We start from the raw sequence: 144,179 nt of genomic DNA, 5'->3' as shown, positions 1-144,179 counted from the left end.
CACTATAGTCAGAACAGATAGCTCAGGAGTTTGGTGCCTTACCAGTAGGCCCTACTTTGGAATTTATGCTCTCCAATGTGACAGAATTGGACTCAGTTGTATTTCCCTACACATGTTCCTCTATTTGAACCTATAATTAGTACTAGAGTTGGTAGGTGTACGTCCAAGAGACTTAAATCTTTGGGCTATCCATGTGCCAGCTGGGGCCCTGAATCTCAATAGAGTTGCACCACCTGCTCTCTAGTTCATTGGTCTCACCCAGGACAACTAACAAGGAGGTGATGATGGACAACTACCATACCAAGGAATCAAGAGAGTCTACAATTGCAAACAAGAGAGTCCCATCCATCAGCCCTAATGGATCACAGCTTCCTCTCAATTAGGGGTAGAGTGGACATCACCATCCCAGAATCCTCAGGATTGGGGAACAAACTATGGACTAAAGTAGACTTACTGGTATTCTACTACAGACTTATGGTGATTCTAGCAATGGAAGAAATTATATGATTGATGTGGAGGCAGTGGCCACTGGAGGTTCTGAGGGCAGGGAGTAGGAAAAACAGGTGTAATACAGGGGTGTAGCAGTTTGATATGGTTATGAATTCCAAAAATAGATATTGGATTATGTTTATAATCTGGTCTGTACCTGGGCATGATTGAGTTATAATTAGGGCTTTGATTGGGCCACATCATTAGGGCGTTGAGTCCCATGAGTGCCATGCCCAGATAAAAGGCATGGCAAAGGACAGAGTTGAGGGTTCTTAATGTTGGAATTTTGATGTTGGAATTTGATGCTGAAGTCCTAAGCTGGAGCCCCAGGGAAAGAGACAGAGCCATTCACCTGATAGTCTAGAGCTGACCTTGTGGAGAAAACAGAAGCAGTGAACCCAGGAAGCCTGTATCCTCACAGACATTGGCAGCCATCTTGCTCCAACACATGAAAATAGACTTTGGTGAGGGAAGTAACTTATGCTTTATGGCCTGATATCTGTAAGTTCCTACCCCAAATGAATACCCTTTATAAAAACCAACCAATTCCTGGTATTTTGCATCAGGACTCCTTTGGCTGACTATTACAGGGAACATTTTCGGGACTTGGGAATTGTCCTGAATGACACTGCAGCGACAGATACAGGCCATTATATATTTGGCCATAACCTACAGAACTGGGCGGGAGAGAATGTAAACTACAATGTAACTTTAATCCATGCTTAGTGGCAATGCTCCAAAATGTGTTCATCAATTGCAATGAATGGATCACACTAATGAAGGATGTTGTTAATGTGGGAAAATGTGGGAGGTGTGGGGAGCAGGGCATAATGGCATCCCCTATATTTTTTATGTAATATTTATGTAACCTACATATCTTTAAAAAAAAAAATGGGCATAATATGGTGGCCTTTTCAGGACATTAGAATTGTCCTGAATGATGTTACAGTGAAGGATACAGGCCATTATATATCTTGTCATAACTTACAAAAAAGTGTGGGAGAGAGTTTAAACTGTAATGTAAACTATAACCCACACTTAGTGGCAATGCTTCAATATGTGTTCATTAATTGTAACAAATGTACCACACTAATGAAGGATGTTGTTAATGTGGGAAAGTGGGGGAGGGGGAGGGAGTGGGGCAATGAGAATCCCCTACATTTTTAATGTAACTTTTATGTAATCTAACTATCTTTAAAAAAATAAAGAAATAAAATAAATAAAACAATAAAAATTATTTTAAGACTGCAAAAAACAAAACAAAACAAAAACAACCAATGGGATCAAAGAAGAAATCACAAGAGAAATTAGGAAATATCTTAGACAAGTGAAAACAAAAACACAACATACCAAAAGTTAAGGGATGCAGAGAAAGTAGTGGTAAAAGGGACATTTATAGCTCTAAATGCCTATATTAAAAAAGAAGAAAGATCACAAATCAATAACCTACCTTTGCACCTAAAGAAACTAGAACAGTAAGAGCAAACTAAACCCAAATTTAGTAGAAGGAAGGAAATAGTAAAGGTTAGAGCAGAGATAAATGAACCTGAGTATAGAAAGACAATGGAAAGAATAAACAAAACCAAGGTTGGTTTTTTAAAAGATAAATAAAATCATCAAACCCTTAGCCAGACTGACAAAGGAAAAAAGAGAGGGGACAAAAATAACTAAAAACTAAATCAGGAATGAAGTGGGGACATTACTACCAACGTTACAAAATTTAAAGGGATTATAAGAAGGTGTAATGAACAACAATTTAGAAAACCTAGATGAAATGGACAAATTCTTAGAAACGACCTATAATAAGTAAAGAGATTGAATCAGTAATCAAAAATCTGCCAACAAAAAGCCCAGAACCAGATGGTTTCACTTCTGAATTTTATCAAACTTTTAAAGAAGATTGAACACTAATACTGTTGGACTCAGTTTGCCAGTACTTTTTTTTTTTTAAAGAAGACACTCATATTAATTATCTGATTTACATTTGACAAAGCAAAGGTAGGTATACAAAGAGCTGTTTGACAAAGTCCAGAGTCCCAGGTATCAAACGACATTGTTTCCCTGGCTTCCCCATGCAGAGGGCACTTATGCCCACTCCTCAAGGCTGTGCTCTGCAACACTGCCACAAAGCGTATATGGAATACAGGTCTGAGCACATCCAACATCAAAGAAGTGGACCAAAAACCAGTAAGACCCCTAGTTCCAGAGGTCAAAAGTCAATATTAATAACTTAATTACCTTTCATAATGAAGAAAAGTTTTACCCACAGTACTGTGGACTGCAGCAATAAACAGTGGGAAGAACATGAATACTTCCCTCAAAATGGAGCCATGACCATGACCAACATAAATTACAAGTGAGAGATTTTATATATCATTGTACCTGCACCTTCAACTTGCATAATTCTTAGGGTCATGCAAGTGAGGGACTGATGCTGTCTTTAAAATTTTTGTTTTATTTTTATGAATTTATGGATATATTTTGATTTTTAAAATATTGCATTAATATTATTTACCTTGATTACTGAATTTTGTTGGCACACCCATAAATTTTGTGCCTCAGGTACTTGCCTCACCCTAATCCGAGTCCTGTTACATGGTATGGGTTTATCACAGTTTTTCATTCACCTGACGAAGTTTATGAATTTTGGGTTGTTTCAAGGGTTTGGAAATTTTGAATAAAGCTGCTACAAACATTTGTGTAGAGATTTTTTGTGAAAGCCTACATTTTCATCTTACTTGGGTAAATATTAGTGAGTGGAACTGCAGGTGTTAAGTGTATATTTATAAGAAACTTCCAAAGCCTTTTCAAAGTGACTATAACATTTTGCATTTCCACCAACAATTAACATGAGTTCCAGTTGGGCCTCATTCTCAAGAGCACTTAGTATTTCCAGGTTGTCTTTTTAAAATTTGAGCCATTCCAATAGGTATGCAGTAATATCAATTGTGGTTTTAATTTGCACTTCTCTAATGATTACAGTCTATCTATATTGTGTTTCATAGCATATTGCAACTTAAAAAGAATATGGTACATGTACGTGTGTTGAGAAAAATGTCCAAGATATAGTAAATTTAGAAAGCAAGTTAAGAAGAGCATGTAATATAATTGTGTGAGTAAATAAATTTATGTATACATAATTGAAAGTTTTTGGAAGAACACATAAGAAATTTTATTAGTGGTTTCCTCTAGGAGACAAAGGAGAGACATTTACTTTTCACTTAATACCTTTTGTACAGTTTGAATTTTTTAATAAGCATATATTACTTTAAAGCAGGGGTTCTTAGCCTTTTTTGTTCCATAGATCCCTCTGACAGTCAGGTGAAAACCACGGAGCCCTTATTAACGACATACTATTATTTAATAAATATAGCATACCTGCACCAACACATCCCCACAAGAATAATGTGGGGTTTTTGTTTGTTTTTGCCCCCTTGAGATCACTACCTCATCTGTTTGCTCATTGTTTTATGCTCGTTGTCTGGGCTTTTTTCCCTTTAGAAGACACCAGGAATCAAACCTGGGACCTCCCATGTGGGAGGTAGGTGCTGAAATGCTTGAGCCACATCTGCTCCCTGCTTAATCATTTTTGCCCATGGTCTGCTTGTGTGTTTTTGCTCATTGTGTGACTGTTGATTTTGCTCGTTGTTTTTGCTTGTTATCTGCTCACTGTCTGCTCATTGTCGGTCTTCTTTGGGAGGCACCAAGAACCAAACCCAGGACCTTCCATGTAGGAGGGTATGTTTAGGCAGGTAATCAAATGATTTTTTAACTGTAGGAAAATGATAAAATTAGGTCATCCTGAAAATTTATAAGACCCTAGAATATCATCAAGGGATATTGTATCCAGTTGAGTTCTGGTTCCTTAAAATGAAACCTGCCAGGTACTGAATCTCTGACCAGATGAGACAACTGGCTTTTGCACCTAATTTTTTTAAAGGTCAGCACTTTAAAAGACTGATTTCAGGACAGTTACTCTGAAACTATACTCTGTCAAGTAGGGATAATAATAGTACTATCCTCATAATATTGCTGTGGAGATTAAATTAGTTAATATAGGCAAATTGTTTAGAATAATCTCTAAAAAGCATTCAGATTTCTGTAAGTACTAGTTATTGTCATGACTGTTGTCTGCTTATTAAATCATTATATTTCATTCAGTGAGAGCTCAACTGCACCCAGATAAACAGAACAGAACATAATCTTTAAAACAGAGTTTTCAAAAGCAGCCCATCTAAAATTCAAGTATTCTTTTTACAGTTAGGTAATTTTAGTATGGTATAACCAAAAGAATATATAATTCAAAACCAACAGGCCTCTGAGTCCCAGATCTTCCACTTGTCAGTTGTATGAGTTTGAGTAAATCACACGTTTTACATTAGATATATGAATGAAAAATAAACCTTCCATAGTGTTTAAGCCTGTTCTATTTTGGGGTCTGTTAAAGAGCCAATGTAGACATTCTCTTTGCTATGACTAGTAATTATTTAATCAACTAGATTAATATCATTTTCAATATATCCATTTAAAATCATTACAAAAATCCTCTAGGATTTTATAGACGGGGCCATGTTTTATTCACATATTTTTTTATAACCCTAGTATCTAACATAGAACGTGGTATTTGCCCAATAAATGCTTGATGAGTAATTTGAAGAAGCAACAACTGAGAAGACAAATTCATCAACTCCTTTTGCAGAACAGTACCTAAACACCTACATGTACCAGTTAGGAGTGCATTTAGCTACAATAAAACTTGATGAACAGTAGCTTATATAAATCGAGGTTTGTTGTCTCATATAATAAATCCAGAGGCATTTCTTTTCTGAGAAGCTTTCAATCTACCTGGGAAGACAAGAATTTAATACATTAAACAGAGAACAGTGCCAGCTAAAATCGAATCCTGTGCCGGCCTGTGTGGTTCAAGCCACAGAGGGTTAGAATGCAAAGAAGTGAACCACCACCCCTGGCTGCTGCTGGCCAGGATATTCTCACAGGTGAGTTTTGGGTTTTTCTAATACAATCTGTGTCCACTCTCTTCTTTTTCCCCACTTATTTCCAAGACCATGCTTATCCTAATTTAACAGGCAGAGAGAGTGGCATCTTCAACTTCTTTCTGGCACTAGCTCCCCTACAAAAATAGAAAACCACAAGTATGCACTCTTCCAGGCACAAAGATGTAACAAGCTTTCCTCCATTTTCATCCTTTATTCTTCTGGAGGCAAAACTTCTGAGGAGGGGAGCAGATGTAGCTCAGTGGTTGAGTGCCTGCTTTCCATGCACAAGGTCCTGGGTTCAATGCCTGGTGCTTCCTAAATTAAAAAAAAAAAAAAAAACTTCTGAGGCGAAAAATATCTCCTTAAAACAGAGGCTGGTCAAAGAATTTTGTCTAAGATAGAAGGTATAGAATCACTGTGCACCAGTGAATAGTTTTCACATAATCTGTTCCGGAGAGGTGTTCCTTCTTTTGCCCTGGGGTGGTTCCATGAGTGGCCTAAGGCAAACACAGGACAAGAAGGGATTAAGATGAACTACCTATTCAGTCTCAGCCAAGGCTACTACTCTTTGAGATCCTTGTTATGTAAAGTAGAACACGGAGAAAGACAGTGGATCAACTTAAGCGAGTCCAGGTTCTTCTCCGAGGCAAGAAATTGAAGTTCAAACTAACTGCTTTTCCCTGGCATGTGAGGATTGGAAGACCTGTCAGGGTGGACCATAAGAGATTTGAAATTAAATGAAGTTTGGGGTAGGGGAGATCTAACCTGGTAAACTGGGCTCAGGAGGAGGATTCCAGGGTCACTGAGGGAAGAGCTGCATTAAATGCACGTACTGCTGCTGCTGGAAGTGCCTCCTGCCAGCCACAGAATAGTACCTGTGGGCCAAGGAACAGGAGCTGAGCAAGAGGCTGTGGAAGGAGGGGAAGCCCCGAGGAGCACTTCTATCAGGGCCCAAAACTGAAGGGTGGGATTTTCTGCCTGCAACAAACTGAAGCCAGAGATGGAGATGGACCGGGAGGTACCATTTCAGAGCAGACCAGCATCATCTGTAGATTGGGGAGGATCTATTTTTCTGAAATATGTGTGTGGTGTTAGAGAGGGGGTAGGTAAAAATGAGAACAGCTGATATTATCAGCTGTGAAAGTTAGAGACTCTTTTTAGACTTCAGAAGCACCATGGTGTTTGAAGGGGTTTTTCTTTTTAACAACTTATAGAATGGGTAAACCTGAAAAGCGAACTATCAGACTTCTGGCTAATCTGGCAAGTGAGGTTCTTGAGCTGTTTTAAACTCAGTATGAGGCGGTGGACTTGGCCCAGTGGTTAGGGCGTCCGTCTACCACATGGAAGGTCCATGGTTCAAACCCCGGGCCTCCTTGCCCCGTGTGGAGCTGGCCCATGCACAGTGCTGATGCGTGCAAGGAGTGCCCTGCCACACAGGGGTGTCCCCCGTGTAGGGGAGCCCCACGCACAAGGAGTGCACCCCATAAGGAGAGCCGCCCAGCGCGAAAGAAGTGCAGCCTGCCCAGGAATGGCACTGAGAGCTGACACAACAAGGTGACGCAGCAAAAAGAAACACAGATTCCCGTGCTGCTGACAACAACAGAAGCGGGCAAAGAAGACGCAGCAAATAGACACAGAGAACAGACAACCAGGGTGGGGGTGGAAAGAGGAGAGAAATAAATAAATAAATAAAATAAAAATAAAAATAAAAAAATAATAAACTCAATATGAAAATCTAAAGAACATGACAAATTGTACTTAAATTCACAGAGCAGGTAAATCCTGTAACACACATAACATGACCTTTATCTGAAACAATATTTGAAGCAATATCAGTATTTTCTGGGGTCCACAAAAAACTCAAAACACCACTGGGTGTATCATCACGTCAGCTACCTGTGAGGCAGCTGGAGTGCAGTTCTGCTGGGGAACTCCGGGAGACAGTAAGAGCTCACTTCAAAGGTATCCAAACTCAGGGACAGGAGGCTCCGTATTTACCTACCGCTTTCTACTCACCATAGGTCCAGGGCTGCTCCTGGGGCACCTCTAGCCCTCCAGCCTGCCACACACACTGCTAAGCATGTTCCCAGGACCAGAGCAAAGCCTGTGGCAGAGAATCTCAGGTGTTCACAGTGATCAGGCCCGAGCATATAGAGGAGATACGTGATGGGCTACTGACCAAGCCAGCCACATAGGGTAACAAGGCTCACCGTTGAATAGTTTAGAAAGCACTTTCAGAAACATTACTGTACTTACCGTCACTAAAAGCCTGAAAGATAGGATTTTATTATCCCCATTGTATAAGTAACTGAGGATAGAAGACATTAAATGACTTGCCCAAAGTCACACAATTAATTGGCACAGCAAGAACGTGAACCCATATTTTCTTTTTCCCAAACACCATTGTTTCTTTCAACTAAAGCAAGCCATCTTATAAATCAAGCTTAAAAGGATAGAAAAGCATTTGCCAATGAGAACACACATGCCACCTCCAGGCCTCATGGTATGAGGGTGGTGAAAGAAACCACCTTTGAAGGCGGCTGAAGAAGAGTCGATGGGAGAGTTTTGCTTCCATTGTAACAGAATACATGACCATGGACTGTGAATTCCATAGGTAACTGTAGAAGAGTTTTAGAAGTTGGAAAGGGGTTGAAGAAGAGGACAAACCATAAACACACAGAACCTTATGGAATTCTTTGGTTTGCCTCCTCTCCTGCCACCCTCTTTCTCTCATTCCATCCAGCTATACTGCCTTCTCCGCTGCTCCTTGACCCTCTAGCTGCCCTCCTCGCATAGGATCTTTGCATTGTTTGTTCCCTCTGCCTAGAATACTCTTCCCTTTACCCTCACCTGGCTGGCTCCCTCATCTCTCTCAAGTCTTTGCTCAAACCCCTTTTCCAGGAGGTGTATCAACTTTGACAGCCACATTTAGACCATATCCTGATCAATCACCCACCCCGCACTCCTAATCCCTCCTCTATTCTTTTTTTCCATAGCACTCATCATCTTCTGACTCCTTATACAGTTACTTAATTAGTGTGTATTGTCTGTCTCCCCTTACTAGAATGTAAGCACCACAAAGGCAGGCATCTTTGTTTTTTTCACAGATACATCCCAAGCACCTAGAACAGTGCATGGTCAGTGAATACATCGTTGAATACAAATGAATGAGTAAGTCCACAGAGGAAAAATCAATATGCTATCCCATGCCTTCACCATAACCTAAAGTCCCAAGCTTCCGAGGAGAAAGAAGTGGCTTCATTTTCTCTATTTCTTGTATTATACTTCTCACGCACCCCTCACTCTTAGTCCCAGTTCTTTTCTTCTTTCTTTTCTTCTTCCAGTTAGTACCCAGAGCCTTCTGCATTGTGAAAGTGGGCATTTTCTTCTCAATTTACATTTAAATTTTAGTTCTTTTGTTTGCCCTGTGCAGACTTGTGACACAGATGGTAAATTTATATAGTAATTGGACTGTCTTCTTTTCTCTTTTTTTGATAGAGTAGATGCCTTGAATCATAATTTTTCCTTAGTTACATTTGCCAAATAAAAAGTAGGATCTGTTATAAGGTCAGAACACTGCCCTTACACTGTCAACACTATGTTTACTCTGATGTATTTATAGTGCCTAAAAACATTTGCCCCAGTTCCAACATTCAAGGTTAAGAGATAAGGATCGAACTTAGAGAAGAGGACAGAAACTAGCTCATCAGTCAGATGACTCAGAAAGGGCAGGCTACAGGCTAGAGAGTAACAGAATGTTACCTAAAATGAAATCACTAGTAAAAATACCAAAGTATGTAAATAATTCTAAACCTAAGCTGAAATTTATAAACGTTGCATTCAAAATTCTGATGCATACTGGTGAGTGCTGTGGTACTGAGCATAGGATTTAACTAATAAATACCTAGTTTCATTTCCTGAAACCTAAAATCAGAAACAATTAAATATGTGAAGAACATAGAAAATAGTACACAGGAGAGAAAAATCCTCAATAACACTTTCTTTCAGTCCTAGCTATAATAATCTGATAGAGACAGAACAAAGGCTGAGAGAAATCCACAAGACACCAACAAGTCATTGGAAGAATTATGTCAGCCGGTTAAAATATCAGTAGGTTGCACAGCTAACAGGGGAGGTCATTATGTTTTGTTCTTCAAATCAAATAAATACTAAGGATAGAACAGTTTAACATTAAATATTCAGTTCCCCAATCCATTCATCTATCCATCCATCCTAACATTTTGAGTGTTTACTAAAGGGTCAGGCAAATGAGCTTCAGGTCATCAAAAAAGAAAAAAGAGGGAAGCGGATGTAGCTCAAGTGATAGAGCTTCCGCCTACCATACGGGAGGACATGGGTTCGATCCCTGGGGCCTCCTGGTGAAAAAAGAAGAGGCGAAAGCCTGCCCACATGGCAAATCAGTGCCTACATGAGTGCCTGTGTGGTGGGCCAGTGCCTGCACAAGTGAGTCACGAAGCAAGGTGATGATGGATCAAAAGAGAGACAAGGGGAGAGGCAAGGTGAAGCTCAGCAGAAACCAAGAACTGAGGTGGCACAATTGACAGGAAACTCTCTCTACATCAGGTGTCTCCAGGATTGAATTCCGGTGAATCCTAGAGGAGAGAAAATGAGAAGAGAAGACAACACAGACAGCATAAAACAGCAGGGTAGGAGGAGGGTAAAGGGGAAAAATAAGTAAATAAATAAATCTTTAAAAAGAAAAAAGAAAAAAAGAAAGAAGCAGCTGCTGACACAAGGAGTTCCTTGTAAAGTGGGAAAAATTAATCAGGGAAAATTTCATTAAAATGCAGCCAGAAACCCTAAGTTAAACCATGGACTTTAGTTAATAGTACAATTATAAACATTTGTTATCAACACTTGTAACAAATGCTTGATACCAATGCACGATATTAGGGATGGAGTAGTAAATGGGAATCCCATATTTTATGCATGATTGTTCTGTAAACCCACAACTTCTCTAATAAGAAAAAAAATGCAATCAGAGCTAAGAATGACTGACCTGTTTGCAATGCCTGGGTCAAAGTAAATGAAAGAGTGAACACATCAATAAATATTTCTGTGGCCCTCTTGCTTAGTCACACCTATTGCCTTACAGATCCTTTATACTGATATATTTATTTTAAACAAATTACTTCTTTTTTGGGTGATTTATAAATGCACCATTGGCAAAGTAAGAAAGGCTATGTTTTCTTTCTTTATATTGTACGTGCTTCAATCTCCTCTATAGAAGCAATTAGGATCTTCAACTTGACTCTGAATTGCATCAACGCCGAACAAGTCAAGAAACTACTTTATGAATTAAATGTCAGTATTATAGGTGAGAAAACTTATGTTCAGACGCTTGCTCAAAGTCACCCACTGACAACACTGGCAAGAATATTATTTGAAAACCTTTCTGCCCCTTCGTCTAGAAAAATTGATGGGAATTTCTATAACACTGCATTACCCTGAGAATGCATGACTTAGTAAACCATGAAAAAAGAATCAGTCTGACCATACCTATAGGGTACATCATCAATAACAGTAAGAAACTTGTAGGCACATGGAGAAAGATCAAAGTGAAAAGCAAAGTACAGTGTTTGACAGAAAGTCTTAAAGATGCGAGAAAATCAGTAGAGCACATGTGAGCTGGTTACTTTACATTTAAAAACTGTACCAGGTGCATTTCTTCTATATCTCTTAAAGTGTAGTGGCATTTCACCTAAGACATCCTCCTTATTTGGAGTTAGACTATCTGGAAAGTCCTGGAAAATGGAAACTTGATTGTATCACTATATTTGAAATGAATCAATGCATAATCACACAGAGGATTTGCAATAAAATTTAAAACCGTATTTTTATGGACCCTATAGCCCTTGCTGCCCGACCTGGTCCTCCTCATTCCCACCTCGCTGACTGGTCTCCAACCCTGCTAATCTTCTTCCCATTTCTAGACTGGGTTTAGCCCTTCTTGCGATCTGACCAAATACTGTGCCTCCACCCCAAGATTTCTCAATCTTAGCACTATTGCTGTTTTGTGCCTTAAAATTCTTTGCTGTGGCGATTGTCTTGAGTATTGTGGGAAATTTAGCAGCATCTCTAATATCTGTCCACTAAGTGCTGATAACTCCTCCCTTCAGTTCTGACAAACAAAAATGTCTTCAGACATTGCCAAAAGTCCCCAGGTGGGGGAGAGAAAAATGCCCAATTTGAGCGCCATTGTTCTACCTGGTTCCAACTCAGCCTTCAGGTCTCAATTTAAATATCACCTCCTCTAAAAGGCCTTTCCTGTTCCCCTAGTCTAACATAAATGCCATGATTCTCTCCCAAATCACTCCAGTCCTTTACTTGACAGATACTCAAACAATATATAATTACATACTTGTTATCTTATTTACTTGTTTAATATCCATCTATCACATTCCACTGGAAGGCCAATGAGGGCTGGGACTGTGTATAATCATTTGCTGTCATACACTGGTACATAGAACCGTGTCTGACGTGAAAAAGATGCCCAGTTAAAATTTGCTAAATAAGTATTATACTAAAATTCCAGAGAATTGTGAGATTAGATTTTTAAAATCCAAAGTCCCTAGACAGACCCAATCTATGCAGGTCTAGATATTTATATTGTAGGAATGCATGAAGAGTAAATGTTTTTTGGTTATGGCATTTGTTAAATACCCCTTATGGTAGCAACATTGTATATAAAAATAAGCAGTTTTTATACTTTGAACTCAGAGAAACCTGCATTCAAAGTTCAGTTCTGCTTCTGCCACTTACCAGCCCAAGTTAATCTCTTGACTTTAGTGACTGGTAGTTGTCTGCTCTATAAAATAGGAATAACAATACCTGCTTCAACAGTATTGTGGTAGGAAAGGGATAATTTTTATAAAGTGTCTGTCACATACTGTGGCAGTATGAGATTACTTTATGAATCCCCAAAAGAGAAAGACTCTGTTTTTAAACTAATCTATTCATGTGGGTATGATACCCTTTGATTGCATTAAAGTCAGCTGAGAAGCCTCGATTAGATTACTTGATAAGATTGCTTGAGAGCTTTTGATTGGACAACATCAGTGAGGCAACCCAGGTTGAGTCTCCACTTTCTGCCTTGGTCTGATATAAAGAGACACAGGAAAAGGAAGCCACCCTATTTCATCCTGCCATGTGAGGGAGGTTTTACCCACAGCTGAGGGGCAAAGAGAGAAGCCCCGAGAGGCCTGGTAAAAGACAAGCTGTACACCGGGTTTGCCTACAGCTGCAGAAAGGCAGGAACCTGGGCTGAGATGGTGGCTGTCTTGCTTTGCCACGTGCCTGGACACAGGATCAACAGTAGCTGACTTTGGTGAGAAAGCACCTCTGATAGTGCCTTAATTTAGACATTTCATGGCCTCAGAACTGTAAGTTTTTACCCAAAATAAGTCCTCTTTATAAAAGCCAACCTATGTCTAGTACTTTGCATGGGCAGCCCTTTAACAAACTAAAACACATAGCAAGTACTCAATGAATGGCAAGTGTCATCCAATAATTTTCTTAATAATATTAGCAATAACTTCGTACTGTCAACCCAGGGCCTAACCAACCCCAGCTATAGCCAGTCATGCCTCTAATTGATAAGCTCAGTCCCAACAGCCAAGACTAAGTTAGGCTCTGCCAAGTGACCAGGGTCTCTAGTTAATCCTCCTGCCCTGGCCTGGTATATCACATGCCCTAGCTAAGTCTTAAGTCCAGCAAGTGGCCATCTATCTCTGACCCCCACCATCTTTGCTAAGTCTGTGTGGCTACACTTTTGCCCCAACTTTTTGGCTTGCATGCTAGTTCCTTTTCCAGGATAAACTTTCCCTCATACTTTCCCCTCACACTTGGCCGTTTATTTAGGGCCCCAAAACTCTCTTACTTATTTCTAGCCCCATTTATTGCCAAAAACCAGAGTCAATCCAACAACACAGACCAATCCAAACCACAGCAACAATTCTAACATCAACACTATGTAGAAATTCCCTTGGCTACTGCCAATTCAGTAATTAGACTAACTACTGGTCTAATTGAAGCCAGAGTTACCCTCTAGAGCAGGGGTTCTTAACCAGGAGTCCATGAGCTTGAATTGAAATTCAAAAAAATAAACATTATTCTTGTGGGGATATGTTGGTGTGGGTGTGATATACTTATTAATACACTGTATAGTTTGGACTTAGCAAGGTGTTCGAGGTTCTCACCTGACTGGCAAAGGGGCTGTGAAACAAAAAAAGGTTAAGAACCCCTGCTCTAGAAAGTGGGATATTAACTGTTGAAGGAAACTCCAAGCTGGGATACACTTGAGGAGAAGGAATCCAGATTATTTGGAAGGAGGAGGGGGGACAAGATAAATTGTTAAAAATTTCAAAACCACAGCCCCACCCATATTTGCCCTGCTTTCTCCCCTCCCCACCAGCTTCAAAGGTCTCAGGGGATCTGCTAGCCAGTAAATTACGATAATATCTATGGAAAATCTTCAGAACACATACCCATTGCCATGAAAAATATTTAAACATAGCCGTAACTATTCCTACATTTCTAAAAAATCCAGTTCAACCAAGATTGAGGTCAACCACCTCTGACTGTTAAAGTGCTTCTGGCACAGAGTTCAGCAAACTCTTCCTTGTACTTAATATCACTAGGTGAGACTGACATAAGCTAGTAAAAATTTAAACCCTTTTTCTGATTGAGCAATACATTATGCCAGTCAAAAGAACCTTTTGACACATTGAGCTTACGAGGCTAGAGAGCAAAGAAAAGGAACCATTGTCCTAGGCTTCTAGACTTAACCTGCCTTCTTCTGCACTACATACACTGGCAAACCCTTTCTCTATAGGGCCAGATAGTAGGTATTTTAGACTTTGCAGACCACATATGGTCTCTGAAACATTTTCTTTTTCCCCTCCCTGTCCTGCCACCCCCACCTTCTCTTTCTTATTATCCTGTTTTGTTTAAAACTTAAAGAACATGAAAACTGTTCGTAGCTCCTGGGTCATACAGAAATAGGCCATGTTGTGCCATAGACCATAGCTTGCTGAGCTCTGGCCCAAACCAACAACACACAAATATCTGAGAAATGGTCTTCACACTGACAACTTAAGCCAAAATCCACTTATTTTATTTGGAATATTGTGCTCATTGGCAAAATCTCAATTCTCCCTAGTCAAATTTCCTAGCACTTATGAAAACTAGTAAGTTATTGGTAATTCATTGAGCCTACACTTAAGATTTGTGCATTTTATTATATGAAGGTTATATTTCCATATAAACAAAGTTTTAAAATGTTATCAGTGTCTATTTATTCATCTCTGTATCTATCTTGTTTACCTTTTTATTTCCAAACATACTCCGCCTAGAGTAGCCACTCAATAATGTGTGTGATGCAGAGTTGCAACACCAACACTCTGGTTCATTGGATTTCCCCAGGTCAGCTAACAGGGAGGTGAGGATGGTCAACAACCACACCAGGGAACCAAGAGAGTCTACAACTGCAAACAGGAGAATCCCATCCATCAGCCATGTGGGATCTAAGCCTTCTCTTAATTTAAAGGTGGAGTGGATATCACCATCCCAGGGTCCACAAGATGGAGGAATAATATGTGGATTAGACTAGACTTACTGGTATTCTACTATAGAACTATTGTGACTCTAGCAATGGAAGAAACTGTATCACTGATGTGAAGACAGTGGCCACAAGAGTTGCTGAGGGCAGGGAGAGGAAAGAAGAGGTGTGATATGGGGACATTTTCAGGACTTGGAATTGTCCTGAATGATGTTACAGGGACAGATGCATAACCCACTGAATGGCCTGGGGAAATGTGTAATCTACAACATAAACTATAATCCATGCACTGTAGCAGTGCTCCAAAATGTATTCACCAAATGCAATGAATGTGCCACAATGATGAAAAGAGGTTGTTGATATGGGAGGGGGGAGGGGCAGTTGGGTATATGGGAACATCTTATATTTTTTAATATAACATTTTATGTAATCTATGTATCTTTAAAAAAAGACAATAAAATTATTTGCTATAAAAATTCTCTCTATGGAGAAAAGAGACAGGAAGATGGCTGGTGGTGGAAAGGAAAAGGGAGGAATAACAAATTGAGCACAATAAGCCAGGGCTATAAATTAATAACTGGCCAGCATTCTTGAAAAAATACCTGTTAAGCAGGAAAATGAGACACTCCTACACGCCTAGTTCCAGTGAACAATTAAAATTGTTCTGCAAAGGGAAGCAGATGTGGCTCAACTGATGGAGCGTCCACCTACCATATGGGAAGTCCAGGGTCTATATCCAGGGCCCCCTGACCCATGTAGTGAGCTGGCCCACGCGCAGTGCTGATGCACCCAAGGAGTGCTGAGCCACACAGGGGCACCCCCGTGAAGGGGAGCCCCATGCGCAAGGAGTGCACCCCTCAAGGAGAGCCGCCCCATGTGAAAAAAGCACAGCCTGCCCAGGAGTGGCACCACACACATGGAGAACTAATGCAGCAAGATGACACAAGAAAAAGAGACACAGATTCTCCAGTGCTGCTGACAAGAATACAAGCAGACACAGCAAATGGACACAGAGAGCACTGGGTGGGAGGTTGAAATAAATTTTAAAAATATATAAAAATAAATAAATCTTTAAAAATAAATAAACAAATAAAGCTTTAAAAAAAATTGTTCTGCAAAAATCATAGAATTGTTATCTGGTTACAAGGTTCTTGGAAATCATCTAGTGCAGCTCAATAAGGAATCCCCAAGAGGTGTATCAGGACTGAGACAACTTGCAAGGTGTGAGACCACCTAGTCTACAAAGCCAGAAAAGATTTCCAAAATTCAATTTGATACCATTTTAATATTCATAACAGCTCTATGAGGTTCCATAAAGCTTGATGTTTGTAAAAATTGTCTGTAAAAGACATTTATTTCCATACCTTAATAGTAAAGGAGAGAAGGGTAACAGGCATCACTGTATAGAGAAGTTTGCAGTAAGTGCTCACCTCACTCTGGAGATTACTGAGTTGGTGACAAAACTGCTATCAATCAAGTTTAATGTGTCCCATTAAGGTCACCCAAAAGAACACCATAAGCCTCCTGGCTGAAATTTCCAGTCATTATGAAATGTCAGGCAAGCTAAGGCAGTAACCCCCAAAATTGTGTGGCACAATGAAATCATTTCTTGCATTGTGGATAAGTACCTTTCAACTCCGAAAGTTTTAGAGTTGAACATAAAATAAAATAAGATAATCAAAACCACAATGTCACTATATTGGACTAAAGAATATGTACAAATTTAGTGATTTCTGCACTGAGAATGAGATTTATGAAAATCAAATCTCTCAGCATCAATCTAATAATTTAAATGTATAATTGAATAATTGATATATAATTGTTATTTTTGGTTGAAATGCTTTCAGTTTAGAGAATGGTACTGGAGCATTTAAAAGAATTTTAAGTTCACCACAATTAAAAGTTTAATGTATTTGGATTTATAAGAATTATTTAAGGACTTGGGAAGTTTTATTATTCAGACAATTTGTTAAAGCTAAAGTACTGAAATTTTTCAAGTATATAATGTTTTCAAATGTTTAACAAATTAGTAAGTGGAACCAAGTGTTAGGCAAAGATTCTTAAAAGTGATTGCAAAAGTTTGTTTAGCTTATAAATAAAAAAAGATTTGTAAGCCAAACTTTATCAGTTGTAACATAGGTACCATCAATAAATAAAAAGGTATTAAATGGGAAGGGTGAAGAGGGGGAGAATGTTGGGTATATGGGAGTCGCCTGTATTCTGAATGTGACTTTACTGTGACCTAAAACTTCTTTGAAAACAAAACGAAAATAAGTAAGACACTGGGGAATAAAAGGAAGAAAATATCACTCTACATGCAGTGCAACAGATAATACAGTGATGAAAGGCAAAATGTCAAAAAAAATTTTTTTAACATTTTTCATTATTTTTTAATATTCTGACCTTTTTAATGTTATTTTATTTCTAGTTTTTAAATTTTTTATGTATGTTATTTCTTATATTTAAATCTATTATTATTATTTCATTTTCCTATTAATTGTATTTGGCTATTTTATTGCCTTCATCTTGAAGAAGTTTTAGATCACAGAAGGGTTACAACTGAGGCAGGGAGGATCATTAATGTGGGGTGTTAGTGATGGGGGATACATGGGAGGAAGTTCACTTGGACATACATATAAGGTATATAAATGTCTTCAAATGTTTATGGGGCATGGTCACAGTAGGTGGAGACTCACACAATAACAGAGAATACTGAATTCCCATCCTGGGGAGCTCTGCCACATTCTCTAATGGAGCAGCAACAGTCCCCCAAGTGCAGGGGCAATGACTGGTGAAGGATGGTCCATTGATGGGCCCTTGATATGGACAACTATGCTTGTGAGCCTTTGCTCTTGAAATTGAAACTTAACCTAGTGTCGTGAGGTGCCTAAGAGTTGCCTCCTAAGAGCCTCCTTGTTGCTCAAATATGGCCTCTCTCTATGCCAAACTCAGCATATAAACAATTACCTTCCCCCCAGCAAAGGACATGACTCCAGGGCATGAGCCTCCCAGGCACTGAGGGATTACTACCTAGCACCAAGTAGCAATGCAATTGGAAAAAGACCTCAAATAAAAAGGGGAAAAGGTAAAGACAAATGAGTTTATATGACTAAGAGACTTCAAAGTGAGTCACGAGGGCATCCCAGAGGTAACATTTACGCACATCTCACCAGGATCTCATAGACTGCCAAAGTGGATACTACCCCAAATAGTAGGGCTACTGAGGGCTCTGGAAAAACCCAGGTCCTATGGTCAGGGCAGATAGCTCCGGAGTTTGGTACCTTGCCAATGGGCCCTTCTTTGGAGTTTGTGCTCCTGAGAGTGACAGAGTTGGACTCAGTTACGGCTTCCCTATACATGGTTCATCTGTCCCTTGTATTTAAACTTATATTTGGTGCTGGAGTCTGTAGGAGTATGTCCAAGAGACTTGAACTGTTGGGCTGTCTATTTGCCAGTTGGGCCCTGAGCCTCAGCAAAGTTGCAACACCTACTCACCAGTTCATTGGACTTACCCAGGACAACTAACAAGGAGATGAGGATTGACAACATCCATACCAATGAAATGAGAGAGCTTACAACCGCAACAAGAGAGTCCCATCTATCAGCTGTTTGGGATCAAAGCCCCCTCTCAATTTGAAGTGGAGTACATATCACCATCCCAGAATCCTCAGGATTAAGGAATGAACTATGGACTAGAGTGGACTTACTGGTATTCTACTATAAACTTATTGTGATTCTAGCAGTGGAAGAAATTACAACATTGATGTGGAGGCAGTGGCCACTGGAGGCTCTGGGGACAGGGAGAGGGAAAAACAGGTGTAATACGGGGGTTCTTTTAGGACTTAGGAATAGTCCTGAATGACACTGCAACAACAGATATAGGACATTTTACATCTTCCCATAACATGCAAAATTGTGTGAGAAAGAGTGTAAACTATAAAGTGAACTATGGTCCATGCTCAGCGGCAATGTCCCAGGATGTTTATCAATTGCAATGAATGTGCCATACTAATGAAGGATGTTGTTTAGGTGGGAATGTGGGAGGTATGGGGAGTGGGGCATAATGGAATCCCTATATTTTTGGGGTAACATTTATGTAATCTAAGTATCTTTTAAAAAATAAAAAATGTATATAATTTTAAAAAATAAGGAGGTGAGTAGATGTGGCTCAAGCAGTTAAGTGCCTGCCTACCACATGGGAGGTGCCAGCTGCTTCGTAAAGAAGACAAACAAACATTGAGCAAAAAAAAAGCCAAGCAGGGAAGCGGTTTGGCTCAACTAATAGAGCATCCGCCTACCACATGGAGGGTCCAGGGTTTAATCCCCAGGGCCTCCTGACCTGTGTGGTGAGCTGGCCCATGTGCAGTGCTACTGCACTCAAGGAATGCTGTGCCATGCAGGGGTGTCCCCTGCATAGGGGAGCCCCATGCGCAAGGACCATGCCCTGCAAGGAGAGCCGCCCTGATGAAAAAAGTGCAGCCCACCCAGGAGTGGTGCCACACACACACAGAGCTGATGCAGCAAGATGACACAACAAAAAAGTGACAGTTTCCTGGCCCTGCATGACAGGAATGCAAGCGGACACAGAAGAACACACAGCAAATGGACACAAAGAGCAGACAACTGTGGGGGGGGGGGGGAAGGGGAGAGAAATTAAAAAAAGAAAAACCCACAAGCACATTAATGAAATAGCATATAGCCAAAAAAAAGGGCTAAATATCTGTGGGATTAATTGTGGCATATAGATAGCATTTCAAACCAGTGGTTGAATAATGAATTAGTGAATAAAAAGTATTAGGTCAATTGGCTGTCATCTGAGAAAAAAATCCAGTAGGCTCAATGATGTAAACATTAAAAAAGAAAAAAAAAATCTAAATAAATGACAAGACATCCCATGTTCATGGATAGGGAAGACTTAATATCATTAACATATCAATACTATCCAAAGCTATATGCAGATTCAATACAACACCTATCAAAATCCCAGCAAAACTTTTTTGCAGAAAAGGAAAAGCCAATCCTTAAATTCATGTGGAATCACAAGGAGCCCCAAATAGACACATCAGTATTGCAAAAACAGAACAAAGTTGGAGGGTTCACACTTTCTGATTTCAAAAACTTACTACAAAGCCACAGTAATCAAAACACTGTGATACTGGTGTAAAGACAGACATATAGACAAATGAAATAGCATTGAGAATTGCATTATGACCAACTGATTTGCTGTGCCAAGTACATTAATTGGGGAAATTACAGTCACTTCAACCAATGGTTGAACAAATGGAACAAATGGAAAACTGGATAAGAATTGCAAAAGAATGAAATTGGATCCCTACTTCATACTATATTGAAAAATTAAGTGGCTCAAAGACCTAAACTTAAGGGTTAAAATCATAAAACTCCTAGAAGGAAATATGGTGGGGGTGGGGGAGAACTTCCATAACCTTGAATTTGGCAGTAATATCATAGAATGACACCAAAAACATGAACAAAGTAAAAAATAGATAAAATTAACTTTGTCAAAATTTGTGCATCAAAGGACATCAATAAAGTGTAAAAACAAACTACAGAATGGAAGAAATTTATTAAATCAAACAGCTGATAGGTTTTAATATCCAGGATATATAAAGAACTCCTGCAACTCAATAACAAATACAAACAGCCCAATTTAAAATGGGCAAAGGACTTGAGTAGGCATTTCTCTAAAGAAGATATACAAATGGCCAGTAAGCATAAGAAAAGATGCTCAACACTATTTGTTATCAAGGATATGCAAATCAAGACCAGAAGATAAGACTTCACACCCACTAGCATGGCTATTTAAAAAAAAAAAAAAAAAAACTGAAAGTAATAAGTGTTGACGAGGATGCAGAGAAACATGGACACTTATACATTATTGGTGGCCCTGTGGAATGGTGCAGTCACTGTGAAAATCAGTGTGGTGGTTCCTCAGAAAATTGAAAATAGAGTTGCCATATGACTCAACAATTCCATTTCTTGGTATAGACCCAAAGGAACTGAAAGTAGGGACTCAAGCAGATATTTGTACACCAGTGTTCATTGCAGCATTATTCACAATTGCCAAAGGTGGAAGCAACCCAAGTATCCATCAACACTATCAAGAGGGGTCTTTGAACCATTATTAGGGTTGGGTGGTACTTTAAATGGAATATAGGCAGGAAGGTCAGTTCACACAGACCAGGAGGTCAGAGTTGACATAAACTCTGAAACAGTGGGGACTTTGTAAACTCAGGCGTGCTGAGCTTATAATCCTCATGCCTAAATAAAAACCAAAAAATTAATTGAAATGTTCTATCTGGAATCAGCAGCTCAATCCAAAATATTCATTACCTGTTATCAAGAATCTAAAGATCTTTATAAATAATTTTTACGAAAAGTAATATTCATCCATCAACAATGGATATGGATAAAAAATATGTGGTTTATACACACAATAGAATATTATTCAGCCATCGAAATGAATGAAGTTCTGATGCAGGGTACAACAAGGATGAACCTTTACGTGATCACATTGAGTGAGTATTCATTTATATGATATTAAATGTGAAGTTTGAAAACAGACATAATTAATTTATTTAATGATTTCAATTTAATCTGTGCTTTACATTTAAATCCAGTTATAAGTGGGTTTTTTTTCTTTACCCCCTGAGATGGCTCCCTCAGAGCAACAAAAATGGTCCATTTGCTCATTGTTTTTGCTCATTGTCTGCTGATTTTTTTTTCTCATTGTCTGTTTGGTTTTTCTTTAGGAGACACTGGGAACAAACCTGGGATCTCCCATGTGGGAGGCGGTCACTCAACTGCTTGAGCCACAGTCACTCCCTATAAGTGTTTTTATTTCAATTTTACAGAGATGACATGGGAACCAAATAATGTCAAGTAGTTATGAAACATGGTATACTACCAGACACAATTTAAGGCAAAATGTGAAGCAGATGGAGTCAAAGTTGGCTTACTTATTTGCTTGCTCACTAACATCTTTTAAGGCTGTGTTTTTATCAGCTGAGTACCATAAAAGACTTTGTCCATTATCAGCTGCAAAGTTCTGGCCACAACTGTGAATTGCTGAGCTCTCTCTCTACTATCTGAGTCATTAAATCTATGGGATCTGAAGCCTTGGTGTCCTTTCTACAGCTCATCTTTTTGCATGCCATGACTAAGTGTGTGTGAGGTTTAAAACCTATTTTAGTTGTTGAACCTATGTGGAGAAAACACTGAAAATAAATTCCCTGTTGTTTGTTTTACCCTAAAACACTCTTTTTCCCTTTGCTTCCTGCCCTCCTGCCAACAGTTGCTCAGGAGTTGTGACAAGACTGTTTACTCACCAAATGTTGTATGAGTTGCCATAAATTATCCAAAGTGATACAGATAGTAATAATTGGGACCAGAACTAGAATTAAGGTTTAGCTGATTACATATAGGATACTTTTCTTGGCTACGGTTATTGATTAATGGGAAACTAATCATAATTCCAGTTTCCCAAGAGTTTTAAGTTTAAAAGATTATTTTTCTTTAAATTATTTTGTCTATATCTTAAAGTCTAATATGAAAAGAAAATTAACCAAGAAATTACATTCATAATCACAACTTTATAGATGCAGAAACTGAGAGGAAAACTAATATTTATTAAGCATCTACTATTTGACAGATCCTGTACATACTTTACTTCATTTAATTCTTACTACGCTGGAGGGTGTTAATTATTAAGCAGGAATTATTCTCTTCACTTTACAAAATGCACTGAGGCTGGGAGAGGTCAAGTAATTAAAGTACAGAGTAGGGTCTGGAGTTCTACCCACATTTCTGACTCAGAAGACCATGTTATTTGGAAAAATGCATGCTACTTTTGTGAGGTGATGTGCCCATTTTGACAGAGCTAATAATATCGGTAACATTTGGTATTGTCACATTCTCTTATCAGTCACTCAGCAAGATAGCATTTATCATTGTAATCCATAGTGGGGGTACCAAACTTAAACACAAATCTACCATTCTAAGTCTAAAGAGCTTTCCACTGCACCATTCAGAATATCAGACTGACAAGCAAAATTCTATAGTCAATCTCTTTTGCCACCACTTTACAATGGACTTGTAATACAAAGAATGTTTACAAGGCTATTAGGGTTGGGATCACTATGGCACAACCATTTCTTTAGACAGCTCATACTTAATTCTACTACTTAATAGAAGTTCAGTTGAGATATTATCCAAGGAGAAAGCAATACAAAACACTGAAAATTAGCAGAAAGTATTGCAAGTGAACTCTTCCTAACACCACTCAAAATGAAACTTAAAATCAGAATTATGAAAGTCCAATATTTAAGAAAGTATCATATTATTTAGAATATGCTTTCAGATTTGAAGAAATAGTGAGAGGAAATGAAATCTGTAGTTATAGAACCAATTAACAGCTCCAGGATCCAATAAATTGGGCAGAGAAGTGGGTCTAGAGGTAATATCAGAAATCTGCTCCTCTCTCTTTCAACTTGCTCAGTTACTTCACTCAGTTGATTCCATTCACTCATTGACCCATTCAAAATATGTATTAAATCCCTACCATGTGGTAGGTCCCCACAAAGACTTATGAAGAGACATGAAGTTTGAAATGCTCAGAAGCCCTTAGGATAGAGCATTGGTCAAGGCTGGATCTTTCAATCTCTTCCCCGTGAGTAAAGGGAAGGCTTAAACTTTAAGGAATTCCTTACCTTTTTTGTTCCATGGACCCCTTTGCCTGTCAGGTGAAAAACATGGACCCCTTACTAAGTCCACACCATACTGTGTATTATTTAATAAATATATCACACCCGTACCAACACGTTTCCACAAGAATAAAGTTTTTTTTAAAATTTCAATTCAAACTCAGGGGCCCATTGTTAAGACCCCTGGCTTAAAGGAAAGAGGCAAGGTCCACCTGGGAAATGGAAGTGTGTCACCCAGCAAAGAGTTGGCTGCTGTCAAACAAAGAGCCTGAAGGATAAGATGTTGACTGGTAACCAGAGAGAAATGAAATTTTCTTTAGTATAAGGTAGTGAGAGGTATTCTACATTATGATTCTCCTATAAAAGTTCCATAATCACAAAATAACATCAGTGACTTTGCCATGTATAGAAGTAACAGAATAATAATAGACCTAATTAAAATTGTCATTTTCCTCATTGTCCTTAATGCAGATTCTATAATATTTGCTTACTTTAAATCCAAACCCGAAAACACAATAATGCTTGTATCTCTTCCATATTTAAAAAAAAAAATCTATACGTCCTTTTTATTTCATTCAGTATTTTTCATATTTCCTTCACAACCAATCCCAAGAGGCACTGGATGACACTGCCTTCAAACCACAGCCTTTCAACTCAGATCTATAACCTCTGAGACTGTGCATACCTGCCAAGCTCATTCTCTGCCTTCCCCTCATCCTCTCTTTCTAGAGTGAAGTGAAGTGAAGACAGCAAAAGAGAAAGCAGCAGTGCCAGCCTTCAAAAGGATGAGGAGGAATAAACTAGAGAGGGCAATGAGCATATGATCTCTGGTAGATCCTGAATTAAGGCCTTCAGATAGCATGAAAAAGGGGAGAGAAGCCATCTAAAGAGCCATTGAGGGCCCCACTGCTGACCCCACTGCCTTCACCCCTCACAGAAGGTTTGCGTCCCAGATAAGTGAGACATTCAAGCAAGAGTGCTCACAGACCTTCAATGCAGAACTATCCATCCTCATAGAATCCAGTAAAAATTACCTGAGATTTCTGACATATGGACAGCAGTAGCTTGGAGTCTCCCTATTCATATTCATTTGATATACCTCTTCATTTTATCATTTTGATTGGAATTTGAGAAATGGAGCCAACAATGACATCTCCCTAGGAAGAACCACTAAGCTTCACAAAAGAGAAACTCACTGTCTCCAGGTCCATAATCTCCCATAATCTAGTATTTGCCATAACATTTATGTGACTTCTTTCTGGCCCTGAGCTTTTTCAAACTCCCTATCACATTTGACTGATCGTCTCTTCTTTATTTATTTATTTATTTATTTTGTGTTTATTGAGTGTCTGTTGCATGCCAGGTGCTGTTCTGGGGTGAATACAGATAAAAATATCCCTGCCCAATGAAGCTTACCTTCCTATGAAATCTTCTCATTGAATTCTTTGACATTTCAGTTCTCCCACTTCTTCTTCCAACCTTGCTAACAATCACTTTTCCTTTTTGAAAGTGGGCTAAATACTCAATTGTTTTATAATTCCAAAAACTATAATTTGTCCTAATCATTCTTTTTTTTTTTTTTCATTTTAATTCAGTTTAATTGTTGAAATACATACATATCATGGTACAGTCTTTTACAGGGCAGGGAGAAGGAGTTTATGAGATCAAAACAAAGAGAGATTGCAGCCCTCAAAAGCTGATTGATATCCCTGAGAGTCAAGTATATGTTGAAAAGCAGTGGAACATCAGCATTATCCCAGATTCTAAGCTTCCAGAAGAAGGGTTCTTTTTTTTTTTTTACCAAATTCTACTCAATTTATTCATTTTTTTAAAAGCTATCTTTTAAAAAATGTCCTAATCATTCTTTAATTACAATTTTTTATTATTAAAATATCTACTTCACAGATTTCATAAGTCAATTTAGCTCAACATTCCCCATAAAGCTCAGGAAAGCACTACGCCCATTCTTCCAAAAATTCTTTGCATTTTTTCTATGACACTTTACTATTGTTAAATTTCACACATTAAATCATTTGATCCCCACAAGGACCCTATGAGAAAAGTAAAAGAGACACGCTGATGCCCATTTTACAGGTAAGGAAATTGAGGCTCAGGCAAGCTTAGTAAATTGCCCAAAGTCACAAGGCTAGTAAGATGCAAAAGTCTTACTCTTGAGTTTTCTGACTTCTAGTCCTTTGCTCTTTCCACTATGCCACTGTACTTCCCACCTTTCTGTGTACTGAGTTTCTGCACCATGAGACGGAGTACTCCTGTTGCTAACAAAGAATATTAGCTGTGGCCTAAACACAACCCTCCATGCTACTCTAATTTCCCATGCATGCTGGCCAAATTATACCCAGCCCTTAATTATGAAATCAAAAAAGCTATGAATGTCTGAAAAAAAACCATGAAAGTGTTACCCATTCCTAGTTCAGGGATTAAAATGTTAAGGGTAAAACTCAAAGTATACAGAAAAGGCAATTTAGGGGGCCCAGGGCAGTATCTTATCCACTTCAGTTCTCTGCATCGAAAGCCACAGAATGAGTACCCTTGACTTTAAATGAATGATAGTTCATTTAAAGAAGACTTTGAATTTTCATTATATTACATACTAGATACATGAGTGTGACATAAAGTTCATCAATTTCATGGTAGAAAAATTTTAAGTGATGTGAGGTTGATCAGCAACATTTCCCCAATTCTGTGCCTAATTATATTGCCTTCCTATAAAAAGAGAATTATATTTTATTCTGGATGGGCTTCTTGTGATTGTGATGCTGGCTAATTAAGTTTTGGCTGAAATCATGGAAGGTAGTAACTCAAAGATGGTGGTCTTCACAGTGACGGCAAAAGTCCAAAGCACAACAATGAGCCTGGGTGGAAAAAGGAAGCCAGCTTGGATGGAGATATGACAGAAAAAAAATACCAGGGTGCTAATTGGTCATATTGTGGATGCAGATGTCCCCTAGGATGATGGCAGGGGACAGGGCTGACTGTTAGCCAGGTGCCCTAGACTTCATTGAATAAATGGAGAAACCAGATAGGTGGGCAACATTATTATAAAGGGAAAAGAGGTGGTATAGCCAGATAGGATCAACCTCAAAGGAGCAGGAGATTTACATTATGGTTGAAGGATAAAGGTTTGGAAGCTTCAATGAAATGGAACATGGACTACTAACTAGCTTCCAGAGCCCAAAATCTAGGAAATGTGGGACAATTAGCAGCTACCAGTTTAAAAAGCTGTAAGGGAGGCACTGTCTACAGGAACAAGCCAGGCTTCAGAAAGGGCAGAGAGATGAAGGGAGAAACTGGTAAAAATGTTGAAGATATAGATGAGATTGTTATCCACTTGGTGAAGAGCTCTAGTGGAAGCAATGGGAAGACGTGAGAGGGATGAGGGGGAGAGAAGGACAAAGTTAAAACATCCTAGTATCTTAATGTTGAAGGCTTGAGTGGAAGGTGGCACAGCAACTACATGAGTTCCTCTGGATAATAGATGGAGGATGAGCACATGGCAGTGGTTTTCTACTTTAACTGAAACGTAGAATCTCACGAAGAGCTTTTATGAAATACAAATGTCTAGACCTCATTTCCAACTAAATTAGAATCACTCGGAGTATATCTAAATAATGGTGTTCCTTGATAACTCTATTTTTTTTTTTTAAGATTCCTTGATGAAGCCAGGGTTGAGAACTACTGGTATATAGTAGTTTTTAAAGTTGATCACTGAACTAGCAGCATCACCAAGTCCTGGAAACTTCTTAGAAATGCAATGCAAATTCTCAGGCCTTATCCCAGACATACTGAACCAGAAATTCTTCAGGATGGGGTCCAACAATCTGTGTTTGTTTTTTTAAAGGAGACACCAGGGATTGAACCCTGGAACCTCATACATGGGAAACATGTGCTCAACCACTGAGCTATACCTGCTGCCCCAACAATCTGTGTTTTAACAAGCACTGTGGGTCATTCTAATACAAGCTAATGTTTGGGTTTTTTTTTTTCTTTTTTTAAATGTATTTTTTATTTTTTTAACAAAGATACTTAGATTATATAAATTTACATAAAAATATAGGGAATATGTCCTCCTCCCATATTTCCCCACACTAACAACATCCTCATTAGTGTGGTAAATTGTTACTATTTATAAATACATTTTGGAACAGTGTCACTAAGCACGGATTATAGATTACATTCTAGTTTATACTCCTACACATTTTTGTAGGTGATGGCAAGATACATAACAGTCCGTATTTGTCATTGCAATGTCATTCAAGACAATTCCCAAGTCCAGAAAATGCCCCCATATTACAACTCTGTGCAACTCTGTCACCCTGGGGAGCATAAATTTCAAAGAAGGGCCCAATGGCAGCACCAAACTTCTGAACTGTCTGTCCTTTCTATAGTATCTAGACGTCTCCAGAGCCCTCAGAAGCCCCACTATTTGAGGTAGTATTTACTTTGGCAGTTAATGAGCTCTGGCTGAGACATGCATAAGTGTAATCTCTAGAATGACCACCCAATTCATTTTGAGGTCTTTTTAGCCATACAAACTCATTTGTCTTTAACTTTTCCCCCTTTTGGTCATGATCTTTTTCCAGTTGCCTTGCTAGTTATTGCTTGGTAGTAATCCCCCAGTGCAGGAGGGCTCATCCCCAGGTCATATATATGTCTTTTATAGGGTTTTCCTACTTCTCTTATGTTTTCTAAGTTTACAAAAATAAAGTTAAGTTTTCCCCATTCATACAAGGCATTCACATGGTTTCTCTCAAGTGTGAGTTCGCTCATGTCATCTAAGGCCAGAACAATTGGTGAAGGCTTTCCCACAAAGATGGCACTGATATGGTTTCTCTCCAGTGTGAATTCTCCCATGTTGCCCAAGGTGAGAATGTCTAGTGAAGGTTTTCCCACAAAGATGGCACTGACATGGTTTCTCTCCAGTGTGAATTCTCTCATATCACCTAAAGGTAGAATAATGTGTGAAGTCTTTTCCACAAAGATGGCATTTGTAGGGTTTTCTGTCCATTGTGAATTCTCTCATGTTGCCTAAGGTTAGAATATTGAGTGAAGGCTTCCCCACAAAGATGGCATTCATAGGGTTTTTCTCCAGTGTGAGTCCTCTCATGTTGTTTAAGGCCAAAATAGCTTCTTCAGGCTTTCCCACATAGTTGACATTTATAGGATTTCTCTCCAATGTCAGTCTGACTATACTGTCAAAAGCCAGAAGTTTGAATAAATGCTTTATCACTTACTTGATATTTATACAATATACTTCTAGTGTGAACTTCCTACCATTGAATAAAAGTCCAGGCACTGTGAAAAGTCCAGGCACTGCGGGCTTTTCCAAATAGTTTGCTGACACACAGATTCATTCCCTTGTGCATTAACACATGTTGTGTTAACTATGGATCTGTGTGTTAATTCTTCTTACAAACCACTGCATTTAAAAGGATTCTCTGGAATATGAGATCTCAATGACCTGATAGAAGAGGCATCTTTTCTGCAGATCTTTTGTGTGTTTTTAATTTCATGTTTTTAAGGCCACTTTTTCTACCTGAATTCTGGCTTTGAAGAAATCCTATTTCTTCTCTACACAGTTCTACTCCTTGCTCCAATTGGGAAAGCACATCTGATTTGTGAACCTGAAACCCCACTAAAACCAGATGACTGATGATCTCTGCCATCACATCTCTGAACAGCTTCCTCTGGGATATGTCCAGGAGAGCACACTCTTCTTTTGGGAAGTCTATAGCTACATCTTTAAAGGCCACTGACTCCAGTGATGGCATTATCAACATCTCAGGTTACAAGTATCTTCCCTTGATTTCCATTACAAGGAGAAAAGCAGTATTCAAGCAAATGCAGACATCGCAGGGTTTGTCCCAGAGCCAAAAGCGCCTCCAGGGAGCAGGGTGGTCTCCTCTCCGCACCTGGAATCCTTGGTCCACAACAACCGTGGACCTGCACCCTTCTCCCGACCCCGCTCACCTGAACCACAAGCTAATTGAGAGCCACTGCTTTATGCAAAGGGGTGAGGGTAGGGCTTAGCTGCTGTACAGGACCAGTTACAGCTGTGTCTACAGATATCCTTCAGGATTCGCAGAATTTATGTTCCCCCCAGCATTTTATGAGAATTCTTACTGTAATTTTGAGCAATTTAATAGGCAAAAAAAGGTATTTTCTTGTTTATACTTCCTAAGACTGAACATTTTTCATATGTTTATAGTTCACATAAATTGTGCATGCTACAGTTCAAACTGATTTCCTGGATTTTAGTACAAAATAAAAATGAAGACCAGCCAGTTACTATCCTAGGGAGAAGAAAACATACCAAACAATTGCAAAGGGATAACAAGCGCCCATCCTGTCTTATGAAGAAGCACAAGATAAAGGTAGTGTATCAGCTACCAACATTTTACCCAATAACATGAACGCATAAAACGACATTTTTTCATGTCACTATTTGTATAAAAATAGAAAGGAAACCATGAGAGAGAGAGCGCGCGAAAGGAAGGGAGGAAGGGAGGGAAGGAGGGAGGGAGGGAGGAAAGGGGGAGGAGAGAAAGAGGAAGTAATGAAGGGAGGGAGGGAGGGAGAAAGGAAGGAAGGAAGGAAGGAGGGAGAGGGGAGGGAGGGAAGGAGAGAGAGAGGGAGGGAGGGAAGGAGTGAAGGAGGGAGGGAGGGAGGGAGGGAGGGAGGGAGGGAGGGAGGGAGGGAGGGAAGGAAGGAAGGAAGGAAGGGAGGGAGGGAGGGAGGGAGGGAGGGAGGGAGGGAAGGAAGGAAGGAAGGAAGGAAGGAAGGAAGGAAGGAATTGGGAAAAAGAAAGAAACTGAGAAAAAGGAAACTAAGAAGAGAAAATTCCTCAAACTAAACAAGTTTAAATTTGGGCAGTATATATAGTAAAACACATGCAGAAATGTGGTATACATTTCCTGAAAACATTAGCTGTTAAATGGTTAGGATTATGTTTCTTTATTTTTTAAAATAGAATTTGGCATATTCAGGGTGGTCCAGAGGTTTTAAATAATAACAATTTGCTCTCCAATCTGGCTTTATTTAACTTCCTTTTTTACTGTAACATCTTGAATTTCTCACCAGTGCTTAATGTGCATTTCCCTCAAAGGAAAAAAAAAGCTAAGAAAAAACATATTTAGGGGGAAAAAGGTAAAACAAAACAATAACTTCTTCAAGCTCAGGCCCTACTAAATAAAAAATCATTTATACGAAAAAAAATATCTTTTCATTTCAACATACAAACATTAATTCAGATCTTAGTTACTTCTTACCCACACTAGTAACTAGGTTTCCTTCTTTCTTTTATTACAACCTATCACAAGATTAATCAACCCTCAGGAAACTGCAGAAGAGAGAGGGATACATAAATCTGAGGATCTAACTTTAAAACTGTGAGAAACCCCTGGACAGCCTAAAGACCACCATAAACTTTGGGTGGCATGGTATGCAGAGGTGGGATTACAGATGAAGAGAGTGCTGTTAGGTCCTGCTTTGCCTTTTTCTCAGATTTCCTTTGAATCATTGCCTGTCCCATCACCTCTGAGTCTGAACACAGCAATAACAGCCCACATGGAAGTGTGAAGGTTGACCATATGTCCTGAGCATTCATTCTTCCAGCTCTCCTCTCCAAGCCTGCCAAAATGAGATGTAAATTGCATATGATAAGACTACCACCACCCAGGGCTGTGCTGCTCTCAAAGGTTTTAACAGAGAAACACTACCAGAGGAATGCCTAGTGGAGAGGCAACAGATAAGTGGTTGATTGCAACTCTGGTAGCTGGGACTTTTTGTCCTGGGGTTGATCTCCTAACCTCTTCATGAAGTCACAAGAGAGCCATAAAGATGGCCTGAGCCTTAGTATCTCCCTCGGGTACATTATAACTCCAGGGAAATATCAGCTGAAAGGCTAAAATACATGGACTGAGGTTAGAACCACTGTAAAAGAAAAGCACAGACTGAACAGCATATACCATATGAAGCAGAAATATAAGAACAAACAGATTAAGCATCTAAAATCAATGTAACCAATATTTAAAAGATATTAGTATAATCCATGCTATACAGCAGTGTACCAAAATGTATTCATCAAATGCAGTGAATGTGCCACAATGATGAAAGAAGTTGCTGATGTGGGAGGAGCGGGGGGCTGTGAGGAAGGGGGTATATGGGAACCTCTTCTATTTTTTGTGACATTTTGTGTGATCTGTGTATATTTTTTAAAAAGATAATAAGTAAAGTCTACTTCATCTTTAAAAAAAGATATTAGTAATATGAACCAGGTAAAAATTCATAAAGAGAGCCAAATGGAAATATTAGGTATAAAAAATATGATACTTGAAAGAAAGAATACTAGATGGGATAAAGAGCAAGCTGAATATACTCAAAGAATACATTGTAAAACTGAAAGATCAGACTGAGGATATCCCCCACAAGGCAGAAAAAAAAAAATGGATAGAGAGATAAATATATAAATAAAAAGCTGAGACATGGAGGATAAAGGTAGACATGCCAACATCCAGAAAATGAGTCCAACAGGAGAGAAAAATAAATGGAGTGAAAAATATTTAAGAACATAATGAAAATAAATAAGCTGATTAAAGAAAGATGAAATAATTCAAATGGAAAGGATTAATTGAGTTCCAAATAAGAGAGATTAAGAACCCAGCCACAGTATTGGGAAATTTAAGAACACCAAAGAGAAAGAGAAAATTCTAAAAACTTCCAGAGAAAAAGAGCATATTTCGCATAAAGGTACAAGATTCAGAATGGCATCAGATTCCTTAAAAGTAACTCTCAATCCAAAACCATAATAGAATACCAACACACACTGACTATAACAAGTGTTGACAAAGAGGGAGAGAAACTGAAACTCTCATACTTTGCTGGTTGGAAAGTTAAGTAGCACAACCATTTTGGAAAACAGTTTGGCAGTTTCTTAAAAAGGTAAACATACTTCTACTATAATGATCTTGCCATTCTACTCCGAAGTATTATTCAAGGAAAAAAGAAAGCGTATGTCCATACAAAGAGTTGTACATGAAGTTCATAGCAAATTTATTTGTAACAGCCAAAATTAGGACATAACTCAAATGTCCATTTTTTTTTTAAAGATCTATTTTTTTATCTATTTCTCTCCCCTCCCCTGTTGTCTGCTCTCTGTCCATTCGCTGTGTGTTCTTCTGTGTCTGCTTGTATTCTTGTCAGCAGCACCAAGAATCTGTGTCTCTTTTTGCTGCGTCATCTTGCTGCGTCAGCTCTCTGTGTGTGCGGCTCCACTCCTGGGCAGACTGCGATTTTTTCATGCAGGGTGGCTCTCCTTATGGGGCACACTCCTTGCGTGTGGGGCTCCCCTACGCAGGGGACACCCCTGTGTGGCATGGCACTCCTTGCACACATCAGCACTGCATGTGGGCCAGCTTACCACAAGGGTCAGGAGGCCCTGGGTTTAAATCCTGGACCCTCCATAAGGTAGATGGACACTCTATCAGTTGAGCCAATACCGCTTCCCAAACTCAAATGTCTGTTAACAGGTGAATGGATAAACAAATTGCAGTGTATTCATATAATGCAATGTTACTCAGCAATCAGAAGGGTTGAACTACTGATGGATGCAAAAACATGGATGAAACTCAAAATAATTCTGCTCAGTGAAAAAAGACAGACAAAAAAAAAGTACATATGGTTTGATTCCATTTACATAAAATTCTAGAAAATGCAATGACTCTGTTGTGTTAGAAAGCAAACCACTGGTTGCCTAGGCATGTGGGGGAAGGGAGTGATATGAGCGCAGTATTACAAAGGAGCACAAAGAAACTTTTGGCAGCAATAGGTATGTTCAGTATCGTGATAGTGATGATGGTTTTACAAGTGTATATACATGTTAAAATTTGACAAAATGCATGGTTTAAAAGAGAATCCTGCCATATAATTCAAATACTGGAGATAACATCAGCAGTAAGAGATGAGGACCCACTGGAATTAGCAAATATGCTGTATAACAACACCATTAAAATAATTTCCTGAAAAAAACTTGCCACAATGTACACTTTAAAAATGTTCAGTTTATTTTAATAGTCAATTGTATCTCAAAAAAGCTGTTAAAAATGAAAAAAGTTACCAAAAAATAAGACTTTTGTCTGAAAAAGCCATCACAAATACAGATACCGATTTTCTCTTTTAAAAAAAAATTAACAAGGAAAAGAGAAGAAAATTAAAATATATATTTAAGACAGTCTAGAACTAGAATTCTAGATAAAATCAAAACAATACTGGAGAGGAAAAGCCAAAGGACATGAGATAGTGTGTATCAATAAGGGTCCAATCAGGAGGCAGCAATACACAATTATTGCTAACAGAGAGAACTTAACATAATTAAGGAATTATTAGTGAGATTTTAAAGAACTAAAAATTCAAAAAAATAAATACTACCACCGTAGCAACCCTTCTTCTCCCCAGTAGTGGCAGTTTGATCCAGTGGCAACAGTTGATTTCAGTTGCGCTGTTTACAACATTCCCAGAGACAGCCTCAACATGCCCTTCAGAAAGTAATGCCATATCTCCTCAGAGGTCTGGACTCAGCTCTGCAAGTCCCTGCCTCCAAATTTATAACTTTTAATCATTTCAATCTTGTCTAAATTAGGCAAAAATATTGGAGGAAATGTGAACACCCCTTATTTAAGGAATAATGAGTGATTTTCATTAATTTTGTTTAAGTGCAACAGTTGTATTGAAGTTATATACCCAAAAAAGGGTCATTATCTTTTAAAGATACATACTGAATTATTTACAGGTAAAATAATATGATATCTATGATTTGCTTCAAAATAATAAGGGTTGTTAAGTCTGCTAAAGTGGGTGGGGTTATAGATACAAAAAAAACAATAGATAAGAATAGATAATTATTACAAGTGGATTATGCATACAAGAGCTCATTATAATATTCTCTAATTTTATTTAAAATTTCTCATTGGAAAAAGTTTTTTTTTAAAAAAGCATGCAAATATACTCAAAAGAATCGAAAGCAGGGACTCAAACAGACATTACACACTGATGTTCATAGCAGCATTATTCACAACTGCCAAAAGGAAGAAGCAAACCTAAGTGCCCGTTAGTACCGGATATGCATAAGCAAAATGTGGTATATATGTACAATAGAAGATTATTCAGGCATAAAAGGGAATAAAGTTCTGATGTATGCTACAACACATATTAACTTTGAAAACATAATGTTGAGTAAAATAAGCCAGACACAAAAGGACAAATACTGTATGATCTCACTTATATGAAATAAGTATAATAAATAAATTCATGAAGTCAGAAACCAGAATACAGGTCACCAGGGGCCAGGTGGGGGAGAGGAATAGGAATTAATGTCAAATTGGTATAGAGTTTCTGTTTCGGGTAATGAAAAGATTTTGTAAATGAATGTTTGGAAGAAGGTACACTTGTGTATATGTCATTAACACAATTAACTTTTTTATTCAAAAAGAAAAAAAAGGAAATTTTAGGTTGTGTATAAGTTACCACCCACAGCCAAACCCACAGAACTGTACAACACAATGTAAAAAGTACACTAAAGTCAATAGTATAATTATAATAATATTGTTTCATGACTTTTAGCAAAGGTACCAAACTAACGCAAAATGTTAATAGGGAAAACTGTATGTGTGAAAGGGGGATATATGGGATCTCTCTACTTTCTGCATGTTTCTGTAAAACTACAAATTAAATTAAATTACAAATTAAAAAACAAACAAACATGTACCTCCTAAAAGCCTCCTTGTTCTCATATGTGGCCTCTCTCTAAGGCAAACTCAGCATATAAACTCACTACCTTCCCCTTAGGGTGGGACATGACTCCCAGGGATAAGCCTCCCTGGCCCTGAGGGATTATTACCAAGCATCAACGTGATGCATTTGGAAAAAGATCTAGAACAAAAGGGGGAAATAGCAAAATCAAATTAGTTTTTACAGCCAAGAGATTTCAAAGTGAGTCAGGAGGTCATTCCAGAGGTTACACTTATGCATGTCTTAAGAGGCTCTCACTGATTGCCACAGTAAACAGTGCCTTAAGAAGGGGTACTACAGAGAGCTCTAGAGATAGTTAGACACTATAGGCAGGGCAGACAACCCCAGGGAATCAGGACCCTGTGAGTGGGTCTTGCCTTGGAATATATGATAACCTATCTCCCCGATGTATCAGAGTTAGACTCATTTACAATTTTCTCACACATGGTCCTTCTGCCCCTTTTATTTGAACCTATAATTAGCACTATATCCATTAAATATATGTCTCAGAGACTTACATCTTCTGGCTGTTCATATGTCAGTTGAGTCCTGAATCTCAGCAGAGTTGCAGCCAACACCTACTCTCTAGTTCATTGAACTTGCCCAGGATAACTAACAAAAGGAGGATGATGGACAACACACATCCCAGGAACATAGAATATCTACAACTGTAAGCAAGAGAGTTCTATCCATCTGCTCCTTGGGATCTAAGCCCCCTCTCAATCGGAAGCAGAGTGGTATCACCATCCCCAAATCCTCAAGATTGAGAAATGAACAAACATAAGGGGAGAATGCAATGATGGACTGAAGTAGACTTATTATTATTCTAGTAATGGAAGATCTTGAAACATCTCTATAAAGACAGTGGTGCCAGAGGTTCTGAGGGGAGGTAAAGGGAAGAATAGGTATGACATGGTACATTTTGCAAACACTGGAAATGTCCTACATGACATTGTAATGACAGATACAAGCCACTGCACATTTTGGCAAAACCTATAAAATTGTGCAAAGCAAAGTGTAAAGCATAATGTAAATTATAGTTAGTAGCAATGCTTCAATATGTGTTCATCAACTGTAACAAATGTACCACACTAATGAAAGATATTGTCAACGGCGGAAAGTGTGGGAGGGGGAGGGGATGGGTTATATGAGAATCCCCTTATTTTCAATGTAACATTTATATAATCTAAAGCTTCTTTGAAAATAAAGAAAAATAAAGAAAAAAAGAAAAAAGACACACACACAAAACAATGGTATTTATAATGTAACACATACAAAAACAAAGAAAAGTATAAATATTGAGGATATTTATTAGGATGGTTGCTACTGGTGGCAGTGGATGGAAATCAGAAGTGGAGATAAAAGGGAATAAAAATGAAAGAATGAATGAATGAAACAGAAGAACCTAGCACAGACCAATGGCCCAAATATGCTATGAACTAAGGAGTGCAACTGGCTTCACCTTCAGCATCTGAGAAGGAAAAAGTAAAACAAAGACTTGCATCTTTATTTATTTTTAAAGATTTATTTATTTATTTATTTCTCTCCCCTTCCCCCCTACCCCCCTATCCCCCACCCCGGTTGTTCTCTGTGTCTATTTTGCTGTGTCTTCTTTGTCCGCTGCAGTTGTTGTCAGCGGCTCGGGAATCTGTGTTTCTTTTTGTTGCGTCATCTTGTTGTGTCAGCTCTCCGTGTGGGCGGTGCCATTCTTAGGCAGGCTGCACTTTCTTTTGCACTGAGCGGCTCTCCTTACAGGGCGCACTCCTTGTGCATAGGGCTCCCCTACGCGGGGACATCCCTGCGTGGTAGGGCACTCCTTGTGTGTATCAGCACTGCGCATGCGCCAGCTCCACATGGGTCAAGGAGGCCTGGGGTTTGAACCGCGGACCTCCCATGTGGTAGACAGTCGCCCTAACCACTGTGCCAAGTCTGCTTCCCAGTCTTACATCTTTAGATTAAAGGTCTTCTATATATGGACTTGGCCTAATTTTTCAAGCTTATATATATTTTTATCATTCACTTTCTGTTTTGTTTCCTAGACTGCTCAAGCAAATACCATGGAATGGTCAGTTTAAACACCAGGAATGTATTTGCTTATCATTTTGGGCCTGGAAAATGTTCAAGTCAAGACATCATCAAGATGATGCTTTCTCCCAGAAGACTGTAGGATTCTGGGGCTGGGTGCCAGTGACCCTTTGTTCCTCTGTCATATGGCAAAGCATAGCAGCATCTCCTGGACTCTTCCTTCGTTTCCAAGTTCTGTTTCAGCTTCTCGCTTCCTATAGCTTTCTCTCTCTGTATCTAAATTTCATTCTCTTATAAAGGACTCCAGTAATAGAATTAAGACTCATCCTGATTGAGGTGGGACACACCTTAAGTGAAGTAGCCTCATCAAAAGGTCTTACTTACAATGTGTTTACACCCACAGGAATGGTTAAAGTTTAAGAACATGTTTTTCTGGGGTACATACAGCTTCAAAGAAAATCTTAAAATTCCATCAAAACGAAATATTCACTGTTAACTATGTACAGTCTATTCTTCTTTGATTCCATGTTATAGTTTCTGTGCTTCTGCTGCCCCATCTTTTTTACCCATCCTTCAAGGTCTAGTCAATATTTCACCTCCTAATGCCCTGCTCTTTTATGACTCAGTGGAGAGTTACCTATTTACAACAAACAAACAAACATAGCACTTTACCAGAATTTGCCTTAAGTATTTATCTTTTCTAATTCATACTTTAGTTTTTTTGCTTGTGTTTGTCTTCCATTCGAAAGAGCCAGTTCTTTGCAATGGAGCACAACAGGAAAATACCAGTTGTATTCATCTCTGTATCCTCATAATGTTTAGCAATGTGTCTCAAAGATTGCAAGAGTCTCCAAGTGATAAATTGGGGAAGGAAGGAATGAAGAAAGGGAAGTATGCAGGGAGGAAAGGATAGACTGGAATAAGCAAATCAGTTGGAGAATATATATATATATGAGATAAACTTTTCCATTTCAACCACTTCCAAGCATACCATTCTGTGGGATTAATCACACTCACAATGTGGTGGTACCCAGACCACCTTCCATTACTAAAACTTTCCCTACCACACTAATGAAAGAAGTTGTTGATGTGGGAGGAGCGGGGGGTGGGGGTGGGGAGTGGGATATGTGGGAACCTCATATTTTTTACTGTAACATTTTATGTGATTTATATATATATTTTAAAAAGATAATAAAAAGAATTAAAAAAAACAACTTTCCCATTTCCCCAAGAGAAATCGTACACCCATTGTGAATTACTCTCCATTCCCCCCTACTCCCCACCCCTATCAACTCTAATTTGTTTCTATGAGCTTGCAAATTCTCCAGTTCTTTCTTTGTAGTTAACATGGAGCTTAAATTTAACATTCTAAATCTGTAACAACTTGGTTTTCTTCCATACCAATTTAACTTCAGTAGTATACACAAACTATGTCCCTATATCCTCCCATCCCCCCTACCTTCATGTAGTCCTTGTCATGAATTATATGCTTATACATTTTGAGCCCCAAACCACTGACTTATCATCACTTTTTATGCATTTGCCCTTTAGATGCTATAGGAAGTAAAAAGTGGAGGTACAAATCAAAAATACAATAGTAATACTGGCATTTATATTTACCCATGTTATTACCCCTAGCAGAGAGATTTATTCTTCACGCAGCTTTGATCTGCTGTCCTTTTCTTTCACCCTGCAGATCTCTCTTTAGCATTTCTTGTAGGGTTAAGTCTAGTGGTAATGAATTCCCTCAGCTTTGTTTATCTGGGAATGTCTTAATCTCTCCCCATTTTTGAAAGACAGTTTTTCCAGATTTAGAATTCTTGGTTGGCCCATTTTTGCTTTCAGCACTTTAAATATGTCACTCCACAGCCTTCTGGCCTCCCTGGTTTCTGAAGAGAAATTGGCATTTAAAGTTACCGAGGCTCTGAAGTACATGACTTGCGGCTTCTTTCTTGGAGCTTTCCGAAGTCTCTATCTTAGGTATTCAGCAGTAAGATTTAACATGGTGTGGTGTGGGTTCTTTTAGGTTTATCCTGTTTGGAGTTAATTACAAATCTCTAAAGATTTGGAGTTAATCTTGGATGTCCATATTCATGGCTTTCTTTAAATTTGAGAAATTTTCAGTCATTATTACTTTGAATATTCTCTCTGCCCTCTTCTCTTTTTCTTTCCCTTCTGGAACTCCCATAATGTATATATTGGTATGCTTAATTGTGCCCTACAGGTTTCTCAGGCTCTGTTCACTCTTCTTCATTTTTTCTTCTGCACCTGACTGAGTTCAATTATCTTATCTTCAAGTTCACTAATTCTTCTGCCAGCTCCAAACTACTATTCAACTGCTCTAGGAAACTTTTCATTTCTATTATTATGGTTATTGGCTGTTTGATTCCTTTTCATAATTTCCAACCCTTTATTATCTTTGTGTTCATCTGTATTTTCCTGATTTCCTTTAGTTCTTTGTCCATTTTTCCTTTAGTTCTTTGAGCATATTTAGGGCCTTTTTTTTTTTTAAGTCCTTTTCTGGAAGGTCGCAGGTATGGACCTCCTCATTGACATTTTCTAATGCTTTATTCTTTTCCTCTGCATGGGTCATTATTTGCTGTTTCTTTGTATGTTTTGTAACCTTTAACTGATACCTGGACATTTTGATATTTTCATGTGTTATCACTGCTGGAATTTAGACTCTGAGGCACCTATTCTTTAAGCTGGTGTCTTAGTTTGCCACAGGGCTGCCAATGAAAAGTATCAGAAATGGGTTGGCTTTTATAATGGGAAACATACTAGGGGTAAAATCTTACAGAGGCCATGAATTGTTGAATCAAGGAAACATCAAAGATGCTTTGTCATCAAAACGAGCTACTGATGATCCTGGTGTCCTGTCACATGGAGAAGCAAGAACCTGCCTCATCTGTTAGGTCCCTATCTTACCCTCTCTGGGCTCACCATCTCCCAGAGTCCAGCTGTGAGCAATCCAGCATAGGGTTAGTCTCTTTCCAGGCCTCCTCTCTCATTCTCAGCTGCTCCACTCTCTTTCCAGTTTCAGCTGTGGGCTATCAGGTATACGGCTCGTTCCTTCAACCTTGAGCTGCTTCGTGGGCCCAGCCCCCTGAGGGCTTCTTTCTATGCCTCTGAACACTGCCAATTCCATACTCAGGGACCTCCCTCAGCCTCTGTCTCACATGGCAGGATCAAGATGGTGGCTTCCTTTCTTTGCATCTCTCTCTGTGTTTCTGTTTATATAAAGCTCCAGTAAGTGGACAGGGACACAACCTGAATCACACGTTACCAACATAATCCAATCATAAGGGTCCCACACCCACAGGAAAGGATTAGTTTAAAAATATAACCATTTTCTTTGGGGAGTTGTAAAATAATTTGAAACTCACAGTTGGTATCCAGCTATTGTTATAATACAGCTTTTCTTGATTTCCAGGAGCTAACAGGAAGGAAGGAAGGAAGGAAGGAAGGAAGGAAGGAAGGAAGGAAGGAAGGAAGGAAGGAAGGGAGGAAGGGAGGAAGGGAGGAAGGGAGGGAGGGAGGGAGCGAGGGAGGGAGCGAGGGGAGAGAGAAAGAACAGAGAGAGGCAGGAGGGAGAAAGGGAGGGAGGGAGGAAGGAAGAAAATGCCTTTCCCCGTTTTGTAGATTGATCTGTGCAAGTGCTTTCCTTCAGGGGTCCATACAATCAGTTTAAAGAAGAGCTCCAGGTTTAAGTATAGGGTCTTCCCTTATCCTTTCTGTGCATGTATCTTGTCTTTGGTATGTACATGTGACCCTAGGAATTTCCCCATTTATAGTTCCAAATATCCCCCCCTCTCTAGGAAAGTTTCTTCCTGTTCCTGGGCACTGCACTGTTTTTTAATGTCCTACAGCCAGGAATCCCTTGCCCCAGGCAGCACAACCTAACTGCTTTCCCACAGAGTTCTGTAGAAGGGATCCATGAGTTATTTCTAGAGGCAGAGAAAGACCTAGGACAGCAAGTCCCTCAGGCTACCACCACCAGACAGACTGGACCAGATATACATGCTTCCAGTACGTGCATGACGGTTACTCTGCTCCTTTCAGAACCAGGACCAGGGATCCACACTGGGAGGGTGGGCCAGCTGTGCCAAGCCAATGAAGGGTGGAGGAAGGACCAGACAAGTTGCCATGATATCGTACCACTTTTAAGTAGCCTTTTTCTTAAATTGGCATTCATCCTGTTACTGCAGTCTATTAACTGTTTCCTTGAGCTTTGAGAAAGATGTTTCTGCCAGGTCTTGCTGGCTGTTTAAAGCTGCTTTGAGGGGATGGAGCCCTAAACTATCTCAGTCTGCTATCTTGATCCGGTTGGGGGCTGAAGCTTCCTTTTTAAAAGCATAAGTAAATGTATCCAAGGGTATAAAAGAAACAAAAACAAGCTGAAAAATAAGTTCATGAGCCTTTGGTAGACCTTTCTGTCCACAGACTTTATTTTTAGACAACATTTAAATTAAGCAAACGCGTGATAAGTACAGCCTAACTTTCATCATTAAGAAGCTGGGAATACATTGAATTAGGGTTAAAGATTTAGGAGATAGGAAGATGAACTTCTTTTTTTATGGGCTCATATTATAGAATTGAGTGGTACGTGGTCAGGTACCCAGAGGAGACAATGGAACCAAGAGTGAGAGGAAAATACAAGTCCAACTTTTAAGACGTGGATAAAGTTCCAAGCCAGAAAAAAAAACAGAATGAAACCAGTGATAATAACTTGACCAGTCATTTGCCCTACAAGCGGCAAAAGGCAGACTGGCAGAAAGTTCTCTCCTCCTCTTGATTTTTGGCAGGAAAAGAGACTCCAAAATCTGTCCTAGGACTCCATTCTAGCAGGTAGTCCTTCTTTTGGCTCCTTAAGACATAGTGCCATATTGAGAACTTCATACCAACCTCTTCCTAAAATAAACATGTTCTAAATTTTAAAAGAGTAACAATGCCTTCCCCTGGCCTTCTCTCTAATTTGGAATATACATTTAAACAATAAAAAATCCAGTTCCTTTTATCATCTTAAGAACTATTTTCCATCCTCTTGATCTCTTTTCTGTGTTCTTCTACAGATTCTCCAAATTCGTCTTAAACTTAACATAATACTGAACAGAAGATTACTTTCTTTAAATGTATTCCTTGGGACACACCCTACAATCAGCTACTCTCCCATTCCATGTAGATAGCCGGGTGTGAGGATCTCCAGGGAGGGAAGCAATTGAAATGTTAAATTGTCTAAGAATGTTGAAAAGTACCAGACATCAGTTCAACTAGGGCAAGTTAGGGCCTAAGACTGGTGCCTTAGTGGAGTAAGGGAGCAGCATATATGCATTAATGATTTCTCCTTTATCGCCAGTTGTGGCAGCTCCTGAATTACAATTTTCCTGGCCTTACCCCTGCTGCAACTACAAAAATAACCGGAAAGAGATGTTTCAACCCATTGCACTTGGACAAGACAAGTGCTGCCCCACTCCTTACTTTACTTACCTCAATTGATAGGCTCAGCAAGAGGTAAAAACAGCCAGGGAGACAAAAGAAAACTCAGGGTCCTTTTGTGTGAGGTGGTGTACATGGCTTTGGAGACAGGTAGTCCTGGATTCAAAACTTCCGAGCCTGGTTTCCCTAGTTCTGTGGCCTTGGACAAGTCGATCAACCTCTCTGATCGTCTCCCTTGCATTCCCTCATTCAAAAATGGGGGTTAAGAGTTACAGCGGTTGCCATCGTTGATCGCCCTGCCTCAGCCGTCTTTTAACTGACTTGATGCCTTCGAGGGAGAAGGTAGGCAGTTGGAGTACTCGTTGAGACTAGAGTAGATTGCAACAGCCCCCGGTTCTGTGGAGACCTAGTATCTCTGCGGAAGGCTGGTGGGAAGGAGGGTAGAGTGGTCCAGGTGGGCGATAAGGCAACGAGGAGGCGGCAGACGCCTCCCTAAGAGACTTGGAGAGACTGCGGCTCAGAGCAGAGCTGCTCACAAACCTGACCAGCAAGAGCATTAAGATTGCGTTAGAAAGCCTCCTCGCCTTTCCACACAGAAGCCCAGGACTCCGGTAACAACCGGAAGAAGTGCGTTAGGGTTAAGTGGGGAGACCGCACCCTCCGCTCAGAAAACGCGAGTCTCACGTGAGGCTCCTTCCGGTCACAGAGTGCAGTGGGCGTGGCCAAGGGAACCTGCCCGCGGGTTCCTGGCCAGGCGCGGAGTCCAGGGAGCGGGTTACGTGGGTTAGGCCCCACGTGCCCGACTCCCCCAGATAGCTAGCGGAAGAACTGGAAAAGCGGAGGGTGGACAGCGGAGCTGAGGTTAAACCGACAGACCCTGGGGAGTAGAACCATGATAAACTGGATATTAAAATTTAATGGAATTTCAGGAATGGATATGGCAACCCACATGGGAGGTCCGAGTTGGATTCCGGTGCCTCTTAAAAACCAGCTCACAGGAGCTAATATAGCCCCGTGGTTGAGCACCGGCTTCGGTTCAATCCTCGCCCTGGTACTTAAAAAAAAAAAAGGTAATGGAATTTCATTTTATAACACAAGCGGGTGAAATCAGGATTTGCTGCTGACAACAATATGAAAATCATACCATATTTTGTTAATTCTAAGTTGCCACTGATTGTAAGCTGCACCATCAATTTAAGAGTATTTGGGGGGAGGATGTTTACTCGCAGCATTAATCATAAACAGTGATCATAAAACATCCTGAATTCATGTATCGTAAACTGTAAGTTAAAGTATCAGAACTGAGGAAATATGACATATCATTTAACATTCTGCCCCAGTCGTCAGCAAATTTAAAAATTCATAGTACTTTTATTGTTTTGATCATTATAAAGTGTCTTGCAAACTTTATGTTTACATATTGAAATATGCATATATATCTTTACATAAAATTTTTGTGAAAAGGTAAGGATGGAACAAAAAATTTTGGTCAATAGTCTTCTTGTTAAGATAACTCTTTTTTTTTTTTAAGATTTTTTTATTTATTTCTCTTCCCTTCCCCCTCATTCTAGTTGTCTATTCTCTGTGTCTATTTGCTGCATGTTCTTCTTTTTCTGCTTCTGTTGTTGTCAGCAGCATTGGAATCTCTCTTTCTTTTCGTTGCATCATTTTGTTGTGTCAGCTTTCCTTGTGTGTAGCGCCATTCCTGGGCAGGCTGAACTTTCTTTCATGCTGGGCAGCTCTTCTTACGGGACGCACTCCTTGCGCATGGGGCTCCTCTACGCGGGGACACCCCTGCGTGGCACGGCACTCCCTGCCCGCATCAGCACTGTGCATGGGCCAGCTCCACATGGGTCAAGGAGGCCCGGGGTTTGAACCGCGGACCTCCCATGTGGTAGATGGACGCCCTAACCACTGGGCCAAGTCTGCTTCTCAAGATAACTCTTTTTAATGTAAGTTATTTAAAGAGTGATTTTCAGTAGAAAATAAGCTGATAATTTATACTCAAAAAAGTAGGAATGAAAGTGTGTGTATGTGTGTATATTTATGTATGTATATATTTAGGAGGTACCTGTGATTGAACCCTGGACCTAATACATATGAAGCAGGTGCTCAACCACTGAGCTATACCCACTCCCCTTTATTTTTTAAAGGCAAAAACTTGTTAGGTATATCATTTCGTCACCACTAAAGGATGCCAAGATTTCATCAATAAAATTAGGTGAGCCCTAAACCAAATATATAAATATTTTATTAGACACAACACTATGTGGTTATATAAATAAACTTTAGGAATGAGTTGTGGTCTAAATACTGCAGGATAGGAAACGGACTTGGCCCAGTGGTTAGGGCATCCATCTACCATATGGGAGGTCCACGGTTCAAACCCCGGGCCTCCTTGACCCGTGTGGAGCTGGCCCATGCGCAGTGCTGATGCGCACAAGGAGTGCCGTGCCACGCAGGGGTGTCCCCCGCGTAGGGGAGGCCCACGTGCAAGGAGTGCACCCGTAAGGAGAGCGGCCCAGCGTGAAAGAAAGTGCAGCCTGCCCAGGAATGGCGCCGCCCACCCTTCCCATGCGGCTGACAACAGAAGCAGACAAAGAAACAAGACGCAGCAAATAGACACAGAGAACAGACAACTGGGGGAGGGGGGGAATTAAATAAATAAATAAATCTTAAAAAAAAAAAATACTGCAGGATATTACCATTAAAAACATACAAATACATTAAATGGTGTAAAGATAATTCCTACTATTGTATGTATAGAAATAGTTAAACCTTGATTAATTGGGGAATGTTAGGAAAAAAATGCCTTCACAAAAAAATATTTTTTCTGTAAACAGTAATTATAATGGCTTAGAGGAGGCAATAGAAAAATATTGAAATGTAGTTCCTTCCTTAAATTGCATAATTAAAGCAAGTGTAGAAATATTCACTTTCAGATATAATTTATTTTCTAAAACCCCAGGAGAAATTTGCATGTGTACTAAAAATAGTGCATTTCTTCTATTACCTCTAACTTCCATCAAAGGTTAATAGCTGTAGGGAAGTGGATGTAACTCAAGCAATTGGACTCCCATCTACCATATAGGAGGTCCAGGGTTTGATACTCAGTGTCTCCTGGTGAAAGCAAGCTGGTCCAGGTAAGCTGGCCTACGTGGAGTGGTGCCCTGCACATGAGTGCTGCCCCGTGCAGGAGTGCTGGCCCACACAGAGAGCTTATGATGCATCAGAAAGAGACACAGAGGAGAGACAATAAGAGACGCAGCAGATCAGGATGCTGAGGTGATGCAAGAGAATGATCACCTCTCTCCTACTCTGGAAGGTCCCAGGATCAGTTCCCAGAGCCACCTAATGAGAATACAAGCAGACACAGAAGAACACACACAGCGAATGGACACAAAAAGCAGACAACTGGGGGGGGAGAAATAAATAAAATAAATCTTTTTTAAAAAGGGGGTTAATAGCTGTATATTTTGAGAATCTTCAGTATACAAATATTTCAGTTCCAAACATAGTTTATAAACCTGTTTTTTTAAACATCAGTTTCTCAGGCCCTTTCTGAAACAACCCCTCCCCTTAATCTAAACTGTATCTGTCCCTTACTCTTTGTTATATCACTCTTTTATCATCCTCAAACATCATAATTTTAAATTGTGTGTTAATTCATATGGCTTTTTAACATAAGTCTCCTTCTACCCAACTATACTATGCTCTGTGAGAGGACTACCATGCCTATTGTTCAGTTTTGTCCTAGCAGGCACTTACTATTCATTAGCTCTATCCATATTTCACCAGTACCCTTACTTTGCTCCTTTTCCTAACTCTTTCCCTTCATTGAACTTTTCCCACTCCCCCCACTTCCCAGCTCCTCCATTAACCCCTGCCACATATTCACTGACTATCAGAACTAGGAGAATATCGATGAGAAGCAGAAGGCAAACCAACTATTTAGTCAAAGAGCTGCCCTCCAGGATGATGCCACCACAAGAGGTGAGGAAGAACACTGACACCACTGACACTCTCTGGAAATGCCACAGGAGACAGGGAAGGGTGTGGGAAAACAGGTGCTACTGGCCTCAAAGTCCCAGAGCCAAAAGCTGACTTCTCAGGAGATCCCTGGGCCCAGTACCATTGCCTTCTGTGGGAAAGAGGAGGCAGCAGGGTCTCCTGGAAGAGCTGGAAGAGGGAAAGCAAGGTGGTGAAGACCTGGGTTTACATTCTGCCATTTACTTGACACATGATATTTAAAAATACACTTAAGTGCTCAAATGATTGTTTTTTTCCAACACAAAATGGGGATATTGTTGCCTACCTCATCTGGTTTTTGTGAGAATTAATTGATAGCACAGTGCTAGACACACAAAAAGTGCCCAATTAATAGAACACAACCACCATGAATATTTGACCCAGGTCTGTAGGCATTAGAAAATGACCTTGAATTAGATGAATCAGCCTCCTTGATCTTTTCTTGTCTTGTAGAATAAAAACCATCTACCTAACTTCTTCCCAAACAATGAGATATCATATCTAAAATAGGCAAAGCTATAGTTTTTGTTATTTAACCATAGGCACTAATCAGAGATGCCTGCTCCTACTATGTCCTCACACAGTCAACTTGAGTATTGTTTTAGTTTGCTGAAGGCTGCCAATGCAAAAATGCCAGAAACAGATTGGCTTTTATAATGGGAATTTATTATGGTAAAATCTTATAGTTCCAAGGCTGTGAAAATGTCCAAATCAAGGTGTAAGAGATGCTGTCTCACCAAAGGTTGGCTGCTGGCAGATCCTGGATACATGGCAAGGTAAAATAGCAGCCAGACTCTGCCTTCTCCTCAAGACACACTTTATCCTTCAACTCAGCCATGGAAAAGCAGGCACATGGATCATTGCTCAGCTCATCTCCCCCCCGGCCACTTCTTTTCAGCTTCAGGGTGCTCCAGTGATTCCAGCCTCTGACCTCACTCTCAGCCTATCAGGATTTCTCTGTCTTTCTGTGACTGTCGGTGATCCTGGAGTCTTCTCACATGGCAGGTTAAAAATGGCAGCTCTCTTTCATTGTGTGTTTCCACTTTCAGTTCTCTGTTTATACAAGAGTCCAGCAAGAGGAATGAGACTCACCCTGGGGCACGCCTCACTGAAGTAGTCCAATCAAAGGCCCTAAAGCAATCTAATAAAAAGTGATCCAATCAAAAGATCCCTCAACTGAATCTAAGCCAATCAAATGGTCCCCCACACCCCATGAATGGATTAGCTCCAAGAAAATGACCTTTTCTGGAATTTGCAAAAGCTTTAAACGGTCACAAGTGTTGAGATACTCTAAAGCTTTATCACAAGGTAAAGAGTGTTGTTCATCTTGCACCCTGTGTTATTGGGCCTAAGCCCAATATGGAGGCCCCTTGAAATACCTCAAGTATGGGTTTAGAAATAAAATGGTATATGGGCTGGTGCCTTTTATAAGTAATTTCTGTAGATAACTTCCTTCCGTAGAAAACTTTTTCAAAGCAATTTCATATGTGTAATGTTGTTTAAGCTCCCAATAACTGTCAATTATTATCCTCTTGAATATCTTTTCTTCTTAATTTTTATTTTCTATCCAGAAATGGAAATCAGGACTACAAGGTTACCTTACTTGCCTAAAGTCTTCCAGTCCTAGCATAGTAAATATTTTCAATGAATGAATGTGTTAATAGCTACTAAGTAAGGAATACTAGCTACTAACCCTTCCCTTTCCTTCCTCCCTTCTTCCCTTCCTCTCTTCTTTCCCTCATTCTTTCCCTTCCTTCCTTCCTTTTTTTCCCTTCTTCCATCTTTCCTTCCTTCCTTCCTCCTCTCCTCTTTCCCTCTCCCTCATTTTCTTCCTTCTTCCCTTTCTCCTCTATCCTTTCTCCTTCTATCCTTTCTCTCTCCCTCTCTCTCCTTTTCCTTTTCTGGTAATTTCTCATAATCTCTATATAAATTTTTATATCCTCCTTCTTAGGCTCTGGAATGCAGTTCTAATGTGATTACTAAACTATAAGCCTCATAGGACAAAACATAATAACCATTGTTTTTTTTATGACTTCAAGTGATCTTCCTAAATACATTTAAAAGAAGCCCAACTTTCACTAATGATGTAACAACACGTTACCTGAATTGAGCAGTTAAGAAACTTTAACTATTGAAATAAATATTTGCAGGCCTACCTTAGCATTTCTTTTTGCTTTTTAAATAAATTACCCTTATAATCATCTGAATATAAAGCAACCTTAAAACTGTATGATTTAGCCATAACTTGAAAGCTAAAACTTGGAAACCTCAAAACATATTACTTTATTTAAAACAGAATGAAAGAGAGTCTCCTTTTTCACACCTAGAAAATACAAGGATAGAAGAGGGGAAACCCTTGTTTTAGGGTCTCACCCTCCAGTAGAATTTATGTTGTTTTCTTTTGAGGGGAAAAACAAAAGAGTTTATAAGCAACCTTGGGTATAACATAGTAAATATGGATTAAATTAGTTTTCTCCTATAATTTGGTATAATCAAATGTAAATATCAAAGCAAATTTTCACTGATATTTTTACACTATTTTGGCTTACTGAATAAATCCCATCGTTTCATAAACCATTGAGACTTTAGAAATTGTTTAATTATTATGTTTCTAAGGATCTAGAGATTCTAAACAGAAACTAGGGATTGTCAAAGGTAACAAAAGCACCTGTCTTTCAATAACATGTCACACTGGTCACTCCCCGCCCCTGTGCATTTAAGAGGGAAACAGTATGCCCTACTTGAAGGAAAATGGGGGAAATTTTTTAAATTCTATTTTTATGCCAGATTTTATCCCCAGCTGGAGCAGAGGCAGTTCACTTTTTTTGTTGTTGTTGTTATTGTTGTTGTTGTTTTATTTGTGGGGCAGTTCTCTAAGAGCACCTTTTTTGACCTTCAAAAATCACATGGCAAAACTAATCACGAGACAGTCTGACACAAAGAAGTAATCATGATTACAATAGGTGCTCTCTATTATTTTCTTCAAAATCACATCTAAAATGATCAGAATTGCTTTCTTGTTTATTTTATGTCGTTCCAGAAGGAAAGCTCCATGACAGCAGAAATACTGACTTTTCCTTCACCCTGTATCCCCTCCACTGGGAACAGGACCAGCACAGAAGCAGGTGCTTAGTAAATATTTGTTAAATAAATTAATGCAAATCTAATCCAATTGTCAGAAATGCAATAGTTACATAATCATGGTACTTTATATTTTATTATCCAAACTTCCAAACTAAGTTCACTGTAGCCCAGATCAATAGTAGCATTAGGGAAGTGGACTTGGCCCAGTGGATAGGGCGTCCGTCTACCATATGGGAGGTCCGTGGTTCAAACCCCAGGCCTCCTTGACCCGTGTGGAGCTGGCCCATGTGCAGTGCTGATGTGCACAAGGAATGCCCTGCCACTCAGGGGTGTCTGCCCCCTAGGGGAGCGCCATGCCCAAGGAGTGCGCCCCATAAGGAGAGCCGCCCAGCGCAAAAGAAAGTGCAGCCTGCCCAAGAATGGCGCCACACACACAGAGAGCTGACGCAGCAAGAAGACTAAACGAAAAGAAACACAGATTCCCGTGCTGCTGATAAGTATAGAAGCAGTCACAGAAGAACACACAGTGAATGGACAGAGAGCAGACAACTGGGGGGAGGGAAGGGGAGAGAAATAAAAAATCTTTTAAAAAAAATAGTAGTATTAATCTTACAGCTAATTTATGGGCATATTTAATCCAAGTTATCAAATATTAAAAGATATCTGTAAAAGACTTCTTAACTATTTGTTATATATATTGAAAGCAAAACAATAGTGCCTAAATGTAATATCAATAATAATCTTACCTTCAAAGACAAATTCTCATTTTCAAAGATTTAGAGACTCCCATCACTTTCAAGGTTTTAACTACTGTCATGGCCGTTGAATCTATGACTCAGAAAACCTACTGAATTTCCCCATCACACATGCCTGTTACTACAGGATTGTGCCCCCAACCTTACTGAAGACAGTGTAAACAGTGAAATGTCCTCTGTACATGGAAAAGGTTCATGATCACTCAAAAAAATCACATTTGGTTTTCTTGGACACAGCGAAAGAATTTGCTGTGCATTTGAGAAACATCTCTGGATGAAGACTTTTCATTTTTAGTAAAGGACGCTAGCATGCCTCTACCTAAGGCCATAGGCTGCTGCTGACTAGTAAGCTGCTCCCTACTTTCCCAGGTTTCTTATTTGGGAGGGAGAAGGCAGTGGAGATTTGCCTAAACAACAATTCCAGAAAAAAACAATGGCCGTGATCCCAAAACTTTAAAAAATCCAAGTGCCCAGAGAGGTGACTGGCCAGGAGAGATCTTTTAACCCCAGCTTTTATAGGTGCCGGGCTTTTGAGTATCAGGGCTGTGTCCTTCGGCAAGAATCTAAAACTGCTCACCACTACAGCAGCAGAAGCACTCACAACCAGAAGATGTTTTCCAAGATCACTGCTTCCTGGAGCTGTGGTGTAGCTGTGTCCGTGCCTCCTGAAACTCCTACCTTGCCCTGATCGATCTAGACATATCATTTAATGGGTCTCCAATGAGTGCTACTCTATTTTCAATCTTCATAACCACTCAGCCAAGTATCATTTCTTCCTCATTATAAACATGATGAAACTGAAGCACAGTAGCTTGCCCAAGGTCACGGAGATAAGAGGAGCAGAGCTGGGATTCCAACTCAACTCTACCACTCAAGGCCAAGTTTTTTTCCCAATACACCATACTGTACCTCCTACAGTAACAGAGCTTCTAAGAGCTCTAAAAAGAAGTTTTCATCCTTTAAAGCTGAAATTTTAAGAGGTGTGGACAGGGTGACTGAAAACTCTGCAGTTTGATATTAATATTGATACAAGTATATAAGGAGTCTCATATGGACAAGCACAAAACACTGTGGAGAGCAGACCAGGGATGGATCAGTAAATGGCCACGAGGAACAGAAACACAGCATGAAGAAAGGGTCTTAACCCGTCCTATCATGGGTTCTTATCAGCTCTCTAAAAACTAGTAGTTAGTAGGCTGTAAATTATTTGTGCTCATGACAACTGTAAGCAAATGGCGTTAACTATTGTATCTGTTCAGTTCTTCTCAACCAATCATTTTGATAACCTTAGAAACCCTTGCAAAAATTTAATTAAAGGTACCCTTTTAATAAATATATTCCAAGTTTTCTCAATCTTGGCAGTAATGACTTCGTTCCACGGCACTAATGGCATTTTGAACTGGATAAATCTTCGTTGTGCTGCTGTCCGGTGCACTGTAGGATGAGTTGTTTTTAGATGAATTGATTTTTTCCCCTAAAGTTGCCTAATACTTTTAAGCCTACAGACTAAAGTAAGTGGCAGGGGTGTCGTGTGTGAGAAAAATATCTTCAGGAAGTGCAATTACTGACGTTTTTTGATTTGAGGAACTGGTTTTATCTAAAGAAAATTGTTCAATATCCGGTAAAATTGCTTTTCTACATAGAGGTAATTATGGTTAGCACCTTTTCACATCTCATCATTCACTGATGATAGGTTGTTTTGTGCCAAAGGTCATTTATTTGGTGTTATCTAATCTAGAAAGAAATGCTGTCTTCATCAAGTTTGCAAAGATCTATGCGAATTTAGGTAAGTGAAATGAGATGGAAAAGGGTGGAGACTAAGATTAGGACTCTTTAAAAGGGTAAATGCACGCCTTAAAAAGCTTAGTCACCTTTTGCCACTGGGCCTACTTTAACAATAATATTTATCCATGCCAGTCATTATGAAACAGTTCATACTACATGCAATAGACATGGAATTTTTTTTTTGTTTTGTATTGTATTGTTTTGTTTTTTTAGATGCAGGTTCCCACAACTTGGAAAAATAGCTAGACAATTTGAAATTTAAACAACTGGGTAAGGTATATCATCTACAGTTTCAGGATGAAGGAAACTAATTTACAGTAAGGGATTATCCTACAACCCATTCATTTCCATTTCCTGGCTCACACATCCTCCCTCCACCCTGCCCCCTCCAGACTCCTCAAATCCTCTCATTTTCTCCCTACATTTATGTATTTAAAAAATGTCCGCGGATGTGGCTCAAGTGCTTGAGTGCCCGCTTCCCACATGGGAGGTCTGAGTTAAGTTCCAGTGCCTCCTAAATAATAACAAAAACAAATAGGCAAAACAAATGATAAAGCCAACTTAGTGGAGCAAATGTGGTCAGTGGTTGAGCGCCAGCTTCCCACAGATGAGATCCCGGGTTCAATCCCAGGCCCCTGGTACCTAAAAAAAATGCCCACAATAAAAAGTTGTGACACAGAGGAGAGACAATAAGAGAAGCAGCAGACCAGGGAGCTGAGGTGGCACAAGAGATTGAGCACCTCTCTCCCACTCCGGAATGTCCCAGGATCAGTTCCTGGTACTGCCTGAAGAGAAGACAAGCAGACACTGAAGAACACACAGCAAATGCACACAGAGAGCAGATAACTCTGTGTGTGTGTGTGTGTGTGTGTGTTTTAGTCATACCCCAGTGAGAAGGGAAGGTCAAATGGACTCAGCTATCAACACCTCTCTCGGCATCTTCCTCCTTAGCATGTCTCAGGAAGACACTGATACTATTCTGGAAAAAAAAAAATACCTCATCACTTCATGTCTTGAGCCCTTCCTTCCAAAAAGCATCCTCTCTCCCACATCTTTAATCTTGCTCCCTGTTGGCTACTATTCATTTTCTTTTAGCACACTGATGTTTTCCCATTTAAAAAAAAAGGACCACCACTTGACTGTGCTGCCCTTTTGCAACTACTTGAAAAGGAGCTCTTTTTTTTTAAGATTTATTTATTTCTCTCCCTTTCCCCCCCACCTTGTCTGCTCTCTGTGTCCATTTGCTGTGTGTTCTTCTGTTTCCGCTTGCATTCTTATCAGGCGGCACCAGGAGCCTATGTCTCTTTGTTGTGTCATCTTGCTACATCAGCTCTCAGTGTGTGCAGTGCCACTCCTGGGTGGGCTGCGCTTTTCTGGTGTGGGGCAGCTCTCCTTGCGGGGCGCACTCCTTGCAGTGTAGGGCACCCCTATGCAGGGGACACCCCTGCGTGGCATAGCACTCCTTGCACACATCAGCACTCTGCGTGGGCCACCTGGGTATTGAACCCTGGACCCTCCATATGGTGGGGGCGGATGCTTTATCAGTTGAGCCACATCCACTTCCCGAAAATGAGTGCTTTTAAATTTTAAAAAATCATATGAACTAAATATTGGCTTAAAAAAAAAAAAAAAAAGAACTCTAAAGAGATTGTTCTTTTGTACACCTCAGGAGCAGTTGTTAGAAATACCACAAGATGCAAAATGGTTTGCATTTTTCAACTTCTTTGAAAAATGCACTTTATGCATTTTTATGAAATGTTTATGAAAAAGTACACTTTTGTAGTATTAATATCAGAGACTGTTTAGGCTGAAAGGGAAAACTAGGTAAGAAATTAGAAAATAGTAAGCATCTCATAGGCAGACCAGCAGGCCTTGGGGAAGGGTTTCAAGGAAGGAGAGCTGTAGTGGAGAAGGTTATCAAGTCCCAGAAGAGCTCAATGGAAGGCAGCCATCACCTTCACCCAGGCAAAGGGCAGTCTTTGAAGTTACACTGAAGGTCCGTCATCCTAGTGTAGCTACTACCTTAATCTAATCTTATCAAAACTCCGTTTCCTCATCTATAAGACGTGGCAACAACTAGAACTGTTGTCTGGTTGCAGACCATACAAAGTGCCTGGCATAAAGCAGGTCCGCCACGAAGAGTAACTTATTTAGACTGCCTGGAGAGATCATCAAGGACTGGAGCTTCTACGGCCGAAAGGGGCAGTAGAGGCAGAGGTCGGTACTGCACGACAGCCTTCCCGACGTGGCTTGAGCCCATCAGTGTCTCCCTCGGAAGCCCCTCAGCACAGTCCCTACTCTTTCCTCTTTTGGTCTCTGTGAGCGAGGCCCGCCCCAGGCTTTCTGCGGAGCCCCTGAATCAGGAGAAATAGGAACAGCGTGACCACAGGGAAATGACATTTTTTCTCCCATCGGGAGTTCCGGAGACCAGCGTGTCCGAAATGGCTGCTGCAACACCAGAAGAAGCAACCCCGGGGTCAGGAGTGGCGTGGGAGACTTCGCCCACGAGCAGCCCCCCTGGCGGTAACCTCCTGCAAGGAGCCGGCGCGAAGTGCTGAGTCACGAGGAGGCAGCACAGACAGCGCGGAAGGCGGGCCTGGCCCAGTCACGTGGCGGGGGCTGGATCACAACAACGGCGCGGCGTGCAGCACCCGCGGCCGGCGCGGCTTTCTCCCGCGACCGACCTGCTCTTTGAGCATGCTCAGTTCAGCCGCGCGCCCGCGCGCGTTCCCAGCCTGTGATCACCACGGTCCGGGTTTTCCGGGTGGTCCTGGAGGCGGGGCCTGTGGCGGCCAGGGTGCTAGTGCCGGGAACGCCGCGGGGCCCTGGTTGGGTTTGGGAGAGGCGACTCTCGGATGAAGGACCAGGGAATCGCCTTTGGACACGGCCAGGGGAGGAGAAAATTCTGCAAGATTCGGGCGTGCCTTCTTTAGCTAACGTTAAAGTCTTCCTGAGGCTATGCGCTGAAACCCCATTCCCAAAAGTCAAAACCCAGTCGGGGGTGCAGTCCACATAGTAAGATTGAAGGGAGTAGGCCTGCGAATGCGAAACACTGTCTAATAGAAGGGAAATGATATTAGTTGAATATGACTTCCAGTCAGTAATGTGTTTCTTTCCTTGTAGTAGAAGTTACTAAAAGAAAATGCGGAAGTCTTGGCTTCAGCTTGTCCCTCCTGCACCAAATTTGGGATTGTGCAGAGTCCAGGAACCCTCGTTTGAGGTGCTTGTTTGGAATTGGGAATAAGGTGGAAAAGGCCCCCTTTCTTGAGTGTGAACCAGAATCTGGGACAGAGTAGCTTATAATATAGTGTTAACTCTCTCTACGTTACGGAGTAGGAGAGTTTTCGGTGGACTAGAACTTAATCTCTTACTGAACCATCCAAGCTCCTGTTCCTCACTGTAATGAAGCTGAGGCACTCCCAAAAGTACGGAGAAACTGTGTGCTTTGCTAGTCAATAAAATAGAAAGCGAGCCACAGATGTAATCTTAAATTTTCCTGGAGTCATGAAAAAGAAACAGCCGAATTAATTTAAATAATCTACTTTAACTCAACATATCCAAAAGATCAACAAAGTAATCAATACAAAACTATTTATGAGATATTTATATTATTTTTTAGTACTATCTTCAAATTGTTGTCTCTTATAGTCACAGCACATTTCACACGGGTACTACATTTTCATTGGAAATACCTGATCTGTATTTAGATGTCATAAAATTTACAGTTGAAAAAGGGATTCACATCCCCAACATTTTTCAAACTTACTTAAAAGTTTCCAATAACTTATTGGAGTTTTTGAAATTTAGATTTAGATTTAAAATTAAGTAAAACTAAAAATTCCATTCCTCAGTCATGTTGGCCACATTTTAAATGCTCAATAGTCCCATATGACTCCTCCTCTTTATGAATCACCAGGAACTGAACCAGGACCTCCAAGGTGGTAGGCTGGAGCTCAATTGCTTGAGTCACATCCTCTTTCCAACATATATTTATTGAATGATTATTTGAGGACAAGATACCTCCTTCCTTCTCTTTCCCACCAGGCCAGGATCAGTTATTACTGTCATCTTCTACCCTCATAGTAAGCCCACATGAACATAACTTTCATCATTTAATGGGTGGATTTTAGATTAGGATGGATGTTAAACTTTTGGGATAGTTCCTTGGAATGGTTCATCTGTAGATGTTGTCAAAACCCCTTTTGTAGCAATGGATGGGATATGTACCATCCAGAGAACATGTCATCAGATAGTTAACTTACAGGGGGGAAAAAAAAAGTGAAAAATAAAGAAAATAACAATTGCAATATACACATATGCCTAAAAACTTGTAGACAAATTGATTTCTCCTAGTAAGTGGATTGATTTATTGAGCATCTACTCCATGTCAAGCACTGTGAACATCCTTAGAGCATCTATTTTAAAAATAGGATTAATTTAATCTTATACATGTATGGACATAGCTTGCCAAAAAAGTGTGACCTTCAGTAAATGGTGGAGCCTAGAATTGAGCATGTGTTTCACCTGATTTCTGCGTTAACAATTGTCTCACCGCACCTTGGTGTGTCTCACCCTGTTTACATAAATGTGGGGTCCTTCTCCTCTAAACAAACACCTGATCAATTATTTGTTAATTCAAACAAATCAACTTTCTTCCCCAACCCAGAATTTAACTCTTTAGGTAAAGGGAAAGCGGATTTTCACGTACCGCGTTTACTTACGGGAAGGTCCACCTGACTCCCCCAGGCAAGCTCCGCCCCCCGACCCCCGCCCTAACCACGCCTGCGCACGCCCCCTGCGCACGCCTCCTCCGCAGTCCCATTTGAAATCCCTGCGGGCGCTCAGCCACGCCTCCTCCGCTGCACCGCCCCCGCCCCAGCCCGTACCCTATAAAACCCGGAGCGACGGATCACTACCGGGAGTGGCAAGCAAGCAGAAAAGGGGACTGGGCATGCTCGGTGGCGGCGCAGGTTTTTGGTCACAAATAGGAAGAAGCCCGTGCACGACACCGGCAAAGAGGAGCGGGAGTCGCCGTGACCGCACCAAGGGAGTGCGGTGCGTCGCCGCCGCTTCGGCTCAGTAGCGGCGCGGGCGCCGTAGCGGGCGAAGGGCTAGACCGTGGGGCCGGGAGCCGCCCCACCTGCGCTCCCATCTTCTGTCTCTGCGGGCGTGGAGCGTCGGCCCCCTGGGTGGGTCACCTGGGCGGCAGGGACCCCTGCACAGAGGAGCGGCTGCAGACGGGACCCTTTCTCCGCCGGCTGCTGCTGCGCTAGGGCTCCCCCCAGGGGCGGAGCAGCAGCCGCCGTCACCACCTTCTGCGGGCTGCTGAGAGTCGGGCTTGCGTCCCGCGCTGTGCGCCGGGGGCGAGCGGCCGCCGTCCGCCCCGCGGAGGAGAGGAGGGCTAGCCATGGGGCTGCTGTCCCAGGGCTCGCCGCTGAGCTGGGAAGAGACCCAACGCCACGCGGACCACGTGCGGCGGCACGGGATCCTCCAGTTCCTGCACATCTACCATGCCGTCAAGGACCGGCACAAGGACGTGCTCAAATGGGGCGACGAGGTGAGCGCTTGCGCCCCGGGTTCCCGCGGGCGCCTCTGCCATCTCCCCCGGCGCCGCCTTTGTTCGGCCCGGCCTGCTCCCGCGGGCTCCGCGTCCCGATGCCCATCCCAGCACGGCTCTTCGAGGGTCCCAAGGCGTTTCCCCGCGCACCGGAACCCGGGGTGTGAGGGGCCTGCTCTAAACCTCCTGGCCAGACTTCTCTCCCTTAATTCATTCATCCTTCATTCATTCATTCACTCCGGTCTTCCCCTTCATTCAACAAATGTGGGTTGGGCGCGAGCATGAAAAAGTGACATTCAGCGCAATGAGGAGTTTTCAGTGTAGTATATCTGCCGGCCGCTTTTTTTGGATCTACCCTCCCATCCCAAACTCACTTTTGCGGTTAAGGTGAAAGGAGCTGAGCTGCACTAGAAGGCATTTTGCTGTTAGGAATCAGGTATTCAGCATGGTCACGTCTGCCCCATCCGATCTGTCTTTCACTTAAACTTCCACAACTTCTGCTCCTCATCACCCTACCCCCAAACTCACCTCCTTTCTATATGCGCGCGCACACACACACACACACACACACACACACACACTTAGTAGGTATAAATTGAGGCCGACAAATAAATTATACGGTTTCAATTTTCCTTAATGGGTAGAGTGTCAAAGGGGGACCTTTCTGATCCTGTTTAATTCTAACACTCGTAGAGCTTTAAAATTTAAAACTAGGATTCGTTAGTGCCTTTCATGGCCTATATCCAGCAACTAAACGTCAAGCACGGGTCAGTGCTTCAACATGTGTTCTCTCTTAAGGTGAAATGTCTCTGTGACTCCTCAGTATGTTAAATTGTCATTAATTGGAACAATCTGGAAAGCATTGCTTCCTGTAGATGTAGTCTTTTTTATCAAAGTTTTGAGTACCCTCCCTCCCGGTTTTTAAATCACATGTATTTGCAGTATAGATAATTAAGTGGCTTCTTGTGAAGTCCATTTCTATTTTTTGTGCCTTTTAGCTTTTGGCTTAGATGACTTGCCAGTTGTAAATAATTTAAATAATGTTATCACAATTTGCCTAAGTCTAAAGGTACCACTATACCTTCAGTAATATCTCCTTCTTGCAAAAAGTTTGTTTTTGTAAGATTGGAAGATAATTCTTCCTCCTACAGCTGAAGGAATTATTCCACTTTAAATTAGAAAAGTATATTGACTAGTAAATTTTTCTGGTAACGGTTTGTCGCTAATTTGGACAGAAAAGGGGCATGTGTGCTTGGCGATAATGCCTCAGTTTTAGTCTAACTTAAGTTCATTGTTTCTTCACAGCGTCTGACATTTTTATATTTTCATTTGTGTATTTTCTGTCACACTAAAATGTAGGCCCGACAAGGGCAGGGACTTTGTCCATCTGTTCACCTCTGTTTCCCTAGGATGTATCTAGTGCTTGGGGTGTGCTTGTGGAGTGGTGAATGAGTGAACTACCATTTAAGGTTATCATCATAGGCTGTTTTCGAGCAATTAAAAGTTAAAATATTTGTGCCTGTTGACATTTAACTAGGTCTACATTTTTTTAAATAAGCAAAAAGTTAATGTTTTCAGTAGTAATTGTCCCAGATAGAACTACATCAGCAGGAGACTTGCAGCAGGGGGAGCATAGCAGCTCACTCTAGAGACCCCATTTCTCTGCTCCGCATTCTTGCAGACCTCATCCTGGCCATCTTTAGCCTGTAAGCTGTTTTCACGCAAAACCTACAGGGTTCTTAGTCTTCTTAAAAATTTTTTCTCTCCATTTCTCCTGTTGGCAGAAAGAACATTTAAATGATTAAGAACTATTTTATTTAAGAGACTTTTGTAGTTGAGTAAACTTGGTGAGGCGGTGTCTCCACTTTGACACGCTTTCACAGAGAGAATTGGTAACAGGTTTGGGCCTTTTGCCCCCACCCCTTTAAACGTCAAGGGGAATGGAGAAGAATGGCAGTAATGTGAACTTGTATTATGTTCTAAAGGTGACATTAATTTTTTATTAGTTTTGAGATATATTCACATTTCATACAGTTTATCCACAGTGTGCAATCAGTGGTGTTTAGTATAATCACAGTGTTGTGCATTCATAACCATAAAAAATTTTAGAACGATTTCATTACTCCAAAAAGAAAAACTCCATACCCCTTATGGTGACATTAATTTTAATGTGGGAAGGAAAATTGGGCCCATTGTTTGAGCCAGGCAGTAGTGCTTCTTGAAAATAACATACTGGTCAACTCAGGATTAGACTTCTGAGTTGTCTCAAGACTATAATAAATTGACTGAAGTAGCATTTGCTTATGCTAAAATGTGTTAAAGATATTCTATGAACTTTAACTGGCGACTATTGAGAAAGCATCTTTAAATTTGTTCTTTATATTTTGTTATAAACAAAATTCAAAGCTATGAATGGATTTTTAACTTGATTTAAGAGGGGCTTCCCCTCATCAGTATTTTACTTTTCTATGATCTGTCCTTATCCCCAAACACCTGCATACCCCCCCCCAAGGTCCTTTCCAGTAGGGAGTTTACTGTTTAACAGAAACCACGAGTTAAAAAAGTTATCTTGAATTAAAAAAAAATAATGCACTGCTCTCTTATTTTCAATTATACTTTACTCATATCTGAGTAGACTGTAGATTTTCAAGAAGAATAACATATTCCTTTCTATGTTGAGAATCAAGTTGGAAATAGGCAACTAGCACAAAGGAAGACTTTTTTTTTTAACTCTTAATTTTTATTTTTATTTTTAAAGAAAAGAAAGCCCCCACTTTTCTTTCTACCTCCTGGAATGGCACTTCAGTGAAACCTAGGTCTCTCCTCATTTGGTTCCCCTTCCTATCCTTGACATGAGGGAGGCAGGTACTTACTTTCCACCCTGGTACCTCTACATCTGGTTTGACAGAGAGACAGTAGGAAATTCCTTGGGCATCTCATGAAGGTATGAAGTTCTCCGGGCATCTCTTACCTAAGTACTTGCTGATGCCTCTCACAATTCCTCTGGCATATAGGGCATTGTTTTTCAAGTTGCAGGTCATTGTCCGTTAGTGAGATAAGTAAATTTAGATTCCAGCTAGTACTCTTCAAAAAAAATGAAATGGAAAAGAATAAATATCCATTAATCATAACATAGCAAGAATATTATGTCAAACTTCTTAGTTATTTTGAGTGTGTGAGGGGTTATGTTTTGGGTCACATATAAGTTACTTCTTACTGTGGGTAGCAGTTAAAACAGTTTTTGAAAGCTACAATCTCAAATTTACCATGGAAGCCTTGCTTGATGAAGTGAGCCTTGTCAAAAAAGAGGGAGAGAGGAGTTACTCCGGGGTGTGTGCTCATCTTTATACGTAATGGGAGGTCCCTGTTGCATGTACTGAACCGGCCTAGAGGGTCAGACAGCAAGCAAGCTAGGGAAATAACAGAAACAGAAGCAGAGGCTGAGCAGACACGCTAGAGCAGGGTGTGGTGGGGGGTGTGGTCGGGAGATGAAAGGCGGTCTTGCCAAGCACACAGTGGTGTTTTCGTTGTGATATGTGAAACTGTATTAGCGTGATACCAAAATAATGCTTTTCATGAGAAGTCTTGGCATTGTACTTACAGGGCCATGGAAAAAGGGGAAAAAAAGCCTTAAAGTTAGTAGTAGGTATGCTTGGAAGGACCCTGCCACTGTAGCAATGCTAAGCTCTAGTTACTGGAACAGTTTTCTTCACCCAAAAAGAACTCTGGGTTTGGAGTTAGACTTGTGCTCTAGTCTGAGGCCTGCCAGAGTGGCTGTGCAGTCTTGAACCTGTTTCCTCATTTGGGAAATTATGGGGTTTGAGTTTCTTTACTGATCCTTTCCAGCTTTTTACAGTTTTCTCTTAGATTATTAATAGTATACATATTTCAAACCCAGAGACTGTTACTCTGGAGGTAAACTCGAGATTGCCAAGTTAAGATAAGGTTGCTTCTGATAGCCTTGGTAAAAAAGGGATTTGTATTGTAAAGGCATGTATACACTGGCTTCTCAAAGTATTTCCCTGTGAGAACCTTACAAATAGGTAGATTTCCAGGTCATTCTAGCGATGCCTGTTTTGCCTTATGACAGATCTTTTTTTATTATTATTATTATTTCTCCCCCCCACCCCAGTTCTCTGTGTCTTTTTGCTGCATGTTCTTCTGTGACTACTTCTATCCTTATCAGCGGCACGGGAATCTGTTTCTTTTTGTTGCGTCATCTTGCCATGTCAGCTCTTGTGTGTGTGGTGCCATTCCTGGGCAGGCTGCACTTTCTTTCACGCTGGGCGGCTCTCCTTATGGGATGCACTCCCTGCGTGTGGGGCTCCCCTACGCGGGGGACACCCCTCCGTGGCAGGGCACTCCTTGTGCGCATCAGCACTGCGCGTGGGCCAGCTCCACACAGGTCAAGGAGGCCCGGGGTTTGAACTGTGAACCTCCCATGTGGTAGACGGATGCCCTAACCACTGGGCCAAGTCCGCTTCCCCTTATGACAGATCTTAAGCCTGGCTGTTTCTGTTGAAAATGAAGTTTCAACTCATAGGTGCCAAGCAAATAGCTCATTCCCCGTCTCCTCGGGTGAGGGTGAGATGGAAAATACTGGATGCTCTGTTGCTTCCTAAGCATTCTATATATGTGTACAAGAAAGCACTTGTTTCATAGTTCACATGCAACTTTTCGGGTACAGATTTTGTTCATTAAAAGATATCTAGGAAATCTATGATGCAAATAAAGTAGTAGCTACCTGTCAGGCCTTTTGGACTAGTTAGTAGCAGAGGCACTAAACAAGATTGAAATTCTGTTTGACTCCAGATCCATTTCTTAAATTCATTATCACCAGATTTTAGATTATGTACAGTGCAGGAGATTTTATTAAATCTCCATTTACAGAGTTCAAACTATACAGGTTGCACAGGAGTCAGAAAACAATATTTAAAATCAAACATACCTTTCCTAATGATTTTTAACTCAATGTGAATCTCAAAGGTAAGAAGGCAAATTGTCCTGTAGTTAGGAGAAAAGTCCATGTGAACTTTGATAGGAAAATGCAATACATCTTTAATATTTATGTATTTTTATTGTGTATACAACCAATAAAACTGAGATGGGATTTAAGTGCTGGTATATCATTCATTAAGTTTGAACTATAAATTTGAGTGAACTTAAAAAATGCCTAAGCGACTTTTTTGAAAATGCATAGCTTGTTAATAAATAAAGTTATCCTATAACAAAAATAATATAGTCCTGAGCTGTAAATCTAGAATGGACAAAGTATAGGCATTTGAAGGTTCTGTGTAGCTTTGGTCAAATTGCTTTACCTCTCTTAATCTTAGTTTTGTCATCTGTAAAATGAAGACAATAACTTTTTTCTAAGGTTAAAATTAAATGAGGGGAAACAGACTTGGCCCAATGGATAGGGCGTCTGCCTACCACATGGGAGGTCCGCAGTTCAAACTCCGGGCCTCCTTGACCGGTGTGGAGCTGGCCCATGTGCAGTGCTGATGTGCGCAAGAAGTGCCGTGCCACGCAGGGGTGTTGCCCACGTAGGGGAGCCCCACGCGCAAAGAGTGAGCCCAGCGCGGAAGAAAGTTCAGCCTGCCCAGGAATGGTGCCACATACACAGAGAGCTGACACACAAGATGACGCAACAAAAAGAAACACAGATTCCCGGTGCCACTGATAAGGATAAAGGCGGTCACAGAACGCACACACAACGAATGGTCAAAGAGCAGACAACAGGATGGCGGGGCGGGGGGCGCAATAAATAAAAAATCTTTAAAACAAAATTTTTAAATTAAGTTTAATGAGATAATGTTAGAGAAATGAAATGGTTTGCACATTGCCCATTCAAATAAATTATATTAGCTTAGTAATTTTTTATGGTATTTTTAAATTACATTTCTAAAATTTCAATTGTATTTCAAAATAAAATTTGATATTGGTCATAAATTATGTCTTGATAGTCACTATGAAGGTTCAGGTTTCTTTTATGGTTCATTATGTATTCTGTGTCTCAAAAGCAAAATTTTTGTATCTTTTAGCCGTCACTGCAGACATTAATTTAACAGTATTTATTGGCCTGCATCTAAAGTATAGTGATAAAGCAAAGAAAACCTGAGACATGGTTGGAGTGTTAGGTTTTGTTTTTTGTTTTTTGTTTTTTCCCCAAGTTCTTTTTGAAGGCTTGGAAAACCAGATAACTGGCCTTATGTGTATGTTAGGAACTGAGGATGAAAATTTAAGCTTTGTTTAAGCGTGAGCATGACTGCTATTTCTGGTGTTCAGGGTTTTGTGTTGTGTGTATGTGTGTGTTTTCCCCTGTTTGTGTATATGCAGTTTTGTGTGGGTTTTCTTTTTAAGCCAATTTAATTGAATTCTAAATAACATACAGTAATATGCACACATTTTAATGTACAGTTTATTGACTTTAATGAGTTACATGCAACCTGGTGCCTGCTGCCACAGTCAAGATATAAAACATTTCTCTCACCATCAAGACATTCTCTTGTGCTCTTTGTAGTTGATAGAGAAGGGGAGGTGAAACATGGTGGGGGAGAGAAGGCGTTTTTATTCTGTATAAGTAGTTTGAGATTCATCCGTGTTGCAGATACCAGTAATTCATGCCTTTTAGTTGCTGAGTGTATTCAGTTGTATGGATATACCACAATTATCCATTCATCATTTGCATTGTATCCAGTTTTTGCCTACATAAATAAACAGCTATGAACATAAACAGACAAATCTTTGTATGGACTTATGCTTTTATTTCATTTGATTATTACCTATGAGTGATGCATGGTTAGCATTTTATATTCCCACCAGCAGTGTGTAAGTTTGAGTTTCTAAACATCCTTCCCAACACCTGGTATGGTCAGTCTCTTTAATTTTAGACATTCTAATAGGTAGGTGGTGGTATTTCATTGTGTTTTTAATTTGCATTTCTTCAAAGACCAGTGACATCGAGTATTTTTTTTATGTGCTTATTTGCCACCCATATGTATCTTTTCTTATGAAGTATCTGTTTCAGATACTTCATAAGTTCTGTCATTTGCCCATTTGTGTTGTTTATTTTCTTACTGAGTTCTGATAGTTCTTCATTCTGGATGTAAATCTTTATCAGATAATGTGCTTTGCAAATATTTTCTCCCAATGTTTGGCTTGTGTTTTAGTTTCCTTGGCTGCTCAAGTAAATACCATGCAATAAATGGATCCACTTAAATAATGGGAATTTATTGGCTCACAGTTTCAAGAATAAAAGAAAGTCCAAAGCAAGGTGAAACTTTTTTCCTAAAGATGACCGGCCTTCTGGGGCTGGCTGCTGGCAATCCTTGGTCCATGGCTTCTCTGTCACGTGGCAGTGCATATGGTAGCCTCTTTTAGTTTCTATTGGATTTTAGCTTCCTGTGGCTTTCCTTGTCTGAATTTCATTCCACATATAAAGGACTCCAGTAATAGGATTAAGATCCATCCTGTTGTATAATACCTTACCATTTTTATTGCTAATGTGTGGAAACAGAATCGTAAATGATAAGGAATTGAAATTTTACTATTAAATCTCAGAAGGAAAAAAAAAAGACCCATCCTGATTGAGGTGGGCCACACCTTAACTGAAGTAACCTCATTAAAAAGTCCTATTTACGGTGAATTTACACCCACAGGCTGGATTATGTTTAAGAACATGTTTTTCTGGGGTATGTATAGCTCCAAACCAACACAGCTTGTCTTTTCATTCTTTAACAGATCTTCTGAAGAACAGAAGTTTTTAATATTAATAAAGTCCAATTTATCAGTTTTTTCTTTCATGGGATGTGCATTTGGTGTTTTATTTTAGAAAACTTTTGCCTAACCTAGAGTTACAAAGATTTTTTCCTATATTTTTTTCCAGAGATTTTGTAATTTTAGGTTTTACATTTAAGTCTGTGATCAGTTTTGAGTTCATTTTTGTGTGTGTTGCAAGGTGTGGATTAAGAAGGGTTTCATATTTGCTTGTTTTTGCAGTACCATTTGTTGGAAAAAAACTCCTATCTCCACTGCCTTTGCTTCTTTTGTCAACTTTCAGTTGTTTATGTGTAGTTTTGTTTCTTAACTCTTTATGCTGTTCTATTGATTTTTGTTGATGTTTATCTCTATACCAGTACCACATTCTTTTGATTGGTATAGCTTTATTTTGTTTTATTTTTTAAAGATTTATGTGTTTATTTCTGCCTCCCCTGCCCCCCCCCAACCCCGCCATGTTCTCTGTGTCCCATTTGCTGAGTGTTCTTCAGTGTCTGCTTGTCTTCTCTTTAGGCAGCACCTGGAACCGATCCTGGGACCTTCCGGAAGTGGGAAAGAGGTGCTCAATCCCTTGTGCCACCTCAGCTCCCTGGTCTGCTGTGTCTCTTACTGTCTCTCCTCTGTGTGTCTTTTTGTTGTACCAGCTCTCTGCATGGGCCAGCTTGCTGCACAGGCTAGCTTGCCTTCACCAGAAGGCCCCAGGAATTGAACTTTGGGCCTCCTGTATGGTAGATGGGAGCCCAATCACTTGAGCTACATCCACTTCCCTGTAGCTTTGTAATAAGTCATGAGAGTAGAAAGTACTAGCTTTCTAACTTTGTTCCTTTTTTTTTTTTGAGATACCAGGGACCGAGGATTGAACCTGGGAATTGAACTCATATGTGGTAAGCTGGTACTCAACCACTGAGCCACATTGGGTCCATCGAGTTGGCTTTTTCACTTGTTGTTTGTTTTGTTTTTAGGAAGTACTGAGGATCGAACCCAGGACCTCATATGTGGGCAGCAGGCACTCAACTGCTTGAGTCACATCTGCTCCCCAGCTTTGTTCTTTTTCATCTTGTTTTGACTCCTAGGTCCTTTGAATTTCTGAAAAATCACCTTGGTAATTTCTACCAAAAAGAAAAAGCCCGATGGAATTTTCATTGTTATTGCATTCAGTCTATCTGGGGAGAACTGACATCTTAATATTGAAGTCTTCCAACCCATGAACAAGTATATCTCTCCACCCAGTCAAGTCTTAATTTTTCTCAGCATTGTTTTGTCATTTTCAGTGTAGAGGACTTACCCATCTTTTGTCAGATTTATCCTTCAGTGTTTTGTATTTTTTTAAAATTCTGTTGTGGGTTTTTTGTTTGTTTTGAGGTACTGGGGCCAGGGATTGAACCAAGGACCTCATATATGGGAAGCCAGCACTCAACCATTGGCTCCCCTGAGTTGGTTTTTCCATTTGTTTTGCTTCTTTAGTTTTTGTTTTGTTTTGTTTTGTTTAAGGAGGCCCTGAGAACCAAAGCCAGGACCTCCCATGTGGGAAGCAGGTGCTTGAGCCACATCTCCTCCCTATAGTGGTTTTTTTTAACTTCAGTTTCTGATTGTTTCCTTGTATATAGAAATATAGTTGATCTTTGTATATTGATTAAATATCCTGCAACTTTACTAAACCTTTTGAACATACAGATTTCTACTAACTGTTTTAATGTCCTTGCCTGCTAATTCTATCATCTTTTAGGTTGAGTTCAATTTTTTTTTTTTTTATAAGTATCAGTCATATTTTCTCGCTTCTTTGCATGCCTAGTAATCTTTGGATGCCAGACCTTGTGAATTTTACTTTGGGTGCTGGTTATTTATGTATTTCTATAAAAATTCTTGAGCTTTGTTCTGGAGTGTGCCTGTTTGGAGAGAGAATTTGATCATTTCACATCTTGCTTTTTAAATTTATTAGCTTTATCTGGGATAATCTCCATCTAGGACTAATTACTCCCTTCTACAGAGGCAAGATCAAGACATAATTCAATGTCTCTGAATTGAGTTATTCTAGTCTGGCTGGTAGGTATTCAGCCTCTCCTGGTTTGGGGTAGTTGCCACACATGCATGCATTGCTTCACTGCTGAATCTTGAGGGACCTTCTGCAGATCTCTGGAGTTCTCTGTGCAAGCTCTTTCCTCTCTAGTACTCTGTCCTGTGAACTCTGGTAAATTTGGTTTCCCTGGACTCTCAGCTCTATCCCTTCAATTCAGCTAGTCTGCTGGGCTCTGCCTTGGTTCTCTATCCATTGACTAGAGACTTCTCAAGGTGTAAGCTGGGACAGTTGTAGGGTTCTTCTTATTTCTTACCCCCATCTTTCAGGGCTCTCTGCCCTCAGTTGCCTGATGTCTAGTGTCTGGCAAACCATTCTTACAGATTCTCTTTTGACTATTTTAAGTTAGGAGAGTAGAATTGGTCCCCATTATGGCATCTTGTTTGAAAGTGTATGACTTCCCTACTTTTTCTGCTATTCTCTCAGCTCTGTTCTCTGTAAACTTTGTCCAAAGGCTGGCTCTCCACTGTGGTTATAAGCAACTAAGATTTAACAAAGCTTGAACGTCAGGATTTTCTTTGCCTTGTATGCTGTAATGCTCATCATTTAGTATCACTGTTATCCTATGACTGGGTATGGTAAAAACACAATTATTTTCAATGTATATATTTTATGAGTGGACTTCAGTGTAAAGATGAGAGTGCTGGCCTTGGGACTTCCCCCCAAATGGTTGTGTGATCTTAGAAGCAGAACTTAAATTCTTTCCTTATCTGTAAGACTAAAAAAAAAAAAAAGAAAAGCCTGTCTTTTACTTAGTTTGATAAGACTTAAAGTGAGAAATATATCTGAGCATGTACTTCTTTATCTTTTAACAGCGTAATTATTTCAGGATGCTTTAAACTCCATAAAAGTTATGAATCAGGAAATATACAAGAAATGTAGAATCTATTTCCTTGCCCTGTCCTTTGGTTTTAACATTATTATACCTTACTCTTGAAAAAATAATGTAATTATAAAGCCATAGGTTTCTAGGAATTTTTTTTTAAACTTCCTAAGGTCGACCTATTTGAGCCTTACAACTTTTCTATAAAAGAACAAGATGGTACTACAAAATATTTCCTTCAGAAATGCAGGGACTTACGCTTTGGTTGTGTGTGATCCAAAACATTAAAAAGGTTAGATGTCCCTAATGGATGATTTTTAGATTAAGTATTTATTAAGGTATCTCTTTGTGTTGAACACTTCCTACCCTGGGTCATGGGGTTGAAAAAAGAAACCACAAAAGAGAGAAGCTCACTGCTCGGGAAGACTCCAGTGGGGGACAGGAGGGTTGCTCTATAACTACTTGGTCTTGGGGCTCTGCAAATGGGGAGACCCCCTGGTAGAATTTCAAAGGAAGGTTGAGAAAGTAAGGAGAGGGCATGTATAAATGTGAGACTGAAGATGCCTGGAGTTGAGAGAATGTTGCTTAGTGTCCTGAATCTTAGGACCAATGCAGGGATTGGCTGGAGGTTGAAGCTAGAAAGGTGCTTTGGGTTCGGGTTGTTGAGGACCCTTTATAATAGGCCGTGTGGGGAGACATGGTATCACAAGTCTGGAAATGGTACAGTGCGGTTGCTTCTAGATCCCTTTGGTAGAGGTAAAATGGCTTCAGAGGGGATGCCGAGACAAGGACCTCAGGTTGGAGGCCTATGTCTTTGCTGCAAGAAAAAGAAGGGTCTGGCCTAAGGCTCTAGAGAGAAGTAATTTTGCATATTAGAAAGATAGTTGGTAGGAAGAGTCCTGAAGACCTGGCACAAGAGTGGACATGAGTCACCCAGGTTTCTAGAGTATGTGACCAAGTATATAGGAATCCCTGCAGAGTGAGTTCCCCCCGGGGAACTGGTTTGGCTATTCTGGTTTGGAGCCCTCTAGTTTAAGGAGCACCACGCTCATCCAGTAAAAATTCCAGGTAGACAGGAGCAAGAGCTCGAGCACCCACTGAGCTGGTTGTGTAGCTGCAAGTGTAAAGGCGGTACTTAAAACCAGGTGGGGGCTGAGATAACCCCGAGAGAAGAAACTGGCTGAGCCTCAGGACCTGAGAATTCACAAAGGGAACAGGAAGTAGTACAGGATTTTGAAAATGAACAGTGTGGAGCAGGTAACAGGTACGGAAAGAATGGTGGCAGGCTTTTGACCGAGTGGAAGGACCAAGAATGAAATGAAACTAGGCAGTTATGCAGTCACAAGGCTTTGGCACAGCACATCGTGTACGTATTAAGGGCTTGGGAAAAGGGCAGACATCAATTTCTGGCCAAAATAAATTCCACAAAGCCCATGCATGTTTTTATAGCTCATTCACATTAATTTCAATGGGGTCCTTGAAATCTCGATTATAATTTTAAGGAACAGACATGAACTGGGAAGGTGTACACATTTGCAGTGATTTAGGCAGTATCTCTGTGGCTACCAAATTATCACTGTTGTGTAATAAAACTGATTGTGATGTTAGAATGATGACCCTGACTTGCTACTTAGTTTGGGTTCCTTAGACAATATTTAAGAAGATAAGTATATATAATAAATCTTAGGTTTTGATACATCTATATGAGTACCCAGAAAACTTGATTATCTGGACTGGCATGTGTGTCCTTGAAGGGTTCAGACGGCTGAGGTTCTACTTGGTTGGACACCCTTTAAAGAGCTTTCCATATTCTTAGCTTTTTGGGTCTGTTATGCTCAGCATTGGGTGAGTTAAATGTATTTTCACAGTCAGATTACAAAAGAACCCCCAAAACAGATATTCCTCATTGCATGATGTTTGTAGTCTCTCTTCTTTGTCTCCCTTCTCCCAGATTTTTTTTGGAGGGGAGGGTGGTATTCCTTTGGATTCAGTTCACTCCTTTCTTTTGAACCTTATGCTGATTTGGCAGAATTAAAAAAAAAAACAAAAAAAACCCAAGGCAAGAGACTGCCTGACCTTTTCCTGCTTGGTGGTGAGGACCTGACTGTGTCTCTGCCCTACTTGGAATAACCACAGGGGTCAGGGTTGGGGTTCATAGTTTTGTATAATTGCAGTACTCCCAGAGAGGTGGTGAAGGTCTTGCAGCACCTGCGGGAGTAAGAAAGGAGCTACGTTGTTAGGGGATCAGCAAAGGTCCCTGTGAGGTTACACTTAGCTTGAGGCCCACAGGAGCCAGCTATTTGAAGGACTGAGGTGAAGTCTTTGCAGGCAGAGGGAAGAGAAGAGCAAAATGGTCGTTGGAGAAATGGAAAGGCCAGCGTGGCTGCAACCTGGTCTTGCTGAGAATTGTTGGATTTTTTTTTTTTTCCATGAGTGTGTGCCGTTTAAGCATTTTGAGGAGAGGAGTGACTTGATCTGCTGGTAAAGGAACCCAGGTCTACTCAATTGCAGACTCTTCAGGCAGTATTCCATATGAGGAGCTCTCACTTTTGACTGAGGCTAATAATACCTAAAACAAATACAGATTGACACGCTATTTTCACAAAATAGTCCTTCCCTTCCCGTAAGTGATATATTCTAATATATCTGTTCTTTTTTTGTAATGTTTATCACAACCTACCATGTTCCACTAAGGGATTTTAGTTTGCTGAAAGCTGCTGGGAGCAATATACAAGAAATGGGTTGGCTTTTACAATGGGAATTCATTAGGTTAAAAGCTTACAGTTCTGGGAAACAGATATGGCTCAACCAGTTGGGCTCCTGTATACCATATAAGAGGTCCAGGGTTTGATGCCCATGGCCTCCCGGTGAGGGCAAGCTGGCCCACATAGCGTGCCAGCCCACGTGGGAATGCAGCGCTGCAGAGAGCTGGTGCAGCAAGATGATGCAACGAGAGACACGGAGGAAAGAGAATAAGACATAGCAGAACAGGGAGATGAGGTGGCCCAAGAGAGTAATCGCTTCTCTCCCACTCCAGAAGGTCCCAGGATCAGTTTCTGGAGCCGCCTAATGAGAATACAAGCAGACACAGAAGAACACACAGCAAATGGACACAGCAGACAACAGGAGGAATGGAGTGGGGGGAGAAATAAATAAAAATTTAAAAAATTGTAAAAAGCTTACAGTTCTGAGGCCAATAAAGTTTCCAAATCAAGACTTCGTCAGGCAGTGCTTCTCTCCCCAGGGATGGCCGCTGGCGGTCCTGATTCCTCGCACCCAGCAGGGCTCAGTGGTGTCTGCTGCTCTCTGCCTTCTCCTGCAGGCCTCCTCCTTCTGACTAAAGTGGCTTCCTCAGCTTCCGGGACTTGCTTTCTCAGCCTCTGCGTTCTTCTCTATTTCCAGTTTTTTTCTGTGTCTGCGGCTTTTTATTCTACTGTTTATAAAGGACCCAGGGAAGAGGATTAAGACCCACTCTTGAGTCTTAACTCAGCTAAGTGGCTGTGCTTAACTGACATAATTGAAGCAAAAGGCCCCACCTGCAATAGGTTTGCATGCACAGGAATGGATTTGCTTTAAGAACAGGATTTTCTGGGGTCCATCCAGCTTCAAACTGTCACAGGATTATAACCAGCATTTGAAAAAACATAGGACAATATCCTGCCTCAATCATTAATATAGCCTTAGAGCCAGAAAATAATAACCACTGGCATATGAATGGTACTGTATACTTAGTACTGTTTAAGCATTTTACATTCGTTTTTTGTAATCTACCCCAGTAGCCCTGAGGTGGGTATCCCCGTTTTTACAAAAGAAAAAGCTGAAGCACAGAGAAATTACCAAGATTAAAACTAACTCCAAAGACTGCTCTCCTAGTTGCTTTCCCCACCCCCACAAATGCTGCCTCCCAAATAGGCAGGGGGATAAGATCTCTGACGGTTTTAATAACTCCAGGGAGACATGAGATTGAGGGTCGGAAAGAAAAGAAGAACTAATAGAAGGGATAGTGGCAATACAAGAAGTAGGCTTTTGTTTTGGTTTTGGCTTTTTTAAATGAAAATGGGAGTATGTCTTAGAGCCACAAATACAAGAGTAAGTGTGTTGGTCACCGGCTGGCCAATAATTCTCTTCTAGTGAAATATCAGCATTCTTTCAAAACTATGCTATTGAGTATGTTTGGTGGACTTCTGGGCCTGCAGGACAAAGGCTAACAAGTTCAGGAACATGACCTATGCCACCTCCCTAGCTAATCTACCAGCAGCCCAGCACTGTGAAAAGGCAGGTGCAGGGCAAGCCTTTATAGAAAAATCAAACTCTTCTCACTTGATAGTCATGCAGCCCAGGCCAACCTCAGCCCCAAACAGCACCGCATAGTGGGCCAAAATCAGAGCCTGAAGTTGGTAGCTTGGACTTAGCTCTTTGAGAATTTGATCCTCAAATTCACATAAATTTCAAACATGGCAAGAAAGGAGTTTATATTAACAAGAGTTTAAATCTTTCAAATCCCATCTTAAGCAGGTTAGAATTACTCTCTTCATGGAATCTGCCCCTAACATCCAATGATGTGTTTCCTGAGCAGAGCCCTGACATTGCCTTTATGAAATGTGATTATGAAAGTGTATCTGGGGAAGCAAATGTGGCTCAAGTGATTGAGTTCTTTCCTATCACACGGGAGGTCCGTGATTTCGTTCCCAGTACCTCCTAAAGAAGACAGCGAGCTGGTGTGACGGGCAGGCGCAGCAAGCTGACACAACAGGATGACCCAACAAGAGACACAAGAAGGAAAAGAAAACATTGTGAGAGACACAACAAAGCAGAGAGCAGAGGTTCCCTGTGCCTCCAAAAGAGGATGAGCAGGAGGGCGAGCTGATGTGACATGACGATGCAACAAGAGACAAGGAAAAAGGAAACGAGATGCAACAAAGCAGGGAGCGGAGGTGGCTTAAGTGATTAGTCGCCTTACTTCCACATTGGAGGTCCTGGGTTCAGTTCCCAGTGCCACCTCAGAGAACCAAAGATGAGCAGACACAGCAAGTGCAAACAAGGGGATGGGGAGAGATTAAGAAAAAAAGTATCTGCACTCACATTCTTACAGTGGTGAGATAGCATTAACTTTGGGCATCTGCAAGCATTGTCACCCTGTCACTGAGGGTATAGGTAGGTTTAGAATCTGAAGAGACTCTTAGCACTCTTCCTTTGTTTTGTTTCCTCTATATTAAATGGATTACTCTTGACACTGTTCCTAACAGCTAAAACTCTGGATTTCTCATTTCTCATAGGTAATCCCTGAATTTAGAGTAACCCGTTTCATGAACATGCCTTACAAGTGAATGTGTTTACTCTCTTGCTCTTGCTCAGCTCTAGGAGTGCTCAGCTTGCTCAGCTCTAGGAGTGCATCAGACCCTGAGCTGGATACCACCCTGGGGGGGGGGTGCCCTCTAGCAACAATCCTGCCCCCACATTAAAGCCCTGAGTTCCCCTGCCCCTGGAAGGAGCCTCCGCAGAGCCGCTTGATCGTCCTCATCCCAATACCCCAGCTCCGCTCCAGCTCTGGCCACTGCACAGCTTAAAATGGTCTGTCAGAAAATTAAAACCAACATATGCCTGAAATGCAGTGGTATAACTTTTTTCTTAAATCAGCTAACATAAATTGAGAGGCCCAGAAAAGAAGTATCTCATGCCACCTATCAGGTATGAAAGCCTGGATCTACATTTAAGGACTTCCTTTGCACTGATAGTAGTGAATTAATTTTTAAAATTCCATGATGGTGGTTCCTCTTTGGTTTAATCTAGTGCTGTCCAGATAACTTTCTGCAGAATAAAAATGTCATGTTCTGCCCTGTCCAGTAGGGTCACCACCGGCCTCATGTGAACAGTGGTACTAGGGAACTAATTACTTTTAAAATAAAATTGCCACATGTGGCTGGTGGGTACTGTAATGGGCAGTACAGTTCATTCTAGTGAAGGGTGTCATTTCCACCTCCCACCTTGTGAAATTCACCAGTTTTCCCTGCCTTCGTTTTTCTTAAAGACTTGAAACTTTTCACTTAAACCTCATATCACTAATCTAGGCATGTGAAGAATTTGTTTTCTCTGTGGACCAAGGTAATGGGAAAGAGATTCATTGATCTTCTCTAGTGTTGAAATTGAGATTAACATTATAAAGAAAGCAAACTGTTCTGTAAACTGAAGTTCTAGTCTAGGATGCCTGCAGATAGCAGATCAAAGCAAGGCCACTTTCATTTTGGTTTCTAAAAGTGTAAACTTCCCCTTGAGTGTATCACATGTAATTCTCTGTTATGAAATTTCATTTCAAAGTAGGACAAAAAGCGTAGATTCTCAAAACATATCAGGTGTGATAAGGATTTGATATGACTTTAGACTAAACTACTAGAACATTTCATTTTTGGAACACAGGACAGCTTAATTATATCAGCAGCAGTATAAGATGGCAACATGTACATGACTGTACAAAAGCACATGTTGCAATTTTCTACTTCATACTTTCTAGTCCCCAAAACATGCTCAAACATTACTACCCCAAACAGAATGGTTTTGGAATTTGTAATGTCTAAGATGGGAGTCAACCTTAAATCAAATCCTGAGCCATTATGTTATGTTAGAATTTCTTACTCAATTTTATCCCCCTTTTTTTTTTTTTTAAGATTTATTTTATTTATTTAATTCCCCTCCTTCCCCCGGTTGTTGGTTGTCTGTTCTCTGTGTCTGTTTGCTGCATCTTGTTTCTTTGTCCGCTTCTGTAGTTGACAGCGGCACGGGAAGTGTGGGCGGCGCCATTCCTGGGCAGGCTGCACTTTCTTTGGCGCTGGGCGGCTCTCCTTACGGTGCATTCCTTGCGTGTGGGGCTCCCATACGCGGGGGACACCCCTACGCTGGGGACACCCCTGTGTGGCACGGCACTCCTTGCGCGCATCAGCACTGCGCATGGGCCAGCTGCACACGGGTCAAGGAGGCCCGGGGTTTGAACCGCGGACCTCCCATGTGGCAGACGGACGCCCTAACCACTGGGTCACGTCTGTTTCCCTTTATCCACTATTTTAAACCCAGCTGCTTTTTTTGGTCTTGACATACAGGTCTTCCCTATTATGGGTGACCAAAAGTGAATTAAAACAATGGTTCACTGTGGCTAATACTTATTTGTGTGTTCCGAGTTTGGATGTCTTACTAGATAGGGAATAGGGTGCCATCCATCTTTAGGGCGAGTGGGTGCTAGAGGCAGGCACCTGCTGTATGACTCGGCAAATTCCTTTAAAAAGGGACTGGCATTGCATTTCTCTCCATGGAGGGTAAGCCTGCTCAGAATAGTACCTGGTACATGGTAAGTGATCAACAAAGACTGGTCACTAATACTTTCTTGTATGAGAAAACAGTCTTTTTTTTTTTTTTTTTTTTTTTTTTTTTAGCAGTTTGTAAACTAAAAAGAGACCACTAGAACGTGTTTCTGGGGGATAGGCCCAGTTTTGTCTGCAGCCTTGATGGGCCAGGCAGGTATTTCTGCTGCAATCTGAAGAGTGCAATGCCCCAGGGCAATAGGCAGGTAGAGCAAGCCCAGGGCATCCTGTGGGAGGGTGTATTCATGTTGAAGGTCAGTAGATCCTCTCCTTTGCCTGGTTAGTCCAGATTCCAGGGACCACCTTAAATGGTGCTGCTTCTGGGAATCCTGATCTGGTCTGGATTAGATCCTCTGACTTTAGATCCTCCTGTTATATGTGTGTAGTTCTACTAGGTCATTTCAAGCACTCATCCAGATAATTTATCTTTTTTGTGTTACCTCATCTGTCATTTTGGCTACATTGTGGCTCGAGAACAGGAACTACTTGTGCCTGGGTCTTCAGGGAATCCCCGACACCCACCCAGCACGGGGTCTGTGTTGAATGGATGAATGGACAAAAGGGTGTGGTGGTGGAGAGCAGCAGGACAATGTTTTGACACTGATTGATGATCAGCTCTAACTAGAGTCTTACCCTTCAAAATGGCTGTGGATTGTTGAGGAGTTAGTATAAGGAGAGCAATGGGTTTCTGCTCAAGCAGACGTCTTGCACCAGTGGAAGAAAGCCAAGGTGGGGTGGAAGACCTGGACCTGAACTTGTAGGTAGGACAGCTGGACACTTTGCCTGCACTCCCTCATCCTTCCCTACTGGTTCCTGAGCACCTAGTACTTCTTGGGGTGTAAGGAGGAAGAATCCTCATCCCCTAGTCTGGGAAGAAATGGAGGGTCTCAGGCTTACTTTCCCTCAGGGACTTGCTGATAGCCTCCTTCCTTCTGGAGTTGAGGCACATGATGAGTTAAATACTCTTGAGCACTTGTCCCAGGAATTAACCACTCCCATAACATTGCTTCTTTGGGAAAATTTCTTAGTTGTAATTTGCACAGGAACTGACAAAGGAACCTTCTTAGTATAACTTCCCTCAGTGAGGAACTGACTATAACTGCTTTTGTGTTTTGTAGAATGAGATTATTTCCTAATTAACCTGTGTTTTCCCCTCTCTGGAGTAGAAATTAAGAGATTAACATTTTATAAAATGTCTAGCTATTCCTCAAATTCAAAGCTCCCTGAAACTCTTTGCCTCCAAGGTGTAGTAACAAAATGTAAAAAAGAAAAAATTTAATTTTTATGCTATTGGTAAACACTGTTTAAAGACTTAACTTAAATTCTGAAATTTTTATTATTATAAACTGTTATGTTGAATTTCAGTGCCACAAGTATTTTGCTGTCTGTTATACATTCACTGTACAGGGGAACTTACATCACTCTCAGTTATGGTTCTTTATTTTTATTGGCCTAATTTCAAGTGAACATAAAGCGCCTCATGCTTGTTCAAGCCTGCATTAAATGACTAGAGTTGTATTGTGTCCAGGTTGTTCCTAGCAACTACTATGTATAACACAGTACATAGTAGTCTTTTGAATTTACTTTTGTCTTTGACTCAACAGCTCTGAGATATTAAGTGACTTTTATCCTAGTGGTATATAATTTAGCCTTTTTAACAGTAGAAATCTAAGGGATTTTGGACTTTGATTTGTAGGAAACAAATGTAAGATATGAAAGTCTTGCAAAGTGGACAGATATTTTAGGGAGACAACAATTCTCCCCTATTTGGATGCCAAATAGCAATGTCCCTAAGTTACAGGGACTTGTGATCTATGTATTGTGGAGAATAGAGCTCAGCGGCTATTTTGGTTTGCTAATCCTGAAACGGAAAGATGCTTCTACTTGTGCCACTACTTCCAAGACAGTATGTTAATTACATGAATATGAATTATTCACTCTGGAACCCATTTATAATCTTTTTATATTATAAATTATAAGCTTTTAGAGTTGTTGTATGTAGAATATGCAGAGAGATGTTACTGTAATTGTGGGTTTATAGCGTAGATACTAATTGAAGTTAGGAAGCTCATATAGGTTAATCCTTGAAATCAGTGTTGTGATATAGTCGGGCCAATATATCCTGTTTCTTTACTTTTTCCCTCATTTTGTTTGTTCCTTTCATCATTTCAGTGCAAAAGGAAATTTACAATGGTGACAAAATCCAGAATAATAAAATAGGTCTTTGTGGCTTTAGATATTTTATATTAGGAAAGCATTGTCTTAATATATCATTGTTTTTATCATCACTCATCAGCTAGATTACTGAGCCAAACCCCATTTTCAGCTCTAGTTTGGCTCTTGAAGATTCAATTAATTATTCTCGAACTTGTGTGAACTAGAATTGGAAATAAGCATAAACATATTGAAGTGGGGTGGAAGGACTGAATAAGATAACAGAAAGCCTAAGAGCTTTAAGAACCATTTTGAGAAATGATGGCTGCAGAAAAGCTCAAGGCCACTGTGGAGGGCAGTTACTACAGACAACCTTAAGTTTGTGTTTGAAAAATGTTCAGGAAATTCTTAAGGCTTCTAACTGAACTTAGATTTTGTCCAAAAGTAAGTTTTTTTTCTTTCTTGTTCAGTAAATATTCTGGAGTTTTTCTTTTTCATTTGCTTAATGAGATCATGGAATGATATTCTTTTAATGAGAGTTTGGTGTGTTGACACTTTAAATGTCGTATATTTGGCTACTATTTAATACTGCCTTGAGTTTGAGCTTTTTGTTTTTCCCTAACCATGTTTTGGTCTTGCAGGTTGAGAGTAATTTTGAAAAATGAGAATTGCAATTATTTCAGAACTAGGAAACAAAAGTTCTTGTAATAATTGCTATGTGAGTTCTTGGTCATTTTGATGATAGATAAATGATGGGAACCCACTAACCTGGCAAGCTGGGAAGCATCTCTTCATCTTCAGCTCCTCATTTTTTCTTTCAATATATTATTTGGTTAAGAAGATAACACCAAAAATGGCTATATGGGAGCCAGTGGTGAGTGAGGAAGATTCCTTCTAGCTGGGAGAGTTGGGGATGCTACATAAAGCAAGTGGGCTCTGTCCTGGGCCTAAGAGATGGGCCAACTCATCTATTTAAATCTATAACTGTTACATGTCGATTCTTATGACATAATGTCAAGACACTTTATGAAACTGAGGCATAATCAGCTTGAGGGGTTTTCAGCCAGTATCATACAACCTTTCTGCCAGACAGAGCATTTTATAAAATGCTTATCATCACTCACTGAGATTGGTGTCTTTTGTAGTTCTTTCTTTATAGTCCTAGCAGCAAGGCTCAAAGCCAGGCAGGACTGGGTTCAAATCCAAACTTCAGGTCTTGGGTAGCTTACTCAGACTCTGAGCCTCTGCACATCTGTTAAATGGAGTGAGCATGCAACTCTGCTTGATGAGTTTGAAGATTAGGATCCATATATGAAAAGTTTATATATGCTCCTTCAAGGGTAAAGTTTCTCATGCTAATGATCTCTTCATCTATTTATTCTGAAACTTAATGAAGTTTATTATTCTGTCAGATTTTAGCTGTGTACAGGAGACAGTTCTCTAGATGCTATCTGACAGCCTGTACGTGATGTTGGGAGTAGTTCGATTCTGTAGCCTATGATTGTCAATCATGTGACATAGAGTGACTGTGCAGGTGCAAATCTCACATGCCTGGTTCATAAACCTAAATCAAGCAGACTTACCAGTAATATTTTTTTTAACTAAAAAATTTTAAATGAGAAGCAAGAATGGGAAATTAGACTCATCAATACAACAACATATAAAAGTTTTGTTCAAATCTGCTAAGCTATTTCCTATTGTTGGAAATGGTTATTTCTCGCCTCCCCCCCTTATCCTTATATTTCTTAACTGAAGAGCAAAACAGTCTCTCGAACATTAATTTTTGTGATGGGGATGATGGGCTCAAATATCTTCTAAGACAAAGCAGGTATCCGTAAATAATGGAATAGGCCACTGCCAGCACTTGTACAGACCTGGGGTAGTGGGGGGATGGCTGCAGACCAGAGCACACAGACATTCCAAAGAGAGTGGCTGCTTCTCAGCCCCAGCATGACATAGTCCTAATGCTGCTGCATTTCTGGGAGTTTGTTAGGGCTGGAATCTGGATTTACATGTGAAATGTCAAGGAGATAGTGAGTGTACTGTTGTCTGCCACACCCCACTCACTTTTTAAAATATTAATGCTACAGGCCAAACAAAACACAGTTGGGAGCTGGATTGCCTTTTGGGGCATCAGTTTGCCACCTCTTCTCTACAGTACCTCAAAGGGTTAGGGAATCTACTTCCATACCTTTTCATTTATGCGTGGGTAATATATGTTTTTATATCAGTCACAAATAGTAATTCATAATCTTCCCTGATTATAATTGAAGTATGCAATTTCAGGGAAGACAAAACACGTCCTAGGAGTACCTGGAAGTCTTACTTTAATATGTAGCTCTTGACTCTTATCAGAATCCTGCCAGATATTGTTATAAGTGCACTTGTCCACCCTGCATTGTAAATTGTACACAGTTTCAGAGTAGGGAAATTGTCTTAAATCATTCTTGATAAACCAAAACTGAATTGTTGAAACCCCTGAAATAACTTCTCCACGGTGGTGTGTTTATGATTGTGGTTTAACTCTCCAACAGTGGAAATTGTAGGGATTATTAAGGAATCAGCCAGTAAGTAAGGATAATCTACCTTGTCTAGAATGAGTAGATAACCACTTTCTTAAACTTGAGAAAATGAATTTTAAAATGCAAAGTCTTCTTGGAACTTAAAGAATCGTGGCTCTGAAAAATATCGTTTCAAGTACAATTTGTCAAAATAGGCATCTTGACCTTTTTATAGGACATTTTTTCCTCCTTTTTTTAAAAATTTATTTTGTTATTGCTCTTTTTTTAAAAAATTTTTCTTCTTTTCTATAGGATATTAAGTAGAATAATGAAGAAGGAATTATGGGATAAAAGTTCTTGTCCTCAAACAATGCCACTGTTGACCAACCATCTACAGGTTTTCATATTATGCAAACGAACAATTATATGCTGTAGTGTAAGCAAATGTAGCTGTCTCAAGTTACTCTGGATCTTTTCCAACATCATATTTCCCTACCTTTTTCTTTTGAAGGTCATGCTGGCATGAGTCTGGAAGAATATTAATCTTTTTCTCTCCCTTTCATTTTCAATAGGTGGAATACATGTTGGTATCTTTTGATCATGAAAATAAAAAAGTTCAGTTGTTCCTGTCTGGAGAGGAAGTTCTTGAAACCCTACAAGAAAAGGGGGAAAGGACAAACCCAAAGTAAGCCGATGTACTAAAAGGCTTGTTGTAGTGCTTTTGAATCAGTTAGAATAGAATCTTATCTCAGATTTATAGGAAGACAGGAGAACGTAGCAGTTAAGAGCACAGGCTGTGGTTCCAAGCTGCCTGTGTTCAGAGCCAGTTCCTCCATTCAGTAATTGGGTAACCATGGCCAAGTTACTTAAATGATCTGTGCCTCAGTTACCTCATCTGTAAAGTAGGGATAATGGCAGTATCTACCTCATGGGGTGTTGGGATTAAATACATTTATACATTAAGTTACTTAGATAGAAAGCCAAAGCCTGTCTTTTGGTATCAAGGCTTTAAAATAAATTGCCAAAATATTACTTAGATTACAAACCCTGGTACTAGATAAAACTTGATTCAGGACCTAGTACTTTCTAACCATCATATAGTTGAAGAGCTGTGGAAAATTAACAGCATTTGAGAAATGTAAAGGTATCCTTAGCTTTTCATTTTTACCTAATGGTATCTGAATATTTTAAGCAACTTTTGAAAAGCATGTAAAAATTGAGCAGACTGTAGCAAGCGAATAAAAGGAAACTAAATTGTTCTCCTCTGTAGCCATCCTACCCTTTGGAGACCAGAGTATGGGAGTTACATGATCGAGGGGACGCCCGGACAGCCGTATGGAGGAACGATGTCTGAGTTCAACACAGTTGAAGACAACATGAGAAAACGTCGGAAGGAAGCTACTTCTGTATTAGAAGAGAATCAGGCCCTTTGCACCATAACCTCCTTTCCCAGGTTAGTTACTACATTAAAATTATGCCAGAAGACATTTCAGAGCTACAGTTATAAAGAGAACCAATTGTAACCCAAACGTTCCACCCTAAAATTCTCCTATCTTGCAGACAGTTCATACTTTAGATACCGCATTTGATAGAATCTAGAACATTAGGCCTAGCAGACAAGAACTACTTGTCAATTTCAGTTGGTGGATGGTGGCTGCCCAGACCACTGTACTGACAGCACTCACGTGGGCTACATGGGAAAGGCTGTGGCAACTGATTAGCAGTTTTGGCCACGGGTAAGGGTGGGGTGAGGGTGGAGGGAGCAGCATGTCTGCCAAGCCCTTCTCCACCCTGTCAGGAGGAGCTGGGTCTACTGATGATCACGTTCTCTTCTCACTTGACTGAAACAGTTGCCCTCTCATGCGCATTTGAAAGGAGCATTTGGGGAAGTGAACTTGGCCCAGTGGTTAGGGAGTCCGCCTACCACGTGGGCAGTCCGTGGTTCAAACCCCGGGCCTCCTTGACCCATGTGGAACTGGCCCATGCGTAGTGCTGATGCGCGCAAGGAGTGCTGTGCCACGCAGAGGTGTCCTCCGCATAGGGGAGCCCCCATGCGCAAGGAGTGCACCCCATAAGGAGAGCTGCCCAGCGCAAAAGAAAGTGCAGCCTGCCTAAGAATGGCACCGCCCACATGGAGAGCTGACACAACAAGATGACGCAACAAAAAGAAACACAGATTCCCGTGCCGCTGACAACAACAGAATTGGACAAAGAAGAACCCGCAGCAAATGGACACAGAGAGCAGGCAATGGGGGGTTGAGGGGGAAGGGGAGAGAAATAAATAAAATAAATAAAATAAAAAATAAGTAAACAAAAGGAGCATTTGTATACACGTAAATGGTGGTATTTGTGTCAGATCAGAGTCCCTGGTTGAAAGGCTCCCAGTGAACTCTCATACACAGTAATTTATGAACACGATGGGTCATTGGGTCATATCTGGATACCATGCTGAAAAGAAGACATAGAATAGGATTTGTCAGCAAATGTAGTTATGAGCAAACTACATAAACGTAAACATGAGCATTGAAATTAAGTTTTTAGAATGAGGTACGTAAATATTGTAAGTATTATACACAGGACCACTGCATAAGAATGCAGTTCTACCGAATCATAAATCAACTTATCTATGCTAGGTATCTGTCAGATGTATGACAAGCATGCTTACCTCCTCAGAGTTCAGAAGAGCTTTGGGGGTTGGTATCCATGATCTTAGAACACTTTGAACTATTGTCATATCTGGGCATTCAGGGTCAGACCATTGGTCTTAGAGGGACACCTAAGTGGGAATTTTTCTTTTTTAGGTCACCATTTTAACATTTAAATAGTTGAAACCCTATTTAAGCCAGTCATCAGGCATTTAGAGAGGCATCTTATTTTCTATGGTTCCTTTGTTCCATTTGTACAAGCCAACCCACTTTTCCCTCCAGAAAAACAAAACAAAAAACCCAGGACAAGTTTGTTTTGAAGGGAGTTGTCATGGTCCTTTGCCCAAATGATTGAAGGAAGGAGGTAAAAAAAAAATAATGGACTCTGCCTTGCACGCAGATACTTAGTGCCTGCCCCATTCCAAACCCAGGCAGTTTCTGGGACTCAGTCATGAGGAAAAACACAATCTTTGCCTCTGTGGAGCATATAATCTAGTGGGGATGGTGGGAAGACAGTAATCAAATAATCACAAGTCCAATGAACATAAAATTGGGGCAGTGTCATGAGCAAGAGAGGTGGGACACAGAGTAACATGGATATCTGATGCACTCCAGGGGGTTGAGAGGGGCCTCCACCCCCTCCCACACTGTAGGAGAGCTGGCTCTGTGGCGGGGGGGATGCAGGGACGTTTCCTGGAGGAGGGGCATATGGGCAAAATAAGATTCTGAGTGCCCATCCCCATTGGGCGCAACCTCTTGGGCATAGAGCCCCCGTTCAGAATGAGGGGGTTGGGCAGGGTCCTGAGTGGGAGTGAGCAGAGGCCCTGATAGGGGATCACCTGAGACCACAGCTGTGCTGTTCACTTGTCAGGCCCTGTTCTGAGGTTGGTTGTTCTAATTTGTTTTAAGCCAGGTAAGGCTGGGGGGTTAGGGCTGTGGTCCTCTCTGCCGAAGGGGGAGCTCCTTTTTCATGTTATTTTTTTCCCTACTGGTTTCCCTTTCTCCTCCATTTTGGGTTCCTGCAATATCAATCATCTCCCCATTTGACCCCCTGGATTATTTTGTTTTCTGTTGATTTTAACTTGTAAATAAAGAAAATACTAATTTTTTTAAGGTGGTACCAGGGATTTAATAGGAGTGGGAGGAGGGGAGGACTGTCCTAGGATGAGCCAGGGGGGGCATGGAGCCTTCCAGGAACGAGAAGGAAGCTGGGGCGTGTGAGTAGGACTGAGAATGAAGTGGGGAGGAGTCTGTGAGGCTGGGGAGGTAGTAGGCAGCTGGACCAGGTGAAGAATTTTGGTTGTTACCCTACAAGGACTAGGAAGCCATTGGAAGGCTGGGTGGGCTGATAACATCACGTTTTGGTTTTGAAATCCTCATCTGGGCTGTAGTGTGAGCTTGGCAGTGCATTGGGTGCGAGGGCTTACCAGACCAGTATGGAGCCGATGCTGGAGATGATGGTGGCCTGGATGAGGGCGGATGGTGGAGATGGAAAAGTAGATGGGTCTAGAGATACCTTAAGGCGGGATGGGCAACAGTGGTGAGGGAGAGGAGAGACGATAGGGCTTGTCAGTATAAGTAATTACTGTGAAAAACCTTGGAAAACTAGAGTGGCAGCCAAGAAGGAGGTCACAGATGTTACTTTGATAGCTTTGGTGAACTGGAAAATTCAGTGTTTTACATTTTCCTTTTTATTTCACATTTAAGAGGGTTGTACATTCTATTGATCAAAATGAGAAAAAAAATGGGGTTTGTAACACCAGAACTCTTTAACTTAAATCTTAAAATTCTGGATGGTATATTATAATGTTGATGGGGACAGGGAGGGTACTTTATCTCTGGGCCACAAAGGAAAATTTTTGGTTAAACCTAGTAGTCTAAGCGACAACTGAGACTACTGAGAATGCCCTCTATATGGAATAGCCATCTTTCTTTAAAGATTGAGCTTCTTTTTCTTCAAACATATTGTAAAGGAAGAGTTGAGACAGAGAAATAAGTTTTATTTAAAAACTGATTTTTTGAAAATCTTAACCATGTGTTAGGATGAGATAGTATTTTTAGACTTGTAAACAAAGTAATTATTTAGTTTTAGGAGCCTTTCATATCTATAGTAAATGATGAAAGAAAGTTTTATTGTGTTGTGGCATCAAAGGGAAAGGGCTCTGGTATCTTACATGTAAACGGTGAATTATATTTCTCTCTGGAAAGAGACAAAATTCTATAGTCTGGAACTGCGTTGTCCTAAGCAGTAGTCACTTGGCTGTTTAAATTTAAATTAGGTAATTTATAATTACCTAAACTTAAAAATTCAGTTACTCTGTACAGTAGGCCCATTTCAGGGGCTCAGTAGCCACACATGGCTAGTGGCCGCCATGTTGGCATTGGACAGTGCAGACATTAAACATTTCCATCATTGCATAAAGTTCTATTGGACAGCCCTGCACTGGACAAGTTGGAACATCTTGAGTTGTGACTCTGCCTTCTTCCTGCCAAGTAAATGTATTCTCATCCTTTTCATCCAACCAGATTCTCGAAGGCCTAGGAATTGCCCAAATGTAAGCAGTGACAGTCTACCAAATAACTTTCCCTAAGACTTCTGACCCATAGTAAATAATGCAAATAACTACAAGAACTCCCAGGAAGGCTTATAACTGGGAACTCTTTCCCAAATAAGATCAGCCAATTCGGGAAACGGACTTTGGCCCAGTGGTTAGGGCGTCTGTCTACCACATGGGAGGTCCGCGGTTCAAGCCCCGCGCCTCCTTGACCCGTGTGGAGCTGGCCCATGTGCAGTGCTGATGCGCGCAAGGAGTGCCCTGCTACACAGAGGTGTCCCCCGCGTAGGGGAGCCCCACGCGCAAGGAGTGCACCCGTAAGAAGAGCCGCCCAGCGCGAAGGAGGGAGCAGCCTGCCGAGGAATGGCGCCGTCCACACTTCCCGTGCCGCTGACGACAACAGAAGCGGACAAAGAAACAAGACGCAGCAAAAAGACACAGAAAACAGACAACCGGGGGAGGGGAGGGGAATTAAATAAATAAAAATAAATCTTTAAAAAAAAAAGATCAGCCAATTCAATTGTTTAAGGATAAAGTAAACCAAGCCAACAGGGATTTTATTTTCTGAAAAGTTAGGTTTGAAAATAAGGCAACTTTTTAAAAAACTAAAGCCATAGGTTTCCTACCCCTCACCTAAAACTCTGACAAGAGCTTTCCGTAAGGTTGTTAGTCGTTGTTGTCCCTCACAGCACACCTAATGTTGATCTTAAAATTCTGAACTCAGAAGAACGTCACTGCAAGTAACCTGGGAATTGAGCCTTTCATTTAGAGGAGATACGCACAGAGCTTCATTTTTCTGTGTTGGATTTAAGGCTCTTTAGGTCAAGTAAGATAGTGGGGTTAGGTTTCAGACTAAAGGGAGAGCTCAGGGGTGAGTTGGGACAAGTGTAGAGACGTAATCTTGAATGACTTCACGAGATGACCTACAGATGCAGAAAACCCCTTCCAGATTTGGAAAAGCCTCTCAGGAGGCTGGGGGTGGGTGATGGTGTGCAGGGATCAAAAGAGAATCCAAGTGTAGAGCCAGTAAAGGATGACTCAGAAGCTGCGTAGAGAGAAACCCATAACCCCAGACACCTGACATGATCAAGAGAAGTTACTAATATGAGTATCTTCCTTGATATTAAATGAAAGAACATGAATAAGTGTTAGTAAATAGTGACTGAATGGAGGCTTTCTGATAAAATCAGTAAAGGAGCTTAAATCACAAAAGAAGATCCTGGTGAGCAAGATAATGGGGTCCAAGGAAGTGGTTGCGGTATTTACAGAACACTTGTGTGCTAGACCCTGTGTAAGGGGGGACTAATGAGAAAGGAAGTATTTTGAATAGGTATAGTAAAAGTGAGACATTTTTAATTCCTGAAAACAAATCCCATCTATTTAGTAGTTCAATTTGTTGTAGATTAGGCTGTCCTGGATTCACCCTGCCTGAGTACAAACCCAGCCCAGTGGAAGGAGGAGCCTCCAAGTCCCTCTTCTTTCCAGATGAAGCAATAAACAAGCACCCCCGTTTCAGGTGAGTATGGCCTTGTGTTGAAATGCAGCTGCCCCTCACTCAGATCCCTGCCTTCCAAAAGTATAGTATTCTGTCCTGGAATCCTTTTTGAGTAGCTACTGAATTCTGGCTCCTGTCCTAGTCAGAGAAGACAGCAGATATACCCCTTCACATCCTCCGTAGACTGAAGGCTACTGGACTGTTGCTTTCTCTTAGTTATTCCTGCCTTTCCCCCTCTCTCTCACCACAAGTATCTGTGGCCTTCTCACCCTACTCTGTAAACCTTGAAAATAAGGTAAACTATGTACAGCACCTGCTATATTACATGTATGCTCTACTTTCCATTGTTACTTTTTAGGCCTGTTAATTTGTAGTTTAATTCTTGGGTTTTCAGTTGCTTCAGGACCCTCACCAGCCCCATCCTGGCTTTGTTCCTTGACTGCTCACCTGTCATCCTAAACTTAGGCTTCTGATTCAGTTACAGACCTTGGGACATCTCAGTGTTCAGTCCTTTAGGTCTGCAAAGTCATTTCGAAGAGGTAGACTTCTAGACAGAGCTCCTATCCTCCAAATGTTATAGCATGTTTAAGGAGAAAATGAAGATACTCAGCTGCAAGAAAAGATAGGTTATGACAGGTGTTGGAAGATGGTAGCACCACAGATCCTCTTGGGGCGGAGAAAGGAGGCTGCTTCCGACGCAGGGGGTCAAAGCAGGCCTTGTGAGAGGTGGCGTTTAAGCGGGCTCTAGAGCGGCACTGTCCAGTAGAATAATATGAGCCACAAAGGTAATTTAAAATTTTCTCAACTTTAATTATTTTATTTAACCCAGAGTATCTAAAATGTTATAATTTCAAATCAGTATTGCTATTAATAATAAATTTTACTTTATTTTTGTACTGCTTTCAAAATCTGGTGTGTATTTTACCCTTACAGCACATTTTATTTTTTCTTAGTTAGGGAAGTTATAGGTTTACAGAAAAATCATGTTTAAGAAAACCATAAACAGCATTCCCATATACCACCTCCTGCTCCCCCCCTCCCCCCAGTTAGTAACACTTTGCATTAGTGTGGTACCTTTGTTATAGTTGGTGAATGAATATTATAGTTGTACTATTAACTATAGCCAATAGTTTACATTAGGGTGTATTTTTCCCCTTATACCTCCCTATTATTAACACCTTGCATTAGTGTCATATTTGTTATAATTCATGAAAGAACATTTTTAAAATTGTGCTATTAACTAGTCCATTGTTTACATTTGGGCTGTGTTATACAGTCCTGTATTTTATCTTTTAATTTATATTCTAGTCATATATATGACCTTAAATTTCCCCTTTTAACCACATTCACCTGTGTAATTCAGTGCTGTTTATTATAGTCACAATGTTGTGCTACCATGGCCACCATCCATTTCCTAACAGTTACAGTCATCTTAACCACACTCAGGTGCTCAGTAGCCACAGTGTGGCTGGGAGTGGCTGTTCTGCACGGCACAGGTGTGGAGGGAAAGTGTTAATGCTGCAGGTGGGGGGAGGGAAGAATAAGAATTGAGGCTCCAGGGATGCCTGGGAGAAGGGAGTGGTGAAGTTTGACTCTGAGTCTTTGGGGCTATCTTGGGAAGTATTAGAAAGAGGGCGAGGCCAGACCCAGGCAGACCCCAAGCACTAGAACTTTATTTGGTAATTTACTGGGAGCTGTGGAAGCAGGTGAGCAAGTTTCCTCAGAGTATCTTGATACAAATGTATTTTCTTAGGGTTGTTTTACAGAATTCATTTGAGGTAGCATTTCATTCCATTTACTGTATATGATCAAATTCTTCTTTTACATGGTAGTTTTTAGGTGACTAATTTATGACCTTTGATTGTCTGTCTGTTTTTTAGCACCTTAACAAGAAATATCCGACACAGGAGAGGAGAAAAAGTTGTCATCAATGTGCCAAGTAAGGCAGCAGCCAAATGGTGGGATGGGACTCCTGTTGAATTGTTTAATCCTTGACTCTCAACATTCCCTGTTTTGTTTTTTTTTTAATTAATAATGCAGTATTTAAGGATAAGAATACACCATCTCCATTTATCGAAACATTTCCTGAGGACGATGAGGCAGCAAAGGCTTCCAAGCCTGATCATATTTACATGGATGCCATGGGATTTGGGATGGGCAATTGCTGCCTGCAGGTATTGTTTCAAATATACACAGAGACTAAATTTCTTCATCCATTTCTATTTACTGATTTCTTTATGTATGCATGTTTCCTTTTTAAAACTCACATTTTAATCAGGTGGAAAATGGCAGCTGATGTGCCTGTCTAAAAACCAGTGAATTTTAGTAAATCCACTGGGTGGTAGCTGTCTCTTGACAGAATTCTACAGAATCTACAGTTCACCATAAAGGTTGATAGTGTTAACTTAAAATGTGCACAATTCTATGGTCTCCATCTTTTCTACATGCCTAATGTTTGCTGCCACCTAGTGACAGTCTAGCTTTGAGGTTGTAAACATTGCTCAAATTTTATATTTCTGAAAATGAGCTCCGATGGATATAGGCCAATGATTTTGTGATCCAAGGGAAGGATTGTTTGGACTTTAAATTTTTTACACTCATGCAAGACCATTTAGAAGTATAAAAAGAAGAAATGTTTTGTTGCCCATGTTTGTCCTGCCCCTGGCTAGGTTATACAGGATGTAGAATGGCCTTTTTCTATTTATTAATTTAAGGCTTTTCCTGGATCTGATTAAATTGCTGGGATCTCTGAGCAGCTCTGCCTCTGGCAGCAATTGTACCCAAGTTTACTTAGAACCCGAAAGGGAGAACATGGACCCTATGCGGGGTGGGATGCAGGTGCGGGCCTGCTTTCTGGGGTTGGCTCCCTGTCACTATACAGGTATTTGGGTGTTCCCTTCACTTTTTTTTTTTCCCCTCAAATTTCTCATCAATTAAGGCTCTCTAGGTCTGACTCTAAGATAACATTTATTTCATTGTTTTTATTAACAGAAGTATTTGCCTTAGCTCTTAATTTGATTAAAATCGTGTTATAGAACCAGGAGAGGACAGGGTTGCAGAAAATACAAATTTTCATGTAAGTGTTCATGTAAGGATAAATGTATCACACACCCACCCACCCCCGCCCCCCAGCCCCACCCCACAGAGGCTTCTTGTTAAGGCCCAAGGAAATTTTATTCCGTTTTGGTGACCTCCGCTGGTAAGAAACCCTGTCCTTAAAGGCCTGGTGCAGTGCAGAGATGGCCGCTGTGTGGGCCCCTGTGGGCCCCTGGCCTGGGGGCTCGCCCCAGAACTAGAAACCTGGGTTCCCATCTCACACAGCCGCAGGACATATCCTGCTTGCACACGTACTTCTGTTCTGGTTATTTTAAAACTAATTGTGTAATCAAAATTGAATGCCAGAGTCAGATTTTCCATGCTAAATGTGTTTAAATTACATGGCCAAGGATGGTTCTTTTTTTTTACCTCCTGTTTTTCCTGATTTTCACAGGTAGTATAAACTATGTGGCTTCCAAACAAACATAGGCCAGTAAGTTTCCTTACAAATGGTCACACTTCAGAAACAAAGAGACCTTTTGACTTTTAACTGCTTATCTGCTTTCCTATCTTAATTACAAATATTTCTAAAGAGAACCACTAAGCTCTAGAACTTGCAGTGCATGGCTTTAAAATTATATCAGTGCTATCAGAAAACAGGTTGCCTTGATTGCCTTTTCTCAGTTTAAATATTAAACCGGGTGTTCTGCTAGGAATGGCACAATTGCTCTAATACAGTTCCAAAAGGATATCTCTTGAAACCCTGTATGTATATATGTGTATGTATTTGTATGTATATGTGTGTCCAAATGATGATACAATTTGTCATCCGAAAACATTTTTATTGTCTATAGAGACCATTTTTCACCCAATTTAAATTTTGTCATGGGCTTTTCCCAATGGATTGTCTCAGTTTCAGTACTCCACTTAAAAAAAAATCATTAGCACTAATAATGTAAAATGTGTGACAAATGAGACAAATTCCAGAAATCTCTGCTTTATATTTCTTACATGGACATTAGAAACTGCTTTTCTTAATAAAGCAGAAAAACATTGTTTTAAGTCATTTTTAAGGTTAGTTTTTAAAGTTATTAGACATAGAAAAAAAGGGTTCTAACCACATTCAAATTCTTAACTCTGGGATTTTTCAGGAATCCCTTAATAAGCAGTAAGTTTATGACATTATGATAGGCTCCCCCTCCCAAAAAAAAATCATGTGGCTTCAAAACTGGTTTCTAGGTGAAGTTAGATTAGACATTAGACTTCTTAACATCTTTATTTCATATTTTCTTCCTCCTTCCCCCAATCAGTTTCCTACTGATACTGCTCTTTGATGCTTTAAAAGGACACCAGGGGGAAGCAGATGTGACTCAAAGCAGTTGCACACCAGCCTCCCACATGGGAGGTCCCAGGTTGAGATCCTGGTGCCTCCTGAAAAAAAAAACAATAAGCAAAACAAAAAAAACAACTCGGGGGACCTGATGTGGCTCAGTGGTTGAGTGCCAGCTTCCCACATATGAAGTCCCAGGTTTAATCCCTGGCCCCAGTACCTCAAAAAAAAAAATAGGCCACGAGGGGGGAGTGGGCATAGCTCAGTGACTGTGGTGAGTACCTGCTTCCCATGCTTCCAAGGCCCTGGTTCAATCCCCTCCAAAAAAAGACACCAGAAACCATCACTATCATATAGTCATACCTCCTTAAAGTTAGGTACGTTATTTTTTTTTCCTTCCCCCATTGAAACCTGCAGTGATGTCCTTCTTTAATTTGGTAGTTTCTCCATTAGCTCTCAAGTAAGGAAACTAATTACTAAATTTATTTACAGTAACTCAATCACTGTTACAATTGAACTCTTAAATTACAGTTGCTAATTTTCTTGAGCATGCTCGTCTAGACGTGGCTTTTCCTGGGTTAGCCTGTGAATTGCCTAGTACATACTATGCTCTCTAAAAGGAGTCATTCAGAAAAGGAGAGGAAAAAATGCTCATCATGATATTAATTTCTTTTTAAAAACAAACAAAAATAACAAACACACATTTGAGTACCTAAGAGTAACCACAGAAAGGACCTAACTAAACTAAGAGATGCATTTTCATAAGAATACATAACACTTGGGGAATATTTAGACATTTTTAATCTTGTCATCATGGGAATTTAGCCTTTTAGGGTCATGGTTTTCATCTATTTCACCACCTTTATAAAAATAAAACTTGCCTTTGCCTTTGTGTTCTCCTCTTTAACACCTTCTTTCCTTTAAGGCACTCTTTTTCATTTCGTAAATATTTATTAAGCTCCAGCTAGTTTTCAGACACTGTTCTAGGCACTTGAGCTAGAAGATGGCAAAACAGGTCCCTGGCTGCATGGAGCTTACATTTTAGGTGGTGTCACAGCAGCTAAGTATATAATTATTTCACTTATCATCTCCCATTTCCTCACTTTCCATGTAATCCTAATCTGTCCAAAAACTGACTTGAGTCCCCACCTCATTGCAGAAACCGCTGCTGCTTTGGTTATCAGTGACCTAGTTGTCAGTCTTTCTCAATCTTTATTTTAACCTTTGAAACCTTTATTTGATGTCTGTGATGTCTGTGACCTCGTATCCATGTTGAATTAATTTCTAATGACTAGTTAGTTACTATGTTTTAATTGAAGTATAGTACTGACTTTTAGCATTAAACTGGGAATTATAGAAAGTTCAGGTCGCTGAACTGTCTAATTGACAGGCGAAATGCCATGTAATTCAGCAGGTAAACTTGTGAGTCGCCAGCAGAAGCTATCTGCTGTTAAAAGGCAAAGCCGAGACCAAGTTAAAACTGCTGAAACTAACAGGTTGAGATTTTAACATATTACAAACATTCACTCAACCACTGTTATTTCAGGTCTTAAATTATTTCTTGAACCAACACTAAATTCATACTGTTGTGATCAAATACCAGTAACAGTGAGAAAGCGATAATGGAAAATTCAAAACTGGTCCCAACTTGGAAATTATATTACAAACCCACTAACAAACAAAAATCTCCTCCCGCACTTCCCAAAAGGGCTGGACTTTTTTTGGTTTCTTATAGGTAATTGTTTTAGAGGATTGGTGCTGATCAATTATGTGATGCTTTTCTCTGCCTGCCCTTTTTTTTTTTAAAGCACTTATATTGAGATATATTCACATACCAGACAATCAAACATCCTAATTGCCTCTTGTGCGCTCTTCCTAGGTGATCTACCCCTGTTCAGGAACATCATCCCCCAATATTTCTCCAGCTCAGATTTTTCCTTCTGGGTGCCACCCCTGGACACCCAGCACTTCACGGGACTTCTCTGTCTGCTCATCCCTGGCTCCATCAGCCCATTGTGGGCCAGCACCTCTGTCCCTCGGGTCTCTTCCTGCATATCCCAGGAACACCCAAGCCAAAATCTCAATAACCCTCACTTCCTCTATCCCACTGGTCACCCGCGTCTGCTGTCTTGACTCTAGTATGCCCCGTCCCTCCAGCCCTCCTCAGCTTTTTTCTTCCTTGACAGCTGAAGTGTTTCACCTGGTCTCCCTTCCTCTAGCACTGCCCTTCTGAGCCATTCCCCATGCTGTTACCTGTGACTTTTCTGAAACCCACCCTCAGCATCTCTAAATCCCTTTTGTACCAAAATTTATATAACCCTCAGCTAACCAAAGTGAATGGGAAGCTGTAGGAGGAAATAAGCCAGTAGAAGAAGAAATACTTTGCCATACTTCACCACATAGCTTGTCTTAGTTTGCTTTCTGGGCTGCTTAATCTTGTTTGAATATGGTTATTTATATTACTTGTCTGTATGGATTGGAACAGGTTTAAGTATCATTTTTCTAGCAAGGTTCACCCAAGATGGCTTTTAAACAAAAACTGCTGTTATTAAATATTATCTTTAAGGAAATTACCATTGCATACCTTTCTCTTCCTTTCTTCTCACCCATCTTTCTTCTCTGACTTTACTGCTTTGGAAGGTTTGGAAGGATGCCTTTTTTTTTTTGGTAATAATTTGCAATTCTTAAACAGGTGACGTTCCAAGCCTGCAGCATATCTGAGGCCAGGTACCTTTATGATCAGTTGGCCACTATCTGTCCAATTGTTGTAAGTAGAAATTACATCTTATTTTAAATACTTCTTTGTGTAAAATAATTACCACATATACAAACTTTGCTAACCATGTGCTATTCAGAAATGACCTACCATAAATAGTATGCACTATTTATCTAGAGCCAATGAGCTAAGAGTCTACGCTGTAGAAGTTTTCTGTTACTAGTAAAAGCAGTTTAAGTGTTAAATGTGAAGCTTTAGTTTGGCACTTTGCCCTTTCCCATCTTTCGTGTCCTCACATTATAGAGAAGATGATTTGGATGAATCCAATCGAAGGATTTGGGTAGTTTCTGGTGCATTTCACTATAAGGAAGCAAGCACAGGTAAAAGATATAGCCTAACTCTGTTGTAAAACAGAAAAATAACTGCATGGAGCTTTGTTGAGCATGTCAGTCACACTTTGAGTCTGCAGGCACTGACTTTTGTTTGTTTTTAGATGGCTTTGAGTGCTGCATCTCCTTTTTACCGAGGCTATGTGTCAGACATTGATTGTCGCTGGGGAGTGATTTCTGCCTCTGTAGACGACAGAACTCGGGAGGAGAGAGGACTGGAGGTGGGAATGAGTTTTCCTTAATAGCCTTTCTAAAGCAAGCAGGTAAAATGGAGTCAATGTAACTACTGCAATTTTGACGTTTTCCTTAGTCACGTCTGGGAAATAGCTTCATAGTGTTTGTTTTGGGCTGAATATGTGGGAAATGTGATTTGGTTTAAGTGGGGAGTTAATTTTTATTGTTTTTTAAAATCTGTACTTATTTTAGCTTCTCAAATTAATGTCACTTTTCTGTATTTTGGAAGTGCTGATGCTGTTTTTACCAAACAGCTTTTGATGCTTTGTATATGATGCTTTCTGCAGTAGTAAATATAATCTGTTGTCAAAAACCCTTCTCCCGTATAAAGGGTTAGGTTTTGCCTAATATAAGGGTAGGTTAGTGCCTACTGTTGCTTGCATGTTGAACTGTAATCCTGCATCTCTTCATCCAGAGGTGTACATCAGAACCACCTATGGTGCTCTTGACAAATAAGGCACCCAAGCCGCATCCTAGCCCTATAAATATCTCCAGGACTGAGACCTGCTCATAGGTCTTTTTAAAGGAGCCGCCACCCCCCCCTAAATGATTCTTATGTCTTCAGCCAGGGCTATACTACTGCTCTGTCTTTATGTGATAGTTCCTAAGTTACTGAATATACTTTCTAAGTAGAAATTAATTTTATAAAGGATAAGTCATTTTGATAGCTTTATTTTATAATATAGATTTCTTTTTGCTTTTAGTCTTAGCATTTATTTTCCCACCTTAATAAGAATGAAAGAACTCTGCTTTAAAAAATAAATATTTGTTATTTCAGAAAAAGTTGTACTTGTAAATTGCCTCTGGATTTTTAAAAAATAATTTTCCCTGACAATACAGTTCATGGTTCACTAGCTTATTTTCAGTAACTTATGTAAAGGCTGGATATTTTAATATAATTATTATGTAAAATATATAGCATTTTAATACAATGATTTGGGACATTAGTTCCTGATAACTTTATGTGGCATTTATTTTATTTTATTTTTTTCAATTTTAGCCACTAAAGAACAATAACTATAGGATCAGTAAATCTCGATATGATTCAATAGATAGTTACTTGTCAGAGTGTGGTGAGAAATACAATGACATCGACTTGACAATAGATAAAGAAATCTACAAACAACTGTTGCAAGAAGGTGAGTTTCCATTCCTTTTTCCTAGATTTGATTATATGCCTTTAGTTCTTCAAAGCTCTTTTAAACTTTTTTTGCTGACTCCTCGTCTGGTTTCTATTTTTAGTGTGAAGTCTCTAACTTTTCTTATGAGGCTGCTTGTTCCTAAAGTTTCAAGTTCCAAATACTTGTGAGATCTTCTTGACTTTTAGCAAAAGGAACTTACTTTGGAGGTCTGTGTCTAGGTCCACACCAGTGCCCCAGCAGGCATTGTGTAAGTAGTGAATAAAACTGTAACACTCCCCCCGTTGTCCACAGGATAAAATACTGGGGCGAGGTGAGAATACCGAACAAACCAGCCATTTCCTAAGCTTCTAAATGCCCTGTCTTCAAATTTCCTGAGCTGTCCTGTCTCCTTAGTGGACTCAGAGAGCAGTGGTGCCTCACGCTAGTCTTGTGTGATCTCTCTTTGCAGGTATTGATCATCTCCTGGCCCAGCATGTTGCTCATCTCTTTATTAGAGATCCGCTGACTCTGTTTGAAGAGAAAATACACTTGGATGATGCCAATGAGTCCGACCATTTTGAGGTATCATCTGTTTAAAATGCATTTCACTTCCTGAACTAAGATGTGAAGAATCCGTGAGAGCAGAACTCTCATCTGCTTCTCAGTACCTGGCACAGTAAATAACTTCTAAGGAAAATTTAGAAGTTGGTTGTTGTTTTTTTTATAACTCTTATTTTATGATTCTTACTGGTAGTCTCTCAGATTCTGAATTTTTGTCCCGCGTTTTCCCTTGTTTGCTTAGTGGTAAAATTATTGAAGCATATGCTGAATAAAATAGTATCAGTTGTTTCATTGCTGTAGACATAGTTAAACACTTGCTGTTTTATTTTCCTAGCAGATCACACTCCGAAAAAAATCTTAAATTGTACCCTTTTGTATTTGTAAATTGAAGAGTATTTAGCATGGGCACTGAACAGTTTTCTTTAAATATAAAACCGACTTACAATTTTCCTGGATGTTTGAAAAACTGGTTTTATCCTTTTTTTTTTGTTAATAGAATATTCAGTCCACAAACTGGCAGACTATGAGATTTAAGCCCCCTCCTCCAAACTCAGATATTGGATGGAGAGTAGAATTCCGACCGATGGAGGTAAGACATATGCATTGGCAGGACCTTTCTCAAGAACAGTTCCTTCCTCTGACTGCTCGCTGCCCTGTTGGTACTCTTACTAGAAGGCTCTTAAATTTATTGAAAGGCAATAAAAATAAAATACGTGCATGTAAAAGCAAGTCCAAAAGCTTAAGTAAGGTTGATTTCTGAGACTAGATGTGGTCGGGCTTTCAGCCCCAGATTTGGGAATGATCCAAGGGGGCCTGTGTTAGGGAAAAGCCCACCATCCTTGGTGGCAGGTCCGTCACTTCTCTGGGATTCTGTTTCTCCAGGTTCAATTAACAGACTTTGAGAATTCTGCGTATGTAGTGTTTGTGGTGCTGCTTACCAGAGTGATCCTGTCATACAAGTTGGATTTTCTCATTCCACTGTCAAAGGTAAGAATATGTTTTTCATTATAGTAAAAGATACAGGTAGCTACAGATATATTTGCTCATTTTTATGAAAATATTCTGAATCCAATTCATTGAGAATTGTTCACCCTTTAGAATAAAATGCCCTCCACCCAATTTGGTCCTTCCACCCAATTCTTTCTTCCTTTTATACCTATGCTTAGGCTGTAGAAGCTGGCACTGCATTGGTAGAGACTTGTAAAAACAAAAGGTACTAATGGTAGGTCCCTGACTCAGCCAATTTAAGAGAGATTTAGGGTTATTTTAAAAGGCTTTCCTTTCAAGATGATGTATCACAAATTGATTTCATCCACCCAAAAACCCCACTGTGATTACAACATTTAAAACTAGGAGAAGTAGTAAAGTTTAACTAATAGAATGCAGGAAAAGGTCTCCTCAGTGGAACTGAACTTGGTGTTTCCGGAGAATATACATGTATTTGGACTATCAGAAAAACAAATTAGAGTCCTTCAGCCCAAGCAGGAGCAATTTCCCAGCAGAACTTTGGGAAAACTCCAGGCTGTGAAGCAGCAAAACTGTGGCCCAGGGGGCAGTAGCCCGAGTAAGTGGAGGGCTTTGGTTTCTGGGCCAGGGGCTATCTTGCACAAAACGGCTGGGAAAGACTGCCCACCAGAGTGAGGGGTCTGCTGCAGTGGGCTCTGACCAAGGGTTTTAGGGCCAGAGAGAAGAGAAGTAGAGCAGCTTTGTCACAGCAAAAATAAACTTGCTTTACCCAGCATCTGACCCCAGGATACTTGGCTCTCTACTCCTTCCATCAGGGGATTTGTCAGCTGTGCCTGTCCCACCCACACACCCTGAAGAAAGTCTGCCCACCATACCCAGGCCAAAGTTAACCTATAGGATTCTGTGCCCGCATTGCCTTTATGGCTGTAGCTGCTGGGCTGATCAACCCCATCTAAGGGAGAGTCCACATACGCCTTTGTTCCTAGGTATGATGGATACCCAAAGGTCAACAGGAAATTGAGAATAATTAATACAGCCTGAAAGAGAAGAGCCCAGCTGGGCTTGCAGAGTGAATTGGCCTCAGTGAGACACAATTTGAGAAACTGGAGAGAATTCTTAAAAGAAATTCTAATTAGTATACTCAAATTCTAGAGAAGGGACAAACCCATAAGCAAAACAAGCACTATGAAAGAATATTTGGAAATAAGGGACATGGTAGCTGAACTTTAAAAATTCAGCATACTCACCGTTAAAGCACATGTTGTTGAAGATCAAAGTTGGTGATTTAAGAAACCAAATTGAGAGTCTCTCAAAATGGAAGGCAGGGTGGCAAAGAAGTGGAAACTATGAAAAATATGAAGCATGGAGAATTGCTCTGGAAAATTCAATGTTTGTATAATAGTATAGAAGAGAATAGTCTGTATAGAAGAGATGTGATTTACAGTAATCAGAGAAATAATAGAATTTTTCCTGAGCAAAAGAACCCATTAAGGATGAGAAAGAAATATTTAAGGAAGACCCAGATCTTGACAACCTGGTGGAATTTCTGAATCTCAAAGAGAAAATCAACCATCCTGACAGGAGAGAAAATTAGGGTACCTGTCAAAAGATAAAAAAATCAGCTGACATCATGTCTTTTCTGCAGCATTAAATACTAAACGAGATGAAAAGATGTATATAGAATCTTTAGGGGTACAAAATTGTGACCAAAGAATGCTCTTCCTAGCCGAACTATTCTTTAAGGTCAATGGCCAAAAATGAATTTAAATGCATACCATATGCACGTCACTTCTGAAAACAAAAAGTACGTCTGAGTAAAGGATTCAAGAAAATAAGAAAACATCATTAGAAGAAACTGGTGAGGAATAAAACCAAGAAGACTCTTTTAAGCTTAGGTAGTTGCTATAGAGTTTCAAGTTTAATGCGATAATTCAGAACAGATTCCTAAATTAGAACAAGCTTAATGTTAATTATAATCTTCTAATTTGGACACAACTCAATAAATTGAGGTTAGGACCAAAACTATGCCAGGAAGTCTTATCTGGCAAAGGGAAAGTAGAAGGAAATAAATGGTAGGTGTCTTTTAATGCTTGGCATTTAGAGAATTTCAAAACTACTTGTTTAAAAATAAGGAAACTTGGAAGAGAGTAGAAGTAGGATTTATTACCTCCAAACTCCTGGATAAAAGGATTGGGAAAAAGAACAAAGAGAACTTACCTCCCTTAAAACTGAGAAGGGGAACAGAAGGAGTGGTGAGAGAGTAAAAGCTACAGAATATAAAAAATACAAAACAAATTTGGATAGTCTAAACTTTCCTATTAAGAAGCTAAAACAGATGATATTAGAATAGCAACATCATGATATATGTTTACACAAGACATATCTAAAACAAGGACAAGTGTTGAAAATAAAGAGCTACCTACCATCTTTTGAAGATGGGAAGAATAACAAAAGTAATATCAGACAAAATAAAATGCAAGGTACAAACTAATAAATGGAATATAGAAATTTTCTATACTCTTCCAGGATGTTGGAGTTGTAGTTCTTTTTGTACCCTAAAGCTTAGTAAAAACTTTTTAGAAGCATAAGAAGAAATTAAAAGCAATAGAGTGTGGTGGTTGATATGAATTGTACTGCTTTCTAGCTTTTTAACCTAGGACAAGTTTGACTTGCTCAGTGCCTCGGTTTCTGAGTATAGAATGGTGATAAGTGCATGGCTTTGAAGTCATGGGGAACTAATGGAGGTAATTATTTAGCGGAGTATCTGACCCCCTACTCAAAAACTGACATGACGTATAATCTAAGAATGAGAAAGGTCATGGGAGAATTAAATGACACAGTTGATAAGGTTTGTTGTATAACTGTATATGAAATCTTGCACCACAGCACTTTTTCTTTTTTTTTCAAATGCCCTGAGGAAGATTACAGAACTTAGGGAAATTCTTCACTTTTCAAAAGTAGGCCTCATTCCCACCAAAATGCAACCAAAAAAGATGTTCAAGAAAAATTTAAGCACTTGGGAACTAAAAATGTTTCCTAATAGTTTTTTTTTTTTTAAAAAAGAAACCCCATACCCTTTATTTTTTTCTCTCCCCTTACCACCACTCCCCCCCCCCCAGTTGTCTGCTCTCTGAGTCCATTCCTTATCAGCGGCACTAGGAATCTGTGTTTCTTTTTGTTGCGTCATCTTGTGTCAGCTCTCCATGTATGCAGTGCCATTCTTGGGCAGGCTGCACTTTTTTTTTGGGCTGGGCGGCTCTCCTTACGGGGCACACTCCTTGCACGTGGGGCTCCCCTACGCGGGGGACACTCCTGCGTGGCACGACACTCCTTGAGTGTATCAGCACTGCACATGGGCCAGCTCCACAAGGGTCAAGGAGGCCTGGGGTTTGAACCACAGACCTCCCATGTGGTAGGCAGATGCCCTATCCATTGGACCAAGTCCGCTTCCCCCCCAATAGATTTTTGTTTTGTTTTTTTTTAAAGATTTTATTTTTTTTTATTTCTCTCCCCTTTCCACCACCCTGTTGTCTGCTCTCTGTGTCCATCACTGTGTGTTTTTCTGTGTCCGCTTGTATTCTTGTCAGCGGCACCAGGAATCTGTGTCTCTTTTTTGTTGTGTCATCTTGCTGCGTCAGCCCTCCATGTGTGCAGTGCCACTCCTTGGCGGGCTGCACATGGGCCAGTTTGCCACATGGGTCAGGAGGCCCTGGGTACCGAACCCTGGACTTCCTATATGGTAGGTGGATGCTCTTATCAGTTGAGCCACATCTGCTCCCCTAATAGGTTTTAAATTGAAGATTAAGTCAAACTGCAATTGTAGTCTTGTAGGCAAGTAAATGGCAGTGGGATATTGGCAAAGCTGTCTTCTAGGAAAATCTCCATATATATATATGAATTTTCCCTTTATTTGCTACTTGTTGATTTCCAACTTTACTACATTATGATCAGAGAAAGTGCTTTGTATGATTTCAGTTTTGTTGAATTTATTGAGATCTGCTTTGTGTCCCAACTATACTGGAGAAAGATCCATGAGCACTTGAAAAGAATGTATTTCCTGCTGTTTTGGGGTGCAGTGTTCTGTATATGTCTATTAGGTTTAGTCTATTTATCATATTATTCAAGCTCTCTGTTTCTTTTCTTTTTTTGGAGGGGGGATTTTCTGTTTTTCTTAATTTTTTAAAATTTTATTTATTCATTTTTTTAAAAATATTACATTAAAAAAATATGAGGTCCCCATTCACCCCCACCGCCCCCACCCCACCACTCCCCCCACAGTAACACTCTCCCCCATCATCATGACACATCCATTGCATTTGGTGAGTACATCTCTGGGCATCGCTGCACCCCATGGCCAATGGTCCACACCATAGCCCACACTCTCCCATGTTCCATCCAGTGGGCCATGGGAGGACATACAATGTCCGGTAATTGTCCCTGCAGCACCACCCAGGACAACTCCAAGTCCCGAAAATGCCTCCACATCTCATCTCCTCCTCCCATTCCCTGCATCCGTCAGCCATCATGGCCACTTTTTCCACACCAATGCCACATTTTCTCGATTATTAACCACAATAGTTCATGAATAGAATATCATTAAGTTCACTCTAATCCTTACTGTATTCCTCCTTCCTGTGGACCTTGGCTTGGTTGTGTCCATTACACATATGTCAAGAGGGGGCTTAGATTCCACATGGATATTGGATGCAATCCTACTGCTTTCAGTTGTAGGCACTCTAGGCTCCATAGTGTGGTGGTTGACATTCTTGAACTCCATGTTAGCTCCAGCTTATGATAGATTTCACCCATGTAGATGTCAGCTTACATCCTTCCTCTACCCCCCGATTTCCTGTAAGCCTATCTTCCAGTCTCTAGCTCTCTGAGGCAGCTTGCTTATTTCATATCATTGAGGTCATGTAGTATTTGTCCTTCAGTGCCTGGGTTGCTTCACACAACATAAGGTTCTCAAGATTCATCCATGTTATCACGTGTGTTTGTAGTGTATTTGTTCTTAAAGCCAAGTAGTATTCCATTGTATGTATATACCACATTTTATTGATCCACTCATCTATTGATGGGCATTGGGTTGATTCCAACTTTTGGCAATAGTGAACAATGCTGCTATGAACATTGGTGTACATATATCAGTTTGTGTCCTTGTTTTCAGTTCTGCTGGGTCATATGGCAAATCTGTGGTTAGTTTTTTGAGAAACCGCCAAACTGTCCTCCAGAATGGTTGGATCCTTCTGCATTCCTACCAGCAGTGGATGAGTGTTCCCATTTCTTCGCATCCTCTCCAGCATTTGTATTCTTCTGTTTTTTTCATAGCTGCCAATCTTATGGGAGTAAGATGGTATCTCATTGTAGTTTTGATTTGCATTTCCCTGATAGCTAGAGATTTGGAGCATTTTTTCATGTGCTTTTTAGTCATTTGTATTTCTTCTTTGGAGAAGTGGCTGTTTAAATCTTTTTCCCATTTTTTAAATGGGTTGTTTATCTTTTTATTTTCAAGATGTAGGAGTTCTTTATATATGCAAGTTGTAAGTCTCCTATCAGATATATAGTTGCCGAATATTTTCTCCCATTGTGTGGGTTCCCTTTTTACTTTCTTGACAAACTCCTTTGAGGTGCAGAAGGCTTTAATTTTGAGGAAGTCCCATTTATCTACTTGTTCTTCTGCTGCTCGTGCTTTTGGTGTGATGTTCATGAAGCCATTTCCTATTACAAGGTCCTGTAGATGTTTCCCTACACTGCTTTCCAAGGTCTTTATGGTCTTGGCTCTTATATTTAGGTCTTTGATCCATCTTGAGTTGATCTTTGTATAAGATGTGAGATGGTAATCCTCTTTCATTCTTCTACATATGGATATCCAGTTCTCCAGGCACCATTTGTTGAATAGGCCATTCTCTCCCAGTTGAGAGGGTTTGGTGGCTTTATTGAATATTATATGGCTATATATATGAGGTTCTATATCAGAACTTTCAATTCGATTCCATTGATCTGTGTGTCTCTCCTTATGCCAATACCATGCTGTTTTCACTACTGTAGCTTTGTAGTATGTTTTGAAGTCAGGTAGTGTGATTCCTCCAATTTCGTTTTTCTTTTTCAATATGTCTTTGGCTATTTGGGGCCTCTTTCCTTTCCAAATAAATTTCATAGTTAGTTTTTCGAGTTCCTTAAAAAAGGCTGTGTTGATTTTTATTGGGATTGCATTGAATGTGTAGATCAGTTTTGGTAGGATAGACATCTTAATAATATTTAGTCTTCCTATCCATGAACAGGGAATATTCTTCCATTTATTTAGGTCTTCTTTGATTTCCTTGAACAGTCTTGTATAGCTCTCGGTGTATAAGTTTTTTACATCTTTAGTTAAATTTATTCCTAAATATTTGATTTTTTTATTTACTATTGTGAATGGTATTTGTTTCTTGGTTTCCTCCTGATCTTGCTCATTATTGGTGTACAGAAATGCTACTGATTTTTGCGCATTTATCTTATAACCTGCAACTTTACTAAACTCATTTATGTGTTCTAGAAGTTTTATTGTAGCCCTCTCAGGGTTTTCTACGTATAGGATCATGTAGTCTGCAAATAATGAAATTTTTACTTCTTCTTTTCCAATTTGAATGCCTTTTATATCTGGTTCTTGCCTCAGTGCTCGAGCAAGTACTTCTAAGACAATGTTAAATAGAAGGGGAGACAGTGGGCATCCTTGTCTTGTTCCTGACTTTGGAGGGAAGGATTTTAGGATTTCTCCATTGTAAACGATGTTGGCTGTAGGTTTTTCATATATACTCTTTGTCATGTTAAAAAAATTTCCTTGTATTCCAATCTTTTGGAGTGTTTTTATCAAGAAAGGGTGTTGTATTTTGTCAAATGCTTTTTCTGCATCTATAGATATAATCATGTGATTTTTTTCCTTCAATCTGTTTATATAGTGTGTTACATTGATTGATTTTCTTATGTTGAACCATCCTTGCATACCTGGAATGAATCCCACTTGGTCGTGGTGTATAATTCGTTTAATGTGTTGTTGAATACGATTAGCAAGTATTTTGTTAAGTATTTTTGCATCTAGGTTCATTAGAGAAATTGGTCTGTAATTTTCCTTTCTTGTGGTGTCTTTGTTTGGCTTTGGTACCAGGGTAATGTTGGCATCGTCGAAGGAGTTAGGCAATGTTCCTTCTGTTTTGATTTTTTTGGAAGCGTTTCAGCAGGATTGGTGTTAGTTCTTTCCGGAAAGTTTTGTAGAATTCACCTGTGAAGCCATCTGGCCCTGGGCTCTTCTTAGTTGGGAGGTTTTTAATGACTGATTCTATCTCTTTACTTGTGATTGGTTTGTTGAGATCATCAATTTCTTCTTTTGTCAATATAGGCTGCTTGTGTATTTCTAGGAATTTGTCCATTTTCTCTGAATTGTCATTTTTGTTGGAATATAGTTTTTCAAAGTATCCTCTTATGATAGTCTTTATTTCTGTGGGGTCAGTGGTGAGATCTCCTTTCTCATTTCTTATTTTGTGTATTTGCATCTTCTCTTTTTTTCTTTGTTAGTCTCGCTAAAGGTTTGTCATTTTTGTTGATCATCTCAGAAAACCAGCTCTTGGTCTTGTTTATCTTTTCAAGTGCTTTCTTATTTTCTATTTCATTTAGTTCTGCTCTTATCTTTGTTATTTCCTTCCTTCTTCTTCCTGTTGGATTACTTTTTTTTTTTCTAATTCCTCCAAATGTGCAGTTAGTTCTTCAATTTTTGCTCTTTCTTCCTTTTTGATGTATGAATTTATGGCTATAAATTTCCCTCTCAGTACTGCTTTTGCTGCATCCCATAAATTTTGGTATGTTGTGTTATCATTATCATTTGTTTCAAGGTAGTCGTTGATTTCTTTTGAGATTTCCTCTTTGACCCACTGTTTCCCTAAGAGTGTGCTCTTTAATTTCCATATCTTGGTGTGAAATCTGGGCCTCTGGCCCTTGCAGATTTCCAGCTTTACTCCACTGTGGTCAGAGATGTTATTTTGTATGATTTCGATCTTTCTGAATTCATTAAGCCTTTCTTTGTGGCCTAGTATATGGTCTATCTTGGAGAATGATCCATGTGCACTTGAGAAAAATGTATATCCTGCTGTGTTTGGGTGTAATGATCTGTATATGTCTATTAGATCCAGCTCCTCTAATATACTGTTCAAATATTTTGTTTCTTTAGTGATTCTCTTTTGAGATGTTCTGTCCAGAGTTGATAGTGGTGTATTAAAATCCCCCACTGTAATTGTAGATGCATCTATTCTTTCACTTAGTTTTTCCAGCGTTTGCCTCACGTATTTAGAGGCGCCCTTGTTAGAAGCATAAATATTTATGGTTGCTTGTTCTTCTTGACAGATTGTCCCTTTCAGTAATATGTAGTATCCTTCTTTGTCTCTCACAATTGTTTCACATTTAAAGTCTATTTTGTCTGATATTAATATAGCTACTCCTGCCTTTTTTTGGTTATTGTTTCCTTGTAAGATTGTTTTCCAACCATTCACTTTCTGCCTCCATGAGTCTCTGGGTCTAAGATGTGTCTCTTGTAGACAGCATATAGATGGGTCATATTTCCTTATCCAATGTCCCAGTCTGAATCTTTTGATAGGTGAGTTTAATCCGTTGACATTCAGTGTTATTACTTTCAAGGAATTAGTTTTGTCAGCCATATTTTGATTGGACTTGTGTTTGTCATATTTTGTTTGTTTGTTTGTTTGTTTTCTTCTCTTTTTGTCTTTTTTGTTGCTCTTACACTCTCCTCCAACTCTGCCTGTCCTGTTTTTTCCTTTCTTCCTGCAGAACTCCCTTTAGAATTTCTTGAAGGGGAGGTTTCTTGTTGGCATACTCTTTCAATTTCTGTTTATCTGTGAATATTTTGAACTCTCCATCGTTTTTTTAATGCTAGTTTAGCTGGATAGAGTATTCTTGGTTGGAAATTTTTTTCTTTTAGTACCTTGACTATGTCATACCACTGCCTTCTTGCCTCCATGGTTTCAGATGAGAAATCAGCACTTAATCTTATGGAGCTTCCCTTGTATGTGATGGTTTTCTTTTCTGTTGCTGCTTTTAGAATTTTCTCTTTGGCTTGAGCGTTGGATAATTTGACAAGTATATGTCTTACGGTGGGCCTGTTGGGGTTTATGATGATTGGGGTGCACTGTGCTTCTTGGATATGTACATCTGTCTCTTTCAGTAGATTTGGGAAGTTCTCAGCCATTATTTCCTGCAACACTCCTTCTGACCCCTTTCCCTTCTCTTCTCCTTCTGGGATGCCTATAATACATATGTTTGTGCGTTTTGCATTGTCATTCCGGTCCCTCAGTCCTAGCTGGATTTTTTCTATCTTCTTATCGATCAATTCTACTATCTGTTTGATTTCCGATGTACTGTCTTCCATGTCGCTAATTCTCTCCTCTGCCTCTTCTAATCTGCTGCTATTTGCTGAATGTATTTTTGATTTCTTAAACTGTGGTGTTCATTCCCATCATATCTGTTATCTTTTTGTGTATGTCTGCAATTTCCACTCCAAGTGTTTTCTTCATATGGTTAAACTCTACTTCATTAAGTTTGTCTCTGATATGTGTTCTGAGATCTTTAATTACTTGTGTGAAATTCTACTCCCCTTCCTGGTTTTTAGTTTGTTCATTGGATTCAGCCATGTTTTCCTGATTACTGGTTTGGTTTGTAGATTTTTGTTGCTGTCTGGTCATCATTTTATCTTGACAGATTTAATCAGTTCCTTAGCTTCTTTGTCTAGTCTTGGGGATTAATTAGCTGTTGTTTTTGCGTAAGTGTTATATCTTCTCTTTGTCACTTTGTTCTTCTTATTCTAATTTCTTATTGCTGGCTGAGTTCACTTTGAAGGAAAGTATTAGGGCCAGGGAAAGGCAATTGTGTAAGAAAGGGAAATGTGTAAAGTAGTATTGGTAATAAATGTTAACAGAGCAACAATATGAGATCTGGGAGGATGGATATTAGATTCATGTAAGTTGTGTAGAGTTATAGCAGTAGGTAGAGTACCTATAATGAGGTAGTCAACTGAATATGGGAGGAATATGGTATGAATTTAAAAACTAGTGTTTTCGTGAGAGAGGGAAAGAGAAAAGAAAGACAATAGTTTCGAGAGTGGATAAAAGACAGAAAACAAAACAAAGGTATTAGAAATTAAGAGTTAGACACTTTGGGGATCAAAGAAAGGGAGGTGGAATATAGGAGAGACAGTAGATGATGGAGGATATCAAGATGTTGGGGAAAGGGGATAGTGTAGGTAGCCAATATCAATTCACACAGAAATGAGGCAACGGAGGATGAGGAAACCCAGCAACTGTGAGGTGTTCCCTGCAGCACCTTCCCACCAAATCAATGTCCAGACACCTCCTGCCCTGCAAAATCCCGAAACAGCCTGGTCCTGAAGAATTTCTAACGCTGCCCACCCGCTTCTTTGCAGGAGAGACTATAAGGTGCACTCACTCAGTGCACCTTATTATTATTACTGTAGAGATGTCTATTTCTCCCTTCAGTTTTGCCAGTGTTTGCCTCATGTATCTTGGAGCACCCTGGTTAGGTGCATATGTATTTATAATTGTTATTTCTTCCTGGTGAATCATCCCTTTTATTAATATGTAATGTCCTTCCTTGTTTCTAATAACAGTTTTGCTTTTAAAGTCTGTGTCATCTGATAGAAGTATAGCTACCCCAGCCTTTTTTTGGTTACTGCATGCATGGAATATCTTTTTTCCTACCTTTCACTTTCAATTTACTGGTATCCTTGGGTCTAAGGTGAGTCTCTTGCAGACACCATATATATGGCTTTTTTTTTTTAATCCATTCTGCTAGTCTGTGTCTTTTGATTGGGGAGTTTAATCCATTAACATTCAATGTTATTACTGTAAAGGCAGTTCTTATTTCATCCATTTGGCCTTTGCGTTTTGTCTGTCATTTTATATTTGACACTTTTAGTTACTATTACTGATACAGTTTTTATTTCTAGACTCTCTTCCAGGCCTCTCTCTCCTGTCTTTTCTTTTCACGTTGTAACACTCCCTTTAGTATTTCTTGCAAAGCTGGTATTTTTGTTATAAACTCTCTCAGTTTCTGTTTATCTGTAAATATTCTAACCTCACCCTCATTTTTAAAAGATAATCTTGCTGGGTATAAAATCCTTGGCTGGCAGTTTTTCTCCTGCAGTATCTTAAATATATCATACCACTACCTTCTTACCTCCACAAAGATTGGAAGTAAATGAACCAGTATGAGACTCTAAAGAGCAATAATAAATATACTTTTAAAAAGGAATTCATAAAGGCAGAAAGTAAAATAAAACTGGTGGTCTTTATAAATGTTTGTCAAAGCATAGAAAAAAACAAATGTCATTAGAAATGGTACAGTCACTGTGGAAAAAAAAGAGCTACCATATGACCTGGCAATCCCAATTCTAGGTATAATCCAAAAGAATTAAAAGCAGGAACTTGAACAGATATTTGTACACCCATGTTTATAGCAGCATTATTCACAGTAACCAAAAGGTAAAAGCAGCCCAAGTGTCCATCAACAGATGAATGGATAAACAAAATATCATATATATACATACAATAAAACATTATTCAGCCACAGAAAGGAATGAAGTTCTGATGCATGCTACAATATGGACATGTTGAATGAAATAAGCCAAACACAAAAGGATGACTATTGTATGATTTCCCTTGTGTGAAATACCTAGAATAAGCAAATTCAGAGAGAGGAAGAAGATTACAGGTTATCAGGGCATGGAGGGTGGGTGGCTGAGATGGAGAGTTATCACCTATTGGGTACAGTTTCTGTTTGGAGTGATGGAAATGTTTTTGGTTATGGATTGTGGTCATGGATGGCACACATTGTGAATATAATTAACACCAATGAAATGTAGGCATGAAAGTGGTTAAAATGGGAAACTTTGTGTTGTACATATGTTACCACAGTAGAACTTTAAAGAAAAAAATATCCATGGAAAAATTTTTTATTGTTATTTTCAGAATGTTCCTAGAAGTATCTAGTTATTCAGTAGGTCAGGTGTGTCTTTTTTTTTAAAAAAAAAAAAGGAAGTAATTTTGAGAATGGAAGGCTAAGTAATCAAGACTTAAACCACCCATCCTACTTAAACTGAACCTCTGACTTACCTCTATTTTATATATTGAGGTTCCCAAAGTACTAGTACTACTAAAAAGTTTTAAAAGCTCTACTTTGAGGATCTTACAGTCATTGAAGAAATGGAAAGTACACAAATAAAGATGAGTTTTTCAGGTGGCCAAGATCAGGAATGAGCACTTTGGTTCGCAGTTGACAGGCCAGAGCCAGCCTGTGGGCGTGCCCAGCACTGGTGACTCTCTGCCCTTCGAGAGCCAACCGTGTTCCAGGTGTGACCTCCTGTTGACTCTTTCCCTGTCCTCACCAGCACTAGGCAGCGAAGCCCCAGCACTGAACTAAAGTTGGGAGGACTGGGTTCTAATCCTGCTCTGCTGTTTGTTTTTACCCTGAGACCTTTATTAAGCCATCCTGCTATATAAAGGGTACTCCTGCCTGCCAAACATCATAAATTTATTTCAAGATCCTTTCACCAAAGTGCTTTGAAATGCAGATGTCCCTAACAAATACAGGTTTTGTTTTATTTTAGGTAAACTTTTCTTAGAATTCCCCATGGTTATTGAAAGTGCATACTGGGGAAGCGGATGTGGCTCAGGTGACTGGGCTCCCGCCTACCACTTGGGAGGTCCCTGATTCGGCTCCTGGTGCCTCCTAAAGAAGACAGCGAGCTGGCATGACAGGCAGGCATGGCAAGCTGACACAACAAGAGACAAAAGAAGAGGGAACATAATGAGAGACTCAACAAAGCAGGAGCAGAGGTTCCAGTGCCACCTCAAGAAGATGGCCAGCTGATGCAACAAGACGCAGCGAGGAGAAACAATGCAAGACAACAGAGCAGTGTACAGAGGTGGCTACAGCGGTTAGGCACCTCCCTCCCACGTCAGAGGTCCCAGGTTCGGCTCCCATGCCTCCTTAAAAAGAAAAGAAAAAAGGAAGACAAACACACACAGCAAGTGCAAACAACAAGGGCAGGGTGTGGGGAGAAATAAATAAAATAAATCTTAAAAAAATAAAAAGTGCATAGCAATCCATGTTTGAATGACACAAGCCCCACATTAAAGTAAAAAGTTTGCCTGAATTGTCTTCTCTTCTCCCACCCAGAAAGTGTCAGAGGGCAAAGTAGAATTGTTCAGGGAGTCCTGACTTGCAGAAGAGTGGAAGGCAATACATCTGTCTCTAGCTGAGAGTGTTGACATAGCTGTGGTTCTTTTTCTCCCTTAGGTTGATGAAAACATGAAAGTCGCACAGAAACGAGACGCCGTCTTGCAAGGAATGTTTTATTTCAAGAAAGATATTTGCAAAGGTATTACATTCTCTTGCATCTCTAGGCTCAGTTTCTGCTGCAACAGGCGTTAAAGCTTGTTTTACCTCTTCTCCGCCAGGTGGCAACGCTGTGGTGGACGGGTGTGGCAGGGCCCCCAACAGCACCGAGCTGGCCCCAGAGGAGTACACCCTGATGAGCATAGACACCATCATCAACGGGAAGGTAGGGGCTGCACAGCACACCTCGCCGTGTACACTGGCAGCAGGGCGTGAGTAACATGTGCTGCTTCTTGTAGGAAGGTGTGTTTCCTGGACTGATCCCAATTCTGAACTCTTACCTTGAAAACATGGAGGTGGATGTGGACACGAGATGTAGCATTCTAAACTACCTAAAGCTAATCAAGAAGCGAGCATCTGGTATGTTCTCTTTCTCTCTAATGTATGTAGAATCTCATCATAATATTCAATTTCTTAAAGTAGTCTTTTCAAGTATGCCATATCTTATTAATGTACTTTTTCACATTTAACATCATTACAACTGGATATACCTTGTAATCTTTGACAGTCATAGGACTTTTGTCTGTCTTGTTCATAAAATAAAGGTGTATCTTAGGCAATGAAATATGGTCTCTGAATTATCTATTTGTGTTCATTATCATCTCGAACTCTTTTTACAGGGTTAAGTAACTTTGTAGGATAAATAAGCTACACAGCTAGAATGTTCTGTTCTTCAGCCTGCCTTCTTCCTACAGTTGAGCATCTCAGACGTCCCGTTAGTTAGTGTTGAGATGACCTTTATAGTGCCTAATATGCTGCCTGGCACAAGATAACACTTCCTGTTAATAGGAGGAATAATAATGATGATACTGGCATCTGTATTGCACTTGATGCTTCTGTAAGTTTCCTGGAGTCAGTGGATGGCTGTAGAACCCCACACCTCATGACAGCAGCCTATGTGGTCTGCCTTAGCCCTCTGACCATGGGACATACTTTTGCTGGCTCCTGCATCTTAGGAGCTGGGAGTGTTGGCTTGTGGGAGCATCTAACCAAGTACCATAGCTCCTGGATATATATGTTCTAATTGTTGAACTTTTTCCCTAGGAGGAATTTTTTAAACACTATGGAAGAAGACATGTTGTATGTTGTTCATGATACTGAGCAAAAGTGGGTTCCTTCCTCCCAATGCACCTTTAAAGCCAATTCCTGAGACACGGGGGTTTCAAAGAGAAAAAGTTTTATTGGTTGCACAAACAATGGAGCACTGTACATTCATGGCCCAAAACTGCCCCCGATGATCTGCAGAAATTCTAATATTTTATAACATTTGGGTGCCAATGAATAATTGGGGTGGAGCTAAACACAGGTACTTTCACTAATAAACATTAAGGAGGAAAGCAGACTTGTCCCAGTGGTTAGGGCGTCCGTCTACCACATGGGAGGTCCGCGGTTCAAACCCCGGGCCTCCTTGACCCGTGTGGAGCTGGCCCACGCACATTGCTGATGCGCACATGGAGTGCCCTGGCACGCAGGGGTGTCCCCGCATGGGGGAGCCCCACGCGCAGAGAGTGCACCCCATAAGGAGAACCGCCCAGCGTGAAAGAAAGTGCAGCCTGCCCAGGAATGGCACCGCACACACACAGAGCTAACACACAAGATGACACAACAAAGAGAAACACAGATTCCCATGCCCCTGACAACAACAGAAGTGGACAAAGAAGAACACGCAGCAAATAGATTCAGAGAACAAACAACTGGGGCGGGGGGATGGATGGGGAGAAAAAGAAATATATAAAATCTTAAATAAATAAATAAACATTAAGGAGCTGAACAGGCCGGACAGGAGTGGATAGCAAATGAGAGTCAGTCACCAGGATTTGGAATAGGGGTATACAGAACAAAGGTCAGTTACTAGGTCTTTCACATGAGTGTTAAACAGGTGAGTCAATGGGTACCATCATAATAGTAAGTATACACAAGGGTGAGGTTAAGTCTAGAGTAACCATCAACAGGGGTGGGACCACTCTGGCCAGCTTCAGTAATTTCAGGTATTAACCTTTGCTATTTTATCATGTAAAGACCTCTGTATAATTTAATAATCATAATTATTCTTAACCCTCAGACACATTTCCAATCCCTACCATTGATACAATAAAATGTCATGTGGTTTTTTGTTTTTTTTTTGTTTTGGGAATTGTTTATGCTGGACACAAAATGTCAACTTATAAAAAAGGACTTCTAATTGATGTTATCCTAATTTTTTTTTTTCAGGAGAACTAATGACAGTTGCCAGATGGATGAGGGAATTTATTGCAAACCATCCTGACTACAAGCAAGACAGTGTAATAACTGATAAAATGAACTATAGCCTTATTTTGAAGTGTAACCAAATTGCAAATGAATTATGTGAATGCCCAGAGTTACTAGGATCAGCATTTAGAAAAATAAAATATAGTGGAAATAAAACTGAATTTTCCAACTAATTATGCAGAAGGAAAAATACTTTATTGCTTTATTGAAGAACTAACTGCAGTACTATGACTTGCAGACTGTGTGTGTGGTATGAAGACCAAATAATAGAACTGCACTATGTCCTGGGCCGTGAGCCAGAAATTGATTTAGAGGCTTTCTTCCATAGGTTAATCTAGAGTTTATACAGTATACATGTACATAGTATAAAGTATTTTTATGATTAACAATGTATTTTAATAACATTGTATCTAAAGTCATTGTGAACTGGCTTGTACATTTTTTAATTCTTACTCTGGAGAAACTAAACAGTTTTGTAAATGTAATGGACTGGTAATATACTATACCCGCATTCCAGAGTTTAAAATGTTTACTGTAAATTTTTTTGTTCTTCTAAAGCCTCTACCTGGGACCTGATTTGCTAAAATTTGCCCCTTCATTTAAACTTTCCCTTGTTAATTTTCTTGGAGTCCTTTCCTTTGTTGTGTGCTTCAAATCACTTGAATCTTTTAAAGTGCTTGGAGGATAATCTTGAATTTCTAGCACCTTATTTATGATGTTCCTTTTGCAGTGGGGATCGCTAATCATTTGTTAACCCTGCCCCAAGCTCTCACGACTAAATAAAGCCCATGTCTGTAATAAAACATACTTTCTTCTTCCTTTGCGGGGTTGGTTTTAATTTGCTGTTTCAGGCATTAAGTTTAAAGACAACTCTTTAGGAAGAAAGGAGACAATCACCTGAGTTCATTCACATGTAGTAATTATTGGGGTGATTTTTCCCCCCTAAAGCGGGGAAGTCATTTTTTTTCCTGTACATACCAAGAGTACTGTCCAAATATGACATCAGCTTTTCATTTGCATTCCCTGCTTTTTCTGATAGTTGCTGTGTACTTTAAAATTTGTAAAACAAATGCAGTTGCTCAAGTTTTGTTTCACCGTTCTCCTAATTTCCAGGAAACATTGACAGACTTTCTACTAAAAGGCTATTCACTCCAAACTTTAGCTCGGGAATATTCTGCATACTGCTTACCTTTTCTGTAAAAGTCATAAATAAATCATGAAATGCACTAAGGTTTGTGAATCAGGACCCTAAATGTTTAATTGTAAATAATTTGGTTCAAATAATTGTTGTCATAATTTTGTGTTTTTTTAAATTAGTTAATTCTAAACTGCTTCTGAAATAACTGTGTATTGTAGATTATGCAGACCTTATGGGCATAAATATTTAAACTGTCATGCTAATTTTAAGAGATTGCAATAAAGCTGCTGCTAATAAACCTGTTTATGTTTAAATAGAATTTTTACTCTATTTCACATATGCATTTTGGAGCATTAAAGAATGCCTGTTTTTCATTTGCAATTTGCTTGTATAAATCAAGTTGTTAAAAAAAGCAGATGAACTAAAATGTTTGGTATGAGGAAATAAAAGAATGGAATTAGCATTGAGGAATCTTCTTGAATTTGCATGAATTCTACACCTAAAACGATTTAGGGATGGTGATAGGGTTTTTTGTTGTTGTTGGTCTGTTCGATTAGCCCAGACGGTCCATGATACTGAAAAGAAGCATAGTGGGGAAGACAAATGGAAGCCTGTCTCCTGTAGTAGCTGTCAACACCTGGCCTACGTGGAGTGTGGCTGAAATGACCACTGGAAGTGAACTCTTTTAACCCAGACTGTTGTGCTGTGCTAGGTCACTGGTGACGTGGAGCGTGGTGAATAGCAGGTACTTCATATTCTGTGTGCATTCTCGTCTAAGCCGGAGATGCCGGCCTGTGAACCTGCAAGTCGAGCGGAGCTGTTTTCCAACCCATGTCCCAGCCCCCATTTCATGTAATAACTGTCTTCATCTGAGCAAACCACTTTTTTCAGAACTGTCTTTATCTGACTGATCTTATAGCAGTGCTTGTCAAGCTAATCTGCATACCAATTCCTTGGGGGTCTTATTAAAAATCTAGTGCTGGCACAGTAGGTCTGAGTAAGGCCCATGTTCCTGCGTTTCTAAAAAGCCCCTGGATGAGACTAATGCTGCTGGCCTGTGAGCCGCTTGAGAAACAAGGCCTCAGATCACTCTCAGTCCCTAAATTACAGTAGCCAAAAGTCTCGAACAACAGTGGCTTTTCATGCTATGTGCCATGTCTAGGTTTTCTCTTTCTAAAAACCAGGCAACAATCCTGGTAGGCACCACAACATTCATGAGTTTTACCCTCTGAACCTAACTGAGAACCAAGGGTTTTTGGAACAGAGTTAAAATCATAAAGCAAAACAGCTTTCTCCTTGAAATAGCGGTGACCAAGCCCACACTCAACAGATCCTCCCCTAGAACACCACTGGCTGTTTCTTATCTTACCCCTAACCCAAAGTCCAGTTTCCTGCCCGTGAAGTCTCCTGAGTTGAGTTTTCCTCCTGGCCCTAGGTGTTGTGTGCCGCCACCACCAGGCTCATCTCTGAGGCTGCTTGCGAAGCTTTCCATTCAGAACAGAGGGAGCTTGCAGCAGGGACCCCCTTCTAAGCCATCACCTGTCACAAACCTTACCAAGAGAAATCCAGGACATGATGTGGGTTAGGCCATGCGTCTGAGGAGAGAGATGGTGGGAGGCATCTCAGGGACACAAAGCCCTTGCAAGCAAAAAGGCAGGAGGACCCTTGCAGTAACGTACGGTGCTTGAAGTGGGGGGAGGGCCTGGAGGACGTGTGCCCGTGATGCCCAGCCTTTTTAAAGCACCCCCCTTGTCAAAACTGAATGTGCTGCTTAGTTGCGAAGACCTTTGAAGGGCCTGTTTGTTGCCAGTAACCGTTAGGCCTAAAAACTAACGAACTTCCCTTTTAGGTTATGGCTCTCCTCTTTCCCTAAAGATAAGCCACTGAGTTCTACCAGCTGCTTTCTCCTCTCTCATTACGCTTTTGTGTAAATATTTAACATTCCCTGTGAACATTTCTGGAAGTATGTGTTCAAGAGAGATTTAGCAAAGGCCAGAACAGGAAGTGAGGAGACCTTGATGGGCAACCGTGGCTGGGAAAGATACGCTACTTGGGTGATGGTGTTTTCTAAAGTGGCTGCTCAGGTTGGATAATCCCTGAGGCCCCCTTTTGCTCTAAAATCATATAAAATGAGACATTACAAAACTAAATATGAAAGATGCATTAGGAACAATGGAGTATGACAGCAGGCAAAAAGAACTGTTAAAACATGAATGAGGGAAACGGACTTTGGCCCAGTGGTTAGGGCGTCCGTCTACCATATGGGAGGTCCGCAGTTCAAACCCCGGGCCTCCTTGACCCGTGTGGAGCTGGCCATGCGCAGTGCTGATGCGCGCAAGGAGTGCCGTGCCACGCAGGGGTGTCCCCCGCATGGGGGAGCCCCACGTGCAAGGAGTGCGCCCGTGAGGAGAGCCGCCCAGCATGAAAAGAAAGAGCAGCCTGCCCAGGAATGGCGCCACCCACACTTCCCGTGCCGCTGACGACAACAGAAGCGGACAAAGAAACAAAAGCAGACAAAGAAACAAGACGCAGCAAATAGACACCAAGAACAGACAACCAGGGGAGGGGGGGAAATTAAATAAATAAATCTTTAAAAAAAAAAAACATGAATGAATCACAGATTTCAGGTTGAATGAAAGAAGCCAGATAAAGAATGCATGCTTTTCAATTCCGTTTATAAACTCAAGAACAGATAAAACTAAAATGGCAGTTACTGAAGCCCCACTCGTGGTTGACTCTAGGGAGGGGTGGACAGGAACCAGCTGGGAAGAGACACAAAGGAACTTTTTGGGGTGCTAGACATGCTCTGTATCAATATGGATGAATCATGGCTATATAGACTTTTGTTAAAAACACTGAGCTGTACACTTCGGATTAGTGCACTTTACACAATTTTGTGTGCTGTACCTCAAAAATGTGGGCAAAAATACTTGGGAGGAGGGGCGAGAAGGACTTTCTGAGCAAAGAACTAGCTATCTGTGATGTATGTGTTAAATAATGCATTTTTTTATATTCTTTGAATACAGTAGGCTTTCATCCTGGCATTTTAATAAAAGCAATTTAAAACCTAACATCTTAGCCAACAATTCCACTACTAGGAATATACCCAAAAAATTTGAAAGCAAGAACTTGAACAGATAATTTGCACACCAATGTTCATAGCAGCATTATTTCACAATTGCCAAAAGGTGGAAACAACACAAGTGTCCACCAACTGACGAGTGGATAAATAAAATATGGCAAATACATGGAATACAGTGAAATATTATTCAGCCATAAAAAGGAATGAAGTTCTGATACATGTGACAACATGGATGAGCCCTGAAGACATCATGGTGCGTGAAATAAGCCAGACACAAAAGGATAAATATTGTATTACCTCACTGATATGGAATAATTAGAATAAGCAAATTCATAAGAGTCAGAATATAGAGTAGTATAGGTTACTATGGATGGGGTGGAAGTAGAGAATGGGAGTTAACACTTAAGTTTAGTTTCTGTTTGGTTCTATGGTAGTTTTCTTGTGTTAGTTTTTTCTATTTCTGCAAGTCTCAAATTTTTATTTGCTCACATCAGGATCCAAATACATTCCTGATACTATATTTGATTGATGTGCCACATAAGTCTCTCTTAATTTGTAAGATTCATTTTATCATGGCATGTACTGGCTAAGAAAGTAAGTCATTGTCAGTAGACTTTCCCATATTCTGGATTTGGTAGCTTGCTTCCTTGTTATTAATTTGTTCCTTTCTTATAAAATGGTTATTAGATTTGGAGACCTAATATAATTCTGGTTCAATTTTGGGGGGCAAGAATTTCACAGGTGGTTCTGTTTACTTTCTGCTGCATCACAAGAGGCATATACTCTAGTTGATCTACTTCAGAGATGTTAATGTAAATTAGTCGGTTGTTATTCTGCTCCATCCACTATCTTTCACCTAATGGCCTTGATCATTATTTCAGAAGTGAGAGTAATTTTCAAATTTTATCATTCCTTCGACATTTGGCTGGAATTTACTATGAAAACTCCTTCAACCTTTAGTTGCTTTGAAATATAGTCCATAAAGGAAATACAAGATATTTTCCCATTCTTTACCATACTTTAAAACAATGCTTTAAGGGAAGCAGACGTGGCTCAGCTGATAGAGAGTCCACCTACCATATGGGAGGGTTCAGGGTTCAATCCCCAGGCCCTCCTGACCTGTGCGGTGAGCTGGCCGGTGCGCAGAACTGCCGTGCACAAGGAGTGCTGTGCCACCCCGCGTGAAAAAAGCACAACCTACCCAGGAGTGGCCCCGCACATACGGAGAGCTGACGCAGCAAGATGACGTAACAAAAAGAGACATTTTCCTGGTGCCACTGAGGGTGCAAGCTTGCACAGAAGAACACAGGGAGTTGACGCAGAGAGCAGACAACGGGGAGGGGGGAAGGGGAGAGAAATAAATAAAATAAATGTTTAAAAAAATAAAATACAACAATGCTTTAGTGGCCTCCATAGCTGACCAGTTCCTGGTCAGACACAAGTCATCAAAGGTTAAAGTGGCCCTGACAAAAGGACATCAGTCATCTTGAGGGGATTCCTACCAGTCAAAGATAGGATACATTTGAGAATTAAAAAAAAAACAAAAAGCTGTAATGCAGCCATTTTTAAAAGATTTAATGCAAGAGTTATAGGTGATTTTAATTTCCAAATATGGATCATAGAATATTTGTTTTTTCATGAACACATTGTTTCACACTCTCCTGGTTTTTTAACATGTACTCTCAAAAACTCTGCATGCAGCTAAAGTTTAAGTTTTCCTCCCTGCATGAATCACCAATATGAACACTCTGATGTGAAATAAACTGTAACAACTAACGGCCTTCCAGCATTCCTTACATCCCTAAGGTTTCTCATCAGTGTAGCAGTTTGATATGGCTATGAATTCCAAAAATAGATATTGAATTACGTTTGTCATCTGATCTGTACCCGGGCCTGATTGAGTTATGATTAGGGCTTTAATTGGGCCACATCATTAGGGAATTGAGTCCCCACCCCTTGGTGGGCGGATACTCACAGATAAAAGTCATGGCAAAAGACAGATTTGGAGATTTGATGTGAGGGTTCTATGATTTTGGAATTTTGATGTTGGAGTTTGATGCTGAAGTCTTAAATTAGAGCCTGAGGGAAAGAGACAGAGCCTGATACTCTACAGCTTAATTTGTGGAGAGAGGCAAAGCCTAGAGAGCCTCATAGTCTACAGCTGACCTTGCGGAAGAAACAGAGATGCTGAGCCCAGAGGAACCCAGGAAGCCTGAACCCTCACAGACATCAGCAGCCATCTTGCTCCAACACGTGAAAATAGACTTTGGTGAGGGAAGTAACTTATGCTTTATGGCCTGGTATCTGTAAGCTCATACCCCAAATAAATACCCTTTATAACACCCAGCAGATTTCTGGTATTTTGCATCAGCACCCCTTTGGCTGACTAATACACACCAGTATGAATTCTGTGATGGGGAATAAGATGATAACCACGACTGAAAAATGTCTTTGCACATTCCTGACATTCACAGGATTTCTCACCAGTATGAAGTTTGTGATGTGCTCTAAGGCCTGAGGCACCTAGAAAAGGCTTCCCTCATTCTTTACAATCATAGGGTTTGTCAGAAATAGTAAATCTCTGGTGTTGTGTAAGGTGTGCCAACAGTTTAGGCCTGCCCCCGTTCTTGACGTGCAAAGGTTTCTGAGCAGTATGAATCCTCTGCTGGGCAGTAAGTTGTCCACACACTCCAAAGGCCTTCCCATGTTCTTTACATTCATAGGGCTTCTCACCAAGAGGAGTTCTCTGATGTACTCTAAGGTCCCAGACACATGTGAAAGCTTGCCCACATTCCCTGCATTCATAGAAGTTTTCATCAGAATGAAGGCTCTGATGTCAAGTAAGATGTGCAGTCTGCCTAAAGGCATCCCATATTCCTTAGATTTACAGGGATTTTCACCAGAATGAATTCTGTAATGAAAAGTAAGCTGTTGGCACACACTAAAGACCTTCCTATATTCCCTACATTCATAGTTTTCTCAACAAAATGAGTTCTCTGATGTGGAGGAAGAGACAAGTGTTTCGGGTAAGTGATCACTTTTTTTTTTTTTAGGAGTATCTGGGGATTGAACCCAGGACCTTGTACATGGGAAGCAGGCACTCAACCACAGAGCCACATCCACTCCCAATGAAAGCTGGTTTATTCGTTTGTTTTTATTTATTTTTTTTATTTATTTTTATTTTTTTAAAGATTTATTTATTTAATTTCCCCCCCCTCCCCTGGTTGTCTGTTCTTGGTGTCTATTTGCTGCGTCTTGTTTCTTTGTCCGCTTCTGTTGTCGTCAGCGGCACGGGAAGTGTGGGCGGTGCCATTCCTGGGCAGGCTGCTCTTTCTTTTCACGCTGGGCGGCTCTCCTCATGGGCGCACTCCTTGCGCGTGGGGCTCCCCCACGCGGGGGACACCCTTGCGTGGCACGGCACTCCTTGCGCGCATCAGCACTGCGCATGGCCAGCTCCACACGGGTCAAGGAGGCCCGGGGTTTGAACCACGGACCTCCCATATGATAGACGGATGCCCTAACCATTGGGCCAAAGTCCGTTTCCCTATTCGTTTGTTTTTAGGAGGTACCAGGGATCGAACCCAGGACACCATACATGGGAAGCAGGCACTTAACCACCTGAGCTACATCTGCCTGAGGATACTTTTTCAGGGGTGATTTTTCACTTGACTTGAAATATCCCTCTTGAAGTCCCTCTTGTCCTTAAAATTTGCTTCTGCATTCCCAATCATGTTTTAAAAATGAGGCCCTTAAGGCTACAATTTTCATTTCTTTCCGTTATCTTCCACTGTAACAAATTTATTCCGTAAATGTCATTTTCTGAAAATAACTTCTTAGTCTCATACTTGGGTCTCCAAATCCAAGTCATCTTCTCTTCCTCACAACCATCCAGGGCTCTTTTCCTTGCTCCAATAAGGAAATCACATCTGGTTTAGAAAGGAAACATTCCACTGAGACCAAGTTGCTATAGTTTTCCAGCATCACATCTCTGTACAAGTCCCTCTGCTCCAAGTTTACACATTCTCCCTCCTCCTGAGAAGACAATGGGCGTATCTCTGAACATCACTGGTCCATGAGCCATGGCTTCAAAATGCAAGAACTGGTCAGTCCTCCTTGGCACTTACTCTCCTGGAAAAACACAGCATCCACAAAAGTCAGACCTGGGGAACTGAAACTGGTCCACAGTAATGCCCAGCACAGCTGATCACATGACTGCCGAAGTTAGTCCATAGCTCCTGTCGCCCCCTACAGTAAAGTTCTGGTAATGGATGGTGGTGATGGTAGCACAACATTGTGAACATTATTAACAGCACATTATTAACTATATAGGTTTGAATGTAGTTAAAAGGGGGGAATTTTTATTTGTATATATGTTACTAGAGTAAAAATTTCCAGCAGAAACAAACGTAGTACTGTACAACACAGTGTATGCTATCACAAATGATAAACTATAGTTAATAGTAAAATTATAAAACTGTGCTTTCATGAATTGTAATAAGTGTACACACTAATGCAAGGTGTTAATGATAGGATGTCATATGGGAACAATGTATTTTGTGCATGTTTCTTCTGTAAACCTCTAATAATAATTTTAAAACATTAGATAAAAACTCAGATAATCTGGGCTTTAATTAATAATTAAATTAATTAAAAACTTTTAATTCTTAAAAGTTAGCATCTCAATCAAAAGTATTATGTTCTGAAGTTCCTAGAAATTTATCAGGACCAGGTTTGGAGGGGATACAAGTATTTCAAGCTAAAGGTAAGAGCATAGACTTGAATTCAGATCCTAATACTTCAAACTTACTGAGTGATTTTGGGAAAGTGGAATAATCTCTCTGTATCTACTTCATTTGTAAAATAAATGTGAGAATACTTTGCAGAGTTGCTATGGAGTAGAAATGAAATGATACACATGAAGGCAAAAATACATAAAACTATTCAATCCAGACAAGCTATTCTTACTCCCTCATCTTTGCTCTTAGTGAGTCAGAAGACCCTATCATTCTAAAGTTGACACAGTCTATATCTATTTTCTGTCAATATAACACATTTTTTTTAACATCATCTTTTGAAATAATTTATCAGTCCATGAATGCAGTGGAGAAATCTGAGAAGTAATAATTACATCAATAACGTAGGAATTAAAATTCTGGGGGAAACGAAATATGAGAAATTCCTCATGTGTTTTTCCATCCTTAATTATCACTATCCAAACCCAGTCCTGGTAAAGTTTCCTAGAATCTTTTTGTTGTTCAAAATAAAACTTTGAGGTTGAATATCATGGGTCTTCTCGTATAGTAGAAAAGAAGCTTAGCATATTCAGAACTTTTGGTTGCAAGTGACAGAAAACCCAATACAAACTGACTAAACAGAAAAGAAATCTACAGACTGTAACTGAAAAGTTTAAGGGGTGGCATCAGCATCGAGTACAGCTCTTTGGGAGGCTCAAATGACACCATTAGGTCCTGGCTTCTTTACCTCTGGCCTGTGCCTTCCACTATAGTGGTTTCATGCTCGGGCAGGCTTTCTCCATAAAACACTTTATCTCTCTGCCTTTGCCCCTCCCCTCCCCGTAGCAGTTCCAGCAATTCCAGGCATCCGTCATGGTAGCTGGGTAAGCCCAGTGGAAAAGAGCTTCTTGTTGCTACAAGTCCATGTGAAATTCTGGGGCTCTCTGATGTCACGAAGAATCATCTCGTGCTCTGTAGGAGCCAGGAGACTGGGTTCTAGTTCTCTCTCTATTACTCGTGGATGTGTGATGTGGGGCAAGTCATTTGCTCCCTCTGGACCTCAGGTGTCTCACATTAATAAAATATGGGGGGGGGGGGGGATCTCAATGATATCTCAGGGCTTTTCCTCACGTTTCTGGGCTTTCCAAAGTAAGGCCTTTTTATCTTAGAAGTCACTGTCCTCTAGAAGTCTATTGTATAGTTAGTTGCCTTTTTACTTACTTTCATTGATTTGCAAATAACTCCCAAATCACAAAGAGGCACATTCAAGCAAATTGACTGTAAAATGAAATTCCATGTTGCATTTAGCTTCCTGGATCTGCAATACTTTTCACTCAAACATCCACAGGGCTCCCTCCCTCACCTTGTGTGGGTCTCTGCTCACATGTCTCCTCATCAGAAACACCTGCCCTGCCCACCCATATATCATAAGGGGCATTACCTTTCTTCTTAGCAGTAATTGCCACCTGACATACACAAAAGTTTGCTTATTTGTTAATTGTCTGTTTCTCTCACTAGAGAAGCTCCACAAGTCCTAGAACACTGTTGCATTCCCAGGGCCTAAAATGGTATCTGGCACATGATCAATATCTTTGCCAACATTTGGTGTGGTCAATTTTTTTCATTTTAGCCCTTCTTGTGTGTGTGAAATGATATCTCCTTGGGATCTTAACTTGTCTCTTGCTAATGACAATACTGTTGAGCATCTTTTTGGGCACATATCGGTCATTCATATAGCCTCTTTAGTGAAATGTCTTTCCACATTTTTTGCTATAATGTTTTCTTCTTTATTGTGATATGGTGTTTCATTTTTTAAAATGTACTTTTGATAAGTTGTAGTACTTAATTTTCATGAAGCTTGGTTTTCCAATATTTTCTTCCACTGTTAGTCCATTTTCTGTTTTTCAGAATTTTCACCAGCCCCAAGGTCATAAAGATACTCTACTTTCGTACACAAGGGTTACGTGTTTAGCTTTCCCTCTTAAATCTGTAATCCACCTAAAATTAATTGTTAATTATAGGGTGAAGTATGAACTAGGGTTTGATTTTTTCCCCTACAGATATCTAGCTAATCCAGGACTACTTACTATGACAAATTTCCTTTCCCTGTTGAATTGCATTGGTACCTTTGTAAAATTCAACTGATTCTGTTACATTGATATGCAGGTCTGTTCCTGAACTCTCTATTCTGTTCCATCGATCTATATGCCTATCCTTATGCTGGTACTATATTTTCTTGATTGTTATGACTTTATACTAAGTTTTAAAATCAGGTAGTAGGAGTCTTCTATGTTGATCTTCTTTTGAAAAATTGTTTTGGTTATCCTAGATCCTTTAGTTTCAAAAATTTTAATGCCTGTTTGTCGATTTTTATTTTTAAAAACCTCCTGAGAGTTATTGGGATTGAATCAAATCCATGTATCAATTTAGGGTGAACTGACCCCTTTACAATATTGAATGGTCCAAAACTGAGAATGATAAATCTCTCCATTTATTTAGGCCTTCTTTAATTTTTTTCACCAATGTAATTTTTGTTTTCATGAAGAGATCTTTTACATCAATAGTTTTTTGCATGCTCTTTAATAGTACTGTAATTGATATTGATTTTTAAAATTCATTTCCAGCCATTTTTTTCAAACATAGAAAAATACAACTGATTTTTATATTAATCTTGAATTCTGAGGCCTTGCTTATTAGATTTAGTAGATTTTTGGTGGTTCCTTTAGACTTTCTTTGTATACAACTATATCATCTGTGAATAAAAACAATGTTACATTTTTCTGAATTCTTATGCCTCAATTTCTTCTATTTATTGTCTTTGTGTTTGCGTGTGTTTTATTGCATTGACTAGGACCATGTTTGTTGAGTAGAAATGGCAAGAAAAGATTGCTAAAGCAAGCATCAAGATAGCAGTGTGAGACGCTTCAGAGCTCTGTCTACCCACAGAAGCTTTGAACAACCAGCAGGAACTGGTAGCAATATTTTTCTCAAAGCTCCAGAAAACAGCTAAAGAATTGCAGGAATACGGTGAGTGCCAAATCAAGAAACAGGTAACTTAATGAGGATTGTGGTCAAATATAAACACAGGAATATTCTTTTACTACAAGGTATTAAGAGTATGGTGATACATGGGGAAAATAGAACTATATAATTTATAGACTATAATTATCAACAACAATGTAATTTTTTTTAGCAAGAGCAAAGTTTATATATGTCTGTGTATGCGCATATATGTGTGTGTGTGTGTGTGTGTATATATATATATTTTTTTTTTTTTTTAATTTAGGAGGTACCAGGGATTGAACTGAGGACCTCATACATGGGAAGCAAGCACTCAACCACTTGAGCTATATCAGCTACCCGATGCTAACGGTAAAAAAATAATAATATGGGATTTGGTTTTTTGAAGTATGAATATGATTCAGTATTTTTTTCTCTTCTTCATTTTGTTTTTCATTAACTAATCCATGTTCATCTGTGTATCTTTCTAAACACTAGAACAATTGAGTTAAAAATTGAGATAAATGTGCCTGGACAGAATTTTTAGGAGTAATGCTTCCATAACTTGTTAAGCTGCCTTTTTCTACCTCATGTTTTGAATTTGATGTAAAGTTATTGAAAAACAAAGCCATAAGATCTCCTGGTAGGTCTTTTGGCTGGCGTCTCCTACATCCCCTAACCTGCTTGGCATGAAGTTGGCTCACGGTCCCAATGTTGGTCTCGGGTCCTGGAGGGAGGAGAGTAACCCATGTGCAACCCTGACAGCATGTTATGTCTGGCCCAATCTGTCAGGTGGAGATCTGAGAGACTGAACAAGGACAGGCATTGCAGGCTCATCATCCCAAAACTAGCCCTGCCTGTAGAAAGTGGCTCACAGAGCTCTCCAACAGAACACTGTGGTAGAGAAGTCAAGTTGTGGCTGCCTGGCAGAAGGGATTGCTGGCTGTAGGACAACAGTGCAGTGCCCAGGACCAAAGAAAACGATTTCCTATGGAAGAGAGAATATTATATTCCCAGGGTCACATGCACACACCCAAGAAAAGATGCATGCACAGAAAAGAACAGGGAGACCACAGATACTTTGGCCTGGAGCTATTCTCTAAGCTCATTGTATGACGATACCATGAAAGAGAACACTTGCACAGGTCAATCTGAAAAGACTGGGAAAAGTGTTTTGTTTTCTTGTTTCTTTTTTTAAAAAATTTTGTTTTTGGCAGCTTCTGACAATTAAGGAAAGCTCTGTTTTACTAGCTGCATACAAGCTTAAGGAATAATTGTCTCAGAGTCTAAATTTGCAGTGATAACACATTAAAATATCAAAAGGTCCAGGTTTCAACAAAAGATCATAAAACATACAAAGAAACAGGAAATAATGGCCCCAGGCAAAGGAGAAGATTAAAGCATCAGAAACATCAATGAGGAGGACAAGATTTGGCACTTTCCAAAGACTTTTCAAAAATATGATGCAGGGAGTGGATGTGGCTCAAGTGATTGAACACCCAGCTCCTACACGGAAGTTCCCAGGTTCAGTTCCTGGTGCCTCCTGAAATAACAAAAACAGATTAGAAAACCAACTCAGGCAAGCCATTATGGCTCAGGGTTGAGTGCAGGCTTCCCACGTAAGTGGTCCCAGGTTCAACCCTTGGCCCCTGGTACCTCAAAAACAAAAACAAAAAAATGGTGCTAAGTATGCTCAAAGAACTAAAGGAAGACATGGACAGAGAACTAAAAGAAATCAAGAAAATGATAGATGAACAATTTAAAGACAGACATGAATATTCACATCTAAGATGTTCAACGAACTCCAAACAGGATAAACCTAAATTGACCTGCACTGAACCATGTTATAATCAAACTATTGAAGGCCAAAGATAAAGACAGATTTCTGAAAGCCCCAAGAGAGAAGCAATATGTCATGTTCTAGGGAGCCTCAATAAGTTTAAGTGCCGAATTCTTGTCAGAAATCAGGGAGGCAAGAAGAAGAAGGCAGTGGGATGGCATATTTAAAGTGCTGAAAGCAAAAATGTGCCAACCAATAATTTTATATCTGGCAAAACTGTCTTTCAAAAATGAGGGCTAGATTATGACAGTCCCAGATAAGCAAGAGCTGAGGGAGTTCATCACCACTAGTCCAGCCCCAAAAGAGTTGCTAAAGAGAGTTCTGCAGGTTGAAAGAAAAGGACAATAGATCAAACCATATGAAGAATAAAGCTCTCTGGTAAGGGTAACAACATGGGTAAATATAAATGATAGTACTTTTGTATTTGGGGTGTATGCCTCCACTTTTTATTTCCTATGAGTTCTAAAAGTCAAACACATAAAAAGTGATGATAAATTAGTGGTTTTGGATTCAAATGTATAGACATGTCATTTGTGATGAGAACTACATAAAGGTGAGAGAATGGAGGGGTATAGGGGTGTAGGTTGAGTATACCATTGAAGTTAAACTGGTATGAAAGAAAACCAGATTATTATAGATATAGGATGTTAAATTTAGACCCCATGGTAACTACAGTGAAAATACTGGAGACTCTGCAAGCTGATAGAGACAGTAATTAGAGTTGCTAGGGGCAAGGGCCAGGGTGGAGGCAAGGGGGAATGGGGAGTAATGCACAGTATAGGGTTTCTGTATGGGAATGTGGGCAAGTTTTATTAATGGAAGGTGGTCCTAGTACCACAACATTGTGAATGTCATTAATCCCACTGGATAGTATGCTTGGAAGTGGTTGAGACAGGAAAGTTTATGATATATGTATATTCTCACAATAAGAAAAAAAGAAAGAGCAACTAAGGAGACAATGAAAAATAAATGCAATACACAATCCTGGACAGGACCCAAGAAGGGAGGAGAAAAGGTTCAAAAGGACATTATTGGAAAATATGGAAAAAATTGGAATATAGACTGAAATCTCTGTATCAATGTTAAATTTCTTGAATTTGATAACTGCAGGTAAATGAAAATCCTTGTTCTTAGGAAACGTATATGGCAGTATTAAGTGGTCAAGGAGCATTATGTATACAACCTACACTTAAGTGTTTGGCAAATGAGCAGATAGATGATAGATAGATGGTAGATAGATAAAAGGTAACACCAAATGTGGCAAAATGTTAAAATTGGTGGATCTGGGTATCTGGGGGAGGGAATGTATGTGTGCTAGACTTCTCTGTATGAGGTTTATTTTCTTTTTAATACTGTTCTATAAGTTTTAAGTATTTCAAAATAAAAGTAAAAAAAAAAAGTGGTAAGAAAAGACATCCTTGCCATGTTCCCAATCTTAGTGGAATACATTCAATATTTCATCATTCATAATGGTGTTAGCTATAGGTTTTTTATAGATGCCTTTTGTCAGATCAAGAAAGTTTCCAGCCAGTCCTAGTTTGCTGAGAATTTTTATCATTGAACAGATATTATTTCTTCAGAAAACTTTTTCCTTCATCTATTAAGTGAATTATGTAATTTTCATCCTTTATTTTATTAATGTGATGAATTATACTATGATTTTATCATGTTAAACCAACTATGCATTCTTGGAATATATCCCACTTGGTCAAGATGTATTATCTTTTTTATATATTCCTGGATTTGATTTGCTAATATTTTACCTAGGATTTTTGTGTTTAAGTTCATGAGCGATATTAGCCTGATATTTTCTTTTCTTATAATGTCTTTGTCAGGCTTTGATGTTAGGGCTTTGCTATCTTTGTTATGTGAGAAAGTAAATGTTTCAGGGGAAACATTCCTATATTTCCTACCTAATGTTTGACAAAATTGACCAGGGAGACCAACTGGGTTGTCCTTGTGGATTGTTAACTACAGATTAAATTTCTTTAACAGACATAAAGCTTTTACACTTTTCTACATCCTGTGTCATTTTTGTCTATTTCTATGTTGAATTTCTAAGCAAAAATTATGTTTATATATGTTAGATAATATCCTTTTATTGCATGTAGAACCTTTGGTCATATCCTCATTTTCATGTTTGATGTGAGTGAGCAAAAGTTGTTTTTACTTTTCAATGTCAGTCCTGCTGGGAATATAGATTTTTAAAAAATCTTTCAAATAACCAAATTTGGGGTAATTGATACTATCTATTGTTTGTTTTTTATTTCATTGATTTCTCCTATCTTATGATTTCTTCCTTCTAGTTACTTGGGGTTTAATTTTCTATTCTTTCTTCTAGTTTTTGAGTTCTTAAGCAATTGATTTAGAGCTCTCTATTGTTCTAACATAAGCATTTAAGGCTATGAATTTACCTTTTATTACAGTTTAGCTAAATCCCACACATTTTGTTACGTTGCATTTTCATGGTTGTTCAGTTTTAAGTATTTATTAATATATCTCGAGATTTCTTCTTTGACCCATCAGTTAATAGTATGTTGCAGGAAGCAGATGCAGCTCAAGTGCTAAGGCCTCTGCCTACCATATGGGAGAATCTGGGTTCAATCTCTGAGCCTCCTGGTGAAAAAGAAGAAGAGAAAGTGTGCTTGCGTGGTGAGCCAAGTGCCCACATAGTGAGCCAAGTGCCCATGTGGTGAGTCGAGTGCCTGTGTGACAAGCTGAATACCCATGTGGGTGCCCGTGCAGCAAGCCAAGTGCCCACATGGTGAGCTGAGTGCCCACACAAGTGCCCATGTGGCAAGCCGAGTGTCTGCACGGCGAGCCAAGAGCCCATGAGGTGAGCTGAGTGACCATGTGAGTGCCTGTGTGGCAAGCTGAGTGCCCACCTGAGTGCCCACGTGGTGAGCCAATGCTCGCACAAGTCAGTGCCCATGTGGTGAGCCAAGTGCCCGCGCAGTGAGCCAGTGCCTGCGCAACTGAATCAGTAAGATGATGACAAAACAAAAGAGAGGTGAAGGGGAGAGTCAAGGTGAAGTGCAGCAGAGACCAGGAACTGAGGTGGCACAGTTTACAGGGAACCTCTCTCCACATCAGAGTTCCCCTGGATTGAATCCTGGTGAATCCTAGAGGAGAAAGATGAGAAGAGAAGACAAAAAGAGAAATAGATACAGAAGATCACACAGTGAATGGACACAAACAGCAAAAACAGCAGGCAGGGGGAGAGGGAAAGGGGGGGCGGGAAGAGAAGGGGGAAAGGAGGGGGAGGAGGGTGAGAGGGAGTATAAATAAATAAAATAAAAATTTTAAAAAATATGTACACAATATAATACATAATTGTATGATTCCAATTAAATCAGGGGTTCTTAACCTTTTAAAAAGTAGTATGTTGCTTCATTTCCAAATTTTGGGGAATTTTCTAAATATCTTTTTTATTATTGATGTCTAAATTAATTTTGTTAGGTCAGAGAATATTCTGGATGATTTCAATATTTTGAATTTGAGGCTTTTTTATATTCCAGTATATGGTCTATTGATGATGATTCCATGTACTCTTAAAAAGGGTATGTATTTGGCATGTGTAGCGTGTCATGTTCTTTATTAGATTGACTTTTTTTCACTGTTCACATTTCTGAGTTGCAAAGATTATTTCTCCTTCCCCATATTTTTAGAATTTCCTGTATTCCCCCATTCAATCTTGGCTGCCACAACCAGGCAGACAGAAAGTGCAAGGACCTTCTTTTTTCTTGCATCTATGGTAGATTGACTTTTTGATAATGTTCAAATCTGCTCTAGCCTTACAGCTTCATCTTGTCTGCCTTTCTATCAATTACTGAGAGTGGTATGTTAAAATTTCAAACTGTGATTGTGGATTTGTCTATTTATCCAATTAATTTAGTCAGTTTTTGTTTCATATACTTTGAAGCTCTTCCAATAGGAATCTTCAATTTAGGATTGGTATGTCTTCTTGATGAACTGACCCTTATATAATAATAAAGTATTCTTTCTTATCTCTCGTAAGACTTTTTGTTTTGAAGTTTACTTTCTCTGAAATTGATACAGCCCTACCAACTTTCTCACGATTAGTGCTTTCATAAAACATATGCTCCAACTTTTTATTTGGAACTTGCTATGATTTTATAATTAAAGTGTGTCTCTTATGAAAAGCTTACAGTTGGATCTTATTTTTTAATCTTTTTAAAATTGGAATCCATAGTTCATTAACATTTGCTGAAATAATTTATATGGTTGGGTTTAAGGCTACCATTTAGTTGTTTCCTATTTGGTTTTTTTTGGTTTTTTTTTTAAGATTTGTTTTTATTTATTCCTCTCCCCTTCCCCCCGTGTCTGCTTTCTGTGTCCATTTGCTGTGTGTTCTTCTGTGTCTGTTTGCATTCTTATCAGCGGCACTGGGAATCTGTGTCTCTTTTTGTTGCGTCGTCTTGCTGCATCAGCTCTCCATGTGTGCAGCACCACTCCTGGGCAGGCTGCACTTTTTTGCGCAGGGCAGCTCCTTGTGGGGCACACTCCCTGCACATGGGGCTCCCCTACACAGGGGATACCCCTGTGAGGCACAGCACTCTGTATGTGCATCAGCACTGTGCATGAGCCAGCTCACCACATGGGTCAGGAGGCTCTGGGTTTGAACCCTGGACCTCCCATATGGTAGGCTGACACTATCAGTTGAGCCAAATCCACTTCCCCTATTTGTTTTTGCTGTACTTTGTTTCTTTCTTGCCATCTTTTGATATTCTATTATATCTCTTCTATTGACTCAATTTTTTTACCTTATCTTTTAATCTTTTAATAAAAAACAATTCAAATCTGCAGAAAATTGGCTAGAATAGTGTCACAGTTTGAATTTTGTGAAGCCCAGAAAAGATTATGTTCTTCAACTAATCCATTCCTGTGAATTGGAGCCCTTTGATTGCATTCGATTAAGTTAAGAATCTTTGATTAGATCACTTAATTAGAACACTTAAGGGCTTTCGATGGGACTACATCAGTAGAGTGCAACACAGATTGGGTCTATGCCCTTTTGTTGAGTCTTATATAAATAGAGACACAGACAGGAGAGACATACAGAGAAAGGAAGCCACCATTGCTGACCCTGCCATGTGAGGGAGGACTCGAAGATTGCTAGCAGCCAAAGCTTAAGCATGAAGCCCCCACGAGTTTGAGCCTATGGAGATACTCAAGGTTGAAGAGATGAACCATATGCCTGATAGCCCACAACTGAACTCAGGAAGAAAATGGAGCAGCCAAGACTGAGAGAGAGGAGGCCTGGAAAGAGACAAGCCCGATGCTTGGTTACCCACAGCTGAGCTCCAGGAGACAGGAGACAGCAGATTCTGGAGGGGAAGACAGGACCTCAGTAGAGATTGGCCACCATCTTTGCCATGTGGCAAGACCCCAAAATCCCCTGTAGCTGACTTTGGTGAGAAAACAGCTCCGCTGATGCCTTGATTTGTACATTTCATGACCTCAAAACTATAGACTATTACCCTAAATAAAATTCCCATTATAAAACAGAACCCATTTCAGTACTTTGCATCAGCAGCCCTTTAACAAACTAAGACAAATAGTACTATAAACTTCCATATTTCCTTCTCCAGGGTTCTCCAATTCTTAGCATTTGACTACCTTTCTCTCTTTCTATCTTTTGAGACAAAATTTACTTAATATAAAATTAGCCATTTTTAAGTGAAAAATTCAGTAGCATTTAATAAATCCACAATGTTGTACAACCAGCCCTGCTATCAAGTTCCAAAAAATTTTCAACACCCCAAAAGGAAACCCCATATCTATTAAGCAGTTACTCCCCATCCCTTTTCCCCACAAGCCCCTGGTAACCACCCATCACTCTCTGTTCTATTTACCTGTTCTAGATATTACTCATATAAATGGAATCATACTATATGTGACCTTTTGTACCTGGTTTCTTTCACTTAGCATGATGTAACATTGTAGTATTTGTCAGTATTTCACTCTTTTTTATGGCTGAATAATATTCCATTGTATGTTTTCACCACACTTTGTTTACTCATTCATCTACCTTTTAGCTCTTGTGAATAGTGCTGTATGTGAATAGTGCATAAACATGCGTGCATGTTTCCAGTTTCTTGAGTGTATACCTAGGAGTGGAATTGCTGGGTCATATAGTCATTCCATGTTTAGCTTTTTGAGGTACTGCCATGCTCTTTTCCACAGTGGCTGCAACATCTTACATTCCCAACAGTAACATACAAAGGATCCAAATTCTCCACATCCATTCCAACATTTATTTTCTGCTTTAAAAAAAAAAAAATTATAGCCTTTGTCTTAGTTTCCTAGGGCTACCATAACAAAATACGACAAATTGGGTGGCTTAAAACAACAGAAATTTATTGTCTCACACCTTCTGGCAGCCAAAAGTCTGCAATCAAGGTGTCAGCAGGGCCATCATTCCTCTGAAGGTGGGTTCTGGTGGTGGCTTGCCAGCAACCTATTGTGTTCCTTGGCTGGTGGCATAACTCAGTCTCTGTGCCTCTGTCACATGGGCTTCTCATGCTGTCTATATGTCTATGCCCAAATTTTCTCATCTTATAAGGATCCTAGTCATGTTGGATTATGGCCAACCCTAATCCAGTTTGCGCCCATCTCATGGGATTGGGGGTTAGGACTTGAATGTATCTTTTTGGGGTCACAATTCAACCCACTTCAGCTATCCTAGTGCAATTAAAATGGTTTTGATTTGTATTTTCCTAATGACTAATGATGTGGAACATCTTTTCATGGATTTATTGGCCATTTGTATACTTTCTGTGGAGAAATTTCTATTCAAGTCCTTGCCCATTTTTAAATTGGATATTTTGTCATTTCCATGCTGAGTTGTAAGAATTCTTTATGTATTCTGTATATCAGGCTGTTATAAGATACATGATTTGCAGCTATTTTCTCTTAGTCTGTATATTGTCTCTTTCACTTTCTTGATGGAGTCCTTTGATACACTAAAGTTTTTAACTTTGATGAAGTTCAATTTACTTATTTTTCCCTTTTGTCGCCTATGTTTTTGGTGTCATATTTAAGTCATTGACCCATTTTGAGTTATTTTTGTATATGGTGTGAGGTAGGAGTCCAACTTCTTTTCTTTCTTTTTTTCCTGCAGAGGAGCCTTTTTGCTGCTGGGATCATGCCATGCCCTGGGGAGCTTGGGGGTGTGGTTCACTGCACTCCCCACTCTGCTGAACCTGTATTTTGAATTGCTTCTTCACTAGAGTGCAAGAAAATAACTGCCTCTCTAAATTTCCAACTTCTTTCTTTTGCTTGTGGATGCATAGTTTCCTAGCACCATTTGTTGGAACCTATTATTTTCCCCTTTAATGCACTTGGCACCCTTGTCAAAATCATTTGGTCAGGGGAGCAGATGTAGCTCAAGTGGTTGAGCACCTATATAAGGTCCCTGGTTTTAAAAAAAATAGTAATTTAGCCTAAAATGCTCCATTGACTTTGAGTTTTTTTAATGGTCTCTCTGAATATTTTTTTGGTTGCAGTATGCATCTCTAATTTATCACAATTTAGCATGGATTACCACTATATCAGTTAATATATAATGTAAAAACTTGTGAATGCCCCGGCCAGCGGGGCAGTAGACGGGGGCTCGTGGTTGCGTGGAGGAGAATGATGAGACAGGAGACGCGAGGAATGACAGCGAGACAGGGTGAGGATCAAGCTGCAAATTTTATTAAGGGGAACAAAGCATATATACTCTTGGGAAGGGGAGGGGTAATAAGTGGAGGTGGAAGCTAGGGATTGGTTATTTTTGCTACTGACGTGTAGGATGGGTTTCAGTTTCCCCGCCTCGCGCCTGCGTACTGCCTTATCAGTTTGGGCAGTGGCGGGAAGACGGAGAACAAAGGCCTGAAGGGGAAAAAGAACAAGGAAGTGACAGGGCAGATTTGGATTCTGCCATGTTGTGGGACCCGACATATTGTGAGGAGTTAATTATAGTTTGCTCAAATGAAAGAGTTGGCTCCTCTCTGGCAGCCATGCTGCTGACTCTCGCTGAGTTCAGCATATATTCTATTTTTATCGCTCCCAACATCTCCTCCCTTTTTCTTTTATTAGCACAGTACCTTTTGTATGGCTAACTGAGGGAAACAGAGGCCTCATTTTCTTGATGTGAAGAGGGGGCTTTACCAGTCGACTGCGCTGCAAGGGCAAATAAAAAAGGGGGGACTGTGCCTGTCTTAGGTCGGAACTGCACCCGGTGAGCTGTTTTAGCTCACTCACACACGTGACCAGTCTTACCCGTCATCGGGAGGCATGGCAGCGAAAGGCCATGTCCCTGTCTTAGGTTGACTGTTAGGTCAGTTCAGTTGCCTGTCATTGGCTAACCAGCCAGCTCCCTGAGTGGCCAGAATGCTATTGACACATCCCGCCTGTCTATGCAGGCTGAATGTAGTCAAAGCACCCTGCTTAGTGGCCCTTGCAAACAGAGCAGACCCCCGGATTAGTGAGGCATGCTTCTCAGAGAGCAGCTAGGTTGTGCTTACCTCTAACCGTCTCTTGCAGTGTTGTACCTCGCACTCAGCAGCTTATTGGCGGGGAGAGTTGATGTCTTAGGGGAGGCAGTCTGGATGGTCCATAGATATACCCTGATCAGCGAGATAGAGTCGATGGTAGTGCACTTGAATGGGCTTGCCAAGAGCAGAGTCAACCTGATCTTTAACCAACTGAATAATTCTCTTTACAGCCCAGGGTCCGAAAGATATTACTAAAAGTATAGTTATTAATGGACCTAATATGGGGAGCAGGTATGGTAGTATTCCTTGTAACCCATTCCATAAGGGGTAGTTAGACAATTCCTTCCTTCTATTATCTAAATCTTCTTGAAGCTTCTTAATCTTATCACGAACAATACCAGACTTGTTAACATAAAAACAGCATTGCTCTTGTAAAGCTAAGCATATCCCTCCGCGCACCGCCGTGAGCAGATCTAATCCCCTTCTATTTTGTAACACTACCTCAGCTAAAGAATCTATTTGGTCCTGAATTTCTTGGATAGTATTCGACAAAGCTCTGACATCACTGATTAATTGATTAGATAATTTGGTATACTGGGTAAGGGAGAGCCCTAGTCCCGCAGTGCCAGTGGCCAGCGCTCCAGAGACACCTAAGGTAACAAAAAGTGGAATAAGCTGTACAGCTCTTTTAGATCGACCGGCAATATAGTCCATGCTGGGGACAGGCACAGGCTCAGTACCATTGATGATACTAACATCAGGGAAAAGAGTAGCAAGAGTACATGTTCCGGTCCAATTGGATGGCAGAAAGGTATAAGCAAAATTACCACCACAGACGAACACTGCGCCGTTGTTTGCGCAGAGGGCGTCAGATATATTGCGCGTGGAGTTGCACAGAGCGAAAGAGAAATGACCCAAATGAATTTCGTTAGTATCATTGGTAGATGGAGAATGTAAGCAAGTGTTGGTGTAGGTAAAGATAGGTTGTACCCTGATGGGCGGAATAATGAGACAGGTGTTATTAATCTGATAAGAATTGTTGCTTACAGGTAAAGCTAAGGGTATGGAGGTCCCTAGTCGTAAACACAACCAGCAGTTTTGGGCGGTGTAAGGCTGGGATAGATTGAGTAATTTAAAGGTAGCTTCAAGAATGCTGAAGGTTTGAGCATCTAGGTTTAAATCTTCAGTTTTAGGTAAGGCTAAGGGGTGATATTCAATTTGGGGAAATGTGTTTTTATTATTTCTTCGATTCTTTCGTGAATAATTACTTGCCGGGCCTGATCTTGTGGTCCTCCTCCGTCGGAGATATCTACTGGAGGAATCTTGTTCCAGCAAACAGTGTCTCCTATATTACCATAACAGCCGGCTTGAGTTAATTTGCTATTTCCTAGGGGGCTGGGGTTGTTATTCCAGTCTCCCCCTGCGTTACCAAGTCTTGTGCGGGCTAATATTGCAGTATAATAGGTCTTGTTATTTTCAGTGCAGGATTGCACTTCAGTATAGCAATAACTATGCATAGCCGGGTATACAGACTTACAGATACAGGGTCCAGGGCGGCCATTTTCTGAAGGAATTACTCTAGGTAAGTCTCGGCAGACCCATCGTTGTTTTCCATAACCCCCGGTGTTACTGGTTGGGGCCTGCAAATAAGCGACTCTATTGTTATTACATTGGACAGACTGTGTATAGAAGTTTGGGACGGTGGTAACTTGTCCCCCTTTACACTCACAAGGAATACCATAAAGGGTTTTTAAAACTTCTTCTAAGTTGGATGGTGGCCCCATACCTGCTTGGGCAATAATTAAAAGGCATTTTAGAACAAGGGTGAGAGGAAGTACAAAAGAATGCATATTAGTTATGGGAGGAGGACAACAAGGGAGGCAAAGATGAGGATGAGAAACAGAAAAGCAATAGCAAGAAGAATTCGCTGGCGGAGGTTCCAGTCTTTTGGGGCTGTAGCAGCTAGACAGACAGCAGAGAATACTGTTAAGAAGATAAATATTATAAGGAAAAAGTAGAGCAAAAGTGGTTGCAAAGGGAGTGAGAGGAGCATCTGTGCTTTGTCTAGGAGCTCCCAGTCGTCGAGGTAGGACACTTCTCCACTGGATTTGTAGAGACCCAGTCAGGCACGTCTGGTTGAGGTAAGGCGTTCTTTTGCTGTGGGTTGCTACACCGGCAGGAGCTTCTCTTGTGAACCTTTTGAGTGAGCTGTAAGAGAAGAAAGAGAGAAATTTTTCTCAGGGGGAGGTTATCTCCCTGGAAGAATTAGTTTGTGGATGTGCAGACAGAGGGGGGGTTAACATGTTTTACTAGCCTTTCTGGCAGCCAACGAGGGCCATTTCCTTTTTGGTCATATATACAGGCAGAGCCACGTCCCCAAGTGATTACAGGATCGGGCCCATTCCATTGCGATGTTAGAGGATCGCGCCACATCACTGTAGCCTGTTGTTTTTGTGAGGTAGGGTGCCAGTGCCTATTGGCTGCAGATTGTCCGTGTACATCCAGGGTTAAGAAATTGAGAACGAAAAGAGCATGGTGCAAAAGGTCTTGTGGTCGCTGCTTGGAGAGGCCAAGAGAGCTCTCAGCTAGGCGACTTAAGGCATTTTTAAGGTGCGATGGGCACGTTCTATAATTCCTTGACCCTGAGGGTTGTACGGTATACCCGTAACATGATTGATTTGTAACTGTTGGCAAAAGATTTGGAAATTTTTTCCAGTATAACCTGGGCCATTGTCTGTCTTGATGGCTTTAGGCTGGCCTAGGATGGAGAAGCAATGTAATAAGTGGGATATAACGTGCTTTGAAGCTTCTCCTGATTGCAAACTGGCTAGAATAAAGCCACTGTAGGTGTCTATGCAAACATGGATGTACTTAAGCTGTCCAAAGCTAGCGAGGTGAGTTATGTCCATTTGCCAGATTTCATTAGGGATAAGCCCTCTGGGATTAACCCCTAAGTAGGGGATTGGCAATTGAGTCACACAATTTTTGCAGGTTTTTACAATTTCCCTTGCTTGATCCCTAGTAATATGGAATTTCTGTCGGAGGGTGCTTGCGTTTAGGTGGTGTTGCGCATGAGCTTGTGTGGCTGCAGTTAGAGAAGTAGCAAGAGACAGAGAGACTAGTTGAGTAGCGGCATCCGCTAGCGCATTTCCTTTTGTTAAAGGCTCAGGAAGGCGCTGATGTGCACGGAGATGCCCAATGAAGAACGGGTGTTGCCGCGTAAGGATAACCTTTTGGAGCTTTGAGAATAGTGGTACAGCATTACTAGATGGCTTAATAAAGGGGGTTGTTTCCAGTAAGGGCACTGAATGTGCTATGTATGCACTGTCAGTGTACAGGTTAAATGGATGATCTGGGAAGCGAGAAAAAACTTGTAGAACTGCATAAAGTTCGACGAGTTGGGCTGAAGTATAGGGGGAGGGTTCGGAAAAGGTCTGATTCTGAATAACATAGGCAGCGGTTCCATTTGCGGAGCCGTCGGTAAAAACTAAAAGAGCTGGGTTAATAGGTTCCCGTTTTGTGATTTTAGGAAAGATGAATGGGTGGATCTTAGCAAATTGAATTAGTGGGTTGGTGGGATAGTGATTGTCAATATCACCTGCAAAGGAGGAGCATGCAACGGCCCATTCATCATCAGTTTGAAAAAGCCAACTAATTTGTTCCTGTGTGTATGGGACGATAAGTGAATCTGGGTCTTTGCCAAAAAGTTGGCGGCTAACTTGCCTGCCTTTAGTTATGAGGGCAGCAGTGAGAGAGAGATATGGCGAAAGCACTTGAGGAGGGGTAGCTGAAAGGCGAATCCAAAGTAGTGGACGGCCTTGCTTGCCCCACTGGTTATGAAGTGACTGCCAGAAGACACCCGTTGGTGTATGGGCTGTAGCGAGGACTATGAACATTAGGGGGTGGTTGTAATCTATTTGATAACAAGTCTGAGTCTGAATAGCTTGGTTTATGGTTTCGAGCGCTTGTGTTGCCTCCCCGGTTAAACTTCTACGAGAGGAGGGGTTGGTATCTCCCTTTAAGATTTCATTAAGTGGGAGAAGTACCTCGGTGGATATATTAAGATAGGGACGAAGCCATTGGATATCTCCCAAGAGTTTTTGAAAATCATGTAACGTGAGTAGATGGGAGGTTTGTAACTTAATGCGAGGGGTAAGAACTCGCTGACCCCAGAGTTCAAACCCCAGATAGGAGAATGGGTTAGAGGTCTGTATTTTATCAGGGGCTATTAAAAGACCTTTTGCTGTTAAGTGTTCAAAAAGATCTCGGTAACAAGAATGAAGCTCAGCTGAGCATGGTCCTGCTAGCAAAATATCATCCATGTAATGAAGGATGTAGATTTGTGGCCAAGCCTGTCTGATTGGATTAATCGCCGCAGCAACAAATTTTTGACACAAGGTGGGGCTATTGGCCATGCCTTGTGGTAAAACTTTCCATTGGAAACGGGGCATAGGGCCCTGAAAGTTAATCTGAGGGACACTGAAAAAGCAAAATGTTTTCTATCGTCAGGGTGGAGAGGTATAGAGAAAAAGCAATCCTTTAAATCTATGACTATTTTGTGAAAGTTAGCAGGGATTGCGACTGGTGAAGGGAGGCCAGGTTGTAGAGCCCCCATAGGGATCATGGCTCTATTAACGGCCTGTAAGTCTTGTAGCAATCTCCATTTCCCTGACTTCTTTTTTATAACAAAGATGGGTGTATTCCAGGGAGACTGGGTAGGTTCAATATGCCCAGCAGCAAGCTGTTCCTGTACTAACTCAATCGCTGCTAGGGTTTTGTCTAAGGTTAGTGGCCATTGATCAACCCACACGGGCTGTGTAGTTTTCCAAGAAATCTTTTCCGCATGGGGTACAGGAATGTCAACGGCCATTATGTTAAATCCTGGGAGAACCCAAGTCCCATTCTATCTGTTTTGGGCCTTACTGAAATGGGTTGTGCAATTCCTTGATTATGTTTACCTAAACCCTTGCCTGGGAGAAAATCCATATCGAGCATCTGTGTAGTGACGACACTATTTGAGCTGCACATAAAAACTTTCATTTGAGTAAGAATATCTCGGCCCCACAGGTTAACAGGGAGGTTAGGGAGAATGAACGGGACTACTGTGCCTTTATTTCCTTCATCATCCTCCCAGCTGAGTGCTTGCGAGCTCTGGAGAGGATTAGCACTCTCGCCTATTCCTTGTAAATGGGTAGCAGCGGCTGTAAGGGGCCAGGACTTGGGCAAGTGGAGTGCGGAGACGACGGTGGCGTCGGCTCCAGTGTCTAATATACCTTCAAAAGATTTGCCATTTAATCTTAGTTTCAAGGTGGGCCGATTGTGAGTTATGGCACGGGCCCAGAAAACATCAGAGGAGCCGAGGTTTTCAGTGGTGCGCTGCAGCTGTTTGAAATTTGAGTTAATTTGGCACAATGGGAGAATGACAAGCTGCGCTATTCGCGTACCGGCAAGAATGGGGATTATGTTGTGTGTGGTTGTTACGATTATCTTAATTTCCCCTTTAAAGTCGTTGTCTAGCACCCCTGGGAGGACTTGGATTCCCCTTAAGGAAGTACTGGCTCTGCCCAGGATGAGGCCAAAAGTGTTCGGGGGCAATGGTCCATATACTCCTGTTGAAATAAGGAGAGGGCTGGACTCTGGGGTTAATACTGCTTCGGAGGTGGCACAGAGGTCCAATCCTGTGCTCCCTGCTGTTGCTCTCCATAAGTCAGAGATGTGACAGGGAGATTGACGGGCGGGAGCGCAGGCGTGGTGGGAGGGGTTGGCTGAACAAACCGTGTTGCCCCGGGGTTTGTTCTGGGAGGGGCCTGGGGCTGGCCCCATAGGAGTTTCCCGACTGCACTTGCCCGATGGGCTGCCTGTTGATATCATAATTAGAATGGCATTCAGATGCCCAATGAAACCCCTTCTTACATCTAGGACAAATTGTGTTGGGGCGTGCAGGGCGTGGCTTATTCGTTAACAGAGAGACTGGTGTAGGTGAGGGTCTACTAGATTTCATGCCCTTAAGGGGGCAGGACTTTGCAAAATGTCCTGTTTGCTGACAGTTAAAACAAATAGGTGGATTAGCTAAGGATTTCTTTAGGTCTTGGAAGGCCGCACCGATAGCCATGCCAATAGTTTTTGCGGGTGTAACATTTGCACATAGGCGCACCCAATTAGAGAGGTCAGTATTACGAAACGGGCGAATAGCCTGCTGACAGGACTCATTTGCATTTTCAAAAGCTAGCTGTTTAATGAAATCGCATCCGGTGTCTGCGTCACCGAACAAATGCTCAGCCGTGGTCTGCAGCCGACTGAGGAAGTCAGCAAACGGTTCCTCAGGCCCCTGGGTTAATTTGGCCAAAGAGGAAGCAGGGTGATTTCTTTGCGGCAGTTTTTTCCAGGCTTTAAGGGCGGCTCCTTGAATTTGGGAAATGAGCCCGGCGCTAAATTGAACTTGAGCTGCATTAGACTGAGCTGAGCCTTGCCCTAGGAACTTTTTAACAGTCCAACTCCTTGTTTCCTCTTTTGTAGCGTTGCGCATAGCGCGCTCCCTGGCTGCTTCTTCATAGAGGGACCGCCAAGCGATGAAATCTCCCCCTGAAAGTACTGCCTTAGCGAGTTGAAACCAGTCATTGGGTGTTAGCTCCTTCTCGCCCAGGGCCTCTATGAGGGCGAGAGTGAACGGGGCAGTAGGTCCATATGAATGGACTGCCTTTTTTAGTTTTTCAATAGTTTTGAACGTTAAAGGGCAGTAAACATCAGGGAGAAAGCTATGCGGCCGTGTACGGACGCCCGCTTCAGACTGACTCGTAATGCCCCTCCCGCTAGGTTGAGGCTCACTTTCTTCAGGGTTGTCTACTTCATCATCGTCAGAGTCCTCAGGAAGGGGGGTGGAGAGTGGGTCTCTAGCGGAAGCGGGAGGGCGGGGTCCGGCGGAGGTGGGCCTTCCACTCCGGAGGATGGGAAAAACCTGGCTTGGCTGGGGAGGCGGCGCTGCACTGATGAGGGTATGTGCGAGGGTTTCTAACTTCTCTGTTAAGGTGATGATTGGTGTAAAATCAGGGAAGGGAGAGGAGCCAGCACTGACAGGCGCAAGAAGTGCGGGCGGAGAAGGGTGGTCTGTAGATGCATATGGCGGGGGGTTGAATACAGGGAGTTCCCTAGGGGTTAGGTTAGTTTGAGGGGGTAGTAAATGGGGATCTAGGGGAGCGGAGGCAGTGGAGACAACAGCGTCCGCTTGAGTGATTCTGTATGGCAAACAAGATGGCGGGGGCTCTCTTTCTGCTCCGCACCAAAATGGCGGAGCGACCGGAAGAGGCGGGTAAAGAGAGGCGGGACTTTCACCCGCGGGTCCATGTTTCCGTTCCTCAGGTGAGGGAGAAGGAGGAAGTGCGCCATCTTGGTGGTTGGGCGAGGGTTTTTCTCCCTCGAACAGAGAAGGAGGGGTCTCGCCATTTTGACAACATTCGTTTAGCAGGGGATCGATATCTGATGAGTTGCCGGCGAGTGAGGCAATAGAGGGCGCCCGGGAGGGCGCTTTGGAAGGAGTCTGTAATGTAAGAATGCTCTCCCCTTCTGTGATGATTTCAGTAATGTCAGGGAAGCGGGGAGAGGCCCGAATTATATCGTATATCAGTTGGCAATAACTGAATGCAGTGACAGGGATTCGGGAGGGGCCAAAAGTCTTATAATAGTCATTTAAGCAGTCACTGACTCTTTTCCAACATCTTTCATCTATGGTTCCTTCCTCAGGGAACCATGGGCAAGTTTTTACGATGAACTTAAAGAATTCACTGAGACCCTTCTTTTTTACCACAATTCCTCGCGCCTTGAGTGCTTTCTTTATTTGATTAAGATATAGATCGTGTTGAGATTGTTCCTGTCCCATGATAAGAAAAGCTTTAGTTTTAGGAAAGTAAAGAGAATAAAGAGACTAAAAGAAATTTTACCTTAAGTAGGTCTTCCCAGGACTCCCTCCTGGATAGGATCCTTCCCGGATGCCTGGACTTCTGCGCCGCTAGTTTCGCCTCTGCATCGGCCATAGTGAAGAGAGCTCTCTATCTTGGTGAGGGCGGCGGTTCCCTCTCACACGCAAGCCAACGGCCCCACGTTGGGCGCCAGCTGTGAATGCCCCGGCCAGCGGGGCAGTAGACGGGGGCTCGTGGTTGCGTGGAGGAGAATGGTGAGACAGGAGACGCGAGGAATGACAGC

General features: G+C 40.5%; 1 protein-coding gene across 1 annotated transcript; it reads left to right on the top strand.

Moving 5' to 3' along the window:
• Positions 1–57,599: 57,599 nt before the first annotated feature.
• GCLC (glutamate-cysteine ligase catalytic subunit) lies at positions 57,600–115,290 on the top strand. Its single transcript, XM_004449877.5, has 16 exons — positions 57,600–58,259; positions 81,509–81,621; positions 82,207–82,389; positions 87,539–87,652; positions 89,512–89,570; positions 89,672–89,805; positions 94,690–94,764; positions 95,207–95,323; positions 96,337–96,475; positions 96,927–97,039; positions 97,515–97,607; positions 97,901–98,005; positions 111,341–111,422; positions 111,502–111,605; positions 111,679–111,799; positions 113,651–115,290. The coding sequence occupies exons 1-16, from the start codon at positions 58,110–58,112 to the stop codon at positions 113,860–113,862; spliced, it is 1,914 nt and encodes a 637-aa protein (XP_004449934.1). The 5' UTR covers positions 57,600–58,109; the 3' UTR covers positions 113,863–115,290.
• Positions 115,291–144,179: the final 28,889 nt, after the last annotated feature.

This window comes from Dasypus novemcinctus, chromosome 11 (assembly GCF_030445035.2).
Source record: "Dasypus novemcinctus isolate mDasNov1 chromosome 11, mDasNov1.1.hap2, whole genome shotgun sequence".
In the NCBI taxonomy this organism is placed as follows: domain Eukaryota; kingdom Metazoa; phylum Chordata; class Mammalia; order Cingulata; family Dasypodidae; genus Dasypus; species Dasypus novemcinctus.
Note: the sequence above shows the minus strand (reverse complement) of the source record. Positions and strands in the feature narration are given on the sequence as shown.

What these genes read in the sequence shown, in the direction of transcription:
- GCLC (XM_004449877.5), top strand. Translation starts at nt 58,110, where the DNA reads ATGGGGCTGCTGTCCCAGGGCTCGCCGCTGAGCTGGGAAGAGACCCAA. An exon ending in TGCTCAAATGGGGCGACGAG is followed by an intron (nt 58,260 to 81,508) that starts GTGAGCGCTTGC and finishes CATTTTCAATAG; the next exon opens with GTGGAATACATGTTGGTATC. An exon ending in GGGGAAAGGACAAACCCAAA is followed by an intron (nt 81,622 to 82,206) that starts GTAAGCCGATGT and finishes TCTCCTCTGTAG; the next exon opens with CCATCCTACCCTTTGGAGAC.